Here is a 144,179-nt window from a genome sequence, read left to right as displayed (position 1 = left end):
ATTACACGAATTTTATCATAATTGCCATGTTAAAAACCCGAGACGTATTTTTGCTTTAATACAATAAAGTACCCGATATTAAAATAATTTCGATTATTTGATTTGAACATATTTTATTGCATTATATATTACAATGGGATTGGGCACAAGTTATAGAAACTTAATTCGTCCTCTCCCTATCGATTATTTGTTATGTAACCCGCTTTAAAAGATCGATTTTGACTAATAATTATTTAATAATGACTGAAATTTTGACTTATGTTGATAATCTTTTATGGTTTGGACCCTGAATTATATAAAGAAATGAAATTGGAATAATTGTATGTTGACATTTACAATCAGAAAATACTCTAGGACTTGTTGGAATCATATAATGACATTATTACTTATTAGGTTTGTTACTGACTGTGTATAGAAATTTGTGGGGTCGGTAAAGTCCATAGAAGGCTCGGCTCCGCCTCGCCTTCTATGGACTTTACCGATCCCACAAATTTCTTTACACAGTCAGTAACAAACCTAATAAGTGTTTTGTTTTGTCGAGGACCTAAAGTTTGATATGTTAACAAACAGAAGATAATACATAATATTAAAATTCATAGCTTAATTCTCTATTTTTTTTTTACCTTTCTCGTCAGTCGTCTGTGCAAACCTGGATGCCATATTGTAGGATCATAATATTACCTCACGAGCAAATGGGGGTCACTCTAAATATTTTGGGGCTTAAAAATCAAAGGTATGGTTGAACATTTGTGTAGAAATCAGCTTAAATAACGTTACGTCCGCCATGTTGCCGTATAAATTTTGACGCTCGCCGTGTAAAGAAATTTATAAGGCAATCACGTGACGCTATTCATCCAATGACGTCGAGACATTCCAGTCCGAGGCAAAACAAAAAAGATTGTAATTTTGCGACTACTAATATAGACGCTTTTAAAACCACAGTTTGTTAATTAATTTACGCCGATCCGCAGTTTTCCCTACTATTTAATGTACAATATCCCTAACAGGATATGCATAGACATGTTACCTATAGTTTTACAACTATTTCCTTAAAATTACGTAATGACAGTGTCAGGGTTATCATAAACGTTATGATACAACCGGTATACCTTAGCCTTGACATTGACATACATACACTTAAATGATCACCTCTTTTTCGTGAAGTTCATTCATTAAATAGGATTGATACTGAAGGCAAGTATTGCTTAAGTGAATATTTTTTTTTGCAAAGACAGGTATTGATGTACACATATATTCTTAACACAAATACATATGGGGATAATATGTCAGTTTAAAAAAAATACCGAATTGAATTTTTAAGAGTAGCAAGAAATTTGTTCGGCTGCCTTGTCCCGACTCTGGTCTATAAATTAAGCATTAAATATTGCGATGTTAATAATATTCGTGTGTATTGATTTCAATGATAAGGTAGATATGTGGTCGATGTCTCTACAAATACAAAATTATGTGGGGTATTTGAACATATTGATTCTGTTGATTGACGAAATTCGCGAAAATTTGAGCTTAGAAATAAATTCTAAATCCATTGTGGCTCCAAAATTTGACCAAAAACTATTGGATTTGAAAGATGTTCATTTAATAATCTTGAGTCAGGTTTTTTTTTCAATCAGTAGGTCGGGAGAGGGCAAACAGACATTTCTGAATAGTGGACCATACGTTATCAATGCAAAATGACTTCATCTTTACCAAACTAATATAAAACCCGCATAAAATGACATTTCTTGCAAATGTGTAACCTTGTGTTCAATTTGATAAACTGTACTGAACTCTCTATTAAAATTTGACAAAAGTTGTATATTTTTAATAATGCGCAATAATTATTTTTAGGCCAGTCAGTTGAACGTCATTTTACAGCTAGGCAATAATGGGAGGAGGGTTTTCCTATCAGCTGTCTGATTTTGAAGACACGATCCTTGAAGATATTGCATTGAAACCCAACAATGATGGCATTTGTGATGGGAAGAGTCCAACTGATCAAGATTGTGTGGATTGTGGTATTTTTCTTCTTCAAAGCAGGGCCATTGCAAGTTTTTTCTTTGTTTAGCGTCCACCCAAAACTCAAAAACCTGTCTTTCTATCAGGAAAAAAAACAAACCTTGGAAAAAAAATCACAACTTCAAAGGTTCAACAAAATAAAATTTGTTATATATTTTGAAATATTTTCTTCATTTTGTAACCAAAAAATACAAAAATAACAAATACCTACATGTACTTTATGCTTTCCATTTTGAATGTTTTAATATTTGATTTCTGACCCGGCTTTAAAAATGCGATCCTGAGCCCGACATATGACAAAGCGATCTAATTTTATGAACAACAATTGTGGTTTTTTTCTTAATTTTTACATCTCAAAACCAATCCATCCGCGGACACTTAACATAGAAAAAACTTGGAATGGCCCAGTCTAATAAGTCTTTTATGACAATTTTCAAAACAAAGCTGTAGCAAATCATTAAAAACAGTCCAAGAATAGCATTATTCATGGGGAAGTAAATTTGTGGTTGGTCGTTTCTAAATAAAAATCATAGCACACGTGTCTTTGTAATGAAATTTGTAGTAATAAGTAAATTTGTGGTGGATGGTTTCTGATATAATCATTTGGTTAAAAATCCTAGTATCTTTGTGATGATAGAGAAGCTGAAACACTTAGAGAAATATCATACTTTCTCGATCCAATCTCACTTCCCGTGCATGGGTTTTAATCCATTTCACTACGACATTGGTCCATGCTGCCAGACAGTCTCTAGGAGTAGAACTTTGTAAAATTGATGAATGTTTCAATTTTTTTTATTTATAAGAAATTCATATTTGTTTCAAATTCATTTATTTAAATGTTTCATATTTTGTATTTTCAATAGATGAAAGTGATGATGAAAACGATGACGAATATTCGTCAATAGATGTTCGTGATTACATTGACCAGTTTCCGTTTGAAAACCTTGTATTTGAGGGAGGCGGAGTTAAAGGACTTGGCTACCTGGGAGCGCTTAAGGTACGAATGAAATAAAAACTACATGATATTAAAATATAATAATTACATTTTCTAGTGTATTTGTCTGTGATAACATTTAGTTACGTATACATTAGTTCAATACATTTCACTAATAACGAAAATTACCTACTGTTGGGGTGAAAGTGGGATTTTATTTGCATAATTAAGGGGAGAGATGGTGTTGGTCATGTGACTTTTGTTGATCATATGACAGTTATAATAGAATATAAGGTAAAATGTTATAAACATTGTGGAAATCATTCTGTGAATCTTTTATATAATCTTTAGATATGATAAAGAAGAAGTTTCTACTTATTTTGCGCCCCCCCCCCCCAAAAAAAAGATAGTAAAAAAAAAACAAAGAATTTTTCAGTTCCCTTTAGTTGGCTTTATGTATTATGTAAAGTTTTTTAATTAAAAGTAGATAATTTAGATGAATTTTAACGTTTTTCACTTTAGAAATGTACGTACATGTACAAAAACATAAGTGGTTAATATAATAATAGAGATAGTCTTATTATTACTGTATTCATGGTAATAAAAAATCCAAAGGATGTACTAGTGTGTCATTTTTGATGTTTCAAAACAGAAACTGTCCCAAAAAGTAACTAAATCCCAGAAATATAAGTAAGGGTGATTCCTATTGTAGTATCTCCTTTAAATGCCAAGAAAGTGGCTATGAAATTTTGACATGTTATAAAGAACATGCAAAGATTGATACATTTTTAAAGAAAGTTTCATTGAGCATCGTTAATTTACTGTAACATTCTGTTATGTTATTATGATAGTGCTACGTAAAAAGGCCAATGTTGTTATTTTAAATTTTTGATGATAATTTCTATCAAGATATCAGAAAAGGGGACAATTCATATCAATATATATTCCTTGTAAGGCAAGAAAATGGCCACGAAAATAATATATGTATATGAGGACAGGACTTCGTAATGTTGATGTATTAAAAACCCGATCAAATTCATCGAAAAATACTTTTTTACACTGCAACTTGCTGACCCCCCCCCCCCCCCCAAATGAAAATGACGTAAAAATGTCAATAACTTAAAATTTGATCGTGCAATTGCTGAACATTACATAAAATATAGGTAACAATTAAGTATTATATAATGATTATAATGGTCGAGGCGTACTCAAACCTATCGCTTTATTGGATCTGATCACGCCCGACTAAAACTACCACCTCAGAAAACTCAGAAAAAGGATTCCTTAAATAAATAAAAGGGCAATCATACAGTATCTCATTAAAGTAAGCTGGGTAATATTAGTAATGAATTTCACAATTCATAACATTACACTAATAGTTTATGTACAATGATTATCTATATAATGTGTTTTTATGTCTTTGGAACAGCTTTTGGATGAGATTGGTTTGAGAAAGAAAATCAAAAGGTGCGCTGGAACAAGCATTGGCTCTATTTCAGCTCTTGTTGCAGTGCTAGGGTTCAACGACGAGGAATTAGACGAAATCTCCAGGAAGAATCTCGGTTCATTTCTCGGTTAGTATACATGTTCATATCTATGTAAATTTGCTTCAATATATGATTTGAAATAACGTCTTTTTTGTAAGAGAAAAGACATTAAAAATAATATTTTCTTTTCAGATGTCGGGAAATGGAGAATCATTTATAATGTGTTTCAATATTTGGGCTGGCAAAACTTTACCTCTTTTTATGATTATATTGGAACGTTAGTGGAAAAGAAACTTGGCAACAGAGATGCGACTTTTCGAGATGTAAATCACAATATGCTAGTACATATTAAATGCCGTTTCAAGAAGTGTGGTCCGATTTATTGCATTACATTTTAAAGTTAGAAGATTAAGAAAATTACCCCTTTTCATTCAAATGTTTTGAGAATATTTACAATAGTCTATTTGCTATTCAAAAACGCAAAATACATGTATATCTTTTTCTCGGTCTAAAATAATCTCAAATTAAAAAAAAAATCTAAAAAGTTTGGATAGTTTAATTGTGTGTTCAAATGCATAGCAACTTGATAGAGAAACAGACAAGCAATTTTAAGGATAAAATAGGGAAGAAATGCACAAGCAACCGGGCCTTGTGTTGATTTGACAATTTTTTTCAATGGCTTATTTCAACACATCGTTATTGGGTTTTTTTTTTATAATTTGCAGATATATACTATATGCAACATTCATTTATTAAGCACGGACACATTTTAAAAAAAAATCAAAATCCGACCACACTGCTTTTGGTTTAATAAGAAATCTATAATAAAAAAACAAACACAAAACGCACTATAGTAGATGGCACAAATGTATCGAGTGAGAGATTTATCTTTCATTATTTTCCAATCAACAATATAGAATTGAATATAATGATAATATATCATTAGCATGTTTAGGACACTCTCAAACATTTTAAAATAACACTTTAAAATAATAATCCTATTGTTTCCTTGATCCACTACTATATGAAAACTTGACTATCCGTTTGCATTGTATTTGTGCAGCTCTATGAAAAGACGGGAAGGGAATTATGTGTTGTAGTTACCAACTTAACGGTACTACATGAGGAGTACTTTCATCCGAAGACAACTCCAAATATTCCAATCCGGCTAGCCATCCGGATGTCAGTCGCAATACCAGGTTAGGTCAATAGCATTTAAGCTTACCTTGGTTTTTAGCTCACCTGAGCTGAAAGTTCAAGTGAGCTATTCTGATCACATTTTGTCCGTCGTCCGTCTGTCCGTCCGTCCATCTGTCTGTCCGTCTGTAAACTTTTTACATTTTGAACTTCTTCTCTAAAACCGCTTATCCAATTTCCACCAAATTTGACACAAAGCATCCTTATGGTAGGGCAAATATAAATTCCAGAAATAAAAGTCCGATCTGTATTCAAAGCGGAGAAAACCTTGAAACTGTAGAAAAAGGGGATGCATTTTTAAAAATCTTCTTCTCAAGAACTACTGAGTCCAATTCAACGTAGTTTAGCATAAATTATCCTTTTGGGGAAGGAAAATTTTAATTGCAAGAATTAAGAGCTTATTCTGTTTCAAATCTGAGTGATTACGAAAATAATAATAAAGGAAAGGCGTGTTTCAATCAGTTTAATAGCTTCGGGTTCGGCATCCGGTAAAATGGGTAGGCAAGACTTGGCCTGGGCAAAACAAAAGATTGGCAGTTATTAATCTGCCAATCTCATTAAAATTTCAGGATATTTGATGGACCAGTATATTTGTATTCGCTGTAAATATTGCTGCAAAATAATGCGTATTTGGAATTGACGATTGCCGATCTGCCCCGGCTTTTATTTTGCCACGGCCCGGGTTTGCATACCCATTTTATCAAGACTCGTATTCAATACTTCTAAAACGAGGTTCTTTGTTTAAAGCAGCCATGACATTATACGAAAACGGGTCGATCTGACTATGATGAATTTGCTTGTTGTGCAACAGTTCGCGTATGGAGGGAAATTTTTGAAACATGCAAAATATATTGGTGCCGATTTTGTGAAGTAAATTGAGGCTAAATATTTCAATGCGTTGACAGTTTTCACACATGACGTTGGTGTTAGCTTGTTCTGATTTTCGTTTCGTTTTCATTAATATTTATGCTTTTTAACCTGGGATCTATCGTCTGTATTTCGTGATGTTTACGTATCATATCAAACAGAGACTTCGGTAAATCAAACAGTTAACTGTTTACCTGCGCAAATTAAGCAAAATTTGATATATCAAAAAAGTACTGAAATACAATTCATTCTATCGGTAATTCGGCATTATCTTTTGCGTAATGGTAGATTAATGCAATAGGTTTTGTTGAGATGCTCGGCATTTTTTCGAGTTTATTCAGTTTAAATAGAGTTTAATATCGCTGACGGAAATATGTAGGTATATACATGTACATGTATATATATGATTCATTTCAAAAAATAAATTGTGTTCTTTATTTGTTATAGTGCACGTTTCTTGTGTTTAATTGTTTACATTTTCTATTTACTAACCATATTTGAGTGTTAAGCTTCGAATTATAAGCAAGATACAGAGATCTGCTCACAATTCTATGTTTGTACACAGATCTTAAAAACTAAAGATTAAAAAAGTAAAAAATTTGTCAATATTTATTAAGAAAATTTTCAAAGTCTTCTTCCAGAAACCAACTTTAACAACTTATTGTATTGTAAACTTAACCTTTTTTCGTCATTATTACTCCTACTGTATATGTGATCCTTGACTGTGTTTGTGTACATTTGTATAAACTGATTTTGAACCTCAAATACCAGTGAACTGGTCTTGTGTGAATAAAAGAATTGAAAATCTTAGGCCATTCTTTTTTTCCATTTTAAATGCTGAATAGGAAATACCAAGTTAAAAATCTTAAGCTGAATGTAATAAACTCATGTGAACAAAATATGACTCAAACCTAGGCAAACTGTGAGCTCTGTATATTGCTTATAATTCTACGATTGACGCTGAAATTTTGGTTGAACATTAGAAATTCTATATGAATGAGAGTATGTTAAATACTTGTACAAACAAAATAAAAGAATGATATTCTGTATATACCTACTCTCTGGGACCCCCTCTTTATACAATAAATAATGTGAAATCTACATCAATTTTGATTGTTTTTCAGACACGAGTAAATAAAAACGACATCTTTAAAACAGTTTCCATAGTTCTGACACATTTCTGTTGCGGGAATAAAGTAATTATCGCTATTCCTAAGAAAATATCACAGCGAAAAATTATCCTGGTTTGTACGCGAAGTAAATAACAGTCATTATAATGGAGAAGACAAATAACATTTTTGAATGTTTTCATTTGAGGAATTGAGCACATTGAGGTACAATTTTCTTCTTCGCATGTAGGATTTTTTAAATAAAAAACAATAACTATTATTTTTTTTTTAAATACAATAACTAGTAAGTAGTTGATGAAAAAAATGTACCTATATGCTCTCATATATTTTGATCGCTTTACAAAGTGGGGGGGGGGGGGGCAGAACGAAAATATAGGGAATTGGAAGTTAACAATCTAACTGTGTACCCCTACCAAATGTTTAGTTTTATATCTTGCGTAGGATTTTCTTATTCTGGTAAAAAATAGTATTTCATGAAGGTACAATATCAAAGATTACGTGTATGCAAAAATAAGTGTAAAATTCGAATACTTTACAATATCAATGTTTGTTATTCTACCGAGGGACCATATGGCACAATATCTTTTGAACGCCCATTGTTGCCCAGGTGAGCGATGTGGCCCCATGGGCCTCTTGTTATATTTCAAACAACATTTATTTACAAACACTCACAATAACAGTAACTTTATTTCTTCCATTGATCGTTTTAGAGAGATTGATCAGCGCATTGAAACGAATATTTCGTGTTATCCATTACAGTAGTAAAAGTTTATATGTTTATCAATCGTAAATTATCGTTTGGAATGGAATGCAGTTGATAGATTTTTCGTTGGACGTATAAAGAACTAAGAGTATTCATAAAATATCGTAGTAAAATATTCTCTTTGATTTTTAAAGTTAGAAAAGTCCTTGGAACAGCCGTACTGAGATTTAGAGTTATGACTTATTATGTTAAGAAATAATATACTCTTCATTACAGTGCAATATTGATAATTTATGTATTTCTGATCTGAAACTTTACTAAAGACGTTCGTGGTATATTGGACAATCGCACTGATCTTTGCAGTAGCTGTGGTAGAATACAAAACTTAATTGCTCAAACTTCGACCAATTATACCCTTAGAAAGAACAAGAAAAAATCAACTTAAACAAATGAAATTCCTCTAAACTTGGTATATACATAAGTGTATTTATGTACATGTATATAAAGGAATTTATGTGATCTAAATACTTATAGTTTAGGTATTATATAGTGTTCTACTATGTTACATTTAATTAGTCATATTTGTACAGTATGAGGATTTAAAGGGTCTTTTGGGGTTTTTATACTCATACCGGTAAGAGCATTTTCAGGCTATTAGCCTGATCCTAAATATTTCAATTTTGGCTCTAAATTAGCTTGCATCGGAAGTTTTGCCCACCTCCACCCCTTCTATCCTCCTTACTAAATATTTTTTTTTTGTTTGATTGGTATGGATAACTTCCTTTTGTAAAAGGTGTGGGTTATTTTTGGGGCCCCATCTTCTGCTGCATTGTTGATAATTTACTAAATGTATGCAGTCTCACATTTTCATTCTTATATTCAGTATAACTTCATCTGGCATTTTTAATAAATGCTCTTCACACAAGCCATAGTTTTTCTTTATCAAGGTAGCAGCAGAACAGAGCTGCAAATGTGCCTCAGGTTATATTCAACAGTAATAGTAATGTAGGGTTTACCAGGATTTAAGAGCACATAAGGAAACAAAATATGAGGATAAAGATATTTGTATACATGGATGGGGTTTTTGAAAAAGGATGAAAAATTGAGCTGCATCTATTCGTATAAAAGGGATGTTAATTTCTTATTGAATAGAGTTTGTTTTTTTAAAGTAGTCTTTAGAAAAACACACTTAAACTGTTTTGAAAAAGACCGAATACAAAATAAAACAGAAAAAAACAAACGGTGTTAAGTATATCGAACGCTTGGAATTGTTAAACAATTATTGAATGAATTTGTATACGGAGAAAATTAAAATTGAAATCTTTATAAACTCTGGGTTTTTTACTGCATAACTAGCTTTGGAGACATCTCTATAGAGTGTTGTTGTAAAACCCTGTGGATCTTTTCATTATCTTTCACAGGCTTGATTCAACCAGTGAAATGTACGGTAAATGGACAGACCGGTCTGTACTGTGACGGGGCAGTCATCATGAACTACCCAATCTCCTGCTTTGACGGTATATTAACAGAACAGTAGAAACATATATACCTTCCTAATCTACTCAACAGATATAGCCTTATAATGAAAAAAATGACAATAACAAACCGTGAACCATCTCAAAAATCCAAATTTAAATTCAAAGCAGAGCAACAGGGACCTTCAAATAGATAGAGGTAGGATCAGGTGTTTTGGAAGTAAGTCAGACTTGACCATGATCCACTTTTGACAATTTGATTGGTATTGTTCGGAATACTGTAAAACTTGTCAGCTACAGTAGTTATGTCAAATGTTGAAACATTTGTGGCTAAGACAAAGATTCGACCGATCTGCCTTTTAATGAATATATCTATTGTTATTCAAATGCATCAATTAATAATTGCATATTCAATTAATCAAATAATCATTTCCTTACCATAATTAAATTCGACAAAATTTCATTATAGAGTTGTAATAATAGCAGTGAGATATGTAAAGAGGACATTGAATTTTCTTATTCAAAACATAAAGGATGGTGGTTGTCGATGAAAAGTGAAGACTCTTTTCTCCAAAGGCTACATCCTTTAGAAGATTTACCCAAAATCTTGGACAGGAGAAACAAGTTTGCGAGAGACGAAAAAACAGCAGATAAAACGCTTGGTTTTCTTGTGGTAGGGCTTTGCTCTCAAGAAGTTTAACATGTTACTTTATAAACCATTTTGCTTTAAAACCGCTTGCTTTTAAAAAAGATTGAATTTATACTTCTAAAAATGTTTCAAAACGTTTTGAAATAAATACAAATTAAAAACACAGCATGTAAATAAATGCAATTCTTTCAGTTATACAATGTTTTCTGTATAGGAGAGTTAGCTAGGGATGAAATAAATTTAATGCATATTTTATGGGCGAATATAAACTAAAAATGACTTTACGTTAAATTGGTACATCCTCAACTTTTTTTTTTGAAATTATAATATAAAATTGTTAGCAGACGACGTACGACGGACGAACACATCTGTAACAGACATGCAAAGGTCTACAGGAGGGGGAGGGAGGTTGGAAATGGTGCCCGCACCTACTTGGAAATTTAAATTTTTTATATTCTGATTGTATCATAAAATTTTCGAAAAAGGCCTTGGAACCCCACCCTTCCCCTCGCAAACACAATTATCGCTTGTACCTCCTCCCCTGGAAAAAAATTCTTGCTTTAAAACCGCTTGCTTTTAAAAAAGATTGAATTTATACTTCTAAAAATGTTTCAAAACGTTTTGAAATAAATACAAATTAAAAACACAGCATGTAAATAAATGCAATTCTTTCAGTTATACAATGTTTTCTGTATAGGAGAGTTAGCTAGGGATGAAATAAATTTAATGCATATTTTATGGGCGAATATAAACTAAAAATGACTTTACGTTAAATTGGTACATCCTCAACTTTTTTTTTTGAAATTATAATATAAAATTGTTAGCAGACGACGTACGACGGACGAACACATCTGTAACAGACATGCAAAGGTCTACAGGAGGGGGAGGGAGGTTGGAAATGGTGCCCGCACCTACTTGGAAATTTAAATTTTTTATATTCTGATTGTATCATAAAATTTTCGAAAAAGGCCTTGGAACCCCACCCTTCCCCTCGCAAACACAATTATCGCTTGTACCTCCTCCCCTGGAAAAAAATTCTTGCTTTAAAACCGCTTGCTTTTAAAAAAGATTGAATTTATACTTCTAAAAATGTTTCAAAACGTTTTGAAATAAATACAAATTAAAAACACAGCATGTAAATAAATGCAATTCTTTCAGTTATACAATGTTTTCTGTATAGGAGAGTTAGCTAGGGATGAAATAAATTTAATGCATATTTTATGGGCGAATATAAACTAAAAATGACTTTACGTTAAATTGGTACATCCTTAACTTTTTTTTTGAAATTATAATATAAAATTGTTAGCAGACGACGTAGGATGGACGAACACATCTGTAACAGACATGCAAAGGTCTACAGGAGGGGGAGGGAGGTTGGAAATGGTGCCCGCACCCACTTGGAAATTTAAATTTTTTATATTCTGATTGTATTATAAAATTTTCGAAAAAGGCCTTGGAACCCCACCCTTCCCCTCGCAAACACAATTATCGCTTGTACCTCCTCCCCTGGAAAAAAATTCTTGATCCTCACATGACAAGTGACCTGAGTGATCTAATAAAAGGGGAACGTTTTAGCTGACTTTTGTTTTTTTAGTTCAACAACGATGACGAGACAAACAACTATAATTCGGTAGTAGCACGCAGAAATAAGCACAAAGTGACGTATCCAAATACTACGCTGGCAAGGTAATTTCCTTTTAAGTAAACCCATCTGATGACATCCAAAGTATTAATAATCTAAAAATAATGACAATTTAAATCAGAACGTCTCGATGAACTTTGGTTTATTAATTTATGGTTAACTTAATGCAATGCTTGTAAAAGTCAATTTTGCCTAATAAATGAATATGCAGGAGTGTGTAAGACGTTTGGTATCCTCATCTGATAGCATTAAACATTTTCAACTGAGATTGTGATAGCTTGTATACATTTTTTATAAGCTGTTAACCAATTTAATGCCTAGGTAGGTACTTGCATTTTGTAAACATGACAAAGGATTTAAAAAATACACAACGTCATTTTATTCATATTTTTTAATCACTTACGGTGGGTTTTTTTTTTGAGTTCTTAAATAAATGTTAACAGGAAAGCCTTAGAGAGAAAAAAAACCACCGTAAGGCTGGGAATAGAACATAAGTCTACTAAAGAGGCTATCAGTAAATTCTTGGAGGTAAATTTTTCTTACTCCAGCTTTTGTAGTTTACGATGATGTTAAGTATCACTTAATTTATGTTAAAATTGTAGGTAAAAAATGTTCAGTATAATCTGTTGCTCAAACTTTGGTTTGAATTCTTGTTCTTAAAAGCATGGGCATTTTAACAGTTAGCAGGAAAGTATGACATTGACTGCAGTAACACCATCACCAAAGATGAGTTGACAGAAGTTTTCAAAGATGTAAGTTAATGATTATACTAATGTCTGTAAGTTAATGATTATACTAATGTATACTAATGTCTGGTAAGCTCGCTGAGCAAGACAATTGACTGATCAATAAAATGAATATTTAGTCATCTATGTTGGTCTATAATTGATTTCTTTTGTTTTTCAATGCTTTATAAAAGGAAACATTCACTGCTGGACAGAAAAATATACTGTTTGGAGAAAATGCCACAATGGAAGATGCAATGAAAATGATGGATAAAGATAGCGATGGAAATGTAATTACCATCAAGTCATATCAATGCGATATTAATGATGACATCTTTCTTCACCCTTCACAACATGCATATGACATGAAAGATGCAATATTTATATTGTGATACAGTGACACACAAATAAATTCTTTCAAAGCCTTGAAAAAGCCTGAATTAATTTGCAATTATAGGTTAAGATGGTTAAGTCACAGTCAAGTTAAGTAAGCCATACCTTGAGTTGTCAACATAAAGTAAATGCAAAGGCACGAGTCTCGACGATTTGTTTTTTTCTTAAATGGAATATGTTTATCCCAACTCATTTAAGGGGGTTCTAAGATTCGTTCTAAGATGTATATGATAAAAGTACATCATAGAAAGAACATACATGTCCATGTATATCCCCGGTTAGATCCGTTACTTGGGATTCTTAAAAGATGACGTTAATTAAGGCACTCAGATTCACAAAACTGAGCAAAACATAGTTTCATAGTCGATTAATTAGGGTATTGATGTAAACTGTAGTTAACGGACAGTAAATTCTAATTAAAGACGTATTTAAAAAATAGGTTTACTATGCATGAGTTCATGTAGCTTGTTACGTAGATAATAAATTGAATGTACATGATTGTAGATACAGTACACCGTTTTACACTTTTACATATGTACCATAATATTGTGTTGCGTTAACAAAACAATCTATTTACATTGTAGATAAGCTTCAGCGAGATCGTCGATTTTTGCAGTCGCAAAGGATTTGCATTAGCATACTATGGCATATTAGGATCAGAAAAGCAACATATCAATTCGTTAAAGGACTTGACTCAAGCTTTTTTCGCAACGGTAGTTTTAAACGCAGACCAGATAGGATTCAGTGTAAGTCAACAATTATTTGAAACTGTTGTTCAAGCTACAATTAAGAGGCAAAGCTAATTATACATAAGTGTGCAAGTTCTCTTTGCATGAAACCCCGATAAAAGACAAAATGGGGTTTCACAAAATTATTATACCTTGCTTTTCAACTATTGATATATCTATGTTATTGATATATATCTTTGGTACTCGGTACAAATTCATCAAACTTTTGTTTTTCATTCCCGATTAGGAATGCTATAAAATGTTCATATCTATCTTACTGATATTTTAAATATCAATTTATTTTGAAATACTTTTAGTCTGAAGATCTACCCAGGACAGTCGGCATCCATACGCATTATGTAAACACGACTGATTTTGATGTGGAAACAGAAGATATAAAATTTATTATGGAGGTATTTGAAACTTTATATTTTGCCTTTAAAGGACTATATTTGGTACGGTCAAATATCTGCCCCCAATTTTAACCAGTTTTTTAAAAATGAATCGTATACAAATCAAATCTTTATAAATTATTGTACAGAGTATGTCTGTCACGTTGATCTTGTTTTTAGTCATCGTTACTTATTCGCTGTTTATCTACGACGTCACCGTAATGACCCAATTCCCGTAATTTTGCAAACAAATGAAAATATTGTCATATTTTCTTTATAGTTTGCATTCGTTAGAATAGAGCGCAGGTCTGCTCAAGTACGATTTTATCATACGTGTATGTTCATATAATTGTACACATCATACTAGAAAATGGTACTTGAGCAAGCTTGCGCTCGATGTTTCCCAGTCGAAAAACATTCGGAAAACACCCATATTTTGCCACAAATCATCAATTTATAAAAATAACACAATCTTCATGACGTCATTTTTACATTTTGACGTCACTATAGTGATAATCTTTATTTCAACAATTTTCCACCTTATTTTTAAAGCTTTTTTTTGGGGGGGGGGGGGGGCGAAAAATGCACAATACCACACATAGTCCTTTCTTGTACATATATATTTTACATCTCAGAAAACAGGTCCGGCTTACTTTGTATATTAATCAATGTTTGTTTTTACGAAAAATATGTCTTAAAAATAAATAAAAATTTATGTAGTAAGAGAGACTTTGTTTTTTAATTAATTATCAATAAATATAATAATTTGAAAATTAATTTTTTTTAACTTTATATATATTAACATGTAAAATGAAATGCTTTTTTTCTAATCTGGAGCAACAATTAGGTAAGAGAAAATAAGACTTACTTCACGAAACCCAGTGATATCCATTTTATTTATTTTTATTTTACAGGAAGGGTACAAAACCACCTTGGCATTTTTGAAACATTTTGCGGCTACAAAGCTAAAACCCAAACAATCTTGAGACCTGTGTGCGTGAAGTCAAAGTTTCTTTAAATTGTGAAGAAATACTTAAAACTCAATCATTTGCTATTTATTATAATAGAAAACCGCAATATAGAATAATGACATCAGTGAATTCGTAATAAAATAAAACTACAACCTTATATACATTGTATGTAGAACTTTTGCATTTGTTCACTATGCCTCAGACTATATGTGTATAAACAATATTTGCATAATATTTTCTCCTTCGTAGTTATTTATATTATGTAACATATTCGAATACTAGTAGACACTCAACTGAGATTAGAATTGTGTGACAAGTGCGTCAAAATCTAAACATTGTTGTTTTGTCGTATTGAATGATGGAAGGTTAATATTTTATTACGGGCCGCCAGAAGGCGGTCCGTTATTTGATATACATTTAAATATTGTCACTGCGTTTCTGCGGGATAGTTTTTTTTTACAGAATTAATATTATGCCTTTTTTATGAACTAAAAGTAAACTTGCATATAGAAATATGTTTTATGCCTTTTAAAAAAAATAATACATTTTTTGGGTTTACTCGTAAATATTAAGTATGTCATAGACTATAATGTTAGACACGTTTTTTCTCTTCGAGACTATATTCTATTCGGAAAATTTCGGAGTGTTTCATTCGTTTAAAAACAAAGTATCGGTATAAGGGACTAAATAAAGACCTCAAATACTAAAGACCTGAATGACATGAACTTTTATATAGATAATATATTTAAATTTCTATGTGCTGCGTCAAAAAAAAATAGGAAACAAATCCGGCATATTTTTTACTTCTAAATTTGTGCAGATTCTACCTGATGACATGACTTCACATGTACCTTTAAAATAATCCATTTTTATTTTATTATGGGGTCCCTTAAAATCATTTAAACCAATGCGACAAAAATATCAAAATGGTTTGAAATACATAATATCCAAGAGAATAATGATGTGCTGAACTTTGTATTAGAATAATGTACAAATCAATGTTTTCTTTATTACTTTATACTATTGCAATTATCATACAAATACCGTTAGAAATGCTTACGGTAACGAACTCGATTTTTAATAATTATTCATGCAGTAAAATGTTTAACTTCAAAACGTATTTCTGAAAATATATAATAAAATTTACCCTTAAAATTAGTACAACCAACTCGTTATTGTTTGTGGGTTTTTTTTTATGTAATCAACCAATGGTGATGCATACAACTATATTTTGGCGGCCCATTTGACGCTTGCGTCAATATGATCCCTTGTCATTATACCCGCACTTTCTAAAGAAAGTTCGTGTATATTGTTGTTACACTGTTCCGTCCGTCCGTCCGTCCGTCCGTCCGTCCGTCCGTCTGTCTGTCCGTTCGTCCGTCCGTCTGTCACGTTTTACTTTCTCAAACTGCTCTTACATCTTATAAACCAGCAAACTCAACTCTTGGAGTTTGATTTGGGGTATCATGTTGTTTTGTAAAAAGGTTTTAAAAATTCTCTGTTAATCCTGGGGGTCAAATAATTGGTAAAAAAAATGACGTTTTTTCACAAAAAACATTCTTCCTCGAACTCCTCCTACATTTTCAACAGTAGACAAATCATCTCTTGGAATATGTTATAGGGTATCCTATAGATGCGCAATAAAGTTTCGGAATTTTCAATTTTGTCCTTGGGGTCATTAAATGGCTGAAAAATTACGTTTTTGTTTTTGTTTTGTTTGTTTTTTTTAACAAAACACTGGTTTCAAAAACGTCATTATTTTGGCAGCAGCCAAATGATCTTCTAGAATATGATTGGTGGTGTCATATTAAAGTGTGATCAGGTTCCAGATTTTTTTTTTATTAAGGGGATCAGTGGGCAACAAAAAATGACGTTTTTTTTTACAAAAAAAGAATGGCTAACAGAACTCCTCTCACAGCTTTTGGAGTAGCTACGTCATCTCTTATATATAATTTGGGCTGTCCTATAGATGTGCAATAAGGTTTTAAAAAGTTAAATTTCATCTAGGGAGTCAAATAGTAGCAGAAAATTGACGTTTATCACTAAAAAAATTGGTTTAAGGGTGGGGATCTCAACTGTTTTGAAGATATTAAGGGACTTGCTGTTTGAGGGGGTCAGGACCACCCACAGGGCCCATGATCTACATAATATTTGATGCCCTTTGACATCAGAAACATGTATATATATGGTTTAGGGGTCATGATTATAACAGTTTCTTAGACATATGGTAATTTCAAATTCCTGGGGGTGGGGATGACCCCAGGGGTCAGATCTAATAAACCCTTTATATTGCCAGTAACAGTCAATAAATGATTATGAACACCCTATATTATTATCTTTGTCCGTTTTCAAGTTACCATTTACGATAGAGTCTACGATTCTTCCTACGAGGTAAAATGTTAGACCCCCCTTTTGACCCCCCCCCCCCGAAAAGTGGTTGTCTAACCTCAAATGAGTAAAATCAAACCAGGGTGCACAACTAGATATGCAGGCCTATCATATCCTAGAGTTTTGTACAATTCTGTTCAGCCATCTCTGAGAATCAAGTTCAGAGCGGGAAAGAAGAAAAAGAAGAAGACGAAGAATAATAATACATGTATTAAGAACCGTACAAATAAGTGTCCACATTTCATTCGGGAGACTTAATAATAAAGATTAAATAGAGATAGGATCATCAAACATCAATAATTTAAAGATAATTGGCAATTTCTTATTCTAAGGGGGTCAGGATGACCCCTTAAGGTCATGAATTACATGCCATAATGATCTGATGCGACATGACCTAAGGAGGAATAATATCTTAGGATTAAGGTGGGGATCTCAATGGTTTTTATGATATTTGTTAAGTTCAGGAAGAGCACTTTGGATCATGACCTACATACCATCTGAAATGTCTTGAACAAAGAAACAATAATATAATATGTACATGATATATGATTCAATTTAAGAACCCAGATAAAGATCAATCATCTATGTTTTGTAATACTTCCTATGTATATATACATGTATTAGTTTGTGTTTTGTTCTAAACAAATTACATTAAAAAATTGTCAAATATATGACGTGGAACCACCACCCCCAAACAAACTCAAATATAAACTGTTCACCCCCCCCCCCCCCTTAATTGTCGAATGATCTATTAAAATCAAAATATAATTTGGGTGTCTAAAAACTTTTATAAACTGGTAAAAAATGTTATTTTCTTTAAAAAAAAATTACATTACACCTTGCATAATTGACAAATGATCTATTGAGATATGACCAGAGGTCATACTTCTACCTTGGGATCAATAACTAGTATTCATTGACAAGTCAAAATTTATAACAATAAATGATTCAAATTATAAATGTTTATACTCCACATCACCCCCACCCCCAATCTAACCTGGTTATAAAGATTCAGTCTTCTTAATGCATTCTAACATGTGTACAGTAGCAAATTTTTAATTATTTCTTGATTGCTTTTTCTCTCATAATCTACATACAATTTTACGCGCAATGACACAAAGAGCAAGAACAAATTATATGGTTTAGGGATGAGGATCTCAGATCTCAGAAGTTAACAAAATATACAGTGTATCATCATTTCCTATTTCATAAAGGCGCAGGGGGTGTTAAAGACAACACCTGGAGGTCATTAATGTACTTTACAGCATATGATGCATCATAATGACATTAAAAGATATTTTGTATTTTCCTGTTTCGTGGGGGTCAGAACAGTCCCATAAGGTCATGACCTACATTGTATTTGATGCATTATAATACATTAAGAAAGAAATGATAAGTGTCTACACTTACTTACATGTAATGCACAAATTTAATACGAAATTATTTATACAGGGTCAATATGGGGTCAACTCAATAGTGCAAGTCTGACATTTAAATGAAAAAAATAACTTTTGCAATTAAAATGACAGAAACTTTCCCAATGCAGTAGGATAGGTAACAATGATAAGCTTATCTAAATATTAAAAGATGATGATACAGTATGCTGTCAAAGGGAGACACATTTAGAAAGTGAAAGTAGAACTTATGTATGCTGGCATCTCATTATATTGTGCTACTGCTACTACATGTATTATGCTTACCTATATTGGTCAACATCATAATGATAATCCAATTAGAACACAATAATGAATTCCTTTAGTTGATTTTAACCAATCCTTTTCTGTATTGGAAAACACATACATGTATGTATACACGTGAACCGGCCATCTAATCGAAGAGCTGGGTAAAACTAGTACCCGGTAATGAGACCTGCAGATCTGTGTTGTGTACGTAACTTCAGACAAATATCAGTTATTTATAACATGCATGTATTTTTATGACATATTCTTCAAATCCACTTGCACTATTTTATTAGGTAAATAACAGCGTTAAGGTGGCGACGGCACCTGCATTTTGTGATGTATACTTCCTATTGAGATAAACAATAAAGTATATTAAATATTAATTAAATATTTACCCCCCAAATAATGTTACCTAACATTGAAGCGCAATGGGTTAGAGCGGTTACATGTCTGTAAGAGCATTGGGGTCCAAGGTGTATTTTTGGTAATTTTACAATTGATATAAATGAATTCTCGTGGTGAAGGGGGGGGGGGGGGGGTCTGGGCCCCTCACTCCCACACCTTCTCTTAATCTGTGCACACGATGATGTACATGTAGGCACACAGAAGCAAATCTAAAACCGGCAACCGCCATGGGGAGGGGGCATAATTTAATTTTTAATTTTGTTTGTAATAATTATAAAGACAAATTTACTTTCTATGACATGAAATGTTAAGATTATTGATTAACTGAAAATTCACTGCAAACAGTTCAACCCCAAATTGCACATAAAGTGCTGCTCATATTATCATATGGGAAGGGATCTCATCCTTCAGTTATGAAAATTATAATTTTTCTTGCATGTGGCCTTCATTTTTAATTAAACTGGTACAAAACAGTGTTATTTAGGGGCAAACACTTGTTGCGGGTATTACTGTCTAATGACAGCATCTAGTTAAATTTGTGTTAACGCATAAAATTCTTGCAACAATGTTGAAGCGACTAGATGTTAACAGATCTACCGTAAAATTAAAATGTAGCGTCTTTTTGTTCATAAACTTTTATTTAGTTAATAAAAACCTTAAAATATTTTAGCTTTAAAATTTGAATATTTTTCTATACGTATATTACAGCTCACGACTATGACCGTCCTGATCTGTAGAACCTGATCAATAGAATTTGAACTATGTATTACACAGTATATAGCATTAGGGGACGGAAACCCAACGTTTTGCTGCAGCAAACTTTTTTTTTTTAATTTATATATAGAAAAATGAAGTATGATGGAATTGTCCCCTTCATTTTATGGAGCTTTCAGACAATGTAATTAGGAACGAAATTGAGTCTCCTTAAGTATATAAGTAGTAACCCCCACTCACCAACCCAGATTAGGATTATCTATAAAAAATTGAGAATTTTTATTGCTGCAGTCAGTCCTCTACGAATACCTCAAAAAGTTTATGGAGAATCAGTTAAAGATGAAAATTATTAGGTTTGATGTTGGGACAGTGGTTTATTCGTATATGTACAAAAATAGTATTGTATGGAAGACCAGAGGAGGGCATTTTATTAAGGTAGTTTGTAGAATCCTTCAGATACAATGCGTATTTTCAAGATATGGACTTTATTGTAAATCTTGAAATTCAGGTATTTTCTCCGTGTTGTGACCATTGGACCTCCAGGCATTCCTTGTGGATCAACTTGGCCTTGTCTCAGTTGATCAAAGTTGATCAAAAGGAACATGTCTTCTCTTTTATATCAAAATTTAATGATAATTTCTATATTTTTTTAATGCAATGTTTAAAAAAAGTCGAATTAAATTGTTTATTTCAAAAGGATACAAGATATAAATTACATGGGTAAAAACAAAGAAAACAAAATCTAGCACTAACGCTAGGACTTACAAAAACTATTAAAAGATAACAACATTTTGTACAGTTTTAATTATCAAAGTTGAATGGGGTTCTGGCGATGCGGCCAATCTCCAAGGAACAATCAATCGATTGTGAACTTCACCCCTGACTGAATTAGTTAAAAAATGTATTTTCTGTGTCCTGAAACAGGGACTGGTTGTCCCAAAAATTTGACAATTTCAATCTATGTTCCTGTCGTACCAACCCATATTCATATCCCGAGATATGCATCAAAAAATGATACAAATATGCTACTCCGGCTGTAACATTATTTGTGATTTTTGTGACATACTTTTTGAAAATTCATGTCATTTTTGTCTTATGATCAATTCACTTCTACAAACTTACTTCATAGCACTCATTTTCCAATTATTTTAAGGTGGACACGATTTTTAAGAACTAACACTGTTTAGTTATTTACATTTTAAGGTCAAATTATTATGTTTATTCGCGGTTCTTAAAGTTTGTTTCTTTTTTATGCCGATTCCATGTTTTACGGTACACCGATTTATTGTAATCTTAGGATTATATTAGCGCTTTAAGAATTTTTATATCATTATAATTAATATTGTTTATAATATTTTTAAAAATATTCTTAATATTTATTATAATTATTAAAATAATTATTATTATCGTTCAGAAGCGAACCAAAGATTTTCAACAAAATCAAACCCCCCCCCCCCCAAAAAAAAACAACAACCAACCGCTCTGGCTATGTAAGTTGATTTCTCTCAGTTTAACATAAGCTTTGATATTAAAATACAAATCTAAGAACTTCATTATAAAGGATATCTGTAAGAGTAAACCATTGTTCTGTGATCAAGAGGTTCTAGATAACTACGTTTCCCACACTAAAGTAAATAAAAAGAGTATTTAAACAATTATATTTTAAAAGTAGCTAATCAAAATTTAACAAGCAAATTTGAATATTAAAAAACAAAACATGCCACAAATTTAATTACGGAAACAAATATCCCATTTGAAATACTTGGAAATGGAGATGAGTTCACAATTAACTTAATGCGATATTTTGGCTGCCAAGACATAAATTGTTTTAAAAGAACATTGGAACGATAATGAAAAAGAATTTGTGCAACAAGGATGCTCTTTTACAAATTACATCAAAGGTAAAGCTTTAAACAAGTTAACTGTGATATAATATAAAGAAAATAAATATAAATATATATTTTGAAAGTCATAGATCCTTAAATGGTATTTTATAATTTAAAGCAATATGAGCTGCAATTTTCATGCTGAAATTCTTTTAACGAAGAGTGTTATTTTCTACCAAATGACAAAAAAATATAATGGTTTTTATATTTCTGTTAGTCATGTTTTGCGGGGAAAGCCGTTTAGAAGCCTTCAATGAAGCGGAATTGAATTATTGTCATTCTGTACAAAAATTGATCTGCTTTATATTTCTTGAAAGAGAAATATTTCTTCTGACAAAAATTAAAGAATTTTTAAAATCATATTCATCATTAAAGTTTCAGATACATACAGAATTATCATACTTGCAGGTTTTTGAAGCAAATAAAATTCTAAAAAATATAGCTCATATTGCTTTAAAATTGCAAAACTGTTTCAAGCACTCTTAAAATGTTCAAGATATATACTCAGAAAAACAGCTTTTTGGTTCTTTTGATCCATTACACATGTACATGTACATATGTATTGTTTGTAAAGGCAATTCGTAAAGCTGTGTGAATAGACAAGGAGAGGACTCTGCTTCGTAGTGACTAACTAAAGCATTAGCAAAAAAAAGAGTACATTCATCCGAAGACAACATAAATTTTTCTAGGGGCGCAGAAGATGTGCCTGTTTCTCGAACATTTAAGGAAGGTGGGTGGTTAACATATTAACCATCAGATTTGTCTTAAACTTTGACATTTGATACTTTTTGCCAAAAACTATTTCTCGTAAAGCGCATTTTCATTCATAATACTGATCCTGTTAATTATCTTCATTAAAATGAATTGTCGTAATTTTCGAACCTGTGAAACTCAACTCGGTAAATGCTTGCTTTATTAGAAAAACCACTATATTTGATTAAAGAAAAAACTTTAATCTTGCCTTTAAAAATGTGATACACACACATTTTACTGGTCCAGCTTTCAATGCGCCCAATATTTTGTTAAATCATATGTTGCACTGTGACATCCAGTTGCGTAATTGTTTTGGTTAAATGGCATGAAGCGTATAGCGTATACGCTGACCACTGATACATTTACTGTAATCTAAAATTTATCTGCGTGCAAGAAATTTTTGCGAGGTTACGAGAGCCTCGTGGTCGCGAAAATATCATGCCACGAACCATTCCTTGTCGTGTGATTGAAAAACAACATGGGTTTGGATAATAACATTGACATGTCAACTGCTAATGCAAGAATCTTTAGCATAAAGCGTTGCAATTGCAATGCTTAATGATATTAGATCATTTAGCGGCGTTGTATCATTAACGGTTGTTAAAATTCTTCTCATGTTTTCAGTGAAAAGAAAAAGATACTTATTGATGGAATCGATCCAGCGACTGCAATATCAAAAGGATTTACGCGTTTCCACTAGGCCACAAATAAAACACTTTAGTATGATGTCTTTACGATGTATGTAGCTATTTTATGGTTGTATGAGAAAAGTCTCTAACTGAAATATTTGTCTTATTTTCTGTATTAAGACTACGCTAAACCAAACTTAATTCAATGTAAACGTGTCCTACAATCTTGGTAAAACATAATCTTTTTGCCTGACGTCATAACGTCAGGCATATCTAAGGTTTAAAAGTTGCAATCTCCGAAACAGTGCAGACAATGGGACAAGCAATATCATGATGTTTCACAAAAAAGATTAACCAATGCATGTTTAAGATGTCAGCATTTACATTCACAATTGATGAAAATGTTATATGGCATGTAATAACAACAGCGAGCAAGAGTTTTCAAGTAAAAGGGACGTTCACCATGTAGTACACGTGTGTAATCCTGATTTAAAAATAGATCAGCATTCCACCATATTTGAACGGTGAAAAAGGGGAAGGGGGTCATCGCAACAAGTTGTAACATATTGTCTATTACGGTACAAAGTAAGTAATAATTGGTGTTGGATTATCATTATTACAAGATAGTCATCAGTTTGGATTAAAACAAATATATATTTATACAACTGGAGGAACTAAATCGCCAAAGCGGGGTGTGTCCCGATTTTCGTTCAGTTGGGCAATTTCATTAATCTTGAAAAGGGATCATAACTCGCATGTTTTACTAAACGTACATTACTACATTTAACAATTACTTATCAAATGTGTTTCTTAATTCGATATATTTCTTCAAAAACATCTAAACCAAAGTATAATATACATGTATATAGCTGTTACAAAACAAATGTCAAAAATTCATCTGACCCCCTCCCCATGGCTCTCGGTAATAGCAGGATTTCGCGCCATAATGTCTCATTCATAGTTTTTGCGCGCGAGATGACGAGTCCGTTCATTGGGATCATGCGAATACCCCAGTACACACCATGTGTTTACATCACGTAGCATCGGGAGTTGAGGTGAGGGAGGCTGCTTCCCCCTCCCCACTTTTTTGGCAGCTGGCACTTTTCTTAACTTTATAGGATAAATGGAAATATCATGGATTTGCCCATCCCCCTCCACTTTTGTAGGAGCATGCGATAAATGAAACTGCAAATAAGGAATTCTAATTGAATTGAAGTTACAGTTAGGGTTTTTTCATGAATTTGAGAATTCACCCTTTTTTAATTGCTTGTCAAGATGATTTTGATCAAGCTGCCCATACACATTCAAAATCAAAACGTGTTTGTATACCCTTTCATATTTCATATGGTTGGACATTTTCAAAAATGCCTTTCAGTTGATTTCGCATCTTAATTAATATAACAAATACATGTACAGTAAAAAAAAAGACTATTTACTCTCCAGCTTTCAAGCTTACATAAACTTATGAAGCGAATTGAACGCACCCATAAAAATGGAATGGCCTGACATCCCTTGGAATGAACTGTTCCAAGGGTATATAAGTAGGCTCTGCCGGCAGTTGAGGCAGTCTGGCAGAGAAGCTCGAAGGCGACAAATTGGAGAAGCCCGAGCAGAAGGAAGGCAATAGTCAGGAAAGTAGAGGCTAGGGTGGGAGTTAGAAATACTTTCACCAGCAGTATTGGTGTCTGGGGAATTAAGTTGGGAATCAGGACGTAGTAGATCTGCATAAGATTGAGGCACCTGGTTCCCAATATTAATAGGAACCCAGTACCGGGAAATCTGCGGTGACAGTATACCCAGTCTAAAGAATACCTGGTAAAGTCTCTGGTAAATCATTGTAATAAAAGCAAATCACTAAAGCTCAGGAAGAGTAGAGGTTCTATTGAATGATTCTATTGAATAATTTTGAAATTGAATAATTTTGTTTAGTCAGGCAAGCTTTTTGGAAAGCTATTACTTGTTCGGATTTCTTAGTTTTAATGTGGTTCAAAGAGTCGAATACCCAACTACTAACTATTTTTCTATATTTCTGTAACAAAACCTGAAAAAAATTATTGATATCATGTAAGATGATTAAGAATTTTTACAATGACAATTATGGACTTTGTGTATCTTTGAATACATTTTAGGTAAATATTGTAGAATATTAAAATGTCTAGTGTTTGCAAAAGGTCTATATGGTAGGCTTAATAATGGGGGAAAGGCGTTATACCTCTTTGGACATTTTTCTTTACACAGAACTCTTCTTCACAAGGAGGTTATTATAGCCTAAAATGGCCACGACTATCAAATTATCCAATGAGTAACAGTCAAACCGAGTATTATTCAGGTACTTAATTATTGTAGCAAATTGCACTTAATTAATATGGTTTAATCAATATTAGTTGAATACCAATTATTGTGGATTTCGGTGTTAAGTTTATCCATGAAATTGATGTTGATCGAAGTGCAATTTCTACCATCTATTTGTATTGAAATGATAATTGGCCACGAATTTACGTATCCTTGAAACCGTGTTCTCCTTATCCACGAAAATTGATACCCTTGAAAATATTTATGAAACCACAGTATTAAGAATACATGTAAAACAAATAATAGAAGGAGTTTTAGTAATAGTTTGTATATGTAGGGAGAGCATCCTTTACGCATTGGCGTTCTTTTCACAATTTGAAAGGTGATTATTTTTTTTAATTAATGGGCGTTCATTTACTGGTTCTGTGTTATCTTTGCCTGTTATTGACTTTCAATCATTGAATTTATATTATAAATTTCAAAATAATATCAACACATCTTAAATATTTGTGTTACATGACAATGTTTAAGATAGCAGAAAAGTATAATATATTCTCCAAAAATGAATCGATGGCAATTTTCAATTTTTAATGTTATGAAGCATTCTCACTGAACCTTGTTGTCTTTTGAAAATCAAATAATATGCATAACATAATTTAAAATAAATGTGTACGATATGGATGTTGTTCTATCGTTTTTTGTTTGTTTTACTATTACAAATTCAAAACGAGACATTGAACGCTGTAGAGAAAGATATAATGTGAGAAAATGTCACTTTGAATAAAGTATATATGTGTTTGAAAAAAATGACAGTGGAAGTATGTGATTCAAATATCGTATTCAGGGTTATTTTCGCCCTGTGTTATTTTCACCCTTCAACACTTACAACGGTTTCGCCCTGTCTGAAATTCGCCCAGACACGCTTATGCACTAAAGAGATAACTTGGAACATTATAATTCGCCCAGTCTTAAATTCGCTGGCTGACAACGAGGGCGAAAGGTGAGAAAATAAAACGTGGGCGAATATTTTTCTGAATATAGTAGTGGTATAAATTCTCCCTACATCTGCAGATTATGTCAACGTGCAAAACTTTTTAATATAGATATGAACCAGCCATGCTTCTTTTTTACAAAGCCTTATAATGAACATACCTACCAATACATTTGGCATCAACAATATTTTCAGAAACCCACCCTTGCCAATTTATGTGTCATTTATTTAATTATTTTTTTCTTGTTTACTTTATTGTTTTCAATTTAAACAAAACAAATTTGGTTCATTGAATAAACGACCATTAACGCAATCTTGATTCTCCGACATCACTAAAAAGAAAAGTATTTTATAATTCCTCAAATAAATGAATGCTATCTCGCTTGCTGGCATGCCTTATGTGAATAATCATATTGAATTTTGAGATAATCTTTAAAAAAGAAAAAAAAACAACTTTCTTGATATGTCACTATAGCTCTTCAGGGGCCCGTTTCTCAAAAAGGCCTACCTCCAGGCGTAAGCTTAGTCCGGACGAAATCAGGGACTAAACCTCAAAACCAGACTAAGTTGCGTTTTTACAAAGAGGCGGAAACTTTGTCGGGACTAAACTTGGGTTTAAATCTACGTCTGCTAATGGGTAGGCGTAAGTTCTTAGTCTGTGCACAAAAATGGCGAGTTTTTTGTTTTTAAGGCAAAATAAACAGAGAATTTTAATTTTTGATTTGTTTATGTGTTATTAAGGTAAATATCCTTATTTATTGAAATAAATGTACATGAACATATAACTTTAAAAAATACCTATTGTTCGATAACTGTTCCCATTTCTAAATAAATTAGATTAAATCAATTTGATAATTAATGAGCTTACCTTATTAAATGCATGTAATATACATTACTACTCGTTGATGAAATCTACTTTAAGTATGAAAAATTAAAGAGGGTTATACCTCGATAAATGATATAAACACAATAATTAAAAAGATGCTATAATTCTTAATTAAACATCTATTCCCCAACAAGATAGATTTATACATAAGTACGAATAGATTATTGATTTTTAAATCAATACTCAGTGAGCATAGACTAGTATTTAATGTTTCTAATCAAATTTTAACCTATGAAACGAAAATGATTTCAAAATATTGAGAATACTCCTTTGAATAGGAGCAACGCAAAACGTTTACAGTTGTAATTTGTCCTTGTGTGTGGTTGTATATTCATTATCTTTATTACTTACAGCTTTACAACATGTATACATTCTCATTTTTTAACTCCTAGTATCTTTACAAAACCGTATGAAAGCTACAGGTATTTTGAATGTTTAGGAACTTGCATTTTGATACATGTACAATCTCTTTTTTTTTTTAAATATTACTTGAAAATATGTTTTAGAAGCGTGCAGAGTGTGTATCAATTCTAGATCTATTGACAAGCGTTTGTCAAGGTTCTTGAAGATTCTAAAATTTCACATGCACACCTCCTTGAATTTTCAGAAATCAAATTTATTAATCTTATCAATTCTAGGATTAAGTGGACAATTGCCTTCATATTAAACATGAATTGTAATTCTTTTAAATAGGTATGGTTTACATGTAGTATCAATGATCTTCGTGCATATGCATATGTGTTGTTTATTTGTATCATTTAATTGAATTGATCTTTATTTACTTGCATTTATGATAGTTTTGTTTCATCATATTTAAGATGTATGTATATCAAGGGATTTTTTTTTCATTTCGAAGTTGTCAACTTACAAAAGCATTGTTTTTGCATTTGTGTGCATTATTTACACATTTAACTATCTTGCATTTGTCATACTTATTATATAAACAATTGAATACACCGCCACCCCAATAACCCAAAGCAGATAGGGAAAAAAGTAAAACTAAAATGTACTTGTTAAAACCGCTAAGATGCAAAATGTCTTATCCGGAGGGGGATAGGGGATATTTTAGATGCCTTTTCCATTAAACTTTTCGAAACCTTTTATTTAAAAAACCTTTTTCACATAGGTAGGATGATCTTAGATGACAGCTTTTATATCTATATTTTAAACAAGAAACTGTATACAGGGTTATTTTCGTCCCGTGTAATTTTCGCCCTTCTACACTTCTACACTTGCAAATAGTTTCTCTGTCGTGAATTCGCCCAGTCACAGTTGTTACTTAATTTACTTAATATAAGAAAGAAAATCAACAAGTCTTAAATTCGCCCGCGTACAACGAGGGTGAAATGATTGAAAATTAAACGGTAGCGAATAATTCCCTCTATACAGTATATATAACTTTCACCCCCCCCCCCCCGAAAAAATAACAAAAACAAAACAATCAATCGATTAAACCAAAAACAGAAAAGGGAGTCGGGGAGAACCTAGCCTCAAATGTTGATTGTTGACTATATCTTTCAAAACTGTTATCATTTGAATAGCAGAAAGCAAGAATCGTTTCCATGTCATTGTCTACATTCTTTCAATATTGGAACAGAGGATGGAACTTTTCTTCCTTTTGTAGACATGGACAAGGCTCATGTAATGTTATTTATACAGTAGATATTTGCGATTTCAGTTGGTTGCTGTTAACACCTTATGGTCCTTTTATTTTCTATAAATAATATAGTGCCATGGTAAAAAAGAATCAAGCCTTATCCCAGCATCTGTAAGTGTCTAAATATCTATATGAAGCATACTTATCATTCTGCAGATGTATGCGGGCATATCTACTGTACCCTGTCCCTGTGTCCAACAAATATTTGAAATTTACACGAACATTGGAGTTAATTTCTATGCATTGTTTCGTTCAATTAATATGTTCGATTGTGCCTCAATATCACCTACAATGCCTTCAATTGTCATATACTTGGTTTCTAAAATATATTAAATATGCCTCTTTCATATCAAATGTTTTTCTCTTAAATTTCATTATGTTACGAAGTGTTTATGCATTTGTTCTATTTTATTAATATAAACTGTTATGAACAACTTGAACTTAATGCACATTCAGTGGTAAAGTATTACATGCGTTCTTTCGGGTACATGTACTATGATAAGGAAAAAAGATCCACCACATATGCATGTAATCATAGCCTCAAAGCAAAACAAAATACGATATGTGCATGCTTAGTACACAGCGGAGATGTCTAAGACCCTTACTTACGCCTCTTTCTGAAATGCAACTTAGACCCGGCTAAATATTGGCGTAACTTCGCTAGTCGGCCCAAATTTACGTCTCTTTGAGAAACGGGCCCCAGACGTAAAACTTTGTAGATAAATATATGTAATTTACACTGAACTGCCGTTTATATCTTTATTGACTTCAATGTGTTATTGAAAACTGAACGTCACGTATTTCCAATGCTATGAGAATATACCAAATGTAAATATTATATGATGACATGTACATGTGTTGCTTTCATGCAGTACTAAATTGATATGCAATAATTATAGGATGTGTCCATCTACGATATTCAAACTAAATCCTTTGATTATCGATAAACGGATATGCATGTCTTGTATCATATGCGTATTTTAATTTATGAGCATCACGAATTGACAGTAATAGGAACAATAAATTAAAACATTAAATGAAATAAACCCGAGTCGTTTTATATATAGATGTTTGTACAATTGGTCATTTACATCACAACAGTATATAAGCTCTTTGAACTTTGAAGACTGTTTGAGTTTGAGTTATGATAAAGTTTTTTTTTACGATGGTCGGTCCAATTATATAATAATCTTGTAATATAAATTCTTACTATTTTAAACCATAATGAAATGATAATTAGTTTCTACTGTATCATATCTAATAGTGTATCTGTTGTTTTCTTAGATATTCTTTTACTCCAAATCACGACATAAATAACCTTAAAAGCTACAGACAGGTAGTTTTAGTAGCTGTTAAATTAGGTCATTATGAATAAAGTTTCTTTTATAACGTGTGAATAAAAGAAAAAATAGTATCTTGAAAAATATGAATGACTTGTACAAAATGTAAAATTATGCAATATGGATTGAAACGTTTTGGTTTGATTCATGGTTACTTACACATAAAGGTAACAAATAATATCTATATATTACAAATTGAATAGCTGTAAAGTCCGATTTTTGACATGCATCTTGTTGTCTAGTTTCAAATTTTCGTAAAGTTTTGGTATTAGTGATGTTTTGATAAATAAAAAACAAGTATCAAATTATATCAAACATAACGGAACTCCAGGAAGGAAAAATTTAAAACAATGAGTAGGATAACAGAAATCTATATCTTATAAAAGGATTTTTTTTTATTTTGAAAGTGCTACTTCAATTTAATCATTTATATTTTAATGCAATCAATTTGCAGATTTTTCACGTCATATATATTTAGTGGGTATTGCTAAATAAATTAGAGTTATGCAACCCGAATCCGACCAAACATATTTGATAAATTCCCTTTTAATGCGTTTATAAGCGTATCCACATGCAGTAGACATAAGTGTTTTTAAAGCTGCTTGGTCCGATTTTTTTGTTTTTACAGTATCAAATAATTTTGCATACAAACCAATTATCTAAGAAAGCTATGAACTTTCTCCTATTTACACCAGCAGAATTGGTCTCCTTTCAAAGTTAGAAATATTTAAAGTAAATAAAATTATTTCTTTTTGGGCAAACGAAAAAACAAACCGAATTGCATTTCGGGAATGTATAGAAAAGGCCACTGTTTGCTTTCGTCCCCCGGATGATTGGGTTTATTCAACCCGAATGTTATACATCGATTGTAAAGAAAGCAAACTTCAGATATATTAGCGAACAAAATGTACACATTTCTTCCTAGTTTACATAATTATTCACAGATGTCGAAGTCGTAATAGAACCATACCAGTCTCTACGTCAGGGTTAAATTTTAACATGACGCAAAATGACGTGATTCCCCTTTTTGTAGCTTGTTTTGCTAACAAATTTTGTACATAATTTTTTTTCATTGAAATTTGGCGTAATTGACCAGGAAAACTACTGAAATGTCTATTGTTATACACATACTAAGCCTTACCATCGTCTAAAAGCGTACCTAAAATTTTATATAAAATCGGACCAAGCAGCTTTAAAATCATGGTTTCAGAACAAATTAATATTCATATTCAGTAGAAAATCAGATCTTAATGCAAATATAAGCAAAATCATTTGTTATGTTAAAATCTTTTATTAAAATTCTACTTACTAGACATTAGTAGGATTCAATTGCAATAAAATGATATCACTTGAAGTACTATAGATTTGCGGGAGTTTAAAGTAAAATTACACAAATTTCATCATAAATGCCATTTTAAAAACCCGAGACGTATTTTTGCTTTTATACAATTAAAGTACCCGATATTAAAATAATATCGATTATTTGTTATTTAACTCGCTTTAAAAGACAGCTTTCGACTAATAATTATTTAATAAATGACTGAAATTTTGACTTATGTTGATAATCTTTTATGGTTTCGACCCTGAATTATATAAAGAAATGAAATTGGAATAATTGTATGTTGACATTTACAACCAGAAAATACTCTAGGACTTGTCGGAATCACTTTTTATTGGAACATATTGACATAAAAGAATGTAATTTTGCGACTACTAATATAGACGCTTTGAAAACCACAGTTTGTTAATTAATTTACGCCGATCCGCAGTTTTCCCTACTATTTAATGTACAGTTTCCCTAACAGGATATGCATAGACATGTTACCTATATTTCAACAACTATATCCTTAAAAATTACGTAATGACAGTGTCAGGGTTATCATAAAGTTTATGATACAACCGGTATACCTTAGCCTTGACTTTGACTTACAAACACTTAAATGATCACCTCTTTTTCGTGAAGTTCATTCATTAAATAGGATTGATACTGAAGGCAAGTCTTGCTTAAGTGAATATTTTTTTTGCAAAGACAGGTATTGATGTACACATATATTCTTAACACAAATACATATTGGGATAATATGTCAGTTTATAGAATAATCACCGAATTGAATTTTTAAGAGTAGCAAAAAATTTGTTCGGCTGCCTTGTCCCGACTCTGGTCTATAAATTAAACATTAAATATTGCGATGCTTATAATATTCGTGTGTATTGATTTCAATGATAAGGTAGCTATGTGGTTGATGTCTCTACAAATACAAAATTATGTTGGTTTTTTTTTTCTACATTTTGATTCTGTTGATTGACGAAATTCGCGAAAATTTGAGCTTAGAAATAAATTCTGAATCCATAGTGGCTTCAAAATTTGACTATTGGATTTGAAAGATGTTCATTTAATAATCTTGAGTCAGTTTGTTTTCAATCAGTAGGTCGAGAGTGGGCAAACAGACTTTTTTGAATAGTGGACCTTACGCTATCAATGCAAAATGACTTATTCTTTACCAAACTAATATAAAACCCGCATAAAATGACATTTCTTGCAAATGTGTAACCTTGTGTTCAATTTGATAAACTGTACTGAACTCTCTATTAAAATTTGACAAAAGTTGTATTTTTTTAAATAATGCGCAATAATTATTTTTAGGCCATTCAGTTGAATGTCATTTTACAGCTAGGCAATAATGGGAGGAGGGTTTTCCTATCAGCTGTCTGATTTTGAAGACACGATCCTTGAAGATATTGCATTGAAACCCAACAATGATGGCATCTGTAATGGGAAGAGTCCAACTGATCACGATTGTGTGGATTGCGGTATTTTTCTTCTCCAAAGCAGGGCCATTGCAAGTTTTTTCTTTATTTAGCGTCCACCCAAAACTCAAAAACCTGTCTATCTATCAGGAAAAAAAACCTTAGGAAAAAAACCCACTTCTTTTAAGGTTCAACAAAATAAAATTTGTTATATATTTTGAAGTATTTTCTTCATTTTGAAACCAAAAATACAAAAATAACAAATACCTACTATATGATTTCCATTTTGAATGTTTTAATATTTGATTTCTGATCCAGATTTAAAAATGCGATCCTGAGCCTGACATATGACAAAGCGATCTAATTTTATGAACAACAATTGTGGTTTTTTTCTTAATTTTTACATCTCAAAACCAATCCGTCCGCGGACGCAAAACATAGAAAAAACTTGGAATGGCCCAGTCTAATAAGTCTTTGATGACATTTTTCAAAGAAAGCTGTAGCAAATCATCAAAAACAGTCCAAAAATAGCATTATTCATGGGGAAGTAAATTTGTGGTTGGTCGTTTCTAAATAAAAATCATAGTACACGTGTCTTTGTAATGAAATTTGTAATAATAAGTAAATTTGTGGTGGATGGTTTCTAATATAATCATTTGGATAAAAATCCTAGTATCTTTGTGATGATAGAGAAGCTGAAACACTTAGAGAAATAGCATGCTTTCTCGATCCAATCTCACTTCCCGTGCATGGGTTTTAATCCATTTCACTACGACATTGGTCCATGCTGCCACCAGACAGTCTCTAGGAGTAGAACTTTGTAAAATCGATGAATTGTTCAATTTTTTTAATTAATAAGAAATTCATATTTGTTTCACATTCATTTATTTAAATGTTTCACATTTTGTATTTTCAATAGATGAAAGTGATGATGGAAACGATGACGAATTTTCCTCAATAGATGTTCGTGATTACATTGACCAGTTTCCGTTTGAAAACCTTGTATTTGAGGGAGGCGGAGTTAAAGGAATGGCCTACCTAGGAGCGCTTAAGGTACAAGCGAAATAAAAACTACACGGCATTAAGGTCAGTCGCGGGTTTGCTTTCGTCATTAAATTCTGTACGCAATTTAGACAACTTGTTTGGCCGTTTTGTGCACATTCGTTTATGACGTCATAACGGATACATCTCAAGTTTCCCGTATTACACTCTAAAACCAAATGCTCGGTGTGATAATGAAGGTATCATTAGAATATATATATATATATATATATATATATATATATATATATATATATATATATATATATATATATATATATATATATATATATATATGCCGTTAAGACAGTAATTATCATTCATATTTATTCTCCACCAATCAAAAAAGGAACTGCACATTGAATGCAACATATTTATAATTATGCAGATAAGCAAGAATTTGAGCGTTCTTTTTCAGTCTATGTAAAAGTTCACAACTGTAAATAAAAACCAGCGGTGTAATCTAAAACTTGTTACATAGAGAGAGAGAGAGAGAGAGAGAGAGAGAGAGAGAGAGAGAGAGAGAGAGAGAGAGAGATATGTAAAATATTTTGGTCCTCTGCTTCGGCAATATTTTTTTAACAATTGATTAGTTATTAAATTCACATATTATGATATAATATATCAATAATATATTATTATTACATCTAACTATTTTGCCCGAAAAAGTGAAGAGCACAGTCGGGGAATTCATTTTTTTTTAATTGTGAAGATCTTGATAAGCAAAATAATTGGCCGGAGCTTACAAATAACAACCGTTTTCTAGATTCGAGATTATATACATTAGGTCTAACTTATATTCCGACCAAGCAAATTAATATGGAAATGCACTTGCTAACAAATTTGATGCCTCCTTTCCCTCCGTGATTTTAGATATTTAAAATATCATGCTCTGCATCATCTGATTTAGAATAAGACTGTAAAAGCTATATGTTCTGGCTAATATTTTTTTAATATCAACTGAACAGATCTCTTCATGTATATAAAACCGGAGGTACACGAGAGGCTGCCCCCCTTCCTATTAATAGTTTTGGATTCATGATAAAAATATGTTTAATCTCGAGCTCTTTCATATTCTCAAAAAGTCCATTTTTTAAAGAAAGATATATGCTTCAGCAAGTTTATTGTGGTAGGTTGTCTAATCACTAGGAAAATTGTCACTTTAACTGTTACAAAGTTATGTGTACGAACTTGGCTATATATGGATGTATTTAAAATATTTTCTCTTTTCTGTAAATTTTGTGGACAATATTTATGTAAAAAGAATCTGCATCGTCCTTTGAGCCTTAAATCTGTAAGAGTTTTAGCTTTAGCAGTCCTGAATTTAGTTTTTAAATGATTGCATCACTTAGTAAGTATAAGTGGAACAGGTTTAACATTTTTTGACGTCGTAATCATGACGTCAGATACGGAAATATTTGGTAGAATAATCAGAAACATAAAATAAAATAGCAAAAAATCTAGCGAGAACACATTTATTTTTTTTTTACATAAATAATTTGTAAAATAGAAACCGTTGATAAATTCGTCTAAATTGTTTGAAGTCATTTGCAATTTAGAAAAAAGACTCCATCTCGAATATAAAGAAAAATATGCTCATTTTCCTATATATTTCATAAGAAAAGCGTCAAAACAGCACTTCAAACGATACTAAGTTTAGAGCGGTAATGCATACAAAGAGCGTAGGCAAATTTGATAAAAAATTTATATAATGAACTGTGTATCCTAAATAACGATTTAACAAATTTTCAGGGTATGTTTTCTCGTGAGATTTTTATGGGGTAAACCCGCGACCCACCTTAAAAAAGGGGAGATAGGATGTTGATCACATGACTTATGTTGATCACATGACAGTTTTTATGGAATATAATATAAAATGTTAATCTTATATAATATGTAAAATGTAATAAACATTGTGGAGGTCAAGTTGTGTGAATTAAGGAATACATTCAATATTTTTGTTTAATACGATATAAATTAGTTTCGGACAGTTTACGCTTTATAAACCATGAATATTGTATGATTATTGAATACATTGCTTTTAATTTAATAATTTTACTCCTAATTTTAGATAAAAATGGTCATATGACTCTTAAAATGATGTCAAATTGTACAAAATTCAAACATAACACCAGGCGGATTGATACGTTTTTGACGGTTATCTTATAAATAAAGTCTATAGATATGATGCAGAAGACATTTCCACTTTAATTTGTGCCCCATTCTCCCCCTTAAAAACAACCCAATTTTTTATGTTTCAAAACTAAAACTGTCACATAAAGTTGAAATTTCAGATAATGGGATAGAGTAATTACTATTGTAGTATCTCCATTAAATGCCAATAAATTTGTTATGAAGAACATGTTAAGATTGATATATCAAATGTTTAAGAAAAATTTTCATTGAGTGTTGTTAATGTGTTTTAACTTTTTGTTCAAATTCAAAATAAAAAAAATTCAAAATAAAAAGTGTTGAATTTATCAAAATATTCGAAAATTTTTGATTTGCTATGTAAAAAGGTCAATGTTGTAGCTAATTTTCAGAATTTATCTCTGTTCTTAAAATTATTTAATAAATTAAATCAGATTAATTATTTCTTAAAATCATTATTGTCAACAAATTCATAATGCCGGAAAAGGGGAATTATTGCTATCAAAATATCTTCCTTGCAAGGCAAGAAAAAGGCCATAAAAAAGATATCTATAGTAGAGCTTATCTGAATATTGATGGGTATAAAAACTAATTAAAAATCATTGACATATACATTTACACAACAAAGTCCTCATCCGCCTTAAAAGAAATAAAAATAACGTAAAAATGTCATAAATTTAATATTTGATCGTACAATTAATGAACATTACATGATAATGAATAATAAAGAACCATTCTTATATATATATATATATATATATATATATATATATATATATATATATATATATATATATATATATATATATATATATATATATTAAATGATTACAGTATTTGATCTGATCACGCCCCGACTAAAAATACCATGTCTTAAAACTCAAAGAATAATTCCATAAATATATAAAACGGGCAATCGTTGTACAGTATTTTACCAAAGAAAGCTGGACAATAATTGGAGTTAATGAATTTCATAAACTATAACATTACTCCGATAGAATATGTATATCTATATATTATGTTTTCTATGTCTTTGGAATAGCTTTTGGACGAAATCGGTTTGTTAAAGAAAATCAAAAGGTGTGCTGGAACAAGCATTGGCTCTGTTACAGCTCTTGTTGCAGTGCTAGGATTCAACGCAGAGGAAATAGAAGAAATCTCCAGTGTGAATCTCGGTGCCTTTCTCGGTTAGTATACACGTACTATGTGTATTTTCAATTTTTTCTTTGTAAATTTGATTCAATTTATGATTTGAAATACTTTTCATTTTTTTTTAATACAAAAGACATTTAATTTTTTTTCTCTTAGATGTCGGGAAATGGAGAGTCATTTATAACATGTTCCAATTTTTGGGCTGGCAAAACTATACCTCCTTTTATGATTATATTGGAACGTTAGTGGAAAAGAAACTTGGCAACAAAGATGCTACTTTTCGCGATGTAAATCACAATATACTACATGTAGCTCATATTAATAGTCGTTTAAACCAGTGTGATCCGATTAATTGCAATATCTTTTAAAGATAGATTTTTTTAAAAAAGTACGCTTTTATCCTTCATATGTAAAGAGAATTCAGATTATTACTATAGTTTCAATAGTCTGTTTTGTTATTTAAAAAAAAAAGAAAATATATATTCTTTCTGTCTACGATAATAACGATTTGAAAAAGCTAATAAAAATTGAAAGGTTATCTGTGTGTTCTGAACGATTCTGAGAATCTTGATAAAAACGGACAAGCTTCAATCAGGATAAAATAGTTTGGGAACAAGTGCACACGTTTAGTGTTGTATTTTGACAAACATTTTCTTTTGAAAGACTTAATTGAGCACAACATTGTTATTTTTTTTTTTTTTTATAATTTTCAGATATATATTATATGGCACATTCATTCATTTAGCATGGCTGAACAAAATTCTTTCTTTTTTTCAATTAAAATCGGACAATTCTGCTTTTTAATTTATTAAGAAAAAAAAGGTACAATAAAAAAGACAAACTTTCATTATTTTCTAACCAAAAATATAGAATTGAATATAATGATAATATATACTCAGCATCTTTTGGACAGTCTTAAACGTTTAAAAATAAGACTTAAAAAAATAATAATATTCCCTTCTTTGCTTGATCTGCTACTGAATGAGAACTAAACTATACCTTTATAACGTATTTGTACAGCTCTATGAAAAAACGGGAAGGGAACTGTGCGTTGTTGTCACCAACTTAACAGTACTACATGAGGAGTACTTTCACCCGAAGACAACTCCAAATATTCCAATCCGACTAGCCGTCCGGATGTCAGTCGCACTCCCAGGTTAGATCAATCGCATTTAAGTTGGCCTCGATTTTTATATTTCAAACAGCATTTCAAAACCAAGGAGGCTATCTTATAACACTCACAATAACAGTAACCTTATTTGTTTTCAACTACATTTGTACTCAGAACTTTTGCTGATCGTTTTATTGTACAGAGATTTAGTAGGTCATTGACACGTCTGTTCCGGGTAACCCCAACGGTTTCGTTGCAGTAGTAAAGTTTACATGTGTATCAATCGCAAATTATCGCTTGGAATATAAAAAACGTAAATTATTCATAAAATATCTTTGTAAAATATTCTTAAGGATAATAAGATACTAATGTTAGCGAGGTCCTTGGAACAACCTATGAGCTCTTAGCATTATAGATAAATATTTCTTGCAATAGGCATCGTTTGAGAATGGAACTTAGAAATGATTTCGACATAATTTTATATAGTCCTATGTTTAGACATTAGTCATTATATTGCAATGTTGATATGTATTTCAAATCTGATGACGTTTGTGGTATATTGGATAATCTCGTTGATCTTCGCAGTAGCTGTGGAGGAGTACAAATCTGAATTGATTTCTTTGTTGTCTCGATTAGTTAAACTTACTTTTGCTATTTACTTCAACTAATTAAAAGCTGAATATTACATGTTTCTTTTGTACAATATTTCCAGCGAATAATATCTTGCGGAAGAATAAGAATAGTATTATTGCCAAAAACATTTCAACTTTAATAAACAAATTAAATTCCTGTAAACCTAGTATATACTTAAGCAAACAAAATGGGAGGGAAAAGATACTTGTATACATTGAAGGTGTGTTTAAAAAAAATTAATTATAAAGCTGCACGTATTCGTAAAAAAATAAGGGGGTGTTTATTTCTTACTTAAGAAACTTAAATTTGTAAAATGAAATTTTTATTGAAGCACACTAAAACTGTTTAAAATACAATAAAAAGACCGAGAAATACACCTAAACAATCATTGAATTAATTTGTATATAGAGCAAAGTGAAATCTTACTCTTTGTAAACTGTGGTTTAATGAAATTAAATTCTTTGTAAACTGTGGTTTAATGAAAATAATGAAATTTGTAAACTGCGGTTTAATGAAATTTTTATTGAAGCACACTAAAACTGTTTAAAATACAATCAAAAGACCGAAAAACACACCTAACTGTGTTCACTATATCGAACGCCTAAACTGTTAAACAATTATTGAATTAATTTGTATGTAGAGCAAACTGAAATCTAATTTGTTAACTGTGGTTTTTTAATGTCATTTCTAGCCAAAGAAACATTTCAATGAAGTGTTGTTAGTTGTGATTACTTAATTACTATGGATCTTTTCATTATGTTCACAGGCTTGATTCAACCAGTGAAATGTCGGGTAAATGGACATACCGCTCTGTACTCGGACGGTGGAATCATCATGAACTACCCAATCTCTTGCTTTGACGGTATATTTACAGAACAGTAGACACATTATGTACCCTGCTACACCATTTGATAGATATATCCTTATCATAAAGTTAGGACTTAAACTGATCCACTTTTGACATTTTGTTTGGTATTGCTTGGAATACTGTAAAACTAGGCTTCATATAGTTAGGTCAAAGGTTGAAACGTTTGTGGCTCAGACACCATATTCGGCCAATTGGCCTTTTGATTAAAGCTGCTTGGTCCGATTTTTTTGTTATTACAGTAACACATTTTTTCCATACAAACCATTTATCTTAAAAAGTTATGGACTTTCTCCTATTTACACGAGCAGAATCAGTTTCAAAGTAAAAATATTCAAAGTAAATAAAAGTAATTTCTTTTTGGGCAAACGAAAAAACAAACCAAAGTGCATCACGGGAATTTTTAGAAAAGGAAACCATTTGGTTTCGTCCCCGAAATAATTGGGGTTACTAGTATTCAACCCGCATGCTATGCATCGATTGTAAAGAAAGCAAACTTTAGAAATATTGGCAAACAGAACGTACACATGTTTATTTGTAATTTGTCTGATTGTGTTTCGACCTTTATTTAATACGATGTCAAAGTCGTAATACAACCATGATACCCGTCTCGTCGTCAGGGGTGAAATTTAACATGATGCGAAATAACGCGGTACCCTTTTATGTCGTTTGTTTGTTATCAAATTTTGTACGTATTTTTCTTCATTGAAATTTGGCATAATTGACTAGAAAAAACTACTGCAGTGTCTATTATTAAACATATACTAAGCATAACCATTGTTTAAAAGCGTGCATAAAATTTGATATAAAATCGGACCCAGCAGCTTTAATCTATCTGTAGTTATTCAATGCACCATTTAAAAATTGTGGATTCAATCAATATTTTGCTTATTTAATAATATTTGAAAAATAATAATTATTTTCATTATATAGTTGTAGTAATAGCAGTGATATATGTAAAGAGGATATCGAAATTTTCTTATATAACATAAAGGATGGTGGTTGTCGATGAAAAATGAAGACTCTTTTCTCAAAAGACTGCATCCTTTGAAAGATTTACCCAAAATATTGGACAGAAGAAACAAGTTTGCGAGAGACGAAAAAACATCCGATAAAACGCTTGGCTTTATTGTGGTAAGACTTATAAGCACTAATTTACGTCAGTTGCTCTCAAGAAATTCAACATATTATAATATAAAGCGTTAAGCTTAAAAACCACTTTGCATTGAAAAAAAAGATTAGAATTATACTTCTGAAAATGTTAAACAATCTTTAAGGAATAAGGAATCATTCTTTGAGTATTATGAGGCGATAATTTCGGTCTGAGCGTGGTAAAAACAATCATGAAGCCCTTCGGGCTTTATTGGTTTCGACCACACCCCGACCGAAATTGTCACCTCATAATATTCAAAGAATGTTTCCTTATTACTAATATTTATATTATTTACAATTTCCTCACTTAAACAATATTATTTTAAAACCACTGTTTTTTAATGTATCACTTGCTATGTATAACTGCGCGGCGCATCCAATACCGTTTTCGGCTATAAGACACGTCCATTTTGTGTCACTCTTGGGTAAAGAGGGTACCTGGTGGAAAATTTAAATATCTCATATTCCCATAGTATTATAAAATTACCGAAAATAGGCCTTGGCCCCCTGGCAAACACAGTTATCCCTTTGACCCTCCTCGTGCCAATATTTTCTAGATCCGCGTATGACTTCAGTGATCTTAAAGAGGGAAAGTTTTAGCTGACTGTTGTTTTTTTCATAGTTCAACAACGATGACGAGACGAACAACTATAATTCGGTAGTAACACGCAAAAATAAGCACAAAGTGACGTATCCAGATACTACGCTGGCAAGGTATTTCTTTTTTAAGTAAATCCATATGTTAACATCCAATGTATTAATAATCTAAAAATAAAGACAATTTAAATAAGAACGTGTCAATGAAGTTTGCTTTATCAATTCATGCTTCGCTTGCAAATAAAATGATTGATAAAATCAATGTTGTCTCTTAATTGAATATGCAGGGTCTTGTATGTAAGACGTTTGGCATTCCCCTTTGATAGCAATAAAAACGAACGATTTCAGTTGGGGTTGAAATAACCTGTTTAAATTGTTGATAATACATAATTCAACTAAGTACCTACATGTAGCCAAGCTTCTAATTTTGTAAACATGGCAACCGATTCAGTATACGCAAAACGGCATTTTATGCATAATTCTTGATCACTTACGGTGCTTAATTGAACATTTTGAGTATGAATGAGTCCAGACATAGTCTTTACGAAGACTGATACGCTATGATTGATCCAACAAATATTAATAAATAAATTTTTACAGGAAAGCCTTAGACAGAAGATTAACCGCCGTAAGGCTGGGAAAAGAACATCAGTCTACCGGAGAAGCTATCAGTAAATTCTTGGAGGTATACATTGTTTTTTCTTTAGTTTGTGTATTTTACGATGATATAACGTATCACTTAATTTATGTTACATTTTACAAATAAACATATACGTATAATTAAAAAGTCAACTTTCTTGCTTAAACTATGAGTTGGATTTCTTGTCCTTAAAAACATGGGCATTTTTAACAGTTAGCAGGAAAGTATGACATTGACTGCAGTAACACCATCACCAAAGATGAATTGACAGAAGTTTTCAAAGATGTAAGTTTATGATATAACTAATGTGTGTCAAGCTAATTGAGCAAGGCATTTGACTAAACATTAAAAACAATATTAAGTCATAATGTTGGTCTTTTTTTCAATGATTTATTAAAGGAAACATTCACTGCTGGACAGAAAGAAATACTGTTTGGAGAAAATGCCACAATTGAAGCTGCAATGAAAATGATGGATAAAGATAGCAGTGGAAATGTAATTACCATCAATGCGATTTTAATGGTGACATCTTTCCTCACCCTTCACAACATGCCTGTGACATGAAAGATGCAATATCTATATTGTGATACGGTGACATACAATTAAACTAGTTAAACGCCCTGAAAAAGCCTGAATTAACTTATAGTTTACAAATACAGATTTAGATGGTAAAAAAACAAGCTAAGTAAGCCATTCATTAATTTGTCAACATAAACTAAGTGCATATTCACTGATCTCACTGTTTTAAGCACATAGAAATATATGATATTGTATATCAATATTAGTTACATTATTACTAAATAGTGGAATACTTTTGCAATCAAAGCTTTAACGATACAAAAACTTGTGCTTTTTAAAATATATTTATGAAATGTTTTATCAAGAATCTTAGCAAATAAAATTGTCAAATGAAAGGTCTTAGGTTAAAGAATTATGGACCCAGAAATGAAAAAGAAAACAATTATCGGAGATTCGTACATTCAGATCTATTTTTTGCTATTAGGCAATATATAATAATATCACGCAGAATATTTTTTTCAGTTTTTGTAAGATATAACAACTTTTAAAACCATAAAAAAAGACATGAACACAAAACAGATTAAATTTTGTTTCATCCAAATTCTAAAACGTGAAAAAATGGCAAAATAATGCCATCCACTTTAAAAGAAACATATTGTTCGGAAGATCTGAAGAAAAAAATTATGAAAAAATAATCAAGGCTGCATGTTGTTTTTTTTTTTTATTATTGTACTACTTGAAGTCTTTAAATGGCAATCTGTATACATTTACTTCACAACTTTGATAAATGAGGATCAAGTAATATGGGGGTAAAAAGTTATGCGGCCATAAATCTAAAATGGTGTATTTTGCAGTGGCCTTTAGCATGCATTTCGTTACCAAAATAAATATTTGTTCTTTGTAGATTGACTTCAATGAGATCGTCGAATATTGCAGTCGCAAAGGGTATGCATTAGCAAACTATGGCATACTAGGATCAGAAAAGCAACAAATCAATTCGTTAAAGGACTTCACTCAAGCTTTTTTCTCAACGGTATCTCTAAACGCAGACCAGATAGGATTCAGTGTAAGTCAACAATAATTCGAAATTTATGAAATGTTAATATCTTTCTAACTTCCTGATATTTTAAAGTTATCCATTTATTTCAAAATACTTTTTAGTCTGAAGATTTACCCAGGACAGTCGGCGTCCATACACATTATGTGAGCACGGCTGATTTTAGTGTGGAAACAGAAGATGTAAAATTTATTATGGAGGTATTTGACACTCAATATGTTGCCTTTTCTTTTCTCGTACATATGTATTTTGCATCTCAAAGGACAGTTTACGTACTCTACATATCCATCAAAGTTTGTGGGTACGAAAAATATATCTTTAAAAAGAGATTAACAGTGGTGTCCTAAGGAAAACTTTGCTTTCCAATTGATAAACATTTTTAATATTTATGATAATTTTGCAATTCTAATTCAAATGAATATTATATTGGTTTTTAAGGTCGCCTGAGTCACTCAGAGCTATTGGTCTTCGTCCGTCGTCGACAGTTAATAATTTTACATTTTTTAACTTCTTCTTGAAAACTATGGTGCCAATTGTTACTATTTTTACTATGATGCATATGTATAATAAGAGGAATCTAAATTGTGAAATTCAAGACTTAACCATTTTCGGGGCTTCATAGACGTGACTAGATATGCAAAAAAGCCAAATTTTCAAACATCTACTTTACTCCAACACATGGGGGAAAAACAAAATACATGGTTCTAATGTTCATAAAGCCCTCTGTCAAAATTTTCAAATTCATGACCAATATGGTTATACATGTATCGTTAAAATGTATGAAAAAAAATTCTTTTCTATTACCATTTCTATCTGAGAAAAAATAAATGCATGGTTATGATGTCCATGAACCATTCTTGGAGACAATCACATTTTTTAAAAAAGTAAATAATAAGAGTATCAGTAAATACTCTGGTGGAAATAAACATTTAATCATAAGGAATAGGAAAATTATTTAAAACAAATTTTAAATACTATAAATATTGTTGGGAGTTAGTTTTAATCAACTCTCCTATGCAGTTACTCTGGCAAACCGAAACTGAAACAGTGTTCGGACCTAAGCACAAATCATCACCGCTGACAAGAGTTAGTTCTTGAAAATAATCGATAAATTCGATGTAATGTACGCTGAAGCATTTTTTAAAAGGAAACTCATTTATAAATACCTAAGAAATAGTCAGATTTTAAATAGTACGAACAATTTAGAAGTTTTTTGCAGTCGTATGTATTCCTATGCCAGAATTCAATATAGTCTCGTTCAACCATCGGCTGTCTCCGTACATCTCCGACAAGCAGAGAGTCAGTCTATATTAACAGGTCGATTCATCAAGCTATCACGTGACCTGGTACCTCTCGGATATTAACGGAGACAGACGAGCATCTGGTTGAACGAGACTATAGTTCATTATTGTTTGGAGCCATACACTTTTTGAAATATTTCGAATACCGATACATAGTTTGATGAAATCATTTCTATTTCTAAATATTACACAACATGATTTATAAGAGGTTTTCTCGAAATTCTTGTCGGAAAAATCCGAGGATCCATATTTTTAAAAGGTGCGTAATTCAAATAGAGATTATAAACTACTTGCCATGCAAAAAAACGTTTCGTTGATTTTAAAATAAATAATAATCAATAAAATCAACTCCCGTCAGTTCTTTGATTAGAATTGATGTTAAAGATTAATAGCAAAGGGTGGGGTGTAATTCTTCGATAACAGGATACTTAAACAAGTATGTCCAAGTATACTGGGTATTAAGTCCATACATATGTGTCATGCATCCCAATCCATTGAACATGGCGATTATGGATCGGATACATTTAGTTTGTTTCTTATTTTAGTAATTCTACCAATTTCCTGTGTATTCTTTGGTGTATTCTAAATTAAACTGTGAATATAATAAAGATTTGACATTAAAGATCTGCTGGTCTCTTTTAACCAAAAGTTTACAATTTTTACTCCCTGGAGCTACAATCTGATTTTTTTCTGACCCTACCCCCCTTCCCCATGCAATTGTCAAATAACGAAAGCGGGGATATTTGTCGGAGTAGTCTCGGATTGGGGTTTAGACTCATAAATGAAGCTTTTAAATGCACACATGAGGCTTTCTTGACAGGTTAATCTTAGGGCTATGATACTCAGGTGACCGTCAAGGCCTGTGGGCCTCTTGTTGATTGTTATATGCAAATTTGCACAAAATATGATTTTGTACAAAATAATTACCCCTATTTTATAAAATATAATGAATACCTCAATATTAACGCATAAAATGAAATGGATATTTTTTTCTGAAAAATTTCAAGCAACAATTGAGTGAAATAATCTGCATCGCCTTAACCCAGTAATCTCAAATACATTATTTTGATTTTGCAGGAAGGAAAAAAATCTACATTGGCTTTTTTGAAACATTTTGCGGCTACAAAGCTAAAACCCAAACAATCATGAGACCCGTGTGCGTGAAGTCAAAGTTTTCTTTTATTTTGTAGAAATCCTTTTAAGTCAATTATTGCTATCTATAGCAAAACCATTTTAAAAATAACATGGTGACATCAGTGAATTAGTAATAAACTGCAATTTTATCTACATTGTGTGTACAATTATGACATCTGTTAAAAATGCTTCAGACTATGCGTATAAGCAATACTTTACATTTGATATTTTCTCCTTCCTACTTATTTATATTACGCAACATTCGAATACTAATAGACTCTCAGGTGATATTAGAATTATGCGACAACTGTGTCAACATTTAAACATTGTGGTCGTGTCGTTATGAATGACTGAAGATAAAGTTTGTGCTGTTTTATATTTTATCATTAAATTTGTCATGTGTTAACGCATGAAATTCTTGCAACAATGTTTAAGCGGCTGGATGTTAACAGATATACCGTAAAATTTGAAATATTACATTTTTGGTCAAAAACTAATATTTAGTTAATAAAAACCTTAAAATATTTTAGCTTTAATGTTTTTCTTTACCTTTATTAAAGCTTATCGTCTCAAGGAAATAATTTAAAAATTGCCATGACCATCCAGGTCTCTTAAAGGGACATGGTCACGATTTTGGTCAAAAACTATTTTTATGTTCTGAGTATTAACAATGCTTTTGAAATGAATTTCTAATGAACAAATAAAATTTGATAGTCATTCGTAGAGTTATAAGCAAGATACGGGGCTCACAGTTCTCTGTCATGTAAACAAGGCTCGTTCCCTGTTTTTGTTTACATAGGTTCAATATACCTATAAAAAATCTTTTTCCAGCTTATTTGTCTATCTTTTTATTAATTTTAAGCAAAGATAAGCAATTCCTAACGTTTAACACATTCGTTTTAGGTTTTAACCTGGAATTTTACTTCAACGTTCAAAATGTAAACAAATGCTTTGTTTACATAGTGAAGAATTTCAAGCTCTGTTACTTGCTTATAACTCAACAAATTACACTCAAATTTCGGTTGCCTATTAAAAATGCCTTTCTGAAGCATTGTAAATAATAAAACTTGAATTTTTTTTTGACGAAAATCGTGGCCATGCCCCTTTAAGATATAGCCTACTTTGTGCTACATATTATACAGTGTATGCAGTCACGTAGCATCAGGGGGCCAGACCCCACTTCCTATTTTTTCTTACAGCAATTTTTTTAAAATTACAAATAGAAAATTGAATTTTGATACAGACCCCCCCCCCCCCAACTTTTTATAAAATGTAATTAGAATTAAGGAAGTCCCAGATTAGGATTTTTCATGATCGGCGAATTTGCTTTTATTTTTGCTCGTCAGGATTTTTAGAATGAGTCTGCCCCTCCCTATCACCTCCTACTTTCAAAAACGATGCTACGTGCCTGATATGTGCATGACCATGGTAGAATTGCTCATCTGAGCCAACAATATACTAGTTTTCATGATTTCTAAATGCAAAAAAATCTCAACAAACATTACATTAATTTTGAAAGGTAGATGAGCAATCAAGACAGTGTTAATGAATAATCCAAATTGTACTCTCCAACTCTACAGAGGAAAGTGTTACATGTACCAATATTTTTCTATAAAGAATTGAAAATTCAAATTGCTGCAGTTAGTCCTCCACGAATACCTCAAAATGTTTATGGAGAATAGCAGCTAAACCTTTTATATAAAAATCAGTAGGTTTGATGTTGGAACTATCGTTTATATGTAAATATACAAAAATGGTATTTTATAGAAGGTCAAAGGAAAGCATTTCTTTCAGATACGGTGCATTCTAGTATCTTCAAGATATGGATGAAAATGTAGGATATTTTTTTCATGGGGACCTCCAAACATTCCTTGTGGATTAAATTGGCCTGATCTCAGTTGATCAGAGAAGTATAGGGCGAACAATTTTTCTCTGTCATATCAAAAATTAATTTTTATAATTTTTTTGTGTGTGAAATATTAACTTCAAAATAAAGGGTTTTTTTTCTATGATACATGTATACTCAAAGGCTTAAGTAAATACAGTTACAATATCCAGTATGTCACATGTCACAAGCTTGACACAGGTGATTTAACCTCCAAAATACCGGTAAACAATTTAAACAAGAGGCCCAGGGGCCACATCGCTCACCTGAGCAACAATTGCCTTAATTCTGATCAAATTAGCATTACAGTATCAAAATATCTTGACAACTGAGTACAGTAGATCTTGCTAAAAAAAAATTGAAAATCTGCCAATTTTTATCCATCTCTTATTTTTTGGTAAATACCAAGCCCCTTTTGTTGTTGTACCTCTAAGATTTTTCTCTATTCCTATATAACCCCCCCCCCATTTCGTGGCCCCACTATTCTCTAGGGAATCATGGTTTCATCAAACTTAAATCTACCTTTAATCTCATAACCTGTGCTTTCACACTAAGTACTGAGTTTTGGACCAAAAACTTTCCCAGAATATTTTTAAAGATTTTCTCTATATATTCCTATGTAAAAATTCAATCCGGCATCACGGTCCCGCCCTACCACTAGTGATTTTGCAAACTTGAATTTACACTACCCGAGGATGCCTCTACACAAGTTTAAGCTTTTCTGGCCAAATAGTCTTTAAAAAGAAAATTTTGAAAGATTTTCCTATATTCATCCCCCATTGTGGCCTCACCCTACCCCTGGACTATTATTTAAACAAACTTGAATCTATATGATCTGGGGATGCCTCCACTCAAATTTGGGCTTTCCTGGCCTAATACTTTTGAGAAGAAGACTTTTAAAGATTTTCTCTATATATAAAAATGTATCCCCCATTGTGGCCCCGCCCTACCCCCAGGGACCATGATTTGAACAAACTTGAATCTACATTATCTGAGGATGGTTACATGCCAATTTGAGATTTCTTGGCCAAATAGTTATTAAAAGAAATTTTTTTAAAGATTTTCTCTATATACTCTTATGTAAAAATTGATCCCCCAATTGTGGCCACGCCCTACCCCCGGGGACTATGATTTGAAGAAACGTGAATCTACACTACCTGAGGATGCTTCCATTTTAATTTGAACTTATCTGGCCTAATAGATTTTGAGAATAAGATTTTTAAAGATTTTCTCTATATATATTCCTATGTAAAACCTGATCCCCCAATTGTGGCCCCACCCTACCCCCGGGGACCATGATTTGAACAGACTTAAATCTACACTACCTGAGGATGCTTCCATTTTAATTTGAGCTTTTCTGGCCAAATAGTTTTTGAGAAGAGGATTTTTAAAGATTTTCTCTATATATTCCTATTTAAAACATGATCCCCTTATTGTGGCCCCACCCTACCCAGGGGACCATGATTTAAACAAACTTGAATCTACACTACCTGCAGATGCTTCCACTCAAAGTTGACCTTTCCTGGCCTAGTAATTTTTGAGAAGAAGATTTTTAAAGATTTTCTCTATATATTCCTATGTAAAACTTGATCCCCCAATTGTGGTCCCATCCTACCCCCGGGGACCATGATTTGAATAAACTTAAATCTACACTTCCTGAGGATGCTTCCATTTAAATTTGAGCTTTTCTGGCCAAATAGTTTTTGAGAAGAAGATTTTTAAAGATTTTCTCCATATATTCCTATGTACAACTTGATCCCCCAATTGTGGCCCCACCTTACCCCCGGGAACCATGATTTGAACAAACTTGAATCTACACTACCTGAGGATGCTCCCATTTTAATTTGAGCTTTTCTGGCCTGATAGTTTTTGAGAAGAAGATTTTTAAAGATTTTCTCTATATATTCCTATGTAAAACTTGATCCCCCTCTTGTGGCCCCTCCCTACCCCCGGGGACCATGATTTGAACAAACGTGAATCTACACTACCTGAGGATGCCTCCACACAAGTTTAAGCTTTTCCGGCTGAATAGTTTTTGAGAAGAAGATTTTTGAAAATTACCAACAAATTTTTAATAATTCTCAATTATCTCCCCTTTAGAAAGGGCGTGGCACTTCATTTGAACAAACTTGAATCCCCTTCACCTAGTAGTGCTTTGTGCCAAATTTGGTTGAAATCTGTCCAGTGGTTCTTGAAAAGAAGATGAAAATGTGAAAAGTTAACAACGACAACGACGACAACGACAACGACGACAACGACAGACAACGGACAAATTGTGATCAGAAAAGCTCACTTGAGCCTTTGGCTCAGGTGAGCTAAAAACAACGAATTTAAAACGACTTTCAATTCACATTTGTCTAACAAGACCAATCACTGTATACTGTCCATCTTTCCAGGTATAAAAATATCAAGAATAATTTGCAGGCCATCTGATCTCTTTATGTACCTTCACAATTTACATGTACATGTGTACATCCATATAATTTATACTAATTTGAAAGTTCTGAACTTTTCAAACTTACATGTACATGTATCACAAAAAACTAGCTTTTTGTTTGTGGAATCAAATGTACACCAAATCCAAGTAATTCATATGATGGAAATGATTCTCTTGGAACTAAAGGGAACTCATTAACACCAAATGTTAATGCATTAATATAAATATTAAATTTTTCTTTGGCCCTGTCTTTGAAATTTGATTGGATTTCCTTCATTTCATTAACTGTTCCCATGATCGATGAAGTGTCTATTTCTCCACAAAACATTCTATGATGTAAAACCATCCACAGAATTATAATGGATGCAATCTGCAGGGATTTCGATGGATGGGGTTGGAAAATTGGTAATGGGGCACTGCATATTAAAATGTCATTCACTGAATCATACATGATGATTCGAAAATCCTTGGGAGATATGAAAATGTTTGGAATTAAGAAATTTGAAAAATGTGGATGCTTTTTTCTTTGGCAAAAGGAAAAGACAATTGTTTGAGCTATAGCTCTACTTTCAGCACATGACAATGAAGGTTTTCTTTCAGAAGTCCTCCTTTCTGAGTATTCCTCATCTGTTTTATATTCACAATCTGAAATGAGATGAAAGACTCATAGGTTCGAATGTTTACTGAAATTTTTTTTATCCTATTTTGAATTCTCTAACTTTGGCTTATCAAGATATGTTCAAACTCTGCACAAAACATAGAGATATGAGAATAACAGATTGGACCATTGGCTGGCAATGATGCAAGTCTGTTGAAAAGTTTTATTTCATAAGATGCAACAAAATTTCCCTTCTAGCCAAGATATTTTAAGAGATTCAAAACATGAAAAGTGTAATCTCACAAATTGTAACATGCTTTTTAAAGCAGGTCTAAAAAGTAAAACAGATCTAGGGTAACATGATTAGAATAAGATCCATCATCTTCTCAGTTACATTTACATAATTTAGACTAACTTTTATTACGGTAGTTATTGAAGTAATGGAATAGAAGGTCATGCCCATGACCTTTCAAATATAAATACTTGTATATACCACAAATTCTTTAAATTTGCATATCTTGAACTACATATCAGGACTTCTTATGAAAACATGGAGAAAGAAAAAGAATCAGCAGTTCTGTCTTCAGACTGCATTAGACAAGTAAAAACAAATCAATGTAAATTTTGGATACATACTTCACATTTGATTGTCTCTCAGTAATGTTTGTCTTTTCTTATAAAGTAAAAAAAATAAAAGTTCCAAATCACTGGCAAAAACTTACCAGCAAGAATTTGATTGGATATCTTTAAGGTTATTTGGATATGACTGCCTGCTTTACCTAGGATTCTATAGAGCAATATTTACAAGTGGATCAAAGGACCTGATTTTATTCATATTGCATCTGAAAGAACTAACAACACTAAGCAAAACTGTAGTGTAATTTTTGTGACCTAAAATAAGCTTAGTGATATTTTCCTCATGGTTAATTTCTTAAATTGCTTCAGAATCTGCATAGAACAAAGACAACAAAAAGGTCATAAAAGATTTCAGTCTTATAAGTTCAGATTTCGTTTTAAATATTAAAATCCATAGCAAAACCTGAAGACTTGCTAAAGTTTGCCATATTTCACAACTATAATAATTATTTACTTCAGTGTTGAAATAATAGAGTAATGTGCATTTTAATACAGTTAAATTTTATTTATTTAAATGAAAAAAATATATATGTTAAACTAGAAATAACATCACAAGGTCAACAAAACTTTCCTTACAAAATAATAAAATTTTGTATGAATTGCACAAATTTTGTATTCATGTTTAAATGCAGTTTTTGAAACTAGGGGCAATCCAATCTTTAGGATGTTTTGAAAATACCAAAAAAAAAGAGGTCATTATATATACTCTTGTAGGTTGATTTCTACTTGTTGTCCTGAAGAGGGTGTTGACCTAGTTACATCACATTACATGAGTTGCCAAATCAGCCAGATTCAAATACAGTAGTAGCAACGTTATTGTTGACAAACGACACGCACGTTTCTGATACACGAACGATCATGCACGATACACAAACGAACACGCACGATACACGCACGATCACTAACTTACTGAATTTTCATGATACACGAACAAAAACGATAAAACACGCAACCGAGCATTTCTACACCATTAAACACGCAAAATCAAAATCAATTTTTAAGATTAGAATTAAGAAAACATATTGCTTTAATTTGTATTGCTTTATGTTTGTGTTTTATTGAAAAGCGACATGTACAGTAGTAATGCACTGTTTTATATTTTACGAGTAAACAATTTACACATCCATACAAAAAAAAAATATATGATTCATACACAAATACAATTTTTTGTCTCCATAACAAATTATAACTTAAGTGTAAATGAAATGAAGATAATGCACTAACTATACGAAATTATTTACATACGAGTTGACTGTTATGTAATCCAGTTCCCTTACGTACGATTTGATTATGCGGAATAGAGGTAAATTTGTCACCTTGTTTCATAGAATTTCGATTATACACATTGAATATTTTCATTATTTACAGTACATATTTTTTTCTAAATTTTTAAGCATCTATAAATTTTTTTATTTCAAACAAATGTTCAGATAGGAATGCGTATCGTATTATCATTTGAAAAAAAAACGTTGGGGATAATCGTTTAGTTTAAAACGGGGAGTGGGTAAGCTTGGCTGCTTTCATTCAACGTGCCGCTATTGCTAATATGATTAAAATTATGTGTCAAGACACAATGGATGCTTGATAGAGGCTGACTATAACATTATGCAAAACTAACTCGACCGAACAAAGGATTGAATAAGCTGTGGAAATACTAGATAAATGTATTTAACCACGATAGAGAGAATGAATGTTAACAATCAATGTTCTTCTATACAAAAAAAGTTTAAAATTCACATTGTTTTACAAAAACTACTTGTCGTTGTTTTAAGAATAAATCCTGACATTCCGTAAAAAAAATTACAAAACGAAAAAACCGCACAATCACGCACGAACACGCACGTTACACGAACGATCACCCACGTTACACGAACTATTTAACACGATTGGCTTGTCAACAATAATGTTGTTACCACTGTATACCCTCTGGTGTGAAGTTGGATATCCATGCATATACTGTACATCCTGCGCTACTGTGTTGATAATTTTGGGATTGCAAGTAATCATATAATATCAAAGTTATAGTCTTTAGATGTATTTAATAAAAATTAACACCCCTATCATACCATATTTATGGGATGCAACTGCTACTAAGCCCTGGCTGTCATTAAAATAAGAAGCAGCAGTCTCTGGTATTCCACCATTGGAAAGTAAAATGATGTCTATGGAACCATGCCACACCTCCTCATGACCTGTAAAGTCATAAACAAATTTCACTTAGAAATTGACAATGCTACATTTTCAGATTAATCATGTAAATGCCGTCATCTTCACAACTTTTAGAGGTAATCACAAAACTTTAAAAATGCAAAGATGATGCAGTCTTTCCCCAGAAAGACTGATTAGAATTTACTTAACATAAAGTGACTGTCATTCTTTGATTTTCAAATAAGATTAGTATTCCTGTTTATGAGAATTCTAAGAAGTTCGTAACATTCCTTTCATCAAATTTTATTTCACATTTTCAATGGGAAGCATAATTTCTTCCAATCTACCGAAGAAGTTTATATAGGGCAATGCTAACGTTACTATAATTTAATACATGTACATACATTGTAATTATTACCGGTGTCATATAATATTTTGAACCCCGCGATATATTGAACCCGGGTTCAAAATATCGCTGCGATATATTGAACCCCCCCATAAAATATTGAACCCAGGTTCAATATTTTATGGCCGCGATATTTTGAACCCCCCTCTTTTTTTCATTGGTATTGGAGAGGGGGTTCAAAATATTATGGCTGCGATATATTGAACCCCCTACCTTTTTCCAATTCCCATTGGATAGGGGGTTCAAAATATTATGGCCGCGATATTTTGAACCCCCCTTTTTTTTTCATTGCTATTGGAGAGGGGGTTCAAAATATTATGGCCGCAATATTTTGAACCCCCTCTATTTTTCCAATTCCCATTGGAGAGGGGGTTCAAAATATTATGGCCGCGATATTTTGAACCCCCCTCTATTTTTCATTGCTATTGGAGAGGGGGTTCAAAATATTATGGCTGCGATATATTGAACCCCCTACCTTTTTCCAATTCCCATTGGATAGGGGGTTCAAAATATTATGGCCGCGATATTTTGAACCCCCCTCTATTTTTCATTGCTATTGGAGAGGGGGTTCAAAATATTATGGCCACAATATTTTGAACCCCCTCTATTTTTCCAATTCCCATTGGAGAGGGGGTTCAAAATATTATGGCCACGGTATTTTGAACCCCCCTCTATTTTTCATTGCCTTTGGAGAGGGGCTTCAAAATATTATGGCTGCGATATATTGAACCCCCCTCTATTTTTCCAATTCCCATTGGATAGGGGGTTCAAAATATTATGGCCGCGATATTTCGAACCCCCTCTATTTTTCATTGCTATTGGAGAGGGGGTTCAAAATATTATGGCTGTGATATATTGAACCCCCTACCTTTTTCCAATTCCCATTGGATAGGGGGTTCAAAATATTATGGCCGCCAAAGGAAATTGGAAACAAAAGGGGGTTCAATATATCGCAGCCATAATATTTTGAACCCCCTCTCCAATAGCAATAAAAAATGGAGAGGGGTTCAAAATATCGCAGCCATAATATTTTGAACCCCCTCTCCAATGGAAATTGGAAATAGGTAGGGGGTTCAATATATCGCAGCCATAATATTTTGAACCCCCTCTCCAAAGGAAATTGGAAACAGTAGGGGGTTCAATATATCGCAGCCATAATATTTTGAACCCCCTCTCCAAAGGAAATTGGAAACAGTAGGGGGTTCAATATATCGCAGCCATAATATTTTGAACCCCCTCTCCAATAGGAATTGGAAACAGTAGGGGGTTCAATATATCGCAGCCATAATATTTTGAACCCCCTCTCCAAAGGAAATTGGAAACAGTAGGGGGTTCAATATATCGCAGCCATAATATTTTGAACCCCCTCTCCCAAGGAAATTGGAAACAGTAGGGGGTTCAATATATCGCAGCCATAATATTTTGAACCCCCTCTCCAATAGCAATAAAAAATGGAGGGGGGTCCAAAATATCGCAGCCATAATATTTTGAACCCCCTCTCCGATGGAAATAGGTAGGGGGTTCAATATATCGCGGCCATATTTTGAACCCCCTCTCCAATAGGAATTGGAAATAGGTAGGGGGTTCAATATATCGCAGCCATAATATTTTGAACCCCCTCTCCAAAGGAAATTGGAAACAGTAGGGGGTTCAATATATCGCAGCCATAATATTTTGAACCCCCTCTCCAATAGCAATAAAAAATGGAGGGGGGTTCAAAATATCGCAGCCATAATATTTTGAACCCCCTCTCCGATGGAAATTGGAAATAGGTAGGGGGTTCAATATATCGCGGCCATAATATTTTGAACCCCCTCTCCAATAGGAATTGGAAATAGGTAGGGGGTTCAATATATTGCAGCCATAATATTTTGAACCCCCTCTTCAAAGGGAATATTTGAACCCCTTCTCCAATAGCAATGAAAAATTGAGGGGGGTTCAAATTATCACGGCCATAATATTTTGAACCCCCTCTCCAAAAGAAATTGGAAACAGTAGGGGGTTCAATATATCGCAGCCATAATATTTTGAACCCCCTCCCCAAAGGGAATTGGAAATAGGTAGGGGGTTCAATATATCGCAGCCATAATATTTTGAACCCCCTCTTCAAAGGGAATATTTGAACCCCTTCTCCAATAGCAATGAATCAAAGGCCGGAACGGCCACAAAGGCGTCGAGCTGACATTTTTTTCTTTTATATAGAATGATACCAATAATTTGAATTTCTGTACTAATAGTCATATCAAATGATATTAGACTTAGAATAGAAAGTATCTGAATTATGTTTTCTGCTGCTTTAAAAACAAAAATCGGTATATTTTCTTATAAAAATAGGTAGTGGTGCTTTTTTAATACAATAACTCATCATAATTGCAAAAATCGAAGAAATTTCAAAGTTCAAAAATAATTTGTTTCTTTCTGCTTCAAACAGTCTTTGAACAACTTTCATAGGTTCATAATTTGAATACATTAACAGTGTGTCCCTAATTATAATAATAAAACATACATTTATTTATTTCAATGCCCGTTTGAAACAAGATTTCCTATGGTATGGTTGTTTACAAACAAATCCACAACACGTGCTATCTATAATGCTCGACCAAACTAACTGCATTATCGAGTTTACTTTTTGCAACGAAATTACTAGATACGTTTATCGCTTACATTTATTTTGGAGACCGTGCCCGATAACAAATAAATTTACATCTAAAATGTTATTTCTATCGGGCACGGTCTCCAATTAAAATGTAAGCGATAAACTAAAATAATATCTAGTGAATCTTTACACTTAGGCCTGATTGTATTCATCCGCCATTTCTTGATTAAGCAAATTTATTCTTATGCAATGAGTTGTCAATCACCAGGGAGGCAAAGTTGGGTTTTTTTGTACACAATTTAGTTGAATAAATGGAAAAAAAATCTTGCAATACGTTGAATACTTTTAGGAACTTATTTCTTATGCGCATTTAAAAGGCGGTGCAGCGCGTGAATTTTTGGACGATTGCCAATCCAGACGATCGCTAGAAGGCTGCCGAGCATTAGCTCGACGCCTTAAAAATTAAGGGGGGTTCAAATTATCACGGCCATAATATTTTGAACCCCCTCTCCAATAGCAATAAAAATGGAGGGGGGTTCAAAATATCGCAGCCATAATATTTTGAACCCCCTCCCCAAAGGGAATTGGAAATAGGTAGGGGGTTCAATATATCGCAGCCATAATATTTTGAACCCCCTCTCCAAAGGAAATTGGAAACAGTAGGGGGTTCAATATATCGCGGCCATAATATTTTGAACCCCCTCTCCAAGAGCAATGAAAATTCGAGAGGGTTTCAAAATATCGCGACCATAATATTTTGAGCCCGGGGTTCAATATTTTATGGGGGGGTTCAATATATCGCAGCGATATTTTGAACCCGGGTTCATAATATCGCATAATATATTGAACCCGGGTTCAATATTTCGCGGTATCAAAATATTATATGACACCGGTAATGCAACATATGAGAACACCTTTTCAAAAATATGTAAATTCATTTGCTGTAAATAGATTGCAACATTAATAAACATTTAATATGTTTAAACAACAAGGAAAATAGCTTACTTTAAAGGATAAACAGCAGAAAGAAAAAATATGGCAAATCAATTTGTGACAAACAAAATACAGTAATTTTAACAAGATTAACAATAACGATAAAATTATGGATGCCAGAAACATTTCTAGTTGCCAACTTGGACAGTACCTTACGTTAAGGCCCGTAGACCTCTTGTTTTTCAGCACAGCCAACTGATTAAGGTATCCGATCCATAATAGCCTCAGATTCAATGAATCTGGGTGCATAACAGATATGTATGGGCTTAATACTCTGTATACTTGGACATAATTTTCCTATTTAAGTATTAATATGTAAGAGTGGAATGTGTGCTAATTAATGACCTTTTCCTTTTTTTGGAGAGTTGTCCCCCTTTGCTTTTATTCTATAAAAATTAATTCTAAAAAAAAAAATACACGGATAAAATTTATTTTTATTAGTGTTTGTATTCCTAATGATAAAATACTTCTTTCCACCAAAGCATTTTTTGATATTCGTAGTAATTACTTTTTTATTTTAAAAAAATGTGCTTGTCTCCATAGACCTTAATGCAATTTTCATTAATTAATTACTGCTTAGTTAATAATATTTTTGAAAATTTCTCTCGGTAAATCTTTTTCTACTCTTAAATGCTTTCTTTAAATATCAAAGTATTAAATACATGATGAATATTCAAGGTTGTAAAAATTTGGTCCTAATATGGATCGGATACCTTAATTTTATAATTAAAAGCAGCGTACCTAATCCAGTGCTTCCAAATACTAGGTCACTATTACAATGATCAAATCCACATCCACATTTTCCTTTTCTTTCAACACCTGAATCAATGATGTAGGATTTTCCTGGAGAAAGCTTTCCTAAAAGGTGTTCGGCCAAAGCCATTAATTTTTCTGTTTCTGTGACATCCCCATCACCAAGATGCCCTTGTAAGATTTTGATGAGACTTTCTTCATGCTGACCTGAAATTAAATTTCTTTTAAAATTAAGTAACTCGTGAGAGTGTTCCATGTATTCACCACAAAGTTGAGAAATTTCTTACCCCTAACACAAAATAAACGAACATTAGGGCTTCTGTTAACCAGATGTACATGGATAGAGAAAATATACATGTAAAATGTAAATCTTGTGTACAATGAGGGCACAATAAAGTGATTTAAGGACGTTGTTTACTCAGGGTTTGAGTTCTCAAATCCGGATTGTTAAAAAGTTCAATTTCATGAGTAAAATTTGTTTTAAATACAAAAAGTATTTATGAAATGAATTATTATTGACATAACAATCGATATTTTTTCTAAATTATGGAATTAGGCTCTGACAAAGTTTGACTTTTAGCAAAACAGAGGAAATTCGGACTAAATTTTTCAGATTTTGTTTTCCACTGAAATATTTTTGGTAGTACTGTAATATTTAAAGTAAAGATTTTATTTGTTAGTCAACATAATTTTGCATATTTTTTGTTGGTTTTATCTTGCTTTTTCGTATAGATATTCGTATGGAAAACACTACAAAAATATTGAAAAATGTCTAAAAATGATAAAAGACACCATATCTCAAGATTTTGATCATTGACCTCATATAAATGTTATGCCAGCAGAGAAAGGTCAATATACTTAGTTTAATACTATAAATGTTTTAGCATTATCATCATTCAGTTTTTTGTTTTATTGAATCAAAAATGTGTAGTAATTTGAAAACTGATAGAGGAAATTCGGACTAGAATATCTATAAAAATTGTGAATGAAAACTTTATGCTTTGTATCTATTTAATGGCACTACCATTCATAAACTGTATTTCATTTGTTAAAGATTTAAGCAATTTGTATTATTTTCACAATTGAGAAAATCTCATTCCTAGTGTAAATTTTTTTTGGATTTTTCTTCAATTTTCAAAAAATATTCAACAGTTCAATGGCCATTAACTCAAAAAGTAGGTCATTGACCTTCTTTTTCGAAAGTGAAGAATAACACTACCATGTCAGGTCTGTGACACACAATAGTTGGTTTTTCATTATCATCAGTGGAAATTTTTTTCATTCTGAGTAAACGTCATCCTTAATCCAAATTTAAAGTTGTATTAATAGAATGATTTAAATTATATTTTTTGACATCATAGTTGTAGTATATTTATATGATCTAAGGGAAGTAACTGTTTGTGTATGAATGTATGAGTATGATTTGAGTAAGAGTTATGGTTCTTTGTGTGTATTGTTTGAGAGTATCATCCGGGGATTGAGCACGGGAAAATAGCCATGCTGATGATGTGTGCGTGCGTGAGAGCATGATGTGGACTTGTATACATGTGTCATGAATAAACCTATTCGTGAATTGATTTAATTCGATATATTCTTCAATGGCGACGAGGAGAATTTAGCCTATACAATGGCTTCGCTTATTGAACTGAATGGTGTTCAGAAGTTCGACCCAAACGCAGAACCATCACAGTTAAATCAGTCTTGGAAACGGTGGCATAGAAGTTTCGAACTTTTTGCGGTTGGAAAGGGGGTGAGTAACCCTGAACAAAGAAAAGCTTTACTGTTACATTGTGCAGGACCAGAAGTTCAGGATATTTATTATACGCTGAATGAAGTCCGTGCAGAGCAAGAAGATAGTGTGTATACCGTGGCTGTCAAAACGTTAAATAAACATTTTGAAAACAAAGTGAATGTTCCATATGAACGGTACGTATTTCGTAAGATAACACAAAGTGATAAAGAAACTGTAGAACAGTTTATAACGAAACTTAGACAGCAAGCAGTATATTGTGATTTTGCAAATCAGGATGAGCAAATTCGGGATCAGGTGATTGAAAAGTGCAGGTCTCATAAAATCAGAGCTAAGTTGTTAGAGAAAGGAAAAGACTTAACTCTGGAACAGTTGAGGACAATAGCTGCGACATTTGAAATGACAGAGGCACAGGCAAGACATATGGATACCGAATTAGTGGCATCAATAAATAAAATTCATGGACGTGGGCCTAAAACAGATAAACCAAAACGTACTGGTAGATTCGAGAACAGAAAGTATGGAAATAAGTGTTTTCGTTGTGGACGAGAAGGACACTTAGCCAGAGATCCATCATGTCCGGCAAAAGATAAGGAATGCAGGAAATGTGGAAATGTGGGACACTTCATGAGCTGCTGCTTAACGAAGCCAAAACAAGGAAAACGTATGGCACAGAAATCTCAAAGAGGAGGACAGATTCATACAGTAGAGTCGGAATCTGATTCAGATGTGTTTGCATTTATTCTGAAGACATCGGACAAGTCGTCAGACAAAGTTATGGTCAGTCTTGGAGGACATCCAGTGGAATTCGTTATTGATAGTGGTGCATCAGCCAATATTATAGACAAAGAACTGTGGGAAGTTCTCAAGAAGAAACGCCTAAAATGTTATTCTGAAAAGTGTGAGAAGAAACTCTATGCATATAGTTCTACAGAACCACTGAAATTGTTAGGAAAATTTCGAACACATACCTTGATCGAGGAAACAGGCAATGGTAGTGAAGAAGAATTCTATGTGTTGAATGGAAAAGGACCAGCACTGCTAGGCAAAGATACCGCTACGAATCTAGGAGTTCTTAAACTTGGTGTCAACAGTGTACAATCATTTGACATTGTTCGTGAATACCCAGAGTGTTTCCAAGGAATAGGAAAGCTGAAAAACTTTAAGTTAAAGCTGCATATTGATCAGGACGTAAAACCTGTTGCCCAAGCTATGTACAGGATTCCATACAGTTTGAGAGAGAAAGTTGGAGAGCAACTTGATGACCTTGAATCTCAGGATATCATTGAGAAAGTGAATTCTCCTACACCTTGGGTCAGTCCAGTCATTATTGTACCGAAATCCAATGGTGACATCAGATTGTGTGTCGACATGAGACAAGCCAATGCTGCAATTATTCGTGAAAGACACCCTATTCCGACTGTGGAAGAAATACTCTACAATGTGCATGGTAGTGAAGTGTTTAGCAAGTTGGACCTTAGAAGTGGATACCATCAGATTGAGTTGGAGGAATCTTCAAGGGAGATAACTACATTTGTAACATACAAAGGCCTGTATAGATATAAAAGACTGATGTTTGGTATTTCATCAGCACCAGAAAAATATCAGCAAGTGATTTCACAAGTATTTCATGATTGTGAGGGAGTACAAAACATTTCAGATGATATTGTGATCCATGGGCGTGACAAAGCAGAACATGATAAAAGACTTTGTAAAGCATTGCAGAGAATTAAAGAAAAAGGACTTACGCTGAACCAAGCAAAGTGTGAATTTAGCATGAACAAAATAACATTCATGGGACATGTGATGTCTAAGAATGGTATTGGGCCAACAAGTGACAGGATCAAGTCATTACTGGATGCAAAAGAGCCAACAAGTGGATCTGAAGTGAAAAGTTTCCTTGGACTTGTAAACTTTAGTGCACGATATATACCAAACCTAGCGACTGTGTCAGAACCGCTGAGGAGATTGACAAAGAAGAATGTGAACTTTGTATGGGGACGTGAACAGAAGAAGAGTTTTGATACGTTGAAACGTTGTTTGTCAAATGTGGAAACTTTAGGACACTACAGGTTAGATGCAGAAAAAACACAGTTAGTGACAGATGCTAGCAATGTAGGCCTTGGAGCAGTCTTACTTCAAGTGCACAAAGGTGAAACGAGAGTCATCTGTTATGCAAGCCGTACATTGTCCGTGGCAGAACGCAATTATTCAACAACAGAGAAAGAAGCTCTGGCAGTTGTATGGGCATGTGAGAAGTTCCATATTTACTTGTATGGTGTAGAGTTTGAGCTGATTACAGATCACAAGCCATTAGAAGTTCTTTATGGAAGAAAATCTCGACCAAATGCACGAATTGAACGCTGGTTGTTGAAACTTATGGCATACAATTTCAAAGTGCATTACTTACCTGGACATCAGAATATTGCAGATGCATTGTCACGTTTGGTGGAAAAAAAACCTGTGGAAAACAGTAACTCTGTGGAGACTGAACAATATGTGAAATTTATAGCGAGGGAAGCTACGCCTCATGCATTGTCTACTCGAGAAGTAGAAGAAGTTTCAAAGAGGGACGAAGAACTTGTCAGAATTCGTAGATTCATTAAAGAAGGGGAATGGGAAAAATCTTGTGTTGACTATTTTCCATTCAGAGATGAATTTTGTTCTATTGGATACCTTGTGTTACGTGGATCTAGGATTGTGATTCCGAAAAGTTTGAGAAAACAGTGTGTTCAGTTAGCACACCAGGGGCACTTGGGCATTGTTGGGACAAAACAACAACTTAGGACGAAAGTTTGGTGGCCTGGTATGGACAAAGAAGTGGAAAAGTACGTGAAATCATGTCATGGATGTCAGATTACTAGTGCATATCCAAAACCGGAGCCAATCAGTCCAACACCTTTACCGACGGGACCGTGGCAAGAGTTGGCAATTGACTTACTGGGACCATTAACATCAGGGCAATATGTGTTAGTTGTAGTGGACTACTTCAGCCGTTATTATGAAATTGAAATTACCAAAGACATTACAAGTGAGAAAATCATTGATGCTCTAGAGGGAATGTTTTGTAGACACGGAATTCTATATCAAATTACATCTGATAATGGACCACAATTCAAGTCTAAGTTATTTGAGGATTATTTGACAGATAACTGCATCAAACACAGAGCAGTTACACCATTACATCCGGCTGCAAACGGGGAAGTTGAATGTCAAAACCGGTCATTGATGAAAAGGATTAGAATTGCACAAGCAGAATCTAAGGATTGGAAGAAAGAAATCCGGAAATACTTGTTTGCATATCGAACAACTCCACACAGTACAACTGGGGTGTCACCTGCAGAATTGATGTTCCGCCGTAAACTGAGGACAAAATTACCGCAAGTAGAGAATCTACAAGAAAATGTGTTTGATGAAGAAATGCGAGATAAGGATGTGTATTCAAAGTACAGAAACAAGCTGTATGTTGATGAGAAACGTGGTGCAGTGGATTGCGACTTAGAGCCTGGAGATTCAGTCCTTTTGAAGAAAGCAGTCAAAGACAAAATGGACACTCTGTACCATGCAGAGCCATATACTTTGGTACAGAAAACTGGAAACAGCTGTGTTGTTAAATCACCAGAAGGAGTCACATTGAAGAGGAATAGCGAGTTTGTGAAAAAGTATCATTGTAATCAAGAACCGGGAACTTCCGAAAGTGATGTGTCCGATATTCCAGAGACTTACAGTGAACCGATCATTGTATCGGCTGATACATGTGATGAAGGACAGCCTTCTGTGAGGGAACCTATCGCAAGAAAACCAACAGAGCCAGTCTTGAGAAGGTCAACCCGTGTAAAGATAGTTCCGCAACGTTTTAAGGACTTTAAAATGTGAGCCGTGTCTGTGTGTTTCCGTGTGAAATTATTTGTATCATGGACTGTGAACTGTGACTATCTTTGTAAATTTTGTAAACTCTTTATAATGAACTGTGACTCATTACTAAATGTAAAAAAAAAAAAATTTTAAATGTTTTTAGAAATATTGGACAGTATTAACATTAATATGTTTTTCAGTATAATAGTTAAATCTTGCAAAGGGGGGTATTGTAGTATATTCATATGATCTAAGGGAAGTAACTGTTTGTGTATGAATGTATGAGTATGATTTGAGTAAGAGTTATGGTTCTTTGTGTGTATTGTTTGAGAGTATCATCCGGGGATTGAGCACGGGAAAATAGCCATGCTGATGATGTGTGCGTGCGTGAGAGCATGATGTGGACTTGTATACATGTGTCATGAATAAACCTATTCGTGAATTGATTTAATTCGTTATATTCTTCAATAGTCTTTTTTATGAACATTACTGTATGCCTGAAAAGTTGTAAACTATGCAGGTTGAATCTAAGTAGATCATTACCAAGTTGAAAGTACTTCTTCCTGAATTATAATCTGACATCATGAGTTAAAGTAAGTTATCTTAGCTAACGTTAGGAAATCAATTCTGTTTATCATTTGACATTTTGTAGCATTGCTGCCTTACCCTTTTCTTTGAAAAAATCATCTAGAATTCCTAATGCTGCAAGCTCGTGTTCTTCCAGATCCCGTTTATTCTCTTTCACATCACGTAAAAGCTGAATCCCTTTACTGAAGAGCTGATTAAACTCCAAAATCAAGGCCAAGTTGTTCTCATTCAACACAGTTTTCACATGACAGTTCGCCTCTGAAAATGCACAACTCATCGATGCGTTGCAAAGTGGTCCTAATTGAAGAATACCAAATCTAGCGGTACTAAAGGGAACCAAATCTGATAGGTACGTGAAAATCCTTTCGTCAATTTCTCTGCCTAAGTTACTTTTGTTATGTTCATCGCCCCGATTTCTTTTAAAGGGTGGCGGTCCCTCTTCGTGTTTAGTTGCCATTTGAACGGACCTCTTTTAATTAGTTCGTTAATATGACGGTTGCAGTGCAGTTACTTACTCTACTTTCATATTTCCTACGCAATTCCTAAGCGGTTGTCATTCAGTTCGAATGCGGGACGTTTCGCTCCTAAAGTAATTTCGCCCAAAGACGTTTCGCTTGGGACGGTGCCATAAATTTGATTTATGGCAGTTACTTTTATTTCATTGGAAGCGAAATCAATATAAAAATACTGTTTTACAAATTCAAACTTTTTATTTCCACATAGTGCATATAAAATTACAAATGTACCTAATACTAGGCTCTTCCGGGAACCCATCACAGAAACAAATGCATGTGGTCTATACGTATATCATATGCGTCCCTGGGGAAACACAATTATTCCCCGACACCCCGCCCCCAGGGAATTATTTCTGGATCCGCGCATGTAAAGAATGCACCCCAACTTCTGCCCCCAAAGTAAAGTGAAAAAAAAACACTCCTCTCGTATCAAAATGGTTCTTTGGAGATTTTTTTAATTAAAATAACAGACACATGCAACTGAAGGTGCAGGAATTTCAAGATTCAGAGGCGATGGGGCCGGGTTCCTGGTAAGGGTTGGCCCTGGCTCGGCAAATAAATTAGATTGGGGGTAGGCTAGGGCGAATCAAGTATTTTTTAAAAATTATTTCTAGCTGTTGTAGGCTATATAAATTATTTTCAGAATCTCTGAAACTTGGAAATTCATAAGGAGGTGGGATTCTGCCAATCAGGGACTCAACAGAACATGAGTTGACAACTTATTTGCATGCACATTAAATAATATATTTATATACAATAATACATATTCTGTATGAGCGAATGAGTATAAAATAAATAGAAAGAAAAATAATAGGCCCATGGGCCACACCACCAACCTGAGCTTTTCTGTCCAATTCGTTTTGAGAAGATTTCTCTCTATATACTCCTAAGTAAAATCTCAACCCATCATTGTTGCCAAACCCTATCCCCGGGGATCATGATTTGAATAAACTTGAATCAACACTACCCGAGGATGCTTCGAATACCACTCAAGTTACAACTTTCCTGACCAAGATAATTGGTTTTTAAGAAGAAGATTTTTAAAGATTTTTCTCTGAATCTTATGTAAAAATTCGACTCCCCCCATTGTGGCCCACTCTACCCCTCGGGGATCATGATTTAACCAAACTTGAATCTATGTAATCTGAGAATGCTTCCACTCAAGTTACAACTTTTCTGACCAAGATAATTGGTTTTTAAGAAGAAGATTTTTAAAGATTTTTCTCTGAATCTTATGTAAAAATTCGACTCCCCCCATTGTGGCCCACTCTACCCCCGGGGATCATGATTTAAACAAACTTGAATCTATGTAATGCTTCCACACAAGTTACATGTACAACTTTCTGGCTAATTGGTTTTTGAGAAGAAGATTTTTGAAAAATACCATTTTTTTTTTTTTTTTTTACATTATATTGGTTTGCAGTATGGTATATAACATATCAATTGAATATTAAACATTGTACAATAGAAGGAATTTTGTCAAACGCCACGCTTGTATAACATGTATATAATCAAAATCATATATTGCAGATAACTCTATATAATTCTTAATTATCTCACCTTGAAAGGGAGCGTGGCCTTTCATTTTTGATAAACTTAAATTCCTTTTACCCAATAATGCCTTGTGCCAAGTTTGGTTGAAATTAGCCCAGTGATTCTGGAGAAGTCGAAAATGGAAAAAGTCTACAGACAGACGGACAGATAGACGGACGCCGAACAAAAGTGATCAAAAAAGCTCACTTGAGCTTTTATCTCAGGTGAGCTAATCATTACTGTACAATCATGTAAGATGAAGATTTTTTAATTTGAAAAGATTGATAGTTTGGTTTTCCATTCAAACAATAACAGTTTAATACCAATATATGATTGTACTTTTCTTTTTCAAGCAAAATCCTATTTTATTCAAGCCAATGTACATCTTATTGTACCATTCTTCCCTCGTATTCATCGGAAAAGTCAATTTAAAATCAAAACTTGATTAATAATTAATCTGAATCATGAGTTAAACACCCTTTTACAATCCCACAGCAACATAACAGCGCAAAGATGGTTAGTACTAGTATTACTGGAGACAATGAGACGAATATGTTGATGTAAAGGCGACAGTATATGTAGAAAAAGTATTCCGTGCAGGTAGAGTTTTCTCTCCTTTGTACATGTGACATGGTTGCTGAAAAAAAAATCCAATCAAATGTAAGCAATTTTTAATATTTTGGTAACCAGTATCTCCACCGTCAAAAATAAAATCAATATGCATCATTCTACAACTAAGGACTTAGTCTAATGAAACGATTGCTGTTCGTAAGCATTGAGACTAAATTAATAAGAGTTGTGTTCATAAACATTCAAATACTAGTATTTTATTCTCATCCAACTCCTACAAACCTTTTACTTGCAAACCACTTAACGTCAAGGCAATGATGTAGAAAAATGCCGTTAAGGCATACGTCACAAAAGCATATTGGAAGGTCGGAAGTCCAGACCGGAAAAGACTGTAACCGTGCGCACGCCCAATGCTGCAGAAAATCATGACGCCTTCAATCATGGATATGACGCCCTGTGCCAACATCAGACAGGAGAACAGAGCGTCGTTCTCTGGACACTCAATAGCCAGCTTTCCCCCTGTGAATTGATAAAATGCATTTTTGGTAATGTTTTGATACAATTTTGAACAATCGGTTCAGCAGAGACTGTAGTTGCATTAAAGATATATGGCTTTCGGTATACTGGTATTGTCCTTTACTTGAACATAGATTCGCACAAAAAATATGACATTGTCTGTTGTACAAAGTTTGATTTTTAACTTTGCTTGAAACCCACGGTTGGTTACTCTTCGTTCCTCTTTCCATCGCGGGAACGAAGCGTATAATCAGCCGTTGATTTCCGACGATAGATTTTCAAGAATCTAAATTTTTGTATATGACAGTACGAAATATTAAAAAATTCTACCTTATCATCAAAACAAGATGACCATTTTCCCCCAACATATACATGTACATGTATGTGCATTGTGTTTTATAAAGCACTGTTTAAGGAAGGAGTCTTTTCTGGTTTTCGACTTGTCAAACGTAAATTTGATTAATTGTTCATTAAATCAAGATGAAAGGAAATTAAAATAGTATATTTTTCTTTCTTTTTTACTATCATACAACTTGGCATAGAAAAATGTAATCAATGTTTAGAATGGAACAAGGACTATATTTTTGGCGTAATATTGGCGTAGGAAAATATCACATGTTCCGCAATTCAGAATTGCTGCAGATTATATATATATAATGAGTCTGTTTTAGCATTTTAAAAACAATAACAATAATGTTGGATTTTTTTTTACTAATGTGAACTAATAATATGATACTTGGGTTTCAGAATATGTTTTTAAAATATGATTTGCCTATCAAATAACATTTTTATAAGCTTTTTAAAGCGCCCATTCTATACATTGATTTTTGTGAAAAAATCACTAAAATCAGTTTTTCTCTCTTATGAAACGGTCAATATATTAGCTTTACTGTCAATTTATATCTTTATATAAAGTCTTCATAATACATAAAAATTAGAAATATTTTATTATTGGAAGCATAAAAAAATAATCAAAATTTCTTCAAAATTTAAGAAAATTAGAGGAAATGCGGGCTAAGCAATATCAATTTTAGTATAAATATTTATTCCAATTTAGTAGTATAAGCTGATAGACACTCTCATGGTCTATGATTTTATTGAAGATTTGAATCTTCAAATCTTAAACAAATGTCTACAGAACTATAAAGAGCTACACTTATTTTTATCACTCTTTACGTTGAGGAAAAAGGTAGTGACCTTGACCTGACCTTTATCCGAAAACTAAAAGGTCAAATTTAATTAAACTGATAGAATCATTAAGTAATATGATCCGTTTGACTGTGTCAAAATTTCATGCATTTATTATTATAAGGAGTATGTTTGATAATAAAAAGACTCCTTCCTTAAAACCCTTTGAATATAATGACGTCATGATTCACATAAATAAAGGCAACCAATTAAGCTCCTGTTTTAAATTTATCATAATTAAATAATGCATATTACATGTATAAATAATTAGATTCTAATCAATATCGGGATTACACGACTGTCCTTTGGCAGCTAGTACATATACATATATCAGAGTAAACGGGCAAAAAAACTTAAAGTTAGCTAGACCATTGGTGAAATTTGTAGTGTTCTACTTGCCTACAATGAAGTCCACAATACCAAAACCCGACATAATGAGAGCAGCACCTGTATAACACAAAAAAACTACTCATTACTAAATTGACATTGTCAATAAAATCAATGGTTGATACATACCTACAATCATATTACAATACATTTTAATTAAAATATTTATAGTACCTATAAACGAGAAGATTTTACGAAAATTAATGATACCAGTAAATAAAAAATAAGTTTCTGGCACCGCTTTATATAGTATTTTAGAGAGGGGTCGATGTCAGAAAGTGGTGTATTAAATGTCATTTTTGGATTTCAGAAAATGATGTTTTGTTATAGAAAGGTTCATTAAAAAATTAATTACATACGTTCTATTTCTAAAATGAAATCAGAAACTACTTCAAAAATGCTTAACATGGCGCAAAAAAGTAAAGCTTCAACTAATATATAAAGTTTGTAACAGTTTATCGACACGCACATGGTGAATTGGAAGAAAAAGCAGATGTAATAGATAATTTTTAATGTAAACACAATTCTATTTATTGGAAGCAGATACCGGTATGGTTTATAAATAGACGTTCTTCTCACTTACCCATGACGATGTTTGAGTAGTACCGTGAACAACAGTTGTAACAGGACGGTGGACAGCATTTACTAAACTTGTCATTGCAGATGTACTCGGTGTTATATGGACTCGAACATTCAAAAGTCGACATGATCACTGTTACTATTAATTTCTGCTAAAATAAAGACATTATTATTATGACGTCATGTTTTAATTTTTTTTAATTAAAAATAAAAAAAAACCAACCCTATAAAACCTATTTTTTAAAACTTTTTATTGTAATTATTCATTATGTGCAAACTAGATGATTAAACGAAATTCTGTTTAATATCATTGGCGCCTTTAAATACATGAAATTAACTTAAAAATAATTTTTCATAACTGTTGAAATGTCTCAGTGATACACATTTCGATCTTGTACCGCGAGACTACAAATATATGTATCTTCAAAGAGTTCCACCACTTTACTAGCATAGAAAAGTAATGATATAATTGCAATTTTATCATAAACGGCCTGTTATACATGAGTGCATTAAATGGAAATGTAGAAAATAATTTTACATGTACGTATAATACATGTGTAATAAAGAAACTAGTAGTTTCATTATATTTGAATTATAATACATCACTGGTACTTACCTTCGGAAATAATTCGATGCAGCCCTCTAAATTTACCAGAAAGGCCTTTTTTTTTAGTTTGATAAGCCAAACAAACTCGTATCTTGATTATCTAGTTTACCTCCTGTACTTTTTATGCAGTACTCAAGTGTTTTTGATAGCGTTACTCCTTTTCGTGGAACCATATCTTAGATTAGATAACACAATATGAATTATACAAACAAAATACCTTGACATTTTTTGCCGATAATTACATTAATTCAAATATGATGTAAATCAAAGTAATGTGCTATATTTATTACAGAACAAGTTATCAATAAATAATTTAACGATCGCCGAAACCCATTGGTTGATAACCATTATGCCTCGGTCCTCTCTCCATGACTCAACCGACACACTCAATACAATCTTTTAAAATGAATTTTGACAATTTATCATTTCAGATTTGAAAACATAGATTAAAGTATATAACGCAAAGTGATGTATCTAGGGATTAGAGGCAATGGTAAGAATTTGGGAAAGGACTTGAAATCCGATGACTTTAAAGATAATTTATTTTTGTAAGACCAATTAAAATTATGTCATTCAAGTTTATGATTTAGATTAAAGGAGTAACTCGAAGATCAAAAATGTCTGGGAGGGATCTAAAAAATGAGAATGGTAGTGACAACTGCTCCAGATTTTGCATGTGATCTTTACATAAACATAGGTCAAACATTATTTTAGAAAAGGTCATGTGTATAATGGCCACATAAATAATACTAACCCTGTATGTCTTATCAGTCCATTACTTAGATAACCAAGTTAAGTGATACTCTAGTATTCAGTATGATAGCCACATTTTCAGCCTTTTTTGTTTTTCTATTTTTCAACTCATTCGCGGGTGCCCGCACGCTACCAAGGCGATCAGATGGTACGTGGATTTATTTTTAAAAAGAGCATCATTTTAATGAGGTTTTCTGTAGATGTATGCTCACTTTAAACAATATTATGCAACGTGAAATGCATTTTTCCACTTGAAAGGTATAAGAGATACCCATTTTACTAACCTTCATCGAAATCAAACAATTAAAAACAAGAAAATTCACAATTTATTAATTACATGTGGTTATTGAAAACAACGACTCCATCGTATTGATTTCATTTCAGTAAAGTTCATGGACGTATCCATGGACATTGTTTTCTTTTCAGTGTTATATATGTATGTTGCTAATTTATATGTGAAATCTACATTGCAACATAGTTTCATAAATTCTCTTACTTTTGCAGCATGCGCAGCCGCACCAGCCGATATTCTCTTTCTGTTGGATTCTTCCAGAAGTGAAGGGTCAACAAACTTTCAGACTCAGAAGGATTTCGTTTCTAAGTTTGTGAACTTTCTCAACATAGGACCAAACGATGTGCAGGTCACGGTTGGAAGTTTTTCAACGGCCGCTTACAGTTTTTTCAACCTTAACACCTACCAAAACAAGGCCAACCTTTTACATGCTATATCACAGGTAAAACATACATTGAATCGTAACAAAAAGCTTAATAGCTTAAAAAGCTTAAAAAGCGTAATGTTTCAAGTAAAATCTCTCTCTCTCTCTCTCTCTCTCTCTCTCTCTCTCTCTCTCTCTCTCTCTCTCTCAAATCTCTTTGAAATCGCTTTTTTTAGAGAGACTATTTGATTTTTATATCCTTTTATATTTTTTTTTCAATTATTTTTGAAAACGAGTAAAAAGAATGTATATAAACTGGTTGACATTTAACACTGCCCTATTTGGATATATTATGGAGTTATTTTTATTGATTTTCACCCAATTTTAATCGAATGCTACAATGACATGCTAATTTCCTTTGCTAGTGATCATTGGCGTATAACTCATCTCAACCGAAGGTTCAAAAAAGAGCTTTTCAGATGATCTGCTGGCAGTCGTCTATCCGTCATCTGCCTGTTTGTCTGTTTAAAATATTTTGTTCCAATTAAAGCTTCGTGACGAAAAATATGTTTTTCTTCACGAAAGATTACTTAGAGCGAGCGGAAGTAAATACAGATAAATATTTGAGATTTTATTTATTTAAGATACCTTACCGTCCAGGGGGAACCAATACATTTTATGCCCTGGACATGGCTGAACACTACTCCTTTACCACAAGTCACGGTGACCGTTCAAACGCTCCCAACATTGTGTATGTGATGACGGATGGACAGTCCTCTAGTCACTCCTGGACCCACAATGCAGCACAGCACCTAAAAAATTCCGGTGTGAAGGTGTTTGTCATAGGTGTGGGGCACGTGTCAATTGATGAGTTAATAGACATGGCGACTGATCATGAACACGTGTTCACAGTGGATTCTTTCTCTAAATTACCATCGATACAACACCTTGTTGAAGCAACATACTGCGATGGTAAAACTGTCTTTGATGGCTTAAACATACTGAAAATATTCTTATTTATAATTTTTGTTCATTTTGTTCAATATAAATGTTGAATATAATTTCATTATTTTGTTATTGTACCTCAAGTTTTACATATCTGAGACAATTTCATATGTATCAAACTATTTTCTTAAAACTCTCTTATGCAATAAGAAATTGTATGCATGCGATATTTGTATTTTGCATTTATATATACATGTACTAATTTTTATTCATTCAGTGCTGGTAGGAAGAGTGTGTATCGACAAAGTAGACTACTGTCACAGGTACTCTAAAGCACTGTGTTTCCAGGAAGATTATATTGCATGGGCCCAAATGAACTGCCCAGATTACTGCGGATTTTGTCAAAGTATAGAAGTAGTTTTATTTGCAATTTTACAATACTTCGTAATACTTAAATAAACATCATTACTGTTTCTGCCTTCCTTTACCTAGTTCACACACCGAGTCCTACAACGATGAAGCAAACAACCGCGACCCAGAGGATCACCACACCGAGTCCTACCACACCCTCAACTACCACCACCCAACCACCGACTACCACTACACAACCACCCCCAACCACCGCCAAAACCACGGCGCCATCTACAGAAGGTTTTTATTTTGATCACCTAATGTATAAACCATTTCACAAGAATTAACTGAGATTAATTGAGACATTAAATGTCAATAACTGAGTTGTATTTTTATCTTTTAAATTAGTCAATTAAATGAAAGACCGTGTAAATCGTCTTCTTACTTAATTTCATATGATTATCAATATATTTTTGTTAACAAAAATATTTCAATTTTGCAATTACCATTCCTTAAAATCTCTGTTCTCCAGACTTCTTTTCCTCAAGAATCTTTAAATAAATTAAATATTAATTTGGAATTGTGCACTATATATTTCTGATCAACGTTATCTTTCCTTTAATATTCAGAACCGACTCCAAGTCCTATATCCGAAGGTGAGATATATGTCTCTGGGCAGCTACAAGTCCGCTATGTTCACATGTACTAATTTCTATTTTCATTAGTACATGTTTATTACAATGTACATATACTTTTTTTTCATCAGTAAAGCTTTGCACTCACTACACGTGCTTGTTTACTATCGTTTGACTGAACGATGTAAACATTTAAATTCTAGATGTTTTAGAATTTTTCGTATGATGCCTTTGTCGGTAATGATTGAAGGTCCATGTATTGACAAGTTGTCAAATTGTGCTGCATATGGGGAGTCGGTTTGCAGCAGCTACAGACATTGGGCAATAGAAAACTGTGCCAGATTCTGTCTCTTTTGTCATGGTAAGGACTTTATATTAACCCATATAGTCGATGAATGATAGCTTGTTTTATGAAATTTACCTGAGTTATTCTTTGCTGTAAATTCCTTATATTGCGTTGAACTTTTCTCCTTATTTCTTATAGTTTTCAACTCTTAGAAAATAATGGCGAGATTTTAAAAGTCCGCTAAGGGTGCTTCTCGCGATTTTACGCGGATATTAATTCCTCGCGTTCAATTAGGAATTTACAGTAATTTGCTCTATAAATCGTCATTATAATAGAAAATTGCTGCATGGTTTCACTATAAAACATAAACTTTCAAAACATATGACCAAAAGACAAGGCAACACCCCTACACGTGCAAACGTCAACAACAAAATCAACAACAACAACAACAACAACGGAGAAAACGACCGCCCTACCCACAACCACACAGAGTAAGAAAATTCCCTTTAATTCGGAAATTATATCAAATGATAATTAAAATTGAAATGCATAAAAAAGTTTGTATATGCGAAAAAATGTAATAAGTATACCAGCTATATCAGAAAACTATAATTAAAAAGAGTGAACTTTTGTAAGGAATCTTTTGACTTTCAAATGTTTTACCATCGTTTTCCAGGAACGTATGACGTCTGTGAAGATAAAGTTGACAAATGCAGCTCTTACGGGCCAGACATATGTTTCAAATACACTTCCTGGGCGGCGATTCAATGCCCCAGATTCTGTTTATTTTGTACACGTAAGTTTCATGTAATCAATAATCACAAATACATATGTAAACATTGACTCTATTTTGCTATATTTTGCAGAAATACTCTAATGGTTTACATTAAACTCTTAAATTTTCTCGATTTTTTTAAAATAAAATTTCATCTATTTAGACTTCAATATAGACAAGCTTGACAGTGAAAATTTCTCGGTCAGATATTTACTTATATATACTTTAAATATATTCTACCACCAAAATTGAGTTGTTCTCTAATTCTACCTGCATAAATATCGTTGATATTTCTACAATATAATACATATCATACATTATATTTCTATAAAATTAATATATATTATAATTATACATAATGATTATATTTCTATTGTGAATTAACCGAATGAAATCAAATCACATGTAAAGACATACTATCTTATGAAGTCCCTTTCATTTGGACATAAATATTGTTAAACAGTTGTTAAACAAATTGTTCTCAATCGTTCGTCACAATGAAAGCTCTATGCCATAATAATTAGTGATAACTAAATTTGAGGTTCTCCTTTAGCTCTCTAAAATTCCGATAAAAAACGCCGACTTTTCTTATACAAGTAGGCTAGACTCATGTAAGTATATTGTCCTTTCCGATATATTTAATTTTATCAAATAAAATATAATACAACATGCCTATATACTTCAATTTATCGGAAAGGGCAATACCTTGTCAACTCCAGCCCCTTCCACTTCTCGGGCTCTGGGGGAATTCATCATGTTATCAATTTGTATTTATATCCCAATAAACATAAAAATAAAACCCTATTCTTTTATTTATCATTGTTAATATACATGTATATCTTAATCCATTCAGCTGAGACTACCACGACACCGCCCGCCGCCACAGAGAAATCTACCACAGTAACCACACCACAGTCTACCACGCGGGAGTCAGGTACATATACGCTTATGTAGAGAATACATGAAAAAGATTGTCGTTATGAATGACCGGAAAGCTTTTGTTTTTTATATGAATAATTACAGTATTTTATCACGCTGTGTAATGCATAAAGGCCTATACGAAAACTTAAAAAATTATTCATAGTCTATGTACTTTATATTTTTAAAATCACACTTTATAGATAAAAAAATCTAAATCAAATCTTCGAAAAATCTAACGGGGCAGTGCATGTGTGATTTATATTAAAAGGAATAAAAGATGAATTTACAATTTTTCAATTTGTTTGAATCATAGCTTCGTCAACAAACTCGATGTCATCAAATACTCCAGTCATAATGGTATCGGGGACTCAGAGCGTACAAGGAACTTCTCCAAAACAAATTGAACTTTCCTCAACCGTTGATTCTCAAGAACTAAGTACTTTAATTTTGAAATGCTCGAGAATCTTGAAATAAATAAACGATAACAAAATATTCAATTTGATTGATACTTAAATAAAAATTCATACAGCATAACAAATTTGAAACAATTGCACGGATTAATTTATATATTGGAAAACGTATGCTATCAAAACTTGTGTTTTTCTTTCCATAAATGGAATCTTCAAATATACAGAACTGTTATTTTAATTTAAATTTTCATTTTTTTCAGCAACCAATCCTCACATCATTATTATCGGCCGAAAATAATACGAGGGGACTCAAAAGGAATTGTCTTTATTCATCGAGTTCAACTTCATTTTATGAAATAAATTTCATAATAATATCCGTTGTTGTCATTCCTATCTGATAACATTTCGAATCGATCATCACATGTACTCTAATACAGAACTAATGCATATAATTTAGATTATTAATGAAAATATCAAAACAGCTCAAGTGCATTTGAATTGAGTTTACAATGCGTAAGATTTGTTGCATTTCCATAAGATTTCGTGAGAGCTTAGTTCTTTTACCCGAAAGAATTACGATACTTCAGCACAGTGGCAAGTTGTAAACCAGCGTTTAAGATCTGTGGGTTATTTTATTTAACTTTGTTGTATGTCAATCAAAGGTTATTAATTGATCCTACATATGGAAACGCGATTTGCGTGACATGCAGTTGTGTCCAATGTGTAATCATTAAAAGCAACATAATGAAAACCTTGGTCCTTAATTGTATCTTGCACAAATTAAGGAAAGAGCTAGATCGAGCAACAACTAATGTATGGTCTCTTCAGTTATCTGTTACACGCAGTCGTGAACAGAAACTAACCCTCATCCTTCCTCTCTCCCTCCAAGCGTCTAATGAGCACAGCATCAGGTAAAAGTAATTTAAAAGCAAGGTAAGCGGATACAACAATATATAATAATGAAGACTCAAACTGGGACGACGATATACTGATATAACATGAGAATAATGAAATTGATAAGCTTTCATATATAATCTGATATGGAGTATACAATGACTTACATCTTTATTCGCCTTATTCCCATTGTTTTGTTGATATTTTCTTTTAATGGGTTTACAAATGCAAGCCTTGCAGGTAGTGTAACCATTTTACCACACGCTCATTCCGTTGCTAAATTTTATAAATTCATGTTGGGTTGAGATAGCTACATGTACTATAATTTACTCAACTACAGTGTGTGCTAAAACTCCAGCGGACATCTTGTTCGCTCTGGATACCTCGACAAGTATAGGAAGTCAAAACTTTGAAAGAGAGAAGCAGTTTGTATTAGCGTTTGTAGCCGACATGGACATAGGACCCTCTGACGTGCAGGTGTCCGTCGGGACGTTCTCCGACAATGCTCGCAGATACTTTGCCTTGAACTCTCATCCAAATTTACATGACCTCCAAGCTGCAATAAAAGGAGTAAGTATGACTATTTCTAAGAGAAGTACATTATATATTTGTAAAAGGCTTACCCGGTAATAGTATTAAAATAACGAAAATAAAAATCAAGAAAAAAATAGAAAAATTTATTTGGCTCATAGGGAGTTTGCTTTTTCTCATTGAATACCTAAACAAACAAAAAGCCTTGTTCATCATGCATCGTATGGTTTTAAAACATTCGTAATTTTCAAATATTTTGAAATTTAGATGTACTATGAGTTTGGACAGACGCAGACACACTTAGCATTCCTGTTAGCAGAGAAGTTTGTATTTACAAACGTTAGTGGAGACAGGCCATCGGCAACAAATGTCATGTTCGTCCTTACTGATGGTCGTTCTCAAAACCACACGGCCACGGTGCAGGGGGCACAGAGATTGAAAAATGCCGGGGTCAAAATATACGCCATTGGTATTGGTAATCAGACGGATAGAGGTGAACTCAATGACATTGCAAGCGATACAAACCATGTATTTATGGTGGATAGTTTTACAGACCTGAGCTCAATTCACACACTTGTACAAAACACGTACTGCGAAGGTAGGAGGTACTGTCATTCTTTAAATTTGATGGTTCCTGTTTTAATTAACATCAAAATGAATATCTGATTAAACGAATGCAGGTTATCTGAGTACAAACAAACCGAGTGGTACACTATCTTTATCAACAACTCGCAGTTCAGCCGCATCTTCGACATCTTTAATGTCAACAATTGTGTCCACATCGTCAACGTCTTCAGTGCCAACAGCAATTTCCGCTTCAACCACAGTCAAGTCAACAAGCACACATACATCGGCTTTGTCTTCAACAGAGACGACAGCGATGAGTACCACGACAACAGCAATGACTTCGAATCCAACATCCGACAGCTCAAATCCAACACCCGGCAGCTCAAACCCAACACCCGGCAGCTCAAACCCAACACCTGACAGCTCAAATCCAACACCTGACAACTCAAACCCAACAACCGACGGCTTAAATTTAACAACTGACGGCTCTTCGGTTATGACTTCAGTTATAACTAACAGCACACCATCTCCAGAATCTACAAGCACGAGTTTGCCAACACCAGCTCTCCCTACGACTAGTATGAACGTATATAATATATTGTAGATTTGTGGCCAAATTTAGCCAAATTGAATTTTAAAGAGTAGATCATAAATATCATAAAATAATTTTTTCAGTTCCCACGCCACCTCCAATACCCGATGGTATGTAGACTTATAATATTTTGAAATCTAGCCCGTAAATTGTATCATGAAGTTTGCCATTTTCAATAATGGAATATAAATTTTTTTCTCTTTTCAGTTTATAAAAGTAATACAAGTCTAGTAATTAGTTACTGAAATCTAGATGTCAGATTTAATGGACATTAAGGAAAGGAAATACTATTAATCTCTTCACTGTAACTTTCATTATAAATCAGACCGTGTTATTAGCACATTTTTAATAAATACCAGCATAACAATATCATTTTTTTCACCTCGTAACACATTAGTTGTATGCTGATTTATCAAGTTTGGTTTAGGGCCGTGCGAGGACAAAATCACAAATTGCGCTGGGTACGGGGATGGAGTATGCACTTCCTACCGGAAATGGTCCATCCAAAACTGCGCGCGCTTTTGCACCTTTTGTCACGGTGGGTTTGTCACCTTAATGTTATTCCAATATTTACAGAAAAGATACCAAATTACTGACTACATTTTTAGTATAGCGCTATGATTTTTTTTTTGTCTCCCTAAATCTGTGTATCATGTATTCCACTTTGCAGATTCTGTGACCAGAACTTCAACAACAACAACACTTAACGTCCCAACAACAACAACAACAACAACAACAACAACGACTTTGCCGTCAACAACTTCCTTGACTACAAGTGAGTACAACTGAGCAGGAAATAACATGGCGAAAAAGAGGTCACAAATGCCTATCGATTTGGTCCTTAGAATACGTAAAATAGATTACATATTGAAATTATCTGTTTTATTAGAAATACATGTAATTAAGAAGGCAAAAACAAGATTCCTAAATAGTAAGTCAGTAGTAGTTTTAAAACAAAGCCAAAAAACCATTAATAAATATAAGAAAGCCTTTGCTGGAATTTATTAAAATTGGAATTAATTAAAACTCAGTTCTATCGACAAAACTTATCTCTGCCTTATCTCTTTGCCATATATAGCCACTGAGCCATTCGTGTAACTGTTTTTTTACGGTACTAGCATAGTAAATATAATTGCATAAAAAATTCCCTTAGGGTTATGTTCATGAAATACTCAAATTGCATATGTTATGATACAAAATCAAATGGCCAACGTCAATAAGACATCGCTCTAAACTTTTGTTGTTGAAATATGTTTTTATTTGCAGTACTTAGATCAAGCTATGACATAATTATATATACACAAACTATTCCATTAATAATTGGCTTTTAGTAGTTACAAAATAACGTATAATTATATAGAGTTCTGATATGTATAATTAAACCTGGACATACACCAGTTCCTTTTCATATATTTTAAATTATCGAACGTATTATAAAGTATTTAATAAAATGTAAATCGTCATGTTTGCCTTTTTAATAGGAATGTATTTTCACTCTTTACTAGTTTGAATTCGCCGATTTTATTTTTTGCGGTATAACCTCGATAGTAGATGAATCAATTAGTGTATTCTTGCTTATGATTTGGACAGGGGTGTACACCGTTTGTGAGGACAAGATAGACCGATGCAGTCTGTATGGTCCTGATATTTGCTTTAAATATACCACCTGGGCTGCTGTTCAGTGCCCCAAATTTTGTGTTTTTTGTGAACGTAAGATTACCACATTTTTACTTATTTCAAAATACTTACTTAGTAGCTTGCTAGACATTTTATTCAGAAGGTCAAAATACAGACAAACGATAAATACCATTATCCTCAAAATTTAAGATTTGACTGAATTAATCACAATTCTATAAAACATCTTATTTGTAAAGATGTAACAAATAACGTTAATACTGCCTCCTGATAAATCCAAGTCCTGTTAATATACACATTATATACATGTATGTTGCTTTCTGGTTCTTCACCAAAGCTCCATCAACTACCACCACTACCACTACCACCACTACCACTACCACCACAACACCACTTCCTTCTACCACTCCCTTTGTTTGTGCTGACCAAGCGCCAAACTGTGCTGAACTCGGTCCCGCTATGTGTATGGAGGATAAAGCATTTGCGATGCGCAACTGCCCAGTGTTTTGTCTATTGTGTACACGTAAGACCTGTTTTTAAAACTTATAAAAATATTTTACGTTATGTACATATATATAGTATTTAATATTTCATAGTTTGTTTATTTATCTTTGTTTTAAAATGATAACTTTACAAATTTTCAGCCACTGAAACTTCGATAGGGGTAACTGAACCTCAGACATTCAAAACTAGCACCACGATCAGACAAATAAGTAAGTGTCACATGCATGTAATATTATTGATTATTGATCGAAAAGAGCTTCCCAAACACCCCTAGACTTTTGGTATGATGAGGTAACATCAATAATCTGTTTTCTTTATTTTATGTCGATATTTAAAATTAAATATACATAGTTTACCTATCAATGAAGAACTGGTGAAAACGAAACAAGGAGAAAGGTATAAATATCTCTTCTCCGACATATTCTCTTCATGTTTTAGAAAAATTAACAAGAGTGAAAACAATATGCTATAATTGTTTTAATATAATAAGTCAAAATATGATACTTTTTAAGATTATAACAATAAGTATCATTTTGTTTTTTGATGTATAGGCGTTGATATCGCTTTTTAGACGTCACAGTTTCGCACATGCCAAAACCTGTATTTCTTAATGGAATTCTATTTAAAGGATAGTAAGGTTTATAACAGACAGACATGACAATCGACCAATCATATGCTTAAAAATCGTTCCTTACTGCTTTGTTATTGTTGTATATCATCTTTGTTTTGTGCATGCCTAATAAGAAGTACATTGGTTTTCTTTTTTGAACATTAAACTCTACCTTTTCTTTCCAGCTACTAATCCAGACATAATAATCATAGGAAGAAAACGATTCGACAGACTTCATGGTAAACTACTTGGACACCTGATATTGAAATGAAAGAGTAGTTTATCAATAAACTGTAGAGATCTAACTAATGGGAGCTTTTTGTAAACTACGCGGAAATTCACCAGGCTGAAGCTAGCAGCCACTAACAGCAGCCACTAAGACCGTAGAAGCTAGCAGCCAATAAGGAAATTCATCAAAGTACTGAGAGTACTCGAACAAAAGTTTTTATTTTACTTAATTATCGACATATTTTAATTAATATCAAAATGATTAATGCTCAATAATTTGTACGAGCATTGGCGACTTCCGAAGCAGTAAAGCTCGCCTGGATAAGAGTTATAAATGCGTCTTTGTTGGATAAAAATGAAATACGTTTATACGGGTCATAAGTTATGAAAATAATGTTATCCTAAGTGTAGTCTTATTGATACAAATAGAAAAACTATATACATCGTATAAAGTGATTAAAAATTAAAAAGACATCGTATTATTACAAATATGAGACAATAGAACACCCAGCATTGTGATTTTATTCTCATAAAAAAATTATCATATGTAGCAGTCAAAAACAGCGAAAATCATCAGGTGAAATTGGGATTATTTTGTCTCAGCCATGATTTGACGTGAACCTTCGAAGAATACAACAATGACAATGAAAAAGGTCGGTTTAGCTCACCCGAACTGGCTCCCAGGGGTTCTGGCTCATTTCAGGGGTTTATATCTCACTTGAGATTGACCACAAGAACTTGATAACACTGGGATTAGGTAGAGGGCCTCAAGAGGTATTCATAATAAGCGTTAGAGGGCACCTATGACCCCTGCAACGGTCGGTTTAGCTCACCCGAACTTTGTCATATTTTAGCATTTCACACTGCTATATGGGTGAGCGGCGGGTCATTATCTCTTTTATCTTTGAAGTGTGCATTAAACGGATACCAGGGCAGTGTAGGATACCTATGGGGCTATTATTTTCCGGTCTCAAATTTGGGCTGTAGGGGTACCACCAAGTGGCTCCCAGGGGTTCTGGCTCATTTCAGGGGTTTATATCTCACTTGAGATTGACCACAAGAACTTGATAACAGTAGGATTAGGTAGAGGACCTCAAGAGGTATTCATAATAAGCGATAGAGGGCACCTATGACCCCTGCAAGGGTCCAGTTAGCTCACCCAAACTTTGTCATATTTTAGCATTTCAGAATGAATTAGGGGTTAAAAGTGGTCCATTATCTTCCTTATATTTGAAGTGTGCATCAAACGAATAACAGGGTAGTGTAGGGGGCATATGGGGCTATTATTTTCCGGTCTCAGATTTGGGCTGTAGGGGTACCACCAAGTGGCTCCCAGGGGTTCTGGCTCATTTCAGGGGTTTATATCTCACTTGAGATTGACCACAAGAACTTGATAACACTGGGATTAGGTAGAGGGCCTCAAGAGGTATTCATAATAAGCGTTAGAGGGCACCTATGACCCCTGCAAGGGTCGGTTTTGCTCACCCGAACTTTGTCATATTTTAGCATTTCACACTGCTATATGGGTGAGCGGCGGGTCATTATCTCTTTTATCTTTGAAGTGTGCATTAAACGGATACCAGGGCAGTGTAGGATACCTATGGGGCTATTATTTTCCAGTCTCAAATTTGGGCTGTAGGGGTACCACCAAGTGGCTCCCAGGGGTTCTGGCTCATTTCAGGGGTTTATATCTCACTTGAGATTGACCACAAGAACTTGATAACAGTAGGATTAGGTAGAGGACCTCAATAGGTATTCATAATAAGCGATAGAGGGCACCTATGACCCCTGCAAGGGTCCAGTTAGCTCACCCAAACTTTGTCATATTTTAGCATTTCAGAATGATTTAGGGGTTAAAAGTGGTCCATTATCTTCCTTATCTTTGAAGTGTGCATCAAACGAATAACAGGGTAGTGTAGGGGGCATATGGGGCTATTATTTTCCGGTCTCAGATTTGGGCGGTAGGGGTACCACCAAGTGGCTCCCAGGGGTTCTGGCTCATTTCAGGGGTTTATATCTCACTTGAGATTGACCACAAGAACTTGATAACACTGGGATTAGGTAGAGGGCCTCAAGAGGTATTCATAATAAGCGTTAGAGGGCACCTATGACCCCTGCAGGGGTCGGTTTAGCTCACCCGAACTTTGTCATATTTTAGCATTTCACACTGCTATATTGGTGAGCGGCGGGTCATTATCTCTTTTATCTTTGAAGTGTGCATTAAACGGATACCAGGGCAGTGTAGGATACCTATGGGGCTATTATTTTCCGGTCTAAAATTTGGGCTGTAGGGGTACCACCAAGTGGCTCCCAGCGGTTCTGGCTCATTTCAGGGGTTTATATCTCACTTGAGATTGACCACAAGAACTTGATAACAGTAGGATTAGGTAGAGGACCTCAATAGGTATTCATAATAAGCGATAGAGGGCACCTATGACCCCTGCAAGGGTCCAGTTAGCTCACCCAAACTTTTTCATATTTTAGCACTTCACAATGATATTATAGGGGTTAAAAGTGGTATATTATCTTCCTTATCTTTGAAGTGTGCATCAAACGAATAACAGGGTAGTGTAGGGGGCATATGGGGCTATTATTTTCCGGTCTCAGATTTGGGCTGTAGGGGTACCACCAAGTGGCTCCCAGGGGTTCTGGCTCATTTCAGGGGTTTATATCTCACTTGAGATTGACCACAAGAACTTGATAACACTGGGATTAGGTAGAGGGCCTCAAGAGGTATTCATAATAAGCGTTAGAGGGCACCTATGACCCCTACAAGGGTCGGTTTAGCTCACCCGAACTTTGTCATATTTTAGCATTTCACACTGCTATATGGGTGAGCGGCGGGTCATTATCTCTTTTATCTTTGAAGTGTGCATTACACGGATAATAGGGCAGTGTAGGGGACCTATGGGGCTATTATTTCCCGGTCTCAGATTTGGGCTGTAGGGATACCACCAAGTGGCTCCCAGGGGTTCCGGCTCATTTCAGGAGTTTATATCTCACTTGAGATTGACCACAAGAACTTGATAACACTTAACACTAAGATTAGGTAGAGGACCTCAATAGGTATTCATAATAAGCGATAGAGGGCACCTATGACCCCTGCAAGGGTCCAGCTAGCTCACCGAAACTTTGAGCTAACTGGACCCTTGCAGGGGTCATAGGTGCCCTCTATCGCTTATTATGAATACCTCTTGAGGTCCTCTACATAATCCAAGTGTTTGCAAGTTCCTGTGGCCAATCTCAAGTGAGATATAAATCCCTGAAATGAGCCAGAACCCCTGGGAGCCACTTGGTGGTACCCCTACAGCCCAAATCTGAGACCGGGAAATATTAGCCCCATATGCCCCCTACACTACCCTGTTATTCGTTTGATGCACACTTCAAAGATAAGGAAGATAATGGGCCACTTTTAACCCCTATATCATTCTGAAATGCTAAAATATGACAAAGTTCGGGTGAGCTAACCGAACCCTTGTAGGGGTCATAGGTGCCCTCTAACGCTTATTATGAATACCTCTTGAGGTCCTCTACTTAATCCAAGTGTTTGCAAGTTCCTGTGGCCAATCTCAAGTGAGATATAAATCCCTGACATGAGCCAGAACCCCTGGGAGCCACTTGGTGGTACCCCTACAGCCCAAATCTGAGACCGGGAAATATTAGCCCCATATGCCCCCTACACTACCCTGTTATTCGTTTGATGCACACTTCAAAGATAAGGAAGATAATGGGCCACTTTTAACCCCTATATCATTCTGAAATGCTAAAATATGACAAAGTTCGGGTGAGCTAACTGAACCCTTGTAGGGGTCATAGGTGCCCTCTAACGCTTATTATGAATACCTCTTGAGGTCCTCTACTTAATCCAAGTGTTTGCAAGTTCCTGTGGCCAATCTCAAGTGAGATATAAATCCCTGACATGAGCCAGAACCCCTGGGAGCCACTTAGTGGTACCCCTACAGCCCAAATCTGAGACCGGGAAATATTAGCCCCATATGCCCCCTACACTACCCTGTTATTCGTTTGATGCACACTTCAAAGATAAGGAAGATAATGGGCCACTTTTAACCCCTATATCATTCTGAAATGCTAAAATATGACAAAGTTCGGGTGAGCTAACCGAACCCTTGTAGGGGTCATAGGTGCCCTCTAACGCTTATTATGAATACCTCTTGAGGTCCTCTACTTAATCCAAGTGTTTGCAAGTTCCTGTGGCCAATCTCAAGTGAGATATAAATCCCTGACATGAGCCAGAACCCCTGGGAGCCACTTGGTGGTACCCCTACAGCCCAAATCTGAGACCGGGAAATATTAGCCCCATATGCCCCCTACACTACCCTGTTATTCGTTTGATGCACACTTCAAAGATAAGGAAGATAATGGGCCACTTTTAACCCCTATATCATTCTGAAATGCTAAAATATGACAAAGTTCGGGTGAGCTAACTGAACCCTTGTAGGGGTCATAGGTGCCCTCTAACGCTTATTATGAATACCTCTTGAGGTCCTCTACTTAATCCAAGTGTTTGCAAGTTCCTGTGGCCAATCTCAAGTGAGATATAAATCCCTGACATGAGCCAGAACCCCTGGGAGCCACTTGTTGGTACCCCTACAGCCCAAATCTGAGACCGGGAAATATTAGCCCCATATGCCCCCTACACTACCCTGTTATTCGTTTGATGCACACTTCAAAGATAAGGAAGATAATGGGCCACTTTTAACCCCTATATCATTCTGAAATGCTAAAATATGACAAAGTTCGGGTGAGCTAACCGAACCCTTGTAGGGGTCATAGGTGCCCTCTAACGCTTATTATGAATACCTCTTGAGGTCCTCTACTTAATCCAAGTGTTTGCAAGTTCCTGTGGCCAATCTCAAGTGAGATATAAATCCCTGACATGAGCCAGAACCCCTGGGAGCCACTTGGTGGTACCCCTACAGCCCAAATCTGAGACCGGGAAATATTAGCCCCATATGCCCCCTACACTACCCTGTTATTCGTTTGATGCACACTTCAAAGATAAGGAAGATAATGGGCCACTTTTAACCCCTATATCATTCTGAAATGCTAAAATATGACAAAGTTCGGGTGAGCTAACTGAACCCTTGTAGGGGTCATAGGTGCCCTCTAACGCTTATTATGAATACCTCTTGAGGTCCTCTACTTAATCCAAGTGTTTGCAAGTTCCTGTGGCCAATCTCAAGTGAGATATAAATCCCTGACATGAGCCAGAACCCCTGGGAGCCACTTAGTGGTACCCCTACAGCCCAAATCTGAGACCGGGAAATATTAGCCCCATATGCCCCCTACACTACCCTGTTATTCGTTTGATGCACACTTCAAAGATAAGGAAGATAATGGGCCACTTTTAACCCCTATATCATTCTGAAATGCTAAAATATGACAAAGTTCGGGTGAGCTAACCGAACCCTTGTAGGGGTCATAGGTGCCCTCTAACGCTTATTATGAATACCTCTTGAGGTCCTCTACTTAATCCAAGTGTTTGCAAGTTCCTGTGGCCAATCTCAAGTGAGATATAAATCCCTGACATGAGCCAGAACCCCTGGGAGCCACTTGGTGGTACCCCTACAGCCCAAATCTGAGACCGGGAAATATTAGCCCCATATGCCCCCTACACTACCCTGTTATTCGTTTGATGCACACTTCAAAGATAAGGAAGATAATGGGCCACTTTTAACCCCTATATCATTCTGAAATGCTAAAATATGACAAAGTTCGGGTGAGCTAACTGAACCCTTGTAGGGGTCATAGGTGCCCTCTAACGCTTATTATGAATACCTCTTGAGGTCCTCTACTTAATCCAAGTGTTTGCAAGTTCCTGTGGCCAATCTCAAGTGAGATATAAATCCCTGACATGAGCCAGAACCCCTGGGAGCCACTTGTTGGTACCCCTACAGCCCAAATCTGAGACCGGGAAATATTAGCCCCATATGCCCCCTACACTACCCTGTTATTCGTTTGATGCACACTTCAAAGATAAGGAAGATAATGGGCCACTTTTAACCCCTATATCATTCTGAAATGCTAAAATATGACAAAGTTCGGGTGAGCTAACTGAACCCTTGTAGGGGTCATAGGTGCCCTCTAACGCTTATTATGAATACCTCTTGAGGTCCTCTACTTAATCCAAGTGTTTGCAAGTTCCTGTGGCCAATCTCAAGTGAGATATAAATCCCTGACATGAGCCAGAACCCCTGGGAGCCACTTGGTGGTACCCCTACAGCCCAAATTTGAGACCGGGAAATATTAGCCCCATATGCCCCCTACACTACCCTGTTATTCGTTTGATGCACACTTCAAAGATAAGGAAGATAATGGGCCACTTTTAACCCCTATATCATTCTGAAATGCTAAAATATGACAAAGTTCGGGTGAGCTAACTGAACCCTTGTAGGGGTCATAGGTGCCCTCTAACGCTTATTATGAATACCTCTTGAGGTCCTCTACTTAATCCAAGTGTTTGCAAGTTCCTGTGGCCAATCTCAAGTGAGATATAAATCCCTGACATGAGCCAGAACCCCTGGGAGCCACTTAGTGGTACCCCTACAGCCCAAATCTGAGACCGGGAAATATTAGCCCCATATGCCCCCTACACTACCCTGTTATTCGTTTGATGCACACTTCAAAGATAAGGAAGATAATGGGCCACTTTTAACCCCTATATCATTCTGAAATGCTAAAATATGACAAAGTTCGGGTGAGCTAACTGAACCCTTGTAGGGGTCATAGGTGCCCTCTAACGCTTATTATGAATACCTCTTGAGGTCCTCTACTTAATCCAAGTGTTTGCAAGTTCCTGTGGCCAATATCAAGTGAGATATAAATCCCTGACATGAGCCAGAACCCCTGGGAGCCACTTGGTGGTACCCCTACAGCCCAAATCTGAGACCGGGAAATATTAGCCCCATATGCCCCCTACACTACCCTGTTATTCGTTTGATGCACACTTCAAAGATAAGGAAGATAATGGGCCACTTTTAACCCCTATATCATTCTGAAATGCTAAAATATGACAAAGTTCGGGTGAGCTAACCGAACCCTTTTCATTGTCAATGTTGTATTCGAAGGTTCACGTCAAAACATGGCCGATACAAAATAATCCCAACTTCACTTGATGATTTTCGCTGTTTTTGACTGCGACATATAATAATTTACTTATGAGAATAAAACCACAATGCTGGGTGTTCTACTGTCTCATATTCGTAATAATACGTTGTCTTTTTAATTTTTGATTGATGTTGTTTCCGGGGGAGTAAAAAGGCCCGAGGATAATTTTTTAAACACGCACATGTTCAACGTCGATGTAAACAAATTATCTTGCCACACTGAGTTGGCTTTTAGTTTATATTGTATTTGTATCGTTTTATGCCTTTTAATTTACTTTAATTTATCATTTCTTTTATATCACAATACGTTTGCATATCACTCAATACGATGCATATAGTTTTTCTATTTGTATCAATAAGTCTACACTTAGGATAACATTATTTTCATAACTTATGACCCGTATAGACGTATTTCATTTCTATCCAACATAGAAGCATTTATAACTCTTATCCAGGCGAGCTTTACTGCTTTGGAAGTCGGCAATGCTCGTACAAATTATTGAGCATTAATCATTTTGATATTAATTAAAATATGTCGATAATTAGGTGAAATATTATTTTTCTGTTCGAGTACTCTCAGTCCTTTGATGAATTTCCTTATTGGCTGCTAGCTTCTACGGGCTTAGTGGCTGCTGTTAGTGGCTGCTAGCTTCAGCCTGGTCGGAAATTCAGGTCGACGTAAGAAGTTCTTTATACATGTACCTTTAATTAAAGGACAAGATGTACTTCCGATATACAGTCAAACTCTCCAACTATTTATAGTACAAAATAATTGATTATCGAAGTAATTAAACTGGTTTTTTTTATTTCTCACGTTCACTGTGATATCATCTCCCTCTGAGTCACTTAATTAATAAAGTTATTATCCATATAAAGAGATTAAAAGAAAAGAAAGAAACGGTCACTTCGTGCAGAATGTATTCCCAAATGGCAACGTACATTCATTTAGATCTCATCACCGCTATATCATTATCTGAAAGTATAGTTTAAACAATATTTATTCATTAAAGATTCAAATACATTTACATGATGCTAATTACAATTGTAAGATCGGGAAACAAGCCGTAGGGCTTATATTAATCCCTGAGGGTCTCTTGAATACACTGCAGAAATGAGAGGTGTAAAGTGGAATGTTAGTACAAGGAACAAAATAGAAAAAATGTGTCAAAAATCAAAGTTGGAAACACTTTTTATGAGGTAATAAAAAAAAGTCAGCAAAATAAAATATCACATAAAAAAATATTACAATATATTCGTTGGTTGAACATCAGAACAGAAATTTAGTATACATAATCACGTGTTAATGTTCGAACACATCCATACAGAAGGAAATGTGGCTTTTTTCTTACACCAGTTCTGTGTACGTTTTCAGTAAGAATATTGATTTTATTTTCGTCGAAAATTTTAACTCAGTACACGTGCTAACACATCATAAAATATTTTGCCGATTTCCATAAATTATTTTAAAAAATATAAGTGGTGGGAATAAGATAAACAGGCAATTGAAAAAAGGTATTATTATTGTACAACATTCTACGTGATATAATGGTTGCTGAATCTTTTACTCTCAAGTATAAATCTTTGTACGGTTTGAAAATTTTGTTCATGTTCTACAATACTTAGATAATTAGACCGATAGAGTAGTAAGTTAGGATCTGTAGAATTTGTGAGTTTGTTTATTGTTATATTTCGTATTGTAGCATACTTTGGACTATGCAGAAGATAATGTTCAGTGATTTCTATAGACCCACATGAACAAAAAGGGGATGGACAAGGGGTTCTGTTGAACATATGAAGTTTTAAAGTACTACATTCTAAACGTAGTTGAGAGTGGAGAATTTTACCTGTACAAAACCCTATATGATAGTATTCGGGAATAGTTATGTTGTTTTTGTTTACTAGATATTTTTTAAGCTTCTTATGGAAGGATGGTTCCGTATGTTGTGTTCCAAAGTCGTATGGTATTGGGAAGAAAATAGTCGTAATATAGCTTAGTTCTTGCGTAGCTATAGATTTCTCATATTGAGTTAGTGCTTCTTGTGATTCATTGGAAGGCAGTTGGGTCTGAAAGAGGTTTAATAGATAGTAGGGAACTTTGCCGTGAAATATTTTAAGCCGGTGGACTTTCCGACGCTTAGATAAAGGAACCCAGCCTGTTCTTAATAACAAAGAGTTATGGAGGCTAGTCCCCCTGTCACAATTTGGGCCGCTTCAAGCTAAATGTTCTCGATTTTTAAATAACGGTAACTTTATTAACAAATTGTGCTTCTTAAGAAGAAGGATCATATATATATATATATATATATATATATATATATATATATATATATATATATATATATATATATATATATATAAGAAAAAGAAAATAACTTATGTACGTTCACCTGAAGAAGGATGTAAATCCAGAAAGCGCTAGTGAATAGAAACTTTGGAACTGTTCATTTTCTTTTTCTTTTTTAATTATTTATACTGTGTGATATCACCTTTCACTCATCTTGGATTATATATAGACACACACACACACTGGTATAAGTATATATAAATAATCTTTAGGAAGCGGCAAAGGGAAGTGTGTATATATGCACATGAATTAATAGTAAATCAACGCGCACATAACCGTATGTATCGGTTAAAATTCCTACATGTACAGCTGAACATCTGATTTGTTGCGCCGTGTTTGTATGTTTGTGAGACTGAACTGTAGTTCAACTACATATTCTTTGGAAATGTTTGCTACCAAAAATGGTTTTGTATTATCGCTTATCTTGCTTAAATATTCGTTTAAACGCACCTTCCAAAAAACCTCGGTCGCTATTTCTACCGGTTCAAACTGTAAATTTTAGAGCCTTAAAAATTGTATTGTTATATTATAATATTGTAATAGTTAAGGGAATGCAGTTTATAGCATAATTTGATATGAAGGTGGTGAATAAGTACAAAACAAGCGTACGTTTCAGTGCCATAAAATAGTGGCACGATGTATTCACTCGACTCTTTTCATAAGACTGAACCCGGATATCGACCAAAATCTTCAATTAGAAACATTATCAAACATGCACGATTTTTAATTAGAGTCTTAAATACTGGCAAAGTTCCGAACAACTTAAACCTTATAAGTGAATAATTGAAAAGAAAACGTTTCTCGTGCCTTGATTAGCCTCTGTTTCCATGGAAACGGCGTCCCCGATATTATCCGTTCTCATTGTACTTCTGTAAAGCAAGTTATAACATTGATTCTTTACTTTTTTTAGTTCGATTTCTACGAGTTCTCAAATGTTTTTAATAAATGTAGAATCTGAATGACATAAGTATTGAACAGCGCGATATTAACCCTAGCAATTCATAAATACCTGTTTCCAATTAAACTTCTGATATCTATAATTAATTAATATATATTCACATCAATAGTTTGGTTGAATTAAGGAATAAGGGACCATTCTCTAGTATTAAGAGGTGATCAAATACGGTCGGGGATGATCAAGTCCAATAAAGCCCAAGGGGCTATATGATAACGATTGTTACAGATAAATATTAAAATAGTCATTGATGTAATGTATTGGCCTAGTCATTACTTATTCGATTTGTAGTGTTGTCACAGACAAAGTTACGGGAAAATGTAAATATCATATTCAGAGTATCTTATAAAGACGATACGTCATACAATAATCGATATTTCGTATTCATTTACTTAGGTGTCAGATATTTGAAGTATTATTATATTTAATCATGTATATTAAATCATAAAGAAAACTAGCTGTGATTTTCTACAGAATTGTGCTCTCACAATTTATTTAGAATGTAGAATTTAATTGCGTTTTTCAAATCAAAGTATAGTATTTTGAGCATGTGTGATGAAATTGTTTACTTGTCCCATACGCTGAAGTTTAAGTACATATTAACATCACACATCACTTCTTCGCTAAAACACGTTTTGTGAACATGTTCAATTCAATGACATTAGATTTAAAAGATAGAGGATTAGCAGGCAAATGTAGTTAACACACAACGATTTCGTGTCAGATATACGACTTGACAATGATTTGCCACATGCTCTTAGATGTCATTAAAAGGGGCTTAAATTCTAACGCATTTTTATTGATTTAAAAACTCTTAATAGTAAAAAACAAATCTCGAGGTTCATCGTAACAATCTCTCCCGTGCTTCTGATCTTTACTAAGGCCCCTTTCCTTCGCCGATTCATCTATATTCATTTAAAGCGCAAACTTTCTCAAGTGAAACGTGGGCATTTTGATATGAGGGCTGCGTTTGTGATATTAGCAGTTATATTGTCGTTTGAAGGTAAGATTAATTTTTTTATCATTTAATTTCAAATTGTGTTTAAATGTTTCTTGATGATGCCACTGTTGGTTTTCTCACTTGCGGAAGAAATGATTAACTTTTAATTATAGCCAAGGCAAAAAAGGATGTTTTTCGCAATGATGTAAATCTCATTATGTTCGGATCTATGGATAATACAAAACATTTGAGGTTGTTGCTAATTTTATTATTTTTTATTGTCCTCAATTAAAAAAAAATGACTGTTTGATATTGTTAGAAATAAACATAAAATTTTTGACAATATTAAATGGTTTTTACTTTATCAACCTTGAATATTTTTCAATATGGTTCTGAGAATTTCACAAAGTATAAGAAAGAAAGGGACATTCCAACAGATTTTAATAGAGGATTTCGTTTAAGTTATAAAAAATAACAGAACGTCAAACTATGTGGTGTTCTTTAAGGTAGGGAGTCCAGATACGGATACACGGCCAGTGCTGATTCTTTTGTATTGTTTGAAGTTTTAGAACTATTATATATCTTTAAGTACTTTGTTCAACATGTACATGTATCAAGCAACTGATATATCCCACTTCATGTACAACAATTAGCTATATAGAAATAAATATTTATTGTTTTGACTTATTAATTATTATTCTAGAGAAAACAAAGACAAAATGACTCATTTTGCACTGGCACAACCAAGTAAGCGTAAATCGCCCGTTTTAGAAAATACGCTTTTTAAAAAAAGGGTATCACTTGAATTTTCGAAACATAAATCATAACTTATATATTAATTCTAAACTTGAATATATTTGAAATTTCTAAGGTAGGGGAAACGGATTATCAAGTTTATATACTGTATACAGGGTTATTTTTGCCCGTGTTTTTTTTTTCGTCCTTTTACACTTGCAAACGGTTTAGCCTCGTCTTAAATCCGACCTGATACAGTTAGAAATAGATCCCCTTTCTAATTAAAATATTATTCAAAAATTGCTTTGCATTCTCCCATTCTTAAACTCGCCTGTAAATTTCCCTGTATACAATTTTGAGAACTGACCTCTAATTTGTAGAGGCAAATGGCCAGTTCACCACCACCCATGCAACTAACATTCACACTGCCATTTTTGGAACCTCGTACAATAAATATGTCCGACCGTCTGCTACCACGTACGTTGACATCGAATTAAATCTGCTCTCGCTCAATGATTTGGTAAGTAACTGGTTTATTTTAAATTTACCATTTCAAATATTTTAGAACTAATTTATCTGCCCATGTTATATTAATTACTGTAAACAACATAATGAGTACTAATACCTCTGTGAAAAAAAATGAGCACAATAGGTAATTATATTCCAATCGCAGAAAGATTTTTAAAAATACCTCAAAGTATGACATTAGAAACAGTACCAAGTTTTTTGCAACTATAAAATAGTACACTTCAAAATTAAAAAACCGTTTTCAATCCCAGTTTAAGGGGCACTAAACACATGATATCACGCTGACCGTTCTCTTTTTATCTTCATTGTATGGCAGGACATGAAAAATCAGGTCATGTCGACGTCTGGCTGGCTAACTATTGTAAGTACCTTAAACTGAAAACTTTATACTTTAATACACTATTTCTTTAAACATGTTATAAAATTGACTCTCTCTAGCGTCTGTAATGCTATATTTTAATTGTTTAAAGCAAATTAAATGAAGCAGTTACATGTACTATGCATTTCTTTCAAAGTAGTGAGCAATTTTACGTATGGTTCAAATCATGCTTCATTTATACGGCTTTGCTGTTCGTTCTTGGCGTTCTTGACGCTTTGACTTTGGTGATTACAATTAGCTGATTACAATTAGCGGAAAAAGTCAGTAGGCACATGTAACGACCTGTTTGTAAATGGGTTTGTTAAGGATCCTAGCAAAACCAAACAAAGACAAAAATAGAGCGCTCTATGATGAACTTTGATTAATTTATCGTTAAATAGAGCCTCGGAAATGTTAACGTTTAACTTTTTGCACATATAATTTACAGACATGGAACGATCCTCGCTTGGCTTGGACTGCGGCCTCATACGGCAACATAGAATATATCTACACCAAACAGGACAAAATATGGCGCCCTGAACTCATCATAGACAATTCGTAAATGTCTTTCCCAATCGTTATCTTTTAAGACCATTTTTATGAAAACTTCAAATGAAAGTACCTTTACATGTAATATAGTTACATTACCTCAACTGTATATAAATCTTGCTATTAAACAATTCAGATTTTCTTTCCAGTGTTGAAGACATGGCACCCATTGGTGATACCGAGATTTTTTTCAAAATAAAGAATACAGGGGCAGTTCGTTGGGATCCCCCTGGCCAATACGTCACTCATTGTAATATTGACGTCTCTTATTACCCATTCGACTACCAGAAATGTTCCATTGAGATAACGACGTTTGCCTTCACGACAGACGTTGTTATTTTAAACAAGACTAAAGATAGTGTCAACGTCGATGATTTTAAAGAGAACGGAGAATGGGTACTGGATTCTTCGAGTGTGGAAGAGCAGGTTTTGACGGAAAATGGCGAGATGTTCTCGCTGCTGGAATTTAAACTTATCTTCAAGCGCCGCCCTGGATATTATCTCACAAACGTCGTTTACCCCGTGATTTTAGTGTCTCTTCTGACAAACTTAGTGTTTCTCCTGCCGGTGGACTCCGGGGAAAAGATTTCCTACATCTTGACTGTTCTACTGGCTCAGGCAGTGTTGCTGACCCTAGTAGGGGACAGTATGCCAACGACGTCCAAACATACACCTGTCATAGGTATAACTTATTAATTTATAGATCTTGCTGATCAGGACAAAATATCCTATTGGTCCAAAAAGGAAACCATAGTGACAATGAATTTAAAAAGACATGGTCACGATTTTAGTCTTTAAATGTACAAGACTGGATGAAGCTGAACAAGTGTCATTGCATTTAATGTATTCATATCTAAAACCAATGACTGGAAAGTCAACCATGAGTAGACCCCGCCTTCATCAAATTGAACTTTGCCACGTATTGCCCACAGTCAAAACCCATGGTAAAACAGCTCTGTATCAAGAAACACATTGTAACGATAAACTCGTGGACTATAAATTTAAATAAGGAATATTTCAGTAACATAACAACGTTTAAAGTTATTGATTATCTCCCTATTCCTTGAATCTAATGATTTTGTTTCTGTTGTACAGGAATATACATCTCCTTTGTACTCGTAATGGCTGCCTTGGCTATTGTCATCACCATCCTGAACCTCCGCCTTCACCTCAGAGCGGACCAAGCAACAGTGCCCAGATGGCTCAAGTCCTTCACCTTTATTGTGCTTCTGAAAGTCAACTGTCTCAGCGCAAAGGTCAAAGACCAGAACAAAAATCACGTGGTTTCCCAGAATGACACATTAGAGCTGCAAGATGACGACGGAAGAAGTAAATCATCGGAGTGTGTGAAGACAGAGGCGTGGAAAAATCAAGATGATGAGTTTCCATTCGAATGCAAAGAAGTTTCTTACTTGCTGGACATTTTCTTCTTTTATTTATTCAACATTATAACATTCGTCGTAACTGTAGTTTTGCTTGTTGTTTTAGCAGTTTGTGATAGGCCTACATAACACAAACAGGAAATTCTATCATTAAGACGAAGAGATTTGTATAAAGATAAAAGAAAATATTCAGATTTTCAATTTGGAATTTCTCTTTACTCAAAGTTTATGACCAAACATGTTAATTATATTTAAGGTTACAGGGAAGATCTGACGAATAATTCGCTGACCATCCAGCCTCCCAAAACATGTTGCCAAGACACTTCTAGGGAAAAAGCCTCTTTAAATCTTGTCAAATTGGAATTCATTTTTCGTTGCACCATGACAATTAATATTCATATTCTTGCCGTTGACAATAAAATATCATAACAACAGGCCGGTAGGTCACATCTCTCACTTGAACAAGCGTATCTAATATCGATCATTTTCTCTAGTTATTTATTTATCTTACTCCATGAGTGATGATAAGAACCTAAAATGTTTGTATCTAGTGTGGCTAAGTAACTTTTATATCATTTTATGAATATTAGCAATATTCACTTTATTTTTAAGTAAATATTCGTCATTGTATATATCTTCTCCATTATTGCGTGCTAAGGATTATGGTGAGAAAAAAAAACGTTTCTTCAAGTGGGATTATCTATACAAGTTTCACGTTTTAAATAACTATTTTACCTTCCTACCTCTGTGAATATGTCGCCTGTTTGACACGAGTGGCAAATGAGTATGTCCCTTTTTATAGAAATCCGATAATTGAATTGCGTCACAATAAAATATTTTTAGCATGCTTTTTCTGATTCCATTTTTACATATCACGTGTCGTTTTAACAGGTTTTCGGTTATGCTATTACCTCAAAATTATGACAGGACATGCAACCCTAGTTTTTAGAAGAAAAGTTCTTGCGTGCAAGAGTGGTAATGAACAAGGTTTAGAATATTTTAGTGGTATTTAATACATGTTGTTCAGGTATTACTAAGGTTTAAATATATTAACAGCTTTCTTTCCTGGATAAATACTCGTGTGAATATTCATTTATTGAAAATGAGAAAAAGTATTGACAATGAAATAAATTGGGCGATCCAAAAAACCTTATCATCAAAATATATAGTTTTTTAAAGCGAACTGGTTAGACCATCGTTGGGGAGGCACTGTACTCGAGAACTTGAGCCTCAACTTGTTAAAAGCACCGAATGTTTTACCAAAGATCACACTTGTGTTTTCTTTTAAAGTTTATATTTACACGCACTGCGATTGGATCAGCTACTCGCAGCTGCAGCCAATCATAAAACGGAGCTTGTCACCGAGTGTTCATAAATCCGCCAAGGGTTCATTGGGAGCAAAGTGGACCGAAAACTCTTGGCTAGCGAAGATGAGTTTAACGTAGAAATATAAAGGGAAAATGTTTAAAAATCTTTTTCTCAAGAAGTTCAATGCTACACTTTGTGAGATTACTTTGCAAGCATTCTCAATTAATGTATACTCTTAATTGTTAAAATCCTGACACCCTCAGCCCAATACTTGGGCCCAAGAGGGAGAATAAAGTTTAACGTAGATATATAGGGAAAACTGTTAGGAAAATCTTCAAGAACTATAATCCCCTTTCCACGAGGAAGCTTTGTACAACGTTTATTGAGATGTGACACGTTTCCATAACTTTTAACACCTTTAAGCAAAAATACATTTACTTGTCAAAGACGTACAACTGAAATCAGTTTTAGATCTCTTTATTGACACACTTTTCCTATTTACCCGGAGAAATAACATGGAACAAAAAATACATTTCTTATGTAGATTATTGAAAATCTGATACTTTTTCCATCTGGAAGTTTCTCGGATATTTTAGATATTTTTCCTATCCTACAATATTTAGAAAAACTGTCACATTCATGGAAATATTCCACATAAATATCATGGGACAGAATATAGAAAACAAATCCATCCCAAATGTCTTAGGCAAAATTTATCATTGCATGTAGTATTATAGTAGAGCTTTAAAGCTTTGAATGTTAAGCAATATTAAAAGAAAGAAGGAATTTTGAAAGACAAGAACGCTGGCCAGATTTGGTTGTCGTATCCAAAGGGACGTGTTTGTCATAATGCAGTGGATAGTGTGCATGTGACTTTTAAGGTAAGGAATGTAAGTTAAGTCCGGTAGAAAAGATATGGATTATTTTTTTTACTTTCCTTACAAAAAAAAAACGTTTGTAAGGATACATTTACACATTTCAATATCTTCCTTGATAATTGTAATATATCGTTAACACAAGAGGCCCATGGGCCACATCGCTCACCTGAGCAACAATGGCGAACTACATTGACTTAACACACTTTACGGTCAGACGCGACCTATCTTCCATTATTTTCTATTTTTTCCTATCTCCACAATGTGAAGATTTCTACCAAGTAATTCCATAATTATATTTTCCTGTTATTTTATACTTTTTTTATTTAGATATAAAGTGTTCAATTGAAAATGTATACTATGACTTTATTTATAAGCATTCAAATGCATTTTGCATGCTATTTTAAGGAAAATTCTAATTAAATATTATAGCTTTAAAAATAGCCTGGTAAGAAACCTTGTATTTTTGGGAATTAACAGGTTTAAATGTTAATGAATAAGGAATAATTTATCAAGGAAAATTATATAAAATTGAAGAACGTCTCGTGTGTCCTTAAATAATTAAGAACAGTAAAATTTAATATTTAGCAAAGTTAATTACCTTGATAATTTTCTGACCTAAAACTCAATATTTTATAAAGGGGTAGGGGTGAAAATATATTGATATATATCAATTATATATAACACCGGTATATTATTTCCTACAGTTTTTGCACATATGTGAACAGTATTAGCTCATTTAAGATTAAAAAAAATCATACATTTCCTAAGACGTATATCAGTTAAAAAATCAGCACCCATTGTGGGCCTACCTTATTGTGAGTTATCATAATTTGAACATTTTGAATCTACACAATTAAAGGAGGCCAACATTTTATTTCATTAATATGTTGTCTTAGAGGCCATGCAATGCATATTTATTTTATATGATGAAAATACTGGAAATGGTTGTTACCCTTTACCTGCAATATTTCTTGTTTGGTATATTGGTATTTATGAAAAAAAATATCGAACTTAAATTAGTGTAATTTTCATTTTCCACATCTAAGTGAATATTTTTAGTGTGTTTATTTAAGATGCCAAGCTCTATGAATATACCATGCAGATGAGATACATTTCATTTTCACAGCTGATATCTCATATGTGAAAGTTAACAAAGATTGACGGACAGAGAATCACCAGCTAGTCTGGAAGGCAGTACGCAGTGTTTGAACTCTGTGGCAAAAGTTGCTAAGGCTACAGTAAAAAACTTAATTGGTCTTCCCTTAAATAATTGTTTACCTGATGTAAACTTGTGTGACGTTTCATATCCTTACTCACTTGATCGATGAAAACATTTGACTGGAAAATGTTGTCACATGATGTGTTAAAAAGCTATATAATTTAATGTATTTTCAGGCATACAGGTATCAGTTCTGTACTAAGGCCCATTAATTATTTCATATTCCCTCAAAAACAACAAACGGCTACAAACCAAGATGATTTTCTGCTGCAATATTTTCTTTAAAATAATGATAATGCACGGATATCATCATAATTATAATGTGTCAGAACTGTTTAAAAGAAGTTTTTATTTACTCGTTTGAAAAATACCAAAATTGTTGCAGATTTCAAATAATTTATCAAATGAGAAAGGACCCCAGAAAGTAGTTATAGCACATCATCCTTTTGATTTTTCTGTACACAAGTATATAATGTTTAGCAAGACAATTCCAATGATCAACAAACATTTCAGCGTCAGTCGTAGAATGATAGGCAACTTTTTAAAACTTATCCAATTTGTTTAATTTCATTTTTTTTTAATGCATTCATACATTATATAGATAAAATGTTTTGTATTTGAGTTAGACAGGTGACACAAAATCAGTTTATGCACTGTGTATTTTGGAGAAATTAGTCCTACCCTATGACCCAATTACAACAGTTTTTAGTTTTGAAGATAACTGTAAACAAACGGTTTTGCATTAATTTGGCAGAGTTATTAAATAATTACAAGTTACCTTTTAATTGTAGTATCAACAAGAAATGTAATGATTATCGATTGTAATTTTCAATGCACGGTATAAGTGTTTGCATCACCCGTATTTATAACCTCTAAAGATAAGACAGTCGCGGGTGATTAATCACAACAGGGTTTAACTGAGGCTGTGAAAACGTCTTTTCAAATTTATGAACATCTTTTTATTGTCTTTGGATTTAATTTACACGATTATGAACTCGGAATACATGGCTACTTCAAATTCTCTTTCGGAGGAAATTCCGGCGAAGTTACCGATCAAAAATCGGTTATTTCAACCAAAGTTCAACCAAAGTCGCTCCCTTGTTTGACACAATTAGAAATTAATGAACAATAAAAACAGAGGGAAATGCACTTTAGTACGTTGTTAATGCATCAGATTTTATCATTTTCGCAGGTAAACAATCTGCTTATTTACCGAAGTCTATGTTCCAAATACAAGGCGATTGTTTCCCAAGTTAAAAAGCAAAATGAACCGAAAAAATCAAAACAAGCTAAAACCACCCTCACAAGTGAAAATGACAACGCGTTGAAATATTTAACCTTAATTTACTTCACAATAATCGGCACCAATGTTATTACCATGTTTCATAGATTATATTCGCACGTGAACTGTTGCACAAGAAACTGCCAGCTTCAAACAAAGAACCTCGTTTTCGAGATGCGGTAGACTGGCGATGCCTGTCATAAGACCAGTCTATCGCAATGAATTGCCAGTCTACGATATATGGAATAACGAGCGATTCTTTATTAGTATTTTCGCAATTATCTCAAATTTGGAACAGAATTCGCCTATAATTTTTGCAATTTATATTTTCCTTTCCATGAGGATGATTTATGCTAAATTACGTTAAGATTAAATCAGTAGTTCTTTAGAAGAAGATTTTTTAAAATGCACCCCCCTTTTTTACAGTTTCGAGGTTTTCTCTGCTTTGAATACAATATGGCCTTTTATTTTTGCAATTTATATTCACCTTCTTATAAGGATGATTTATGCCAAATTTGGTTAAATTTGGCCAAGTGGTTTTAGAGAAGATCAAAATGTAAAAAGTTTACAGACGGACAGACAAACGGACAGACGGACGGACGGACGGACGGACGGACAGACGGACGACGGACAACGGGTGATCAGAAAAGCTCACTTGAGCTTTCAGCTCAGGTGAGGTAAAAAGTGAATTCTTTCAGCAATGGTTTATCCTTTGATCTACCTTCTAATTTTGGATACTGCACATTAGACGGGTAAAACATGACATGTTAGCAGTATACTGCATAAAAATTTTGCACCGTCTAATTGTAAAACATGTGAATAAAACTGCTAATGCTGTCTGCTCTTCCTGAACCTTTAACAAAAGAGATTAAATGTTCCTGTCGATTGTTCATTTGTATACGATATGTTTTGAATGAATAGAGAATTCAAGTATTCGTAAATACGTTCAATTTATTAGCAGATGATTTTGAAAACCGTTAGAGCAAGGAAGTGAATTAAAATCGTGTCAATTGGTAACTTGACATAATAAACAATGTTCTTTGGTCTTAATAGTAGGATTTAAATTCATAGACATTTGATATTAATTCAATTTTTTTGTAAAAGATTTCTAAGTTTATCCGATATTTATTTTATCTACCAATGGTTACAAGCTCTCCCAGGCTTGTTGATCTCGGTTACTTCCTTTTAGTGTGACCGAATTTGTTAAGACATGCATTTCTATATAAAGCTTACTTTTTCTCAAGTTTGAGACTATTTTACAATGAAGTCTATAATACTGATGTTAGCTCTCTGTTTGATCCTTCAAGGTAAGATCCTTACCTGTTTTATCGAAATGAGATAATGCAAATACAGTTAGAGGCATCTACAACTTACTTTTAGGGCTGTAATTAGTTTAAGATTATGTAACTTTGGTTAGAACAGGGTATAAATACTGTAATGTTCTTATATGGTTTCTTGCACAGTCTAGCAAAATAGATATCAAAATTATTTTGTGGTGTAATCATTTTAATGTTCAAACTGATATATCTTATTTCTTTTCTTAATCGATTAATCAAAGTAGTAAATTCCAGGAGAAACATTTTGTTTATATTACATTTAATTGATATTTTTAATTCTTATTTTTTTTTTTTTGGTATATCGGTATTTTTGTTACTCAACAACTGATAAAGATTCGATGCAACATACTTTTATACAGGCTTCAATAGTTTACTGTATATTTACAGAGAGCTATCATATATGGTTTTTCGTTTTTATTCGAGCTATAAAAGTTAATCAGGTTTTGGATTTACTAAACCTGACCTACTATACTCTTTTCCAAGCCTCTGCTTCCAACATTTTTTTGCTAAATATTTCGAAAATCATTAATATTGTCAAGCCAAAGCTACATTCATCCACTTAAATGAAAAAAGTCCAGTTTTTCTGTTTTTAACCCCACCCCCTGTAGTTTGACAGGTTTCCAAAACAGAGCTAAAAGTCTACAGGGTTTTTGCTTTGCAACATACATGAAAGTACATGAATGACAGCGTTTAAAAAACTATGCGGGATATTTCGAGTGACTTTCAGATGTAAAATGTAAGATTTTCTCATAATAAATTTCCATAACAAATCTGTTTTCGTTTTTGTAAAATATTCCAAGTGAAAAGTGATGTATCTCATGGAAGGAAATCTTGATGTTTTGTTTTTCGTTGTAATCAATTTTTTTTTGTCAAAAATCATAAAACTGTGACGGAAACAATGACTTTGGTCAGACTGCACACCAGAAAAGTTGATATGATCACCAGAAGTCTCTTTCTTTGTTACAGACGACAATATCACTTTTTGTTTTTCTTCAAATTTTTGTGTTCAATTAAACAATTGTTTGCTTTCAAAGAAATGAACTATAGAATGACCATAAAAATTTAATATAAAAATTTAAACCTCTTTTAAAAAATATATTCGAAAAACATGTTTATGCAAAAAAGAAACAAAAAAGGCCAAAAAACCCCCAAAAAACAACAAAAAAACCCCCAAACAAACTACATCTACTTATATAGATTCAATGGAGGATTTTACCACCGAAAATGCAACTAACATTCAAACAGCCATTTTTGGAACCTCTTACAACAAATATGTCCGACCGTCTGCTACCACGATCGTCGGCATCGAATTAAATCTGCTCTCAATCAATGAAATGGTAACTATCTTATTCAAAATTTAATGTATGTCGGTTTGTACATTTATAATGTGAATGCATGAAAGTATAAAAATGTCTGGAACGTTGAAAATGTAGAAATCATTAAAAAAAATATATCATTTTAACAACACATGTCTTCAAGGTTAATGCAGTACTGCTCTTTTACAGGAAAATTTTTACATATAACGTAACGGCAGTTGTTTCATTTTTCCATTTTAAGTACTTACATACTCAAATTTCGTTAAAGTATATCAATATGCCGTGCAAGAAAGCAGTGCCGCATTTGTTGTATAATGGTATTTGGGCACATGTAGCATTTACACCATCATTCTAAAATAACAAAAAATATTTTGGTAACAAAATTGAATTGGAGTATATTTTTATAAATACGTGTACAGAGTTAATATTTTTTGAAGAAAAAAACTGCGTTCGGGTAATTTCTGATATCATGTTAATGGTTTTTCTATTTACAACTTGAAGGACGTCAAAAAGCAGATAATGTCGTCCTCTGGCTGGCTAACAATTGTAAGTACATTTAAAATATAATAAAGCTGTTTCAAAATTTCTTTAAAAATCATAATATACCGAAAAAAGTTATTTAAAAGAAATTTTAAATGTAAAAAACCTCAAATGACGTACGCTCTGCCTAAGTGAACCTCCATTATGCATCTATCCAACCCTCGCAATGCAAAAACAAATGTCAGTCAGCAACTATACACGCGTAGCATAGACAGAGCGACTATTGGCTTTAATTTTAAACAATCAAAAAATAAACTCCCTTTTCTGAAAGATATCAAAATTATGATAAATAAATAAATATTCTCAATTTCTGAAATACTATTATCGTTATCTATATTTCTTGAATATCACAAAGCGCAAGAAAGCTTTTTTATAAGACAATGTAACCCAAATAAAGGCATTATAACGCCTTTCCAAAAACGTTTTAATGTCTTCCTAAATACGTAACAATGCCTTTCCAAAGACGTAAATAACGCTTTCACAAAAGGTGCAATAAGTCAAATTAAGGCATTCAAGTGTCCTTACGGAAAGGCGTTATGACAGGAAATAGGGATTATAAAGCCTTTCTAAAGGTTATCATTAGCATATTTTGACGTAGAACAAAAATTTTAATCCAAAATACATGTAGTAATATTGAAATAAATATGGTTTTATTTCTTTGCGAAAATATTGTTGCTAAGTTAAACACAGAACAACTTTTACTGTGGACAGATTTGGGAAGATCCTCGCTTGACTTGGAATCCATCCGTCTATGGCGACATAAAATATATCTACACCAAGCAAGACAAAATATGGCGCCCAGAACTTATCGTTGATAACTCGTAACTGTTTATATCATATTTTACTAATTCAAAATAGAGAAATGGAAATAAGTGTACATATTTCTGTATTTATAATAGTGGCTGAAAATCTGAATTTTACACTTGTACATCAATTAACGATAAAAATTGTTTCAGTGTTGAAGGAATGAGCCCATTAGGTCATGACGAGCTATTTTTCAAAGTTAACCATACCGGTGAGGTTCGCTGGGATCCCCCTGGCCATTACGTCACTCATTGTGATTTCAGCATTACCTATTACCCATTCGACTACCAGACATGTTCGGTGGAGGTAACGAGTTTCGCCTTTACTATAGAAGCTTTGACTTTGAATAGTACATACGATACAGTAAACACAGAGGATTATAAAGCAAACGGGGAATGGATCTTGCATTCTTCACGGGTAGAAGAGCATTTTTTGACAGAACATGGTGAGAAGTTTTCGCAATTGGAATTCAAGGTGACCTTCGAGCGTCGAGCGAAATATTACGTTACCAACGTCATTTACCCGTTGGTTTTAGTTTCCCTTTTAACAAACCTAGTTTTCCTCCTGCCGGCGGACTCCGGAGAGAAGATATCATACATCCTGACGGTCCTTCTGGCCCAGGCGGTGCTGCTGACCCTTATCGGGAACAGCATGCCAACAACATCGGTCGAAACACCTATTATGGGTAAAAGAAACAGTATGCCTTTATTTCAAATTTGATTATACAAACTAAATATTCGATTGATTAATGGAGAAAATGAATTTTGAACTAGGGTATACTTGTATAAAATTTCAAGATTATCAATTTGTTGTAAATACATTTTGTTGACGTGATTGACGAAAAGATATAAACAGATTATTTCTGATATTGAATTACATTTTGTTAATTTCATACTTTCATAAGTTAATTACGAGTGTTTACACTTAAAAAATAATGCTGTTTCTGTTACATAAGGGATGTACATTTCCTTTGTTCTCCTGATGGCTGCCTTGGCTACTATCATCACCACTCTAAACCTTCGTCTGTACCTCAGAACGGACCAAAAAGCAGTACCAAGATGGCTGAAGGCATTTACCTTCCTTGTGCTTCTCAGAATCAACTGTCGTACCGCAAAGGTCAAAGAGGATGACAAAGCGCTTGTGGTTTCCAACGAAGACACGATCAATGTGGAAGATGTTAACGGAAAAGGTAAAACCCTGAAGCGCATGTTGAACCGTCCGTCCCAGACTTCAAACAAGGAAGATGCCAGGTTTCCATTTCAGTGCAAAGAAGTGTCTGCTTTCCTGGACTGTTTCTTTTTTTATCTATTCAACATTGTCTTAATTATTACGACACTGGTTTTTCTTTTAGTTTTAGCGGTATCCGATGTGCCTTCTTCATAAAATACACATCAGTGCTTATTTTTATAACCCTTTGAATAAATACAATTAAAAGTTATAATTACGAGATTATAAGTTTTGTACAAATGACATACACTTGGACTGATACTAAAACCAATGTCAGAAATGTGACAAAAAAGGATAAAAATATAAATATTAAGGAAGGAACCTTTTCTGGTTTTCGACTTATCAAACATAAATTTGATTAATTGTTCATTAAATCAAGGTATAAGGAAATTTAAATAGTATATTTTTCTTTCATTTTGACTATCATACAACTCGGCATAGAAAAAGTACTAGTAATCAATGTTTTGAATCTAACAAGATTTATATTTTTGGCGGAATATTAGCATTGGAAGATAGCACATGTTCCTCAAATCAGAATTACTGTAGATTAATGAGTTGTTTTAACATTTTTGAAACATAAACATTAATGTTGGATTTTTTAACTTATGTGAACATATGATATGGTACTTTTGTTTCAGCAAATTTTTTTAAAAAATAATTTGCCTATCAAATTATATATTTTTTAGCTTTTCTAAGCGCTCATTCAATACATTAGCTTTTTTGTCAATTCATATTTTTATATAAAGCCTTCATAATACATAAAAATCAGAACCATCTTAATAATGCAAGCATAAAAAATTAATCAAAATATCTTCAAAATTTAAGAAACTTAGAGGTAATGAGGGTTAAGCAGTATCAATTCTGGATCAAATATTTATTCCAATTTAGTAGTATAAGCTGATAGACATGCTGATATTCTATCATTTTAATGAAGAATATAATCTCTAATCTAAAACAGATGTCTACATGTACTAACTGCAAAATACTACATTAATTTTTTCATCATCTTTTAAGCTGAGAAAAAAGACAGTGACCTTGAAAAAAACGTGCAGTAACATTAAATCCAATCTGATTAAAATAAGCTGTTTGTTCTAAAATCATATTGTTGTGTATTAGAACAGCTGATTAAGGTTAAAACCAAACACTATTAAGCTATTAAGACGGAAAAAGAAAAATATGCATCAAAATAACGTAAATAAGAACTCTGGGATTTTTCGATTGAGAGGAATCACATCTTCTACTTGTATTAGAATATCAAATCAAATATAACGCAAGGTAAAGATTAGAAGCAAACACTATTGACATGGGAAATGGATTCGTATGCATGGCTTATATTTTTTTCATTGCACCATTTATCATTTAGATAAAACATCGTTATTATGACTTATTATCCTACTAATGAGTATCAATTGAAGATTCTTTAAATCGTTATTATGAATATAATGTCATACACATGATCTAGTATGTGTTGTTTTATGACATATTATCTCGTATTCTCGTACTTTTACTAAATACTTTGGTTTACTAAGTATCATTTGAATGACAAAGTATTTCCTACCTACGACAAAATTTTTTTTAAAAATTCATGAAGGGGACAACTCCTCAATAATTACATCATCTATATATGAAAATATTTGAAAACACGTTGTTTTTAATATCGTGAGTTCATTTTCAAAACTGCAAAATTTCAAATCTGAACCAATCAAAATCATTTTTAAAGCAAACACCGACAAAAAACTAAAATACATGTAGATACCTTAATAATTCAAGTTGTATTTCAAGTTAAAGTAATCTATAAACTATTTTACAACCAAACAAACAATTTGATATTTTTACCCTAAATATTTGAAATGTCCTGCCTGAGATCAGTTTGGTCATATTTGGGTCTTGTTAAGAAGCGATTTACAACTTTTGTACCTTAAGTTTTATTTATTCTATTTGAAAAAAATCACGGAAGTGTTTTTGTTTTAATATTTTTGCCCTTCACATTTTTGTCCTTCACATATTATGTGAGGTATTTATGTATTTTTTTTTTTAGATATTTGTATTGTCATTTTATAGAGGTGGCGTCTATTTTTTTTTTTTTTTTTTTTTTTTTTTTTGCAAAAAAAGCATTTTCTCACAAATGAATGCATGTGAATATATTCATATATCGTTTTTTCTTTGTATACAATTAGCTGATTGCATTCTGAACTTTGTTTTCACATATATAGGGATCACTGCAAAAATGTATCTTATATGAGATTATATTATATTTTTTGTATACGTTTTTATCCCGACATAATCTCATCATTAAATCTACATTTCATCTGGTATTATTCTGAAATGTGCGAACAAATTAAGATTAAATGATACTTTGTCCAATAATCTCGGACATTTTTTGTGATTGTAATATTTTGTTCTGAATATATGATGTACTTGTTTCTATAATATGTTGTCTGTTCTAACAAGGAAGATAAAAATACCTTCTCACTGGCTTCCTTGTATTATCATTCCTTTGTCTTCAAAAAAAAAATCATTCACAGAATATATAATTTATAAACTTCGTTGCTAAAGGTTTTATGCTGTGTTGACGGTTAATAATTGTTTGCATATCTGAACTGAGAGCTCAGATGAGCTATTTTGATCACTTTTGTCCGGCGTTCCTCTGTTCTTTCCGTCTTAGAACTTTTCACATTTTTGACTTTTTCTTCAAAACCGCTGGACCGATTTCAATAAAATAGGGCACAAAGCATATTGTTTATGGTGCAGAGGATCCAAGTTTGTTAAAATGAAGGGTCACACCTTCTTTCAAAAGGAGATGTTTAAGAATTATTGAAAATTTGTTGGTATCTTTTAGGACTCTTCACTATAAAATCCAATCGGTCAGAAAAGCTGAAAATTGTTTATGACTACATAAAGCAAAGATGATTTTTTTATGGTTATTGTTGCTCAGGTGAGCGGTGTGGTTCATGGGCGTATTATTTTGGGAGAGTAGCGTGGTTGACTGTACCTTTAATTTTTTTCTTTTCTTTTTTTTTTTGTATTTTATCAATTAAAATAAGGCTCCTTAAGTTTGAAAGCCAGTTTTGAAAATTTAGTTTCAAATAACATTTTAAACAAATTAGGTAGGTTTATATTTTTTTTCCTTTGCATTCAAATGTTATTATCTAATCTTCTAGCAAATGATTGTTCACCCGGACACTATTAAAATATTTCTCGGCTTCGGTTAATCAATATAACATATCCGAAGTATTCAAATACTGAGTAGGACCGAAAGCCAAAACTACATTTACTCTTCCTCAATATATACCGTGACTCAGAAAAAGTGATCCTAGGTTTAAGGTTTTTTTTCAACATTCACTCAAGCAAGATAAAAAGAAAAAAAAAAGGAATTTTGAAAGACAAGTGCGCTGTTCAGATTTGGTTGTCGTGTCCAAGGTGACTTCTTTATCACAATGCAGTAAATGGGTAGCGTGCACGTAACTCTACAATGTTAAGAAGGTTAATTAAGTCCGGTAGAAAAGTAAGCAATGCATTTTCTTACTTTCATTACGATACACCTAAATGTAAGGATAAATTTCCATGTTTCAATATCTTCCTTGACAACTGATATATATCGATAACAAAAGTGAATTCTTTCAGCAATGATTTATCCTTGGACATGCCTTCTGATTCTGAATACTACACATTATTGGGTAAAAATTTGATATGTTGGCACTGTGTTGCATAATAATTTGGCACCGGCTAATTGTTAGATATATGAATAAACTTCTAATGCTGTCTACTCTTTCTGAAGCTTTAAAAAATATTTAATGGTCTTGACGTTTAACACAGAATTGTATATAACGCATTAGTTTTGTATATTTTTATCCATGTCGTTTTGAATGAATAGAGAGTTTTAACATTCGTAAATTAATCAATTCATCAAATTAGGATTTTGAAAAATGTTTAAGCAAAAGAGTGTAATTAAAACTGTCTCATTTAGCATTTTGACATAATTGTAAAATATTTCTAAGCTATCACCAGTGGTTACAAACTCTCCCAAAACGATATCAGTTACTTCCTCTTTGTGTAACGGATTTTTTTTAGAATGTTTATATCTATATGAAACATACATTTTGTTCAGTAATAGCCTTTTTTACGATGAAGTATCTGATACTGATGTTAGCTCTCTGCTTGACCATTCAAGGTAAGATTCAAGCCCGTATCATTCAAATGAGAAAATGCTAATGCAGATAAATACCTCTACAACGACCTTTCAGTGTTGAGCGTAGCTGAAAATTATGTTACTTAAGAAAGTTGAAGACGAATACTATTGTATTCTTGTATGGTCTCTTGTACAAACTCTTACACATATTAGATATCAAAAACTATCTCTCCTAAAAACCTGTAATTTTCAGACTGGTTAAAAAGAAAATTTTAATAAGCTGTTATTTTTCTTTTCTTTTCATGTCTATTTCTGAGTACAAAAACTATTATTAAATATATTCTTGAGGACGTTCAAATGGTCTCTGTCATTTAAAATTGTGAAGTACTTTATCGTTTCTAAATATAGATAAACCTGTTTGATGTACATGTACTTGTACATATATTACATTGATAAAAAGAGCATATACTTGATACGTTGCTATTATTCCCAGAGACTTCCAAATGAAAAGAGAGAATAGATTTTACCAATATGAATCTCCGTAATAAATCTGTTTTCGTTCCTGTGATTTTTTGCGAGTGATTTTTTCCTTCGATATCACTTCTTAATTCTCAGAGAAATTAACAATCGTTTGCTCTACAACAATTGTTGCAGGGCAGAGCAAACGATTGTTAATTTTTCGGAGAATCGTTTGCTCCCCATAAAAATATATTTTTTTAAATTTTAAATTTAACGACGCTGGGTGTAATTTTTTTTGCCTTAGATTTTTTAATGAAAATTTTAACATGAATTTCGACTGATATAAATACTATTTCATGATAAAATAAATTCCCACATTATTTATTTTGGAGGTCTCTCAGAGTTTGCCTAATTTTAACATAATAGGAGCATATGGGATTTTTCTTGAAATGTATCAATTTTGCACAAATTTTACCATTACATCAACTTCTGCCGTAGGATTTTTTTTATGTTCCACACATGTTACACACACACACACACACACACACACACACACACACACACACACAGATATATATATATATATATATATATATATATATATATATATATATATATATATATATATATATATATATATATATATATTTATATGGCATCTTTTCATAGCTTCAATGGGCGAATTTACAACCACTCATGCAAATAACATTCATACCGCCATTTTTGGAACCTCATACAATAAATTTGTCCGACCGTCTGCTACAACATATGTCGGCATTGAACTGAATCTGCTCTCCGTCAATGAGATGGTAAGTAACATGTTTCAAAGTCATGTTATTTTATACATTTATACATGCAATCATGAAATTATATGAAGGTTTGGTACATCGAAATGTAGAAATCATTAAAAAAATACAGTATTTTAGAGTGGAATAACACGTCGTCACAAAATGGCTGACCTCTGATCAAAACTATATTTCGTATTTTGAAAAGGATTTTATCAACGCCATTGTGTAATTTACTCCATAGCCGAGTGGATAAAGTGTTGGGCTGGTGATCCGTACATCCCGAGTTCGAATCCCAAAGGGTGTTTTGTTATTACTTACAAAATTGAGTTTTTAGCTCACCTGAGCTGAAACCTCAAGTGAGCTTTTCTGATTACAGTTTGTCCGTCGTCCGTCTGTTTGTCTGTCTGTCTGTCCGTCTGTAAACTTTTCGCATTTTAAACTTCTTTTCTAAAACCGCTTATTCAATTTCAACCAAATTTGGCACAAAGCATCCTTATGGTAAGGCAAATATAAATTGCAGAAATGAAAGACCTATCTTTATTCAAAGCTGAGAAAACCTCGAAACTGTAGAAAAAAGGGGGTGCATTTTTAAAAATCTTGTTCTCAAGAAGTACTGAGTCCAATTCAACGTAGTTTAGCATAAATTATCTTTATGGGAAGGAAAATATAAATTGCAAAAATTAAGGGCTAATTCTGTTTCAAATTTGAGTAATTTACGGAATGATAATAAGACAGAGAGAACGAGGGTCAATCAGTTTAACTTCGTGTTCGGTATTCCAAATCTCAAAACCTTCTTTGAAAAAAAGAAACGGCCATTTTGAACGTATAAGAAATGGGTCAATCTGACAAAGATGAATTTGGTTGTTGTGGAACAAATTGCGTGCCAAAGAAATATCTGAAACGTGCAAGATACATTAATGCCGATTTTGTGAAGGACATTGAGATTAAATATCCCATTGCGTTGAAATTTTCACCTTTACGGTGGTTTTAGCTTGTTTTGATTTCCGTTTCGTTTTCATGAATTACGGTTTGTTACTTAGGGGAACTATCGCCTGTATTTTGTAATTTTTCGTACCAATCAAATATAGACATCGGAAAGTAATACAGCTGACTGTTGCTTGCGGAAAATAAGATACATTAATTAGTACGGTACTTAACAAATGCTTAAACAACTAAAATACAAATTCTAATGGTAATACGGTATGGTTTTTGCGTAATAGTTGATTACTGCAATGTGTCTTATGCTAGTTGTAAGTATTTTCTCGTCTATTCAGTCTAAACGGAGATTAATTTTACTGATGGAAATACTAAGTGCGTGTACATGTAGCTGAGACATAAATAATTGTAAGCTCACCTGAGGTAAAATATACAGAGAAATATCTTTAAAAATATTCTTCTCAAAAATCAATCGGCCAAAAAAAAGCTGTTACTTGTGTGGAAGCATCTTCAAGTAGTGTAGATTCAAGCTTGAAGTCCAAACCATGATCCCCGGGGGTACGGTGGGGCCCCAATGGGGGATCAAATTTTTAGATACAAATGTATATATAGAGAAAAATCATTAAAATCTTCTTTTCAAAAACCAGTTAGCCGGAAAAGCCGGAACTGTGGAAGCATCTTCAGGTAGTGTAGATTCATTGTTTTTCAAATCACGATCCCTGGGGGTAAGGTGGGGCCACAATGGGGGGAGGTCGAAATTTTTACATAGGAATACATAGAGAAAAATCTTCTCAACAAAAACCAGTAGGCCAGAAAAGCTGTAACTTGTTACAGATAGTGTAGAATCAAATTTGTTCAAACCATGATCTCCGGGGTAGGGTGCGGCCACAATTGGTGGGTCGAATTTTACATACGAATACATTGCGAAAAATCTTCAAAAAACTTTCTTCTCAAAAACCAGTTGGCCAGAAAAGCTGTAACTTGTGTGGAAGCATCCTCAGGTTAAGTGTTGATTCATTCTATTTTTTTCAAACCATGATTTCAGGGGATAGGGTGGGGCCACCATGGGGGTCAAATTATGGTGGTGCGTGTAATTCGGTATTATCTCTACGTAAAAGTTGATTAATGCAACATGTTGTATTAAGATGTTCAGCAATTTCAATCTAAACGGAGATTGTTCTCGCTGCTAGAAATATATGACTAAAGTACGTTGTATATATATGATGAAAAATAAATTGAGTTTTCTCTTTGTTTTAGTGCAGTTTTCTCTTGTTTTAATTGTTTACAAATTCCTATAATTTTACTAACCTGAGAGTCAAGCTTCGAGTTATAAGCAAGATACAGAGCTTTGCGCACAATGCTACTACACATGTAAATGTTAGTACACAAAGCTGAGGTCATCCTTTAGTTTGTTTATATTTTAAATGCAGCTATGCAAGTTTAAAATTCTTAAGGTGAATGTAATAAACTCATGTGAACATAAACATGACTCAAACCAAGCTATGTATCTTGCATATGATTGTACGATTGACACAGAAATTTTGGTTGATCAATAGAAATGTCTTGCTAAAAGGATGATATGCTGTAATTACTTTCTGGTGCCCCTTCTTCAACGATGAATTGTATAAAATCTACACAAATTTTTGATAGTTTTTCGAACACAAGTAAATGAAAACAATGCCTTTAAAACAGTTTCCATAGGCCTGACACATTATTATTATGAAGATAAAAGCATTGTCGGTGTTCTTAAAAAATTATTGCAATGGAAAATCATCTTTGTTTGTACCCATTTGTTGTTTTTTTAATAAAGATGAAAATAATGGATGGGCCTTGGTACAATAGAGCGATATGCGTGCCAATACATTAATTTGAATTATAACTCTTTAACATATGTGACAACATTTTCAGTTAAGTTTACTTTCTTCAATCAAGTGAGTAAGGATATGAAAGGTCATACGAAATGAATTAATGCCTGGTAAATGACAATCGTCTATAATGGAGAAAGCCAATTAAATTTTTCAATGTTTTTAATTTGAGGAATTGAGCGCATTCATTCTGGTGCATTGAGGTACACTTTTCTTCTTTCACATATAGAATTTTTTAAAATACAATAAGTAGCAAGTAGTGGAGGGAGAAAATGTACCTTTATGCTCTCATTTATCTTAATCGTTTTATAAAGTGATTGGGGGGAGGGGGGCTAACCGTGAACACCAACTAAAAATTTAGTTATTTATATTGCATATGATCTTATTTTCGGTAAAAATGGTATTCCATGAAGGTAAATATGTCAAAGATTAAAGGGGAAGGAAACTAAAAATATGTTGTACAATAAATTAATTAATTATCATCTACTATAATTGTAAATCGTATTTATTTTCATTAAAAACCCCGGAACAATGAATAAATCAAGAAAATCGATCGCTTAATTTAAATTTCCCGCCGCCATGGGGGCTGCCATTGAACTTTAATCTATGACGTCACACCATCTATTCGGTTTGTCTTATCAACAAAACATCATGATATTCGCTCTAAATGACAAGTTCTGGAAAATTTGAAACAATATTGATTTGAGACCGTTCTTTTACCTTTGCAAACTACAAACTAACGTCAAATGGAGCATGTTCGTTGAAATCTAAAAGCGGGGGTTAGTGTCGGAGAAATCTCCGCGTAAATTGTCAACAGATGCCAAGTATCATAGAAAATGTCTGCCGTCGTTATTTCGACATGGTAATTCCGACTTTAAAAAATTAATATTTTAAACATCCCGATTACAATTATAACATTTATTTAGTTAGCGAAGAACTTGACTTGGAATTAAAAATTTAATCGAGGTCATTTTCAACTTTGAATGATAGCAGATTAATAGCTGTCATTTACTTATAAAAATGCATATATTTATGCATACAATGGTACATGTATTCATTCTTTAGATTGATGTGTGAACTCAAACATTATCAATTTTGTTTAGTCGAATATTTGAGTAACAGAAAGGTATAAACCAGCGTTAATTATATTCAGAGCACTGTGTACATTCATTTGTATATGTACACCAAACCGGTGTTATATAGTGCCTTTTCCCCCTAGCCATCTTTCCCCCCGGAAAAATGGCTATATAGCAGTTTTTCCCCCCGGAAGAATGGCTATATAGCAGTTTTTCCCCCACGGAAAGCTGACTATATAGTGGGTTTTCCCCCTTTTTATAGCCAGATTACCCCCACGGAAAACCTACTACATAGTAGATTTTCCCCCTTTTTTAAAATTCCGGTCATGTTTATGGCGGACCATTCGTGGCAATAATTTGCAATAACTGATATGATTTTAATTTCTCATAAAAGAGGATAATTATGGCATTTATTAATGCATAGAATAAAATACATGGTTTGTTCAACCCTGATATGAACAAAGGCACGCTCCTTCATAACATTCCCGTGTCGTCACCATTTATTTCACCTTTTGTTGCACCTTTTTGCAACACCTTTTACATGGATTTGAGAATACCTCGAATCTTTTTCATCCAATCGATGCTTATCTACAGTTTTGACTTCGACGTTATGACATTGACATTTTCACAGAACACGTCAGAATACATTTGAATGAAAATATGCCGGTTTGGAACTCTATTTTTCCCATGTACTATCATCTATGTATAAGCTCCTCCCAGGAAACTGACTAAATTTGACTTAATTTTGTAGAGGAAGGGAATAAGAATAATTTAATACCGGTAGAATTGACGATCTTAAATATAATCGTATATTTCTACTTCTAAATATCAAACGAGAGAAAGGGTGCAATGATATGATGAGGAACTGAAATGTTTTACTTCGATTGATGGGTTTCTAAATCATGGGTAAGGGGTATTTTAATTGATTATGTATTAAAGGCATGTGTAAAGTTAGTGTTTACAATTTTGTTTTAAAGTCACGCATATTCATACTCATGTCTTTAAGCACAATTTTAACGAAACGCGAGGTTTTATGATGTAAAGATTTTTGTAATGTAACTTTACAACCAGAACAAAGTCGGTATCTTTGCTGGTCACTCTGGAAAATGTGAAATGGAGCCTTAACTAACCTTATGTAAATATTATCATTCACTGCCTAAAAATTTCCCGCTTTTTATTTTGCAAAGTGATTTATAAATATACAATTTTTCGGTTGCTACTTTCATGAATAAAAATTCATTGATTTATTTATTTAGTTATTTATTATATCATTAGTCATCTTATGAATTGATTACATGTTTTGAAAAATAATGATTTTACCCGCGTACCTTTTTTTTTATATTTTTGCTCGTAAATTTAAAAAGAAAAGCAGAATTAAACGTAGTTTTTAACCATTTTGATAAGGAAATATAGAAGTGAGTGTGTATTTTCAAATGATGTTTTTACTTTCTAATGACCGTAAAAATATGCTGATGTTGTCATCTCTAGTTTTTTTTTTTTTTTTTTTTTTTAGATATATAGCCCTAAAAAATACACTATTCGTAATAATTGGATTTTAAAGATCGGGCTTGGAAACATTAAGGGCCCCTACCCTGGGGACTAAAACTTTCAGGGTCATATACTAGTGCTATACCACTACCACTGAGAAAATATGGTTAAGTGGTCATCTCTATAATTTGATATTCGGGTCCCCACTTATAAATCACTATTCAATCGTTATAATGGGGTTTTAAACATCGGGCCCTGAAACAATGAGGGCCCCTACCCTGAGGGCTCAAATTTTTAGAGTCATCAACAGGTTGTTAACCACTGCCACTGTAAATATATGGTGATGTGGTTATCTCTAGTTTATGAGATATGGAACCCTAAAGAATATGCACTATATTCATTATAATAGGATTTTAAACATCGGAAACAAAATTTCTCTAAAACAGAGGTTTAGCTTGAATAAAATTTGCAGACGGAGTGATAGATTTATTACAAAATTCTCAAATCATTTTCACTCACATATACATGTAAGTGTATATATTGTGAAACCAAGTACTTTTTCAATTAATTACCTAATTTAATTAAGTTCTACGTATTATTCCATTATACACATGTTCAATTTTCGGCATTGTCTATAAAAATAATAAATCGGCAAAACGAAACTTAACCTGACAGACGGATGCAGATATACAACCTGGAAGTGTAGAAACATTGATTTTAATACTTACTGGGTTTCCATAAATATTTTTTATAAAATCTGAACCAAAAACGCGAGGGAGAAATCCTACTATGGGGGAAAAGCTACTATATAGTAACTTTTCCCCCCAGGGGGAAAGTCTACTATATAGTAGGTTTTCCGGGGGGAGAAGCTACTATGGGGGAAAAACTGCTATACAACACCGGAATAGATGGTGTTACGTCAAAATAATTAATTTTTTTGGTTTTTAATACAAAAGAGTTCTACATCATGTCAGCCTCCAGTAAATACGATTTCTCCAACTTCAAACGTTCATTCAAGCTTAATTACGTATTTTATTTTCAAAACAGCATGACCACATGTGATAATTTACACCACTTTATTAAAATAAATAAATCATGTTTTTTACTTTCCTTCCCCTTTAAGTAAATGCAAAAATAAGTGAAAATTCGGATATTCATTTTTGGTTAATATACCGAGGGGCCACATGGCACAATATCCTTTGAACGCCCATATAAAACCAGTGTTGCTCAGGTGAGCGATGTGGCCCATTGGGCCTCTTGTTTAGATATTCATGTTTTATCCCAAAAGTGCAAGTGTTTCGCTTATTTGATATATGTACATTTTATTTATTATTATATCTGTCATAAAATATTGATTTGCTGTTAATTTGAGTGACTTTTTCCAGATGTGTTATTCCACCGTATAGACCGAGTAAATAAGCACCGCCTTCAAATTTCCTGGTCAGTGTGCTCCTGTCAATCAACTGAATTGAGACCCCAGATTGGATGTAAAAAAAATGATTGACAATCGTTTACTCGTCCTGTGTATACCATGTCTAGCGCTCACGACGATCGTGCAATTAACTTTTGCCTTTTTATGGGTACCGTGCGATAAAACGCCATGTCTTTATAATCAAAATGAAACTACTGTTGACATCGATTAAATTTAATTAAATTTGAAAGTTTAAAAGACGTTTGTGAATAATTAAGAATACAGAATTAAATCAAATCAAATATTGCGTCCACGATTTATAAATTTAGTTATCATATTTCTTTGAGAATTTTCACGAGCTGAAACTTGAAAAGAAACAAGTACAGACAACTCTGTAATATGCGGAGCAGGTAGAATCGTTCACTTTAGCAGCTGATGGGAGAAGTAATACAAACGTTTATTGTGAAAAATGTTGCATTAGTATTTGAGTACGGAACGATGATAACATATTACAAAAACACATTACGATAAACTCTCACTAGATCCCGTCAGAAACATTTTAAACAAACGAAAGATTTTGGCCATGTCGCACGCGGTTATTTCATGCTTTTATATTCATCTCAACGATCGACAATTTGCTTTTCCAAGTACAAATATATATATATATATATATATACGATATTTTTCTCATGGATCATGGAAAAAAGCTCGGTTGAGAGCATTTTTACACCCCGTGTATATAGACATGTACACACAAGCGAGTGTGTTTCCCTCGGGGCTTCACACCTTTATCGATATAGACACCTGAACGTACCTGAGGTAAACCACCCGGTTAAAAACCGCGGCCTTTAAAACAACAGACCGCTACACTGTTTATGTAGTACGACAGTTCTGCTCCTTTGCAGAGCAATGTTCAATGGAATATCGGTATGCCGTAACGTTGATTCAATTTACGTCATTTTAAGTATTTATGAATTAAAACTTCTGCAAAGTAGATCGATTCACCCTGTTTTGGAGAAGTACCGCAGTCATTGTAGAGTGGTCTGTGGGCACAATATGCATTATACATTATATCACTCGCAAGAAGAATAATAACAAAATTGAATTGTGAGCTTTTTAAAATATGTTCAGTGGGTTTTATTATGTAAGGGTCACTCATTGCTCATAGCATGTTGATATATTTTTTTTTCTATTTACAACTTGAAGGACGTCAAAAAGCAGATAATGTCATCCTCTGGCTGGCTAACGGTTGTAAGTACACTCAAAATATAAAAAGCTCTGTTTCAAAATATCTTGAGTTAATCCAAAAATGCTCAGTAAAAATTATTCGATAGAAACTTTTAAACTTGACGTTTGTCAAGGCGGACTTTAACTAGTAAGCTTCTAGCTAACCATCACTTAGCAAAATTGTTGTTGATCAACAACTACATATTTACGAGGGCAAACATTTGATGCGAGTATTGCTGTGTAATGACAACTTCAGTTAAATTTTGACATCACAACGGCACAGCAAATAATACATCAAATTGCTTGGAATCTCATAAGAAAACCTTTGAGGCTAAGCAATTACTTAATAACTCAACAATGTAAAGGGATAAAGAGCTTCCTTTTATTTGGCTATAGCGAGCTCGTCTCATGTGTAAGGACTGCACAAAATAATCATGATGATGTCGGACTAAAATTTCCATATTAAGAAAGCGGTTTTTTTCTTCTAACTAACGTACTAATGTCCATCAATAATATTTACTTACGTTAAGTTACAATTTATCATTCTAAAATTCAATATTCTAAAAAAATGTAAATATATACATCAAAATGCCATCTTTCATGCGGCCTATGAAGAAAGCGATTATTGTAGAAAAAATACAAAACCTCCTTTCTCAGGTAATGTTCTTTTCATGCAAAGCTTGGTATACCTTAATACCCGCGAGCATCACCAATGAAAGCATACACTAATTTTATCGACTTGACAAGATAACGAGCTTAAAATAATGACATAAGAATTGGTTTTATTAATAAAAAGGGAGACATTTTGACATAAAACAATAAAAATTCATACATGATGGTAATATTGACAGATATATGTTTTCGTTTTCTTGGGAACATTTTGCAAAAATATCATTGTTGAGTATTTTTTTTTAAATATGGCAGTCTTGGGAAGATCCTCGCTTGACTTGGGATCCGTCCGTCTACGGCGGAATAAAATATATTTACACGAAACAAGAAGAAATATGGCGCCCAGAACTCATCATTGATAACTCGTAAATGTCTATACTATATCTGCTAATTCAGAATAAAGAAAAATATAGGAACGGAAATATGTTTTAAATGATTATTTTAAATTGCTTTTAAAAACGTGTAAATCTGATTGTTCACATTGTTCTTTCAATTAATCATCAACCTTGTTTCAGTGTCGAAGGAATGAGTCCAATAGGTCATGACGAGATATATCTCAAAGTGAACCATACCGGTGAGGTTCGTTGGGATACCCCTGGCCGTCACGTCACTCATTGTGATTTTAACATCACATATTATCCATTCGACTACCAGACGTGTTCGGTGGAGGTCACGAGTTTCGCCTTTACTATAGAAGCTTTGACTTTAAATAGTACATATGACACAGTAAACACCGAGGATTATAAAGAGAACGGGGAATGGGTCTTGCATTCTTCACGGGTAGATGAGAAGAATTTGTCCGAACATGGTGAGAAGTTTTCGCAGCTGGAATTCAAGATGATCTTTGAGCGTCGGGCGAAATATTACGTTGCCAACGTCATTTACCCGTTGGTTTTAGTTTCTCTTCTGACTAACCTAGTTTTCCTCCTGCCGGCGGACTCCGGGGAGAAGATATCATACATCCTGACGGTTCTACTGGCCCAGGCAGTGCTGCTGACCCTTATCGGGAACAGCATGCCAACAACGTCAGTCCAAACACCAATCATGGGTAAAACTAATTATATATCTTTCTTCCAATATAATTATTAGAACTATGATAATTCAATGGATTAATGGAATGAAAAAAAAATCAATTTTGAATAGGGGAGTACCTGTATAAAATTTTAAAATTAACAAATTGTTTTAAATAAATTTTTTGACGTCATTTGGAAAGATAAAACAAATAATTCATGATATTGGATTTCATTTTATTAATTTTGGTAACTTCATAAGTTATAAGTTTCAAGTGAAAATACAAACATATAGATACTTTTCTGTTTGTTTATACTAAAAATTATGCCATTTCCGTTACAATAGGGATGTACATTTCCTTTGTACTCCTGATGGCTGCCTTGGCCACTATCATCACCACTCTCAACCTTCATCTGTACCTCAGAACGGACCAAAAAGCAGTACCAAGATGGCTCAAGGCATTCACTTTCCTTGTGCTTCTCAGGATTAACTGTCGTACCGCAAAGGTCAAAGAAGATGACAAAGAGATTGAGGTTGCCAACGAGGACATCGTCAAAATGGAAGATGTCAACGGAAAAGGCAAAACCCTGAAGCGCATGTTGAACCGTCGGTCCCAGACTCCAAACAAGGAAAATGCCGGGTTTCCATTTCAGTGCAAGGAAGTGTCTGCTTTCCTGGACTGTTTCTTTTTTTATCTATTCAACATTGTCTTAATTATTACAACACTGGTTTTTCTTGTAGTTTTAGCGGTATCTGATGTGCCTCCTCCATAAAACGCGTATCGTTGGATAATAGTTTAAACCTTTGAATAAATATTATTAATAAGTCATAATTACGAGATAATAAGTTTTGTACAAATTACCGTGGATCGATACAAAAACAATATCAGAAACAATATCAGAAATATGACAAAAAGGATGAAAAGTATATGCATTAAGATAACAAAAAAATCATAAAAAGTCCTTTTTTCGATTGAGATAAATATAATGTTTCTATAAAAAGGGGATGACAATAGCTAACCAAATAACCGATTAATCGGTTGGAACGATGGTAACCGGTTGTAAATTCTGTAATCGGTTAGTCGGAATAAATATAAGTTCATAAAAATTCAACAATAAGAACTTTTAACGTTTCTTGGAGCTTTAATTTGGGGATAATTGATTTACTCCTTGCTTTTTAAAGGGATAAGTATCGGATTGTTATGTGCTAATTACTGTTTAAACACCTCGACACTGCCCTAACCATCATAACTGTCCACTGGTTTTTTAATCATTTATGAATAACATTGAAATTGCAATTGAGAACTACATGTATTTATTTTTTTTCTGTCGCCGTTCTGTCAATCTTTGATTCCAGTGTCAGTGATCATGCCGCCTCAAACGCCTCCGCAAGCATGGCGATCTCCTTAGAGAAAACTAGGTTGAAAAATCGTAAAATGCACACTCTGTTCAATGGAGCTCACACAAATGAGCGCGGTCGGAGACCATAAGAGAGAACAATCCTAAACAAAACGCAAAGGGTTTCAAGACGAGTGGAACAAACCGGAAAGTTTTTTGAGACCTTCTGTACTTAGTTGTCAAGATATTATGATTTTGATACTGTACGTAATGCTAATTTGATCTGAATTAAGGCAATTTTTGCTTAAGTGAGCGATGTGCCACTTGGGACTTTTCCTAAAAATATGTTCTCATTAAACTTGAACGGATAAAAATATTACAAAACACACCGTGTTAATTGTTTCCAATATAGTAAACCGGTTTTTAAAAAATGCAAAATTTTAAATCTAAACCAGTAAATATCATTTTTAAAGCTATCACCGACACAAAGCAAAATACCTGAACTGATAATTCAAGTTGTTTTTCAAGTTAAAGTAATCTATAATCTATTAAATAACAGAGCAAACAATTTGATATTTTTATCCCCTAAGTTTGATATATTCTGTTCGAGATCAGATTTAGGTCTTGTTTAGAAGCGATTAACAACTTTTGTACTTTTTGTTTTATTTCTTTTATTTGAAAAAAAAATCACTGAATGATTTCTTGTTAAATATTCTTCAATGGCCTTATAAATAATTTATAAGTATTTTTAAAGTTATTTATGTATTTTATGAGGTATTTGTATTACCTTGTCATTTTCAGAGGTGACATCTATTAATCTTTTGCAAAAAAAGTATTTTCCTACAAATAAATGTATATTTGATCTATTCATATATCGTTTCTTTTTGTATACAATGAACTGATTGCATCTGAAGTTTATTTACATATATATGGATCACTGCAAAAAATAAATATCTAATCTAAGACTATATTTTATTTTCTGTAAAAGGTTTCCTTCCATAATATCTCGTTAAAAAAATCTGCAATTCATTTTGTATTGTTCTGAAATGTGCGAACGAATTAAGATTTAATTGTGCTTTGTCTAATAATCTAGGAAACTATTTGTGATTGAAATATTTCCTTCTGAATATATATATGATATGTTTGTTTCTATAATACGACATCTGTTTTAACAAGATATAAAAAGTAACTTATCATTGGCTTCCTAATAATATTATTCCTCTGCCTTCAAAATAAATTATTTACAGAGTATTTTAAAAACTTCGTTGCAAAAGGTTCATATGCTGTGTTGACGGTTTAAAATTGTTTGCTCATTGATCTGAACTGAAAGCTCAATTAAGTTATTATGGTCACTTGTTGTCCGTTGTTTGTCTGTTTGTCCGTCTAAGAAGTTTTGAAACTTTTGGCTTTTGCTTCAGAACCACTGGACCGATTTCAACAAAACACACCACAAAGCACATAACTCTTATGTGTAGAGGATTCATGCTTATTAAAAATAAAGGGTCACACCTTCTTTTAAAGTGCAAAATTTTGTTGGTATCTTTCAGAATTCTTCTCTCCAAAATTCAATCGGCCAGAAAAGCTTCAATGTATGTTGAAGCATACTCAGGTAGTGTTCATTTAAGTCTGTTAAAAGTATGATCGCCGTGGGTAGAGTGGGGGCCGCAAAAGAGGTCGAATTTTTATCTTTTAATATATAGAAAACAAATCTTTAAAAAACTTCTTCTCAAAAACCTACCGACCAGAAAAGCTTAAATTTATGTGGAACTATTCTCAGGTAGTGTAGATTCAACTTTGTTGATCCAAGGTGGAGCTACAATGGGGGATGGGGGTTGGAACCTTTTAACATGGGGATATATAGACTAAAATCTTTAAAAAAAAATCTTCACAAAACCATATGGTAAAATAAGCTGTAGATTAAGTAAAACAATCTCAGATATGTATGTTCAAGTTTGTCAAAGTCTTGAACTTCGGGGGTTATTGAGGCCAAACTGAGAGGCGAATTTTTACTAATGAAAAAAATCTGATTTGTACTCCATATATCTAATGTTTTAATATATTGCGTTACACTTACTTATATACAAGCATTTTGTAATGTTTTTAATTTTTGTATATGCTGGGACCCCTGGACAATTCTTGGAGCATATATATATATATATATATATATATATATATATATATATATATATATATATATATATATATATATATATATATCGGATGCTAAATTATTTTTCGTTTTAAAAAGGAATTATGCACCATTTTTATTTTAGAGGTCGTGCCAACTAAAAAGTTACACGCTCCGGTATTCGCAGGTTTACAGAAAAAATAGGTGGATAAGATGGCCCAGAACACTAACATTTCATATAATGGGTCTATATGAAATTCCTTTTTAAATAAACTTTGATTTTTAAATTATTTCATTATAATTTTTGTATACATTTATTCGAATTGTTCCCTTGTATAAAAATCATTTTATAGATATCCTTAGATTTAAACAGAAGCATCAAAATTTAAAACTTAGAATTATTAATCTTTATTGAAAAAATCTGTCCCTCTCATCTTGGTACGTTTTATTCGATACAGTATTCATTTTATGTCTAAGCTGACAACAAGTTTTGAGCTTTGTGTTGTAATTTGTTTTGTTTTCAAGCAAAAATGCCCTATTTTTTCTCCCTGAAAATTTAGAATATATAAAGATACCAGAGGTAAAAATTGAAATGAAAAATTCAATATCAAAATAATTTTTGAGAGAGATGCCAAATTATCCTATAAAAATGTTAAAATTTGTTCCACAATAAGTTGAAAACAATATCAAGAAAAAAATATATGAACTTATGAATAAAAGTGCTTAACAATTCATGTTATTGATAAAAATCCTTAAAATTTTTAAAATAAATTTTAGAAAGCCTTTTTCTACCAAGACGTATCCAATGGAGCAGCAGTATTTGTACAAACATCCCAGTCATCCTATTGCTTGGTAGGAATTATTTTCCAATAAGACGGTCTGTTCTGGTTAATTTCGTGCGCTTGTTACGTACTTCGAATGTATTTGAAATTTGCATGACCAATGAGAAATCTTATAGTTTGGCAGCTTTTTTAAAATTAGAACAACATTGATTCAATTTCTCCATAGAATGCATTGGTTTAAAATTTAAAGATTATGATCTCTGGAACAACAACGGCTCCAAAATGAGAAGCGTGGAATACTTTAAAAGGATAAAAGAAAAAAATTCTACTTTATAAAAGAAGTCTACAATTTTTTTTTATAAAAGCTCATACATGTAAATGCAAATCCACGTATAAGATAATTCTGGTGTAATGATATTGAGGCGCTTTAATATATATATATATATATATATATATATATATATATATATATATATATATATATATATATATATATATATATATATATATATATATATATATATATATATACACCATTTAAACTGTCTTATTTGTATTGTGATTCAACTTTTTCTTCTGTAATTGTAACATGTAAATCAAGAAAACTTTGATGATATGCTTTACCTTTATTACTTTCCGTCAATTCAAACGTAATTATGTGAAACTGAAAAAGAAAAATCTGACAAAAATATCTGAAAAACAAGAATCCTTGTGTGACAGATTTAGTCAAATTTGACTCTGTAGTTCTGAGTTCTAGATGAAAGACATAGGTTTGAGATTTACCTTGCATCTTCTTCGCCAAAGGTACATGATTTTTTTTTCGCTATTTTGTAAAAAAAAAACTTTTTAGAAATGTGTGTATGGTAGATTTCGTTAAATTTGACTTTGTAGTTCTAAATTCAGTAGTAAACACTAAGGTATGATATACCATAGGTATAAAATATCTATCATACAGATTACAAAAGATAGGACAGTTTATACCAGGCAAAATACTGGGTATATTGTAGACAAATTGTCCAGAAACAAGGTTGTCATGTTGAAGAAATCACGACAAACAGATAACTGTTAATTATCAATCAGTGACAAAGACTTTTGAGCATATCGTTTTATCAACTTTTTCTTATAAAAAATGGTATTCTTTAATTTCATTTATGTATAAAATTGGTAATTTATACTTTTTGCAACAACAATTTTAAACTTTTTATAGATCTGGATATTTATCACAAATCTTTATCTTTAATTTTTTTTACAAATTCCATTCTTATTCTGTAGAGGAAGAAAAAGTGTCTGCAAAGTCAATTATGGGGGAAAGGTTTCTGCATAATCTAGTTTAAAAAAAAACCCACTTTCCTCAGAGTTTCTGCAGCGTTTATAATGAAAGAAACACTTGCTTTAGAGTTTCTGCAGAGTCTACAATGAAAGAAACATTTTCAACAGAATCGATAATGGAAACACTACTTTTAGAGTCTTAAATGGGAGAAACACTTTACGTAAAGACTTTAATAAAGACGCTTTATGTACAGTCTATAACCGAAGGAACACTTTCTGCAGAATTTGTAATTGAAAATAATTGAAATGTAGAGTTTACAATAAAAAATAAAAACACTTGGCAGAGTCTTAAATTGATGAAACACATTCTAGGGAATATTTTCTGCTGAGTCTATAATGAAAGGAACGCTTTATGTAGAGCCTATAATAGAAGAAATACACTCTGCGGAATTTATAATGGAGTAAACACCTTTTTCAGTGATTGTAATTGAAGAAACACTTTCTGCAGAATCTATTATGGAAGAAACATTTTTAGCAAAGGAAGATACATTTTCTGCAGAGTATATTATTCAAGAAACAGTTTCTGCAGAGTTTATAATGGAAGAAACGCTTTCTGCAATTTATGAAAGTACTTTCATCTGAAAAAATACTTTATGTAGTCTACAGTGGAGTAATAATTTCTACAGAGTCTACTTTGGCGGACACAGTTTTTGCGGTGTTTATAATGGAAGAAACGCTTTCTTGTTTAGAGTTTTAAATGGAAGAAACACTTTTTGTTGAGTCTGAGATGGGATAATCATTTTGGTAGGGTATGTAATATATAAATACTTTTTGTAGTCTGTATTAGATTAAATACTTTTTGGAGAGTCTAGAATTGTTCTTCTGGTGACTTCAATCTCAATTCGAAACATTTATTCATTTGAAACGTTTTCATACTTGAGGAAATTTTTTATAATTTGTTTTATTACCTAATCGAAGGGATTTTGTTGTTTTATTACCATTTAAATATTTGCGTTTATTTTGAACTGCCAGTCAATAGACTGCGATCTATTAGACCGCCGGTCAATAGACTGCGATCTATTGGACCGGCAACGTATTTCAGAACGCGGGTATGTTAATGTTACATCCTCTCAATAGTTCTCGGGAAGGTATATTCCATTACATAGACGTTGTTTTTAGTACTTGGTGAAACCAAATTCAATGTTATCAAAATAGAGTATCAAATAATCAACAGCTTTAAAGCCTCAAAAAAGGTAAAAGACTATTTAAAATCTAATGGGTTTAAGACCCCCTCCTTTGTGTAAACTAATATTAAATTGAGATATTGTAATGCATGCAACAGGTTCTGTGCATGTAAAAGATGAAAAAAATCTTAGTATCCTGCATAATGGCACAAAAACCATCTGCAATATGCAAATTGTAAACCCCGAAAACTAAAAAAGGAATAAGGTAATAAAAAAATTATTTAATGCTTGAACACTCAATAGACCAGAATTTTTTTTCCGTTGGTGCAGCGAAACAGCTCATTATGATCTATTGCCCTCGGCCATTGGCCTCGGGCAATAGATCATACTGAGCTGTTCACTGCACCTCGGGAGAAATATTCTGGTCTATTGACTGCTCAAGCATTAAATAATTGTATAATATTCCATGGTTAATTTATACAAGAGAATTGACGATATACAATAACTTTAATTCGGAAAGTCAAATGAACGTCACTAATAATATAATTAATCAAATATACTACATATTTGCTCTTTTACATGTGTTTGCTTGTGTTTCGAATGTCTTATTACTATGCATAGATTATATCAAACCAAAACCAGTAAAGTGTAACTGAAACGTTGCATGATTCATTCATTTTATACTTTTTTATGCTGCAAATTGTATAAAAATATTTGAGTTTGAAAACTAATGCCATGAAATTAAATGAAGACCTTAATAGATTGATATTGTTAGAATATAAGGACACTTGACAGCAAATTATTTTGCAGTTAATACAGGAATATTGATGATACTCTATATTTTAGGGTTTTTTAAAAATCTAAACACATGATAGAAAATCGTGATTTTAAAGTTTTAACAGTTTTTTCTCTCTAAGTAAATGTACATGTAAATAACTGAATTGAAACTTTTAGTAAGCATACATGTATACACAGGTATCTGATGGGAAAAAAAATCAAACACAAGTTAAAAGAGAAGAAATCTTTAAGAAGATTGGGTTTAACTGGCCATTTTGGTACATTAAGGTTTTCAACGGGAGAGAATTATACAAATCCAAAAAAAGATTTTGAATTAACCTTAATGAATATAACTTTATTGTAATGTTAATCATATTAACAAACATTGAAGGTAGACCTGACAGGCAAGCTGGCCACTCGTCCTCATTAAAATATTGCGCAAGGATCACTAGAAACGTTGTAACCTTTCTGGAATTATCTACGCAGTTCTATCAGTACACATACTAATTTTAATTATAATGAAATATCGAATAATTGTGTAATGTCACGATTCCAAATATGAAAAAAACCGACAAACATTTATATTAAGTTAACAGTTTCAGCAGTTAAATCTGGTTTGGTGGCGTTGTTAATAAAAGTACAATAAAAATCTAGCGAATCGGTTTCTATGTTTCCTGTAAACACTGGAAACAAGAACCTTCTAAAGGCGGAATAACGAGTTTTTATTTAGGAAGTTGCGCAGTTTCTATTTCGCAAAATGTATTTATTTCACACAGAAACCATTAATCTGCATAAAATCAAAACTTTAACAGGACCCAAGTAAGTAAGATTTTTTTTACATTTATCCATGAAATGATATTAATGACATATCTGTATTTCCTTTTTTCATGTTCTTAAATCATAGTCAATATGTATCTTTTGCAATTAACCAAGTTTTGAGTTTAGTTAATTGGTGTCTCAATGTAGCTACATTTCAGTATTCAAAACCATTTTTACAAATTACTTGTGTTTCATAACAGTTGAACAATTCTTATAAGATAGTTTTAAATGTTTCTTCGTAATTTTCGATGTTATATTCTAGCAATTTGTTTAAGAATCTATTGCAATCGGCTATGTTTAATTTCAATTTATTTATTCATGTAGGCAAGCACTTGCAATAGAATATACAGATTATTTCGGGGCTAAAACGAGTGATCAAGAAAAAAGAAACACTGCAGCAAAGAGGCGGCGCTTTGAAACGTATTCATTCAATTCATCTCCGAGGATGAATTGGTCTCTTTTCAACACGCAGTCATCCTCCGCGGGTAGGTTAAGGCAACTCCGAGTTTAATGACCGTCAAAATAATGATCAATTTAAAAACTGGTTTTGTTAAAGAAAACAGTGCGGAATATTAATACCAAGGGAATGTGTTCACCAAGATATTATTTTTCTACTTCGGAATCAACTCGATCTTTGAAGCTGCCGTGCCATGGTATCACGTGACAGTTAAAAATAGATCACTTTTTTACCTTAACAAAAAATCAAAAAGTGTAACACTACCCCGAAGTTCATTTGTATGTTTGCTACAATAATTCGATCGGCAATTAGTTCATGTTTATTAGTATTACTGCTAGAATCCTATTGTTAATCGCATAAAATAAATATTGTAAATATTTATCGGAAACCCTCTCAACTTCTATAATTTCATTGTAAATACTACGTATTTTTCATTTAAAACAACGAAGCAGAGGATTCTAGCAGCACTTTTCAGGTAGTTTAGGTCATATACCGTTGATATTTCCAAAGTCATCTTTCATAATATCCGGGGTAGCGTTACACTTTTGCCTTTTTTGTACACACTGTCAGAGGAAAGGCTGGTCAAGCCATATAAATGTCGATCTGCTTACCTTATAACACTCGCTGATTAAACAAAATATCCATGCCTGTATTATCCTGTTCATATCCTGACACTCATCTAAATCTTAGGTATCTATTAAATAAGTCTCATTTCGGCATTGTTTACACTGCATTCCGATGATTTGTCTCCCGACATGATCTTCGCTATTAGACATGCTTGTGACGTCATCAATGATAATTATACGTAATAGAGAGAAATCGAAGATATATTCAGTTAGAAGAGTTTCTAGTGATATTTTATGCCTGTAGTTTTTATATTTTAAACCAGAGATAAAGTTAAAATCGACATGTTTCTGAGTGAAATATGACATCATGCTGCTTATTGTGACGTCATATCGATCAGAGGAATTTGATCGCTGAGAGTTGCCTTATCGTACCCGCGTCTTCCAACGTTTCTTCGACAGAAGAACTAGAGGAACAATCATCAGATACCGAGACCTACACGGTGTCTACCTCAGGTTCCTCAGGGTATCCAAACACCTCTGAGTCTGAGAGCAAGTCTGAGGACACTGAAAGAAGGAATGCAACAAATACGTTTTAGCCTTTGCAAAACGGTTCCGAATCGCTGGAATTGGAAAAGAGCAACCTTTGAAATAACTTCTACAGAAATGGAATTGAAATGATTATCAACAGAACAGGACGGTATGTATGTGTAAATAATATGACTTGAAATTTGGTATATATCTTTTATCATCGAAACATGCTCCCAAACACTGTTTATCAAACATCCTCTTGTCCTTGACTCTCTCTCATCAGTTTTCTCATACAAATTCTTTGACGTCATATTCATGAACATGTTTAGTAGATTAGCTTTAAGAAATGTGATGTTGAGTAGGTTAACAACATGCATGTTGGTAAACTTGGGACCATAAGCTGTGTGGACGTTGGAAAAGCAAAATATTTTGACTTTAATAGATAATTATAATCCCTCTTAACATATGATAACCTGGTTTGATATCATTTTAAATACATGTATTATCCATTTTATTTCAGGAGAATCTTTCCGTATGTCAAGTTTACCTTGAAAGGCCTGGATCCTGCGGGATTGTATGACATAATGTTTGATATAATCCCAGCTGACACCAATTATTTTAAATTTGTGGACAACAAATGGGTAGGTATTGGAGAAGCTGAACAAGATTTTAATAACAACTTTTTCAAGCCTCCAGATTTTCCACAAATTGGGTCGGAATGGATAGCCAAAATCATATCATTCCAAAATGTGAAACTTTCAAACCAACCTAGCTGTAAATGTAGAATCGTAATTTTTTTTTTTAGTCACTTCTTAAAATTGTGGCTTATGCCTTGCTTTATTGGCTTTAAATGTGTTAACTGATATTTCGATAAAATCGTACTGGGGTTGTCTACGTACCAATTGACAGGTAGGATGTGTTAATTGATATTTCGATAAAATCGTACTGGGGTTATCCACGTACAATTTGACATGTAGCATTTGAGTATAAGTTGATTGTTCCGAATCTTTGTATCAATTTACAGTTCAGTCTCCGAACCCTTTAGAAGTATTTAGTGAAAATATCTCTCATCAAACACAAGACAGACATATTTTCGGTGCTTGAAATTCCAATTCCTGTACCGACGTTTGAAGCAGTTACAGCATACAACAACAGGCAGGTCACGGAGCTGAAGATCAAGAGCAATCCATATTCCAAAGCCTTCCGGTACCCCAAAAGCAGGTAAATCGAATCTTACGTTTTGCAAAAGTATCAAGATATGATTCCAAACGGTGATATACCGCTGTATCTCTGTTTATTGTTTTTTCTGAAAATATTGATATTTGACATTTTTCTACATTTTGAGTAAAGATAACATTTTAGACACCCAACGGTCAAGAACAGATCACGTGTTTGTCATGTTGATTTAGACACCTCAGAAAAAAGGTCTATACAGTATGCAAATGAAATAATTGTTTGAATCAAAATAAACGCACGTATGACCATCCTCTGATTAGTAAAAATCAGAACCCTTCTTTCTAAGCAGGAAATATATTTAATATACTTTATGCAAGAACGCAGGTGTAACCTGGTTTCCTACTAATGGTAATGAGAGATCTAATCATATGCATGTAATACATGTACCTATGATAAAATATTATTAAATCCTCATCACGAAAATGGTACCCTACATTTGTGTATTACAGAATTACATTATTTGATAAAATCATTTTTAGTCATATTTGTTTATCTTTTATTCCTTAATATGGATGGTAAGGGATAGGTAGGATAGAAAATAGCTCATTAGTGGGATAGGATGCATGATAGAGGATAGAATATAATTGATTTGTCAAATTTCACGATAACAGTTCTGCTACTTGTTGAAATGCATAGTTTTGTCCATTTTATATCTATAATCGAAACTATCCTTTATTCTTTTAAATTTAATCTTTATTTGTGTTACTCCTTAGAATGAAAAAGCCTTCAGTTTCTCTCTCTGATAAGAAGACCAATAAACATCAAAACAAAAAAATCCCAACATCAAGAATGGATATGTTCACGGAAAGCTTTGATGAAATTCACCACATACAGTAAGTTTTATAGAATTAAAAGCATGTATATTCTCTTATTTTGTACTAACTATCCAATAACTGTAATTTCCATCATTCCATATATTTCATACACCAAAAAAAATCCTCAATTAGTTATCAATATTTTATTTTAAAATCATCAAGACGAAGACGAAGATGAAGAATTAAAAAACAACACCAAAAAAAAAATTATATTGACTTTAAACAAATTTATATCAAGAAATGATTTCGCAGGGCTACTTTTCCTTAATATAGCTTCTACATGTATAATAACAAAAGACTACAGTCTATACAGCTTACATTATAAGTAATTAATTCTACATTTCAGACAACCATCACAATCTACGGCCTTGCAGAACGACAGACGGAGACCAAGTAAGTACACGTACCTAAGACTTTTCAAGTAAAACATTTTAACATAGCCTTGTCAAACAGAGTTACATATTATGTTATCACTAAAGCTGTGTTGGAGATAAGAAGTAATTAATTTTGAATTCAATATTTGAGAGAGAAATGGCTTACATATGTTAATTGCTTTTATGTTCGTAAGTGACATGCTTAAAGACAAAGGGTCTTTCCCTAGTTTTCTTTTTTTTTTTAATAATAGCTGACACAGACTAAACAATTTAGATTTATTTTGCCTTTTTCGGTTCATCAATCTCCGAAGAATCAGAATTGAAGAACGATCAAGGTACTCAAACAGAACTGTCAATGGCGGATGGAAACTTATGGTGCATGTTACCAGTCTGTAAGTTTTATATGATACTTTCCATAAACTTAATTAGAGAAACGTATATTTCATACGACAATACTTTGTATTTTGTTAACTATTAATTGAAATTCTGGGAAGGTTATTGAACGACAAAATAATATTTCACAAGACAATACTTTGTATTCTGTTTACTGTTAGTTGAAAATCCCGGAAAGGAAAGGTCTATGCAATAACTGTTTAGGTAATATTTAGGTACCTTTTATTCACGTGTGAGATCATGTGTTTGACAAAGAGAAATGCTTCATCATCATAAATCGGTATTATATATAACACAACACTCAAATGAAAAAAATGTTTTGTTAAATGTTTGGGTTGCTTTTCATTTAGGTCCAATTGTAAGGAATCTTTTAAACATGGCGACCTCTCCATCATGTCCTCGCAATATGAATCCGGACATCAACTCACTGAGGCAATATTTTGAGGCATTGTAGCAGGTGGAATTATACTCTGTAGAGAAGAGAATTCCTTGCAACAAGAATATGTATATATTTTAAATCGAGAATTGCTAGAGGAAAATCTTGGTGAAAAATAGATTGCTTTTGTATTATTTTCATGTTATATTTTCATTGAAATAAATGTCTGTGGAGAAAATATTTGTTTGTTTTTAATGCACTTTTATTCCTTCCAAGTTCTCCAAAAAGGCATCTTTCCAACTCAAGGGTTTCTGATCCGCTCGACTCTACATAAACCCTTGACCGAATAGGCATAGTTTAACTGGGTTAGAAACATCGTACGCTGGTTGGTGTCATACAAGTTTGCATGATCCAATAAGAAGCGCTGTTTTAATAATGTTGTGAAGTGTGCATTGATCAATGTTGAACCATTGTCAAATAAATTTGAGACGGACTAGTAAGTATTTGACTTACTGCTGTCGGTTTTAAGTCCGAGTGAATCCATCTTTTGTACAAATTCGATTTTGTTAATGGGAGCAGCCACGTTGCTATATTGTTTCTGTTTATAACGCATTCTCTGATTGGTCAGAGCAAGAAATCACAAAAGTCCCAAAATGAGTACACTCACTAGATGGCGTAATCGTTAACCCGCATATGTATTGTCTTTTCAGTCAAGGGTTTATGTAGAGTGGAGCGGATCAGAAACCCTTGACTTTGGAAGATGCAAAAAAAACTATATCTAGCTGAAGGTTTGTAACATTCAGAGGTACGAACTGGGAGCTACAGTTCCGTACATATTAAAAACTAGCAATTCACGACGCAAAAATTGCGCTAGTTTTGGACTGATTAGTCTTATTTTCAAAACATATCTTTTACAAAATATCCTCAGACAATTTACTACAAATATCGTCACTTCACTTGCCAAAAATTACTGTAAACCAAATATTATTCGCGACAACTTTATTTCGCAATTTCCCTAAAATCAACTGGTTCGCAACGACTTATTTTCGCGACCAAGCCTTTTTTAAAATTACGATTATATGGTAAATACTCGTCCGCGGCGAGAAATTTTTGCGACGATGAGGCTCTCGCGAACCTCGCAAATATTTCTTGCACGCGTATAAAAGTTGGTTTACATTATTCTTTTGGGCACCATCTCCAGCCCGGTAAAGTGAACTGGTGTAGTTTGTTTTTATGCAAAATAAAGCGACTCACAAAATCTGTGCGTGAATTTAACTTTATTCCACGATGTCGGTTAGCGTATTTCTGAGAAAGTCAAAGGCCTGTATAGATTACAGTAGTAAATTGCCTGTAAAATGTAATAAAACTATTTTTTCCGCAAAATTTTTGATAAAATTAGAATAATCATTCCAAAATTAGCGTAATATTTAGTTCGCCGTAAATTGCAACTTTAAAACGCACATGGAACCTTAGGTTCCCGGTCTTCCAACTTATCTTTCAACCGGGAACTAAATACCCACAGCTAACAAAAGGCTAGTCTCAAAACACTGCCTATAATAACGCATTTAACTGCTTATGCGATTGCCCCAAACCAATATATACTCCACATCTTTTGTATTCTGATGCATATGTCAATTTGAGTAATGTTTAACATTGGTTTAAATGTTTCTTAAAATGTCGTTAAGATCAGGATGGGAGATTGTTACGTTCATTACATCGCAAAATATTTTGGTTAAAAAACCTTTTTGCTGCTTGGCCACAAGCAAGATTTTCAATGCACACATAGAGATTCTAATGAATGTTGACATGTGCCTTGGCACAGAAAATTGCGTGGTCTCTAGTATGGACGTGTACGTGGTCACCAAAATAGAACATGTCCAAAACTCTGAGGAGCCACGATTTGGTTTTGAAATTGACAAACAGCTAATTCAAGCTTTGATAGAGTCAAAAGAGTTTGCAACATTAAAAAAAATACTAGTAGGTCATGTAACATATTCGAAAGTTGGCGGCGTGAAAGTAATGCGCAGTATCAATTAAGGGCCGGAACTCTTAAGGGGATGTGCAGCTATCTTGTACATTTAAGGATAAGAATGTAAACTTTTCTTGAACTGGCTTGTTTCTGCCCGAAACTGGCCAAAAATGTTGCCAAAAGATATAAAAACAATAAATATGAAGTCCTACATGTCATTTTGTTTTAAAAGCATGCAAACAAGAACAGGACAATGCCTTTTTAATCACTCAGAACAGCTGTCGAACTGCGCAGCTACAGACTTATTTAAGGGATTTCAAGATCTGAAAAAAATATGAAGTGGGGGGGGGGGGGGGGGGGTCATTTGTGTCCTTTCTAAATTTCTAAATTACACAGCGCAAGGTGCGAGATTTCTCATTCCAATATTTCTTACTTTATTTAATTTTTAAAATTTTAAATGTACTTATAAAAATCCAAATGTCATTTTAAAAAAAAGCTGACACCATCATTGCACAAAGTAAGACTTTAAAAAGTACTAATTGTGCATAAGTTAGTTAAATTGTCACTTTTTTAAATGTAAACATACCCTGATCAAATATCATAATTTTAGTAAAAAAATGATACAAAAGCGAAATTGGTTTCGCAAACAAGCTTTGTTATTTTACTTAATCAATCATACCTAACATTGCCATATAATATACTGATATTTTGTTATTGCCCCAAAACACTTTGTGTCATTGAATCAAAAACCTACTTGTTGTCTTTAAATCCTTTTAAAAGCGTAAAAAAGATTAACACAGCCATAATTACCGCTTTCGTCATAGGAAACACACATTTGATGGCCATGGTATTTTTGAAATAAAGTAATTGCTAACGCTAGAGTAATCCAGAAGTGTCTTTCGCAAACTAACATGTGCTAGACTGTCGATGAATATATTCAATTACATATCGCCTTACGGCTTTCAGAAGTTATCATTGCATTTGATATGTAGTATTGTTTTCATGTGTACCAAAGCATACAATTTGGGATCTCAATTTAAAGACTAAAATTAAATGAATCTGCACTTTTTTCACAATGAGGCAGAAACTTTATTAGCAAAGAATGGAATTGAAGAAGTTGACGTCCCAACAAATAAATTTATTTCAAATTTATTCTTGAACCACAAAGAGATGGCTCTCAAAGACCAATAATTAATTTAAAAAGGTTTAATTTTAATGAGTTTGTAAAAAACTAACATAAAAGACAAGAGATTCTGCAATTAAAAAATATGATTATTTGATTTGTATTGATCCCAAAGATGCTTATTTTATAGTTAGTATTCATCCAGATTTTACAAAAATGTTGGCATTCTACTGGAATAATATTTTGTATAAATTAATGTATTACTATGTAGCCTCAGCACCGAGAGGTTTTAACTAAGTTATATAAACCAGTTTTTGCAGCTTTCAGAGCAATGGATACAGTTTTGTTACATTATCAACGTTTCTCTTATTATCAAAACGAATTTTGATGCAAAAGTGAATTAGTAATGAGTGATTTAGATTATCTTGGTTTTTCAAAGAATCATTAAAAGTCATTGAAGACACAAAGTCAAAGATTAAATTTGTGGGCTTATTATTTAATCGATAAAATTTAAAATTTTTCTATCCTGAAGAAATGATCTCTAAAATCATGACATTATATTAGAAACAATGCAAGAACATTAAGTTCCGATACGGAAGTTTGCGTCTTCGATTGGTCTAACTGTTTATACATTCAAAGCAAAAATAAAAGTTGAAAAATTCCTGCTTTGCTTTAATAACACATAATTCAGAGGAAATTGTTTAAGAAATTACATAGTTGATAAACGATGTTGAGAAATTTAATAGAAGACTAATTAAAAATCTACATATTGATTATTTGGTTGAAACAAACGCATCCATTTAGGACTGGGGGCAAGTTTTAGTGACAAATACACTGAAGGTCAATGGTCGTTGTTAGAAGCTAGAATGCATATATTTGAAACTTAAATATATTGAAATCCTTTTTGAAAGTTATACCAATTGTCACATTAGGATTAAATCCGATAACACGACGACTGTAGGAGCTAATGTCAATGCGACGGACAGTATGTCTTCTAGATCATTGGATTTAATTCAAATCGGAAATTGATGTATAGAAAAACAAATTATTATATTAGCAAAAAATATATAGGGATTTAAATATGTTTGTGCATAATTGTTTTGTAGAAATTTCTAAGATTCAAAAGAATGAATGTTAAAATCTGATATTTCTTTCTATTAGGTTTATTGGGAGAATTATGAATAAAAGCATATTTATTGGATAGTAGAGGAAGCTATTATCATTTCTCTTCTTTGAATAATACATAGTTGGTTTTCATTATTGAAATCAATTTTAATATCTATTCCTACTAGGTTGTCAAGACACAAAACTCTACTGATTATGCCACACATGGGAGAGTTTCATCCCTTGGTAAGGAAATTATCCTTGATAACTTATGTTTTATCTGGAAACAGAAGAAAAGTGGGTTGAATAGTGCATTTAATGGAAAATTAATCTCTGTCAACTTTCTGAAGTGAATGTTCTTATATTTAGTTATAAATTTTAACATAAATTAATAATTTTTTAACTCATTTTTTTCAATGTAAAAAAGATTAACAACCAGACATTGATTTCAACAATGATTAAAAGATATTCTTAATATAGGCCTCCTGAGACTTCCTGTAAATGTAAGCAGCGATGGATGTTTCAAAGCTATTGCGATTTTATGTGGTCTTTGTCCACTTCAAACATTGAATCTCAAAATGATGTCTCTTAAATTAGTAGCACTCTGGGCAATAACTACTACCGCAAAAGCAAAAAAGCCTATCAGTTTTGAATTTAGATTTTATATGAGTATTTTCAATGATAAAACCGGATTACAAATTCAAACTCCTGTAAAAACGTCAAGGCCAAGAACACCTTTGCCTTCAATTACTTTTCACAAATATGATAAACTAATGTTATGCGTCTGAGGCCTAAGAGGATATCATATACCCACCTACAGACGCCTTTTGTTTTGTTTCCCAAACCCTGTAGGGGGGTTGTCACAAATTCGTTTAAGATGATTGCCGCGCTCGGACAGGCCTTTTTAAAGAGGTAAGGTTCTGTGTTGTCAAATGATCACCCGTTTTAATGTTATGCTACAAAAGATAACCATGCTATACGATACCTATTGAGCCTTAGGCTTATAACATATAATGGATCTTATCCTTCACACTCTTAAAATAATGCTCGGATGAGGGACCATTATATATGTATGCTTTTTGTAATCTTTTTACCTAAATGATACACAAATTGCACTTTGGCGTGATTCATTCATTAAGTTATAACAGAAGTATTAAACTGTCCAGGGTTATGTTACACGATATATAAGAACTTGTTTAGCCAATCAAATTATGTGTTACAATCAGAATTAAAATATTTCACTTAACATTTCCAGCCCAAATTGAATTTTTGGTTGTATATTGGATATCAAAATATTATTCAAAGAGAAAAGTTTTGAATGTCCGATCTGAAATTGCTTGAAAACTTTTAAAATAGTCTTTAGATTTTATTTCATGTTCGAAAAAAACAATCCATGTGATTCATATGTTGACAGTTTGCATATACAGTTGTTTGTTATTTTTATTTTGTTAAAAGCATTCATCTTTTATCCCTTTCTGAGAAACAAACAACTCAATCAAACAAACAATGCAAATAGCTGATAAAACAAAAGTATTCTAAGTATTGCTTCAGGTCAATAAAAAAGCAAAGTATGATTTTTTGAGACTATATTTATTTTTTGTGTACAATAAGATTGGCTGTCAAAACATATTCAATTTACATGATTGTACATTGCTATTATAATCATTTTTTCGTCCATTTCAATAGCTAACCATTTTGATTTATAAGTATAATTTATGAACTCTTATACACCTATAGATTCATGGACAAAACAAAAGATCATTTAACTTAATACAATATTTCTTCTATTTCAAAACCTACTTTTCATTTTTTTTACTTTTGTAAAGTGAATTGAAAAATTAAGAAGAAGGTAATAAAAAATAAAAAATACAATTTATGCACAACAACACAAATAACACCATGTAAACACATCTAAACAAAAATGAAACAGACATGACCTTTTTTGATACCCGAAAACAAATTATGGACATTTTTAATTTATCTAGAAGTTGTTAAATCATATTATTATACTTTCATGTTAAATACTGAAATCGGATTGGTTAAGACGCAGTTGATAATCCGTTCTATAACCTAAGCGTAAGCAACTCACTTAGCAACGGGTAACACAACGAATTGTTACATGCGCGTAAACTATGCGCGAACCGTTCGCCAAAGAATTCACGTCATTCATATATAAGAGTAGTAAAGTTTTCTTTAAAATTGAAACATTCAGTATAATGAAATAAATAGTGCCTGTTTAGGAGGCTTCGCGTAGGTTGACAATAGTTTTCCCGGGGTGTCAATTTCAACTCTTACCCTCCTAAACAGGCACTATTGATATAATAACATCTTTCAAAATATCAAATAGCTTATGATCATCAATTCATTGATACATAAAGTAAAGATAATATCAACCCAAAGAAACTTTTTATCTGCTGCGTTATCTCTGTAACTTGCTCAAAATGATAGAAACAATTGCAGGAGAAGAAAGGACCGCTTTTCATTCATTGTCTTTGAACCATTCTGTGGGTTATTTCTTAAAACAGACCGGAATAGCTTAATCAATAAAATCAAGTATTACAAGAGAAATTGACTTCTCTAGTAATTTTTTTTAAAGAAATTCTTAGTTTACCTATTATGGTGGGTAAATAACAGTATTCTGTCATATTTCTTTTTCGCACAAATAAACTTTTATTATCCGCTTTTTTGCTGTTTTTCTATTACTTTTTTTTTTTTTTTCGTATCTTAAATAATTGCAAAATGCATACTAAGCTGCAAACTAATATGCTTGCTCACTGAATGACAGAATACTATAGGACAAATCCAAAGCTTTTTAAATTGCCGCTATCCAAGCATGCACAGAAAAACAATTATTCCGAAATATTCATAAAGTCGATTAGTGTATGCGAATCTAGAATTGCATACTTTTTAAAATTTTGTTTCGTCTCGTATTTTAAAGCGCATACTAATCTGCAGACGAATTCAAGCATGCACTGAAAAAAATATACCAAAATAATTATAAAGTATTCTGCGTCGAATCTGTTACTATGATTGATTTCATTTTCATTGATATTCAAATTGAATTTCAAAAATTTTACCTGATGCCGCGGTAACGTAGGGTTTCCAAACACGGATAATTGTTGAAATGAAGATTTGTGATCACCAGTTCCCTTCTAGGGTGAAACACAGCCGCAATAAATGTTGATGCAGCTGTTTGACTTTGCAGAACAGAAAATTCCTCCTCCTCTTGTCTTTAGATGAACTCGCACAAGATGCTTATGCCTTGGTCGATGCGTGAGCTGTAAATAAAAGCAAACACTGGGTGTCTAGTTGTCACTTTGCTCTTATATATTACGTAGGATTAAAAGGTGTTCACTAAACGCCTTTCAAATATACTAATATCAAGACATTTACACATTCCTAGCCAATAAGAAAAAAGACTTGATGTTACACAGAACAGCTCACAATTCCACATTTACAGTCATGATGTTTCACACTATTAAACGATGGAAATAAACTTCTATTTCTAACGTAGTCAAAGAGAACCTGGTAACGCTTGAATAGATTAATTGTGTTCAAATTCTAATTCTGTTTCTAAAATACGTTTCCATTTGTTGTCTACGCATTAATTGCAATTTTTTAAGCTGGGATTATTTTATTAAACGTAATGTCATATGATCGCAAAGAATCCAGACCTCTCAATGTGAACTCGACATACGTTAACATTCTCCTGAAAAAAAAGGTTTCAACTGAAACAAAATTGGTTTTCTCAATTTGTCATCGATACGTTCATGTAGAAACAGTGTATTAACTTATTCATAAAAAAAAATAACTGAAGTTAGTTAAGCCATTTTGTTTTGCTTTGACAACAAAAGAATTTTAAATGGAATATCATTTATTTATTAAGCTTTTCATTTATAATTTTGTTTATTTATTAATTGTGAATTATTCGTTCTCAACCAGTTTAAGTTAGTTTAAAATCAGATGTTGATTTTCCATAAAACATGTTTTAAAACAATCTAAAATTAAAACTGAGAGGGGCATGGTCATGATTTTGGACGAATTCTATTTTCATGATTTTATTATTTACAATGCTTTAGAAATGCATTTCAAATGATCAAATAAAATTTGAGAGTCACTCGTAAAGTTATAAGCAAGATACAGGGCTCACAATTCTTTGTCATGTAAAAAAGGCTCGTGCCCTGTTTT

The 144,179-nt window shown here is 33.0% G+C and overlaps 9 protein-coding genes and 1 long non-coding RNA gene across 14 annotated transcripts in view; 8 read left to right on the top strand and 2 right to left on the bottom strand.

The window, feature by feature from the left end:
- The window catches only part of LOC105331200 (uncharacterized), a 23,794-nt gene extending 7,381 nt beyond the window's left edge, over positions 1–16,413 (top strand). Inside the window, exons 1-15 of one of the 2 annotated variants that reach the window (XM_066075553.1) lie at positions 1,118–1,194; positions 1,849–2,015; positions 2,880–3,013; positions 4,380–4,524; positions 4,630–4,760; positions 5,501–5,636; positions 9,756–9,851; positions 10,343–10,482; positions 12,053–12,144; positions 12,544–12,628; positions 12,781–12,852; positions 13,020–13,115; positions 13,803–13,964; positions 14,264–14,359; positions 15,253–16,413. In XM_066075553.1, the coding sequence (XP_065931625.1) occupies positions 1,886–2,015; positions 2,880–3,013; positions 4,380–4,524; positions 4,630–4,760; positions 5,501–5,636; positions 9,756–9,851; positions 10,343–10,482; positions 12,053–12,144; positions 12,544–12,628; positions 12,781–12,852; positions 13,020–13,115; positions 13,803–13,964; positions 14,264–14,359; positions 15,253–15,324 (1,587 nt within the window). In that variant the 5' untranslated portion in view covers positions 1,118–1,194; positions 1,849–1,885 and the 3' untranslated portion in view covers positions 15,325–16,413. Of the gene's footprint in view, positions 1–1,117; positions 1,195–1,848; positions 2,016–2,879; positions 3,014–4,379; positions 4,525–4,629; positions 4,761–5,500; positions 5,637–9,755; positions 9,852–10,342; positions 10,483–12,052; positions 12,145–12,543; positions 12,629–12,780; positions 12,853–13,019; positions 13,116–13,802; positions 13,965–14,263; positions 14,360–15,252 lie in introns of those variants that run through there. The other variant, XM_066075554.1, reaches the window with a different exon arrangement.
- A 17,166-nt stretch (positions 16,414–33,579) lies between these two features.
- Positions 33,580–47,315, top strand: LOC117681620 (uncharacterized). Its single transcript, XM_034446926.2, has 14 exons — positions 33,580–33,743; positions 34,600–34,733; positions 37,915–38,059; positions 38,181–38,311; positions 39,045–39,180; positions 40,535–40,630; positions 41,628–41,767; positions 42,408–42,499; positions 42,983–43,067; positions 43,236–43,307; positions 43,422–43,517; positions 44,446–44,607; positions 44,703–44,798; positions 46,977–47,315. Exons 1-14 carry the CDS (start codon positions 33,614–33,616, stop codon positions 47,046–47,048), a joined length of 1,587 nt encoding a protein of 528 aa, XP_034302817.2. The 5' UTR covers positions 33,580–33,613; the 3' UTR covers positions 47,049–47,315.
- Positions 47,316–51,335: 4,020 nt separating this feature from the next.
- LOC105343305 (uncharacterized) lies at positions 51,336–66,221 on the bottom strand. Of its 2 annotated transcripts, XM_066075548.1 has the most exons (5): positions 65,757–66,221; positions 59,474–59,692; positions 54,656–54,781; positions 52,676–52,740; positions 51,336–52,000 (listed from the first exon to the last, which is right to left on the bottom strand). In XM_066075548.1, exons 1-4 carry the CDS (start codon positions 66,133–66,135, stop codon positions 52,733–52,735), a joined length of 732 nt encoding a protein of 243 aa, XP_065931620.1. In that variant the 5' UTR covers positions 66,136–66,221; the 3' UTR covers positions 51,336–52,000; positions 52,676–52,732. The 2 variants fall into 2 exon arrangements, with proteins under 2 accessions (XP_065931620.1, XP_011448923.2); XM_011450621.4 differs by lacking the exon at positions 52,676–52,740.
- A 1,372-nt stretch (positions 66,222–67,593) lies between these two features.
- Positions 67,594–71,949, bottom strand: LOC117681619 (uncharacterized). Of its 2 annotated transcripts, none has more exons than XM_066075550.1 (5): positions 71,583–71,949; positions 70,971–71,099; positions 70,400–70,447; positions 68,579–68,815; positions 67,594–68,363 (listed from the first exon to the last, which is right to left on the bottom strand). In XM_066075550.1, exons 2-5 carry the CDS (start codon positions 71,092–71,094, stop codon positions 68,179–68,181), a joined length of 594 nt encoding a protein of 197 aa, XP_065931622.1. In that variant the 5' UTR covers positions 71,095–71,099; positions 71,583–71,949; the 3' UTR covers positions 67,594–68,178. The 2 variants fall into 2 exon arrangements, with proteins under 2 accessions (XP_065931622.1, XP_065931621.1); XM_066075549.1 differs by having other exon boundaries at positions 70,971–71,118; positions 71,583–71,948.
- A 329-nt stretch (positions 71,950–72,278) lies between these two features.
- Positions 72,279–77,679, top strand: LOC105343303 (uncharacterized). Its single transcript, XM_066075547.1, has 12 exons — positions 72,279–72,474; positions 72,831–73,060; positions 73,627–73,954; positions 74,205–74,333; positions 74,420–74,578; positions 74,908–74,934; positions 75,164–75,274; positions 75,592–75,690; positions 75,876–75,995; positions 76,828–76,908; positions 77,209–77,331; positions 77,566–77,679. Exons 1-12 carry the CDS (start codon positions 72,390–72,392, stop codon positions 77,601–77,603), a joined length of 1,530 nt encoding a protein of 509 aa, XP_065931619.1. The 5' UTR covers positions 72,279–72,389; the 3' UTR covers positions 77,604–77,679.
- Positions 77,680–78,357: 678 nt separating this feature from the next.
- Positions 78,358–82,973, top strand: LOC105343338 (uncharacterized). The gene is made up of 11 exons (XM_066073401.1): positions 78,358–78,439; positions 78,540–78,769; positions 78,998–79,328; positions 79,411–79,875; positions 79,973–79,999; positions 80,317–80,427; positions 80,560–80,664; positions 81,480–81,599; positions 81,862–82,047; positions 82,169–82,237; positions 82,824–82,973. Exons 1-11 carry the CDS (start codon positions 78,358–78,360, stop codon positions 82,907–82,909), a joined length of 1,812 nt encoding a protein of 603 aa, XP_065929473.1. The 3' UTR covers positions 82,910–82,973.
- An 11,038-nt stretch (positions 82,974–94,011) lies between these two features.
- LOC105343337 (neuronal acetylcholine receptor subunit alpha-3) lies at positions 94,012–98,104 on the top strand. The gene is made up of 6 exons (XM_034446918.2): positions 94,012–94,295; positions 95,348–95,487; positions 95,812–95,856; positions 96,302–96,411; positions 96,552–97,084; positions 97,498–98,104. The coding sequence occupies exons 1-6, from the start codon at positions 94,250–94,252 to the stop codon at positions 97,911–97,913; spliced, it is 1,290 nt and encodes a 429-aa protein (XP_034302809.2). The 5' UTR covers positions 94,012–94,249; the 3' UTR covers positions 97,914–98,104.
- A 5,562-nt stretch (positions 98,105–103,666) lies between these two features.
- Positions 103,667–108,231, top strand: LOC117681618 (neuronal acetylcholine receptor subunit alpha-3-like). Its single transcript, XM_034446916.2, has 6 exons — positions 103,667–103,778; positions 105,006–105,145; positions 105,626–105,670; positions 106,376–106,485; positions 106,621–107,153; positions 107,424–108,231. Exons 1-6 carry the CDS (start codon positions 103,733–103,735, stop codon positions 107,849–107,851), a joined length of 1,302 nt encoding a protein of 433 aa, XP_034302807.2. The 5' UTR covers positions 103,667–103,732; the 3' UTR covers positions 107,852–108,231.
- A 3,486-nt stretch (positions 108,232–111,717) lies between these two features.
- On the top strand, positions 111,718–124,829 carry LOC117681617 (neuronal acetylcholine receptor subunit alpha-3-like). Its single transcript, XM_034446915.2, has 6 exons — positions 111,718–111,866; positions 112,953–113,092; positions 121,054–121,098; positions 121,999–122,108; positions 122,259–122,791; positions 123,100–124,829. The coding sequence occupies exons 1-6, from the start codon at positions 111,782–111,784 to the stop codon at positions 123,525–123,527; spliced, it is 1,341 nt and encodes a 446-aa protein (XP_034302806.2). The 5' UTR covers positions 111,718–111,781; the 3' UTR covers positions 123,528–124,829.
- A 6,470-nt stretch (positions 124,830–131,299) lies between these two features.
- LOC136272838 (uncharacterized) lies at positions 131,300–136,033 on the top strand. 2 transcript variants are annotated; one of them, XR_010710867.1, is made up of 8 exons: positions 131,300–131,535; positions 132,533–132,770; positions 133,122–133,242; positions 133,626–133,822; positions 134,551–134,670; positions 134,999–135,045; positions 135,338–135,418; positions 135,770–136,033. It is a non-coding gene; the product is annotated as an uncharacterized lncRNA (long non-coding RNA). The 2 variants fall into 2 exon arrangements; XR_010710866.1 differs by lacking the exon at positions 131,300–131,535 and having other exon boundaries at positions 132,018–132,770.
- The last annotated feature ends 8,146 nt before the right edge of the window (positions 136,034–144,179 follow it).

Source organism: Magallana gigas, chromosome 2 (assembly GCF_963853765.1).
Source record: "Magallana gigas chromosome 2, xbMagGiga1.1, whole genome shotgun sequence".
Taxonomy (NCBI): domain Eukaryota; kingdom Metazoa; phylum Mollusca; class Bivalvia; order Ostreida; family Ostreidae; genus Magallana; species Magallana gigas.
The sequence above is the reverse complement of the archived record's forward strand: the minus strand, read 5'-3'. Positions and strand labels throughout refer to the sequence as shown.

What these genes read in the sequence shown, in the direction of transcription:
- LOC117681617 (XM_034446915.2), top strand. Translation starts at nt 111,782, where the DNA reads ATGAAACATACATTTTGTTCAGTAATAGCCTTTTTTACGATGAAGTAT. An exon ending in CCTCTGGCTGGCTAACGGTT is followed by an intron (nt 121,099 to 121,998) that starts GTAAGTACACTC and finishes TAAATATGGCAG; the next exon opens with TCTTGGGAAGATCCTCGCTT. An exon ending in AGTCCAAACACCAATCATGG is followed by an intron (nt 122,792 to 123,099) that starts GTAAAACTAATT and finishes CCGTTACAATAG; the next exon opens with GGATGTACATTTCCTTTGTA.
- LOC105343303 (XM_066075547.1), top strand. Translation starts at nt 72,390, where the DNA reads ATGATAGCCACATTTTCAGCCTTTTTTGTTTTTCTATTTTTCAACTCA. An exon ending in TCCAAGTCCTATATCCGAAG is followed by an intron (nt 74,935 to 75,163) that starts GTGAGATATATG and finishes TAATGATTGAAG; the next exon opens with GTCCATGTATTGACAAGTTG. An exon ending in ATTCTGTCTCTTTTGTCATG is followed by an intron (nt 75,275 to 75,591) that starts GTAAGGACTTTA and finishes TATGACCAAAAG; the next exon opens with ACAAGGCAACACCCCTACAC.
- LOC117681620 (XM_034446926.2), top strand. Translation starts at nt 33,614, where the DNA reads ATGGGAGGAGGGTTTTCCTATCAGCTGTCTGATTTTGAAGACACGATC. An exon ending in AAACGCTTGGCTTTATTGTG is followed by an intron (nt 41,768 to 42,407) that starts GTAAGACTTATA and finishes TTTTTTTCATAG; the next exon opens with TTCAACAACGATGACGAGAC. An exon ending in ATGTAAAATTTATTATGGAG is followed by an intron (nt 44,799 to 46,976) that starts GTATTTGACACT and finishes TTGATTTTGCAG; the next exon opens with GAAGGAAAAAAATCTACATT.
- LOC117681619 (XM_066075550.1), bottom strand. Translation starts at nt 71,094, where the DNA reads ATGTCGACTTTTGAATGTTCGAGTCCATATAACACCGAGTACATCTGC. An exon ending in TATTGTGGACTTCATTGTAG is followed by an intron (nt 68,816 to 70,399) that starts GCAAGTAGAACA and finishes ATCAATTCACAG; the next exon opens with GGGGAAAGCTGGCTATTGAG. An exon ending in AAGTGGTTTGCAAGTAAAAG is followed by an intron (nt 68,364 to 68,578) that starts GTTTGTAGGAGT and finishes TTTTTTTTTCAG; the next exon opens with CAACCATGTCACATGTACAA.
- LOC105343337 (XM_034446918.2), top strand. Translation starts at nt 94,250, where the DNA reads ATGAGGGCTGCGTTTGTGATATTAGCAGTTATATTGTCGTTTGAAG. An exon ending in AGTTATATTGTCGTTTGAAG is followed by an intron (nt 94,296 to 95,347) that starts GTAAGATTAATT and finishes TCTAATTTGTAG; the next exon opens with AGGCAAATGGCCAGTTCACC. An exon ending in TGCTCTCGCTCAATGATTTG is followed by an intron (nt 95,488 to 95,811) that starts GTAAGTAACTGG and finishes ATTGTATGGCAG; the next exon opens with GACATGAAAAATCAGGTCAT.
- LOC105343305 (XM_011450621.4), bottom strand. Translation starts at nt 66,135, where the DNA reads ATGGCAACTAAACACGAAGAGGGACCGCCACCCTTTAAAAGAAATCGG. An exon ending in ATTTGGAAGCACTGGATTAG is followed by an intron (nt 54,782 to 59,473) that starts GTACGCTGCTTT and finishes ATGACTTTACAG; the next exon opens with GTCATGAGGAGGTGTGGCAT. An exon ending in AGTTGCATCCCATAAATATG is followed by an intron (nt 52,001 to 54,655) that starts GTATGATAGGGG and finishes ATCTCATTTCAG; the next exon opens with ATTGTGAATATAAAACAGAT.
- LOC117681618 (XM_034446916.2), top strand. Translation starts at nt 103,733, where the DNA reads ATGAAGTCTATAATACTGATGTTAGCTCTCTGTTTGATCCTTCAAG. An exon ending in TGCTCTCAATCAATGAAATG is followed by an intron (nt 105,146 to 105,625) that starts GTAACTATCTTA and finishes TACAACTTGAAG; the next exon opens with GACGTCAAAAAGCAGATAAT. An exon ending in CCTCTGGCTGGCTAACAATT is followed by an intron (nt 105,671 to 106,375) that starts GTAAGTACATTT and finishes TACTGTGGACAG; the next exon opens with ATTTGGGAAGATCCTCGCTT.
- LOC105343338 (XM_066073401.1), top strand. Translation starts at nt 78,358, where the DNA reads ATGACTTACATCTTTATTCGCCTTATTCCCATTGTTTTGTTGATATTT. An exon ending in ACCAGCTCTCCCTACGACTA is followed by an intron (nt 79,876 to 79,972) that starts GTATGAACGTAT and finishes TAATTTTTTCAG; the next exon opens with TTCCCACGCCACCTCCAATA. An exon ending in ATTTTGTGTTTTTTGTGAAC is followed by an intron (nt 81,600 to 81,861) that starts GTAAGATTACCA and finishes TCTTCACCAAAG; the next exon opens with CTCCATCAACTACCACCACT.